The sequence below is a fragment of the Amborella trichopoda genome, chromosome 10, assembly GCF_054954075.1.
Source record: "Amborella trichopoda isolate Santa Cruz 75 chromosome 10, AtrichopodaSantaCruz75HAP2 v2.0, whole genome shotgun sequence".
NCBI classification, from domain to species: domain Eukaryota; kingdom Viridiplantae; phylum Streptophyta; class Magnoliopsida; order Amborellales; family Amborellaceae; genus Amborella; species Amborella trichopoda.
In genome coordinates, this window is record NC_142345.1 from 38,319,524 (window position 1) to 38,463,702 (window position 144,179).

The 144,179-nt window shown below is 34.7% G+C and overlaps 4 protein-coding genes, 1 long non-coding RNA gene, 1 other non-coding gene and 3 pseudogenes across 14 annotated transcripts; 4 read left to right on the top strand and 5 right to left on the bottom strand.

The window, feature by feature from the left end:
* The first annotated feature begins 16,455 nt into the window (after positions 1 to 16,455).
* TPS9 (trehalose-phosphatase/synthase 9) lies at positions 16,456 to 23,804 on the top strand. 3 transcript variants are annotated; one of them, XM_011624995.3, is made up of 5 exons: positions 16,456 to 17,045; positions 19,414 to 19,588; positions 19,766 to 21,740; positions 22,497 to 22,770; positions 22,963 to 23,804. In XM_011624995.3, the coding sequence occupies exons 3-5, from the start codon at positions 19,771 to 19,773 to the stop codon at positions 23,281 to 23,283; spliced, it is 2,565 nt and encodes an 854-aa protein (XP_011623297.2). In that variant the 5' UTR covers positions 16,456 to 17,045; positions 19,414 to 19,588; positions 19,766 to 19,770; the 3' UTR covers positions 23,284 to 23,804. The 3 variants fall into 3 exon arrangements, with proteins under 3 accessions (XP_011623297.2, XP_088706096.1, XP_088706094.1); XM_088849970.1 differs by lacking the exon at positions 16,456 to 17,045 and adding an exon at positions 18,197 to 18,638; XM_088849968.1 differs by lacking the exon at positions 16,456 to 17,045 and adding an exon at positions 18,604 to 18,985.
* A 7,599-nt stretch (positions 23,805 to 31,403) lies between these two features.
* Positions 31,404 to 33,668, top strand: LOC110007234 (uncharacterized). Its single transcript, XR_002280908.2, has 2 exons — positions 31,404 to 31,821; positions 33,504 to 33,668. It is a non-coding gene; the product is annotated as an uncharacterized LOC110007234 (long non-coding RNA).
* A 35,476-nt stretch (positions 33,669 to 69,144) lies between these two features.
* On the top strand, positions 69,145 to 75,986 carry LOC18434110 (uncharacterized; annotated as a pseudogene). Its single transcript, XR_016042997.1, has 4 exons — positions 69,145 to 69,892; positions 70,567 to 70,647; positions 74,768 to 74,907; positions 75,689 to 75,986. The product of XR_016042997.1 is annotated as an uncharacterized LOC18434110 (transcript).
* A 9,901-nt stretch (positions 75,987 to 85,887) lies between these two features.
* On the top strand, positions 85,888 to 92,796 carry LOC18434109 (DNA/RNA-binding protein Kin17, conserved region). 4 transcript variants are annotated; one of them, XM_088849973.1, is made up of 3 exons: positions 86,266 to 86,800; positions 89,693 to 90,200; positions 91,462 to 92,796. In XM_088849973.1, the coding sequence occupies exon 3, from the start codon at positions 91,498 to 91,500 to the stop codon at positions 92,662 to 92,664; it is 1,167 nt and encodes a 388-aa protein (XP_088706099.1). In that variant the 5' UTR covers positions 86,266 to 86,800; positions 89,693 to 90,200; positions 91,462 to 91,497; the 3' UTR covers positions 92,665 to 92,796. The 4 variants fall into 4 exon arrangements, with proteins under 4 accessions (XP_006844247.2, XP_088706099.1, XP_020522746.2 ...); XM_020667087.2 differs by having other exon boundaries at positions 86,316 to 86,800; positions 89,690 to 90,200; XM_088849972.1 differs by lacking the exon at positions 86,266 to 86,800 and adding an exon at positions 89,397 to 89,588 and having other exon boundaries at positions 89,690 to 90,200.
* An 8,845-nt stretch (positions 92,797 to 101,641) lies between these two features.
* On the bottom strand, positions 101,642 to 115,035 carry LOC105420642 (spermidine synthase-like; annotated as a pseudogene). Its single transcript, XR_016043450.1, has 9 exons — positions 114,891 to 115,035; positions 106,414 to 106,490; positions 106,171 to 106,289; positions 105,792 to 105,991; positions 105,274 to 105,369; positions 105,020 to 105,179; positions 104,741 to 104,873; positions 104,545 to 104,597; positions 101,642 to 102,111 (listed from the first exon to the last, which is right to left on the bottom strand). The product of XR_016043450.1 is annotated as a spermidine synthase-like (transcript).
* A 5,056-nt stretch (positions 115,036 to 120,091) lies between these two features.
* Positions 120,092 to 136,388, bottom strand: LOC18434107 (uncharacterized). Of its 2 annotated transcripts, none has more exons than XM_088849974.1 (6): positions 136,265 to 136,388; positions 126,286 to 126,394; positions 126,124 to 126,183; positions 125,342 to 125,394; positions 125,079 to 125,126; positions 120,092 to 120,847 (listed from the first exon to the last, which is right to left on the bottom strand). In XM_088849974.1, exons 2-6 carry the CDS (start codon positions 126,351 to 126,353, stop codon positions 120,618 to 120,620), a joined length of 459 nt encoding a protein of 152 aa, XP_088706100.1. In that variant the 5' UTR covers positions 126,354 to 126,394; positions 136,265 to 136,388; the 3' UTR covers positions 120,092 to 120,617. The 2 variants fall into 2 exon arrangements, with proteins under 2 accessions (XP_088706100.1, XP_088706101.1); XM_088849975.1 differs by lacking the exon at positions 120,092 to 120,847 and adding an exon at positions 122,366 to 122,572.
* LOC148780213 (small nucleolar RNA Z102/R77) lies at positions 133,599 to 133,684 on the bottom strand. Its single transcript, XR_016043493.1, has one exon. It is a non-coding gene; the product is annotated as a small nucleolar RNA Z102/R77 (small nucleolar RNA).
* LOC148780214 (KIN17-like protein pseudogene) lies at positions 134,343 to 135,464 on the bottom strand (annotated as a pseudogene).
* A 1,803-nt stretch (positions 136,389 to 138,191) lies between the features above and the next one.
* On the bottom strand, positions 138,192 to 140,463 carry LOC18434106 (spermidine synthase). Its single transcript, XM_006844181.3, has 8 exons — positions 140,324 to 140,463; positions 140,107 to 140,229; positions 139,825 to 139,929; positions 139,649 to 139,721; positions 139,139 to 139,210; positions 138,843 to 139,038; positions 138,572 to 138,704; positions 138,192 to 138,431 (listed from the first exon to the last, which is right to left on the bottom strand). The coding sequence occupies exons 1-8, from the start codon at positions 140,333 to 140,335 to the stop codon at positions 138,354 to 138,356; spliced, it is 792 nt and encodes a 263-aa protein (XP_006844244.3). The 5' UTR covers positions 140,336 to 140,463; the 3' UTR covers positions 138,192 to 138,353.
* Positions 140,464 to 144,179: the final 3,716 nt, after the last annotated feature.

Consider the following 144,179-nt stretch of genomic DNA (forward strand, 5'->3'; position numbering starts at 1 on the left):
CCACTTCTAAAAACATTTAGGGGCTGTTTGGATACCTAGAATTATATTGTCTGTGAAATATATTACTGACGTAATACATGACCTGTAAATAGATTATTGCTGTTTGGGTAGTATTTAGATGCAACCGGAGAAATACATTGTTATTGTTTAGCTATGTCTCGAAGAAATATAAAAAATACATTACTAACAGTTAACCAGCAAGTGCCTATAAACTATCATTTCTTTCTCTAAAGTATAAAATTTATACACCTTAGAACATTGAATGTTAATGGTTGTGTTGGTTATGCCCGACGGTCCTTAATCCAAGGATGAATGAGCCACATGAGTTCCCCCTCGCTGTGAACCATCCATTTAATGGGCAAATATTAGGGGTTTTAGGAGATCATAAGTGATTTTTATTTTTTTTTCGTTTTTTTTTTGGAAGATTAACTATTTAAATTTTAATTATATATTTTCATTTAATTCAAAATATCATCAACAAACACATGACCGTGATGTTGAATAGCTAACAAATGGTAAATTGTCAACTTGCTGGAAATTTAGGTGTATTTTGATAAATTCCCCCTTTTGTATAAGGGTGCGATTTGTATAGAGCTAGGCACTAAACAATCAATTAGAGCCTACCTTCTAATAGTGTCGAAAAATGTGGTTACAATAGTGGAAATCTTTATGATAGCCCTAAAATGTATTTTTATCTTTATTTATAAAGTTTAAAGCTTCAAAACTAGTGTGGATCGATAGATATATGAAAACTTGAAAATTGATGGTCAAAAAATGAGTTACAAAATACATTATTTTCAAGACTTGAAATTTATTTATTTTCTCATGTCCATGCATCTTGATGTCGAGGTGATAAATTTGAGGATATTTGGGTATCAAAACAACCTCTTCTCGTGAAATTTTTGAGGTAGGCTCTAATTTGATTGTTTAGCTCTATATAAACTTTTCCCCTTTTATAATCTACCATCCACTCTCACTTGTCCAATCAATCCCCATTATTTTCATTAAGATTAGACATGATCAGCTTCTCAGATCCGTTAGTTTTGACTAGTTGGACCACTAAACAAAGTTGTACAATTTTTTATAATAAATTGAGCAATTTACATGCGGACCTTAAAATTTTTTCTAAAATACTCAATGCTCCATTTATGTGCAGAAATTATAAAGAAGATTGGTCAACCCACTTTTTTTAATTTTTTTTCAAAATTACCCCTTGGTTTAAGAATGGAATCCTCGATCCGAATATATATATATATATATATATATATATAAAGCTCATGTCAGCCCATGCGCTGATGGAACAGCGTAAGCCGAACGGCCCAGATTGAATCTGAATCAATCTAATGATCACAATTGTATTTCATAATTGAATATTTTCTAAAATTCCTAATCACTTGAAATTTGGAGAGTCTATTCTTAAAAAATAGTGAAACCTAATAAAAATATCAAATAAATAATTTGTATAAAATAAATTAATCAAAATACCCCTAAAAATTTCGGGGGCATTTTGGTATATTTATTTTATGTCAATTATTTTAAAAATATTTTTTATTAGGTGCTCCTTAATGAGAAGAGTTGATACTCAAATTTCATGTTATTTGGATTTTTATAAAAATATATTAAAATTATATTATCAAAATACAATCCTAACCATTAGATCGGCCCAGATTCAATATGAGTCGTTGGGCTTATACTATTCCATCAGCTAGTGGGTTGACCATAGCATCTTCCTCTATATATATATATATATATATATATATATATATATATATAGGGTGCGGTTTTTATAGAGCCTACCTTCAAATAGTGTCGAGAAATGCAGTTTCAATATGTGATAGCATTAAAATACATTTTCATCTTTATTTATAAGGTTTAAGCTTCAAAAATAGTGTTGATCGACATATCTATGAAAATCTTGAAAATCTTGAAAATTGACAGTCCAAAAATGTATTACAAAATACACTATTTCCCAACATGAAATCCATTTTTTTCTCATGCCCATACATCTTGATGTCGAGATGATCAATTTGAGGATATTTGGGCATCAAAACAATATCTTCTAGTGAAAGTTTTGATGTAAGCTCAAATTTGATTGTTTAGAGTCTTAGCTCTATATAAACTTATATATATATATATATATATATATATATATATATATATATATATATATATATATATATATATATATATATATATATATGAAAAGTCTTCTCAACGCCTATAGGCAAAAATGAACAGTGATTTCCCCTACCCTCATCACCATCTAAAGTTCATCGTACGGTCATGATTGTTCGGTAGTTTTTCATTTTTCATTTTTTTTCTAAAATTGGAATGCCCCAAAATTTGGAACGTGCGTACATCTTAGTGAGGAGCACATAATAAAAATATATAAAAAAATATTTCACGAAAATAAGTTGACCAAAATACCTCTGAAATGTTTTGGGGGTGTTTTGGTCAATTTATTTCATATAAAATATTTTTTTGATATTTTTCGTAGATTCACCTATTTTTTATGAACAGATGTTCCAAATTTTAGGTAATTAAAATTTGTAAAAAAAATAAAAATAAAACACTACCAGACAATCGTGACCATGTGATGAACTTTGGATGATGATGAGGGTAATCACTATTTATTTTCTCCTATAGGCGTTTTGGAGTATCTTATATATATATATATATATATATATATATGAAAAATATCTCAATACTTCCTATTTTTAAGTTTCATTTTACAATAGTTCCAAGGTTTTAAAGGATATCTTGAGGCATAAAATTTGAAGATTTTATTTCTTCTACCCCTTGAGCTAATTTAAGCTTGTTTTTTTAGGCTAAACAAATCTTAAAAGACATGCTTTTTCTAAATATCATCCTCTAAATTTCTAGAGAGAGATAAAAGCTTCATAGAGGTGAGAGGACATCACGAGGATAAAGAGAGCGAGAGACGCAGGAAGAGAGAGAAAGAGATAAATTTGGGGTATATAAGTGAAGAGAGAGAAATGATTAGGTTTAGAAAAAGCATGTCTTTCTCACCATTGTTTAGGTTAAAAAATAAGTTCAAAGTTGCCAAGGGGTTAAAAGATATCTTTTGAAACCTGGGATTTATCATAAAATGAAACCTAAAAATGGGGAATAAGGATATATTTTCTCATATATATATATATATATATATATATATATATATATATATATATGGCAGTGATTTCATGCAACGGTTGTATCATAGTATAATGCAACCACACTTTTAAAAAACTATGTGTATGGTATTTGTATGACCCAAATTTTGCACACACACTCTCTTCATCTCAATAATCAATTCCTTAAAACAAAAAAGTTTAATTTGAACCCTAGATATGGTCAAAATGAGTTCCCTCCAACAATGCATCTAGACTATTTATTTAGTGAATTTTAAGAACTTAGCCTCTACGAACTCAAAATCATTTTTTAATTTTTTAACATTGCTCATCTAATGATAATAAAGCCATCTAAAATAATTGAAAAAGAAAAAGTTTTTCTAAGAACTAAATCTAAGCATCTTATCAAAACGGACGGCCTATATTAATTAGGCTAAAAAAATACTTTTCAGGTTGCATTTTCAATTTTTTCTTTTTTTGTGATTGTTCATTAGAATGAAAAGAGTGCATAATTTAAAATATGGATCAAACAAATGGCCATAACATGGTTTTTGAAGACTGTTGCATTATATTACTATACAACTGTTGCATGAAATCACTACCTATATATACATAATTTTTTCATTAGTAGGGCAATGCTCCAAGCTTTAGGGCTAAAAAAAAAAAAAAAACAAACAGGTTGACCGACCTTTACAATTTCCACTTATAAATGAAGCATTTTGCATTTTAGGAAAAAATTTAGGGTCCGTATGTAAATCACTCTAATAAAGTTTCATATTTTGAAAATATTTTTCCTATTTCTTCTTTACTTTCTTAAAATTCGGTCCAACCAATTCGATAGATGAACAAACGGATCTTGACAAGATTAGATTCAAAACCGGTTTGACAGTCGGTCTGGTTGTGGCAACATTGGTCCTACACTGAATTATTTTGGTGGCAAATTCAAAAGGAATTAATAGTAACTCAAAAAGGTGAGGAGCTGTATGGACGTGCTACATTTTACATATGGATGGGGTCCACTCTAACGTTCATCTTGAAGATAGAGTTTGGATCCAAACTTTTAGGGATCCATGATTTAGAGTTTTAGACAATGGTGATTATGAATATAAAAAGAATAAGAATTTAAAAGTAGTCCTTTTTGAATTTTGTTACACCTTTAATTTTTGAATTTGAAAGGCTCTTGTTTACTCACTTCCAACTTCAAGATCAACATTCGGTTCCTTGCAGCCCTAGAGCTCTATGGTTTTCTAAATGCCATCCCACAACTCAATGGTTCTCATGATTGGACCTCCACAATAGTTTTCCTACTTCCTTTATTCTTTAGCACCGTGGTATTTACATGGCATCTTTTTGCCTTTTTTGTAGAAATAATATTTCTCTAGCATATTTTTGCCCTTTTGTAGAAACATTGATGATAGCCTGTCATCTGTTGTTTTTAATGTGATTTCTCCCAAGGTGTATGGAGGTCGGTCATATGGCAGCAGGGTATACATTTTAACCCTGGTCTTTCTATTCACCTAATATTTTTTCTATACAAATATAGTATAAAATATTTTTTTGATTATTTAAAAAGTATTTAAATATACAACCTGCCAAATCCAAATAGCTAGGATAAGACACTGATAATGATGATTCAGATGTACAACCTTTCAAATATGAAAATGCTTACTAGGATTCTACACATGAAAATTGTTTGGTATGTCCATGCCCGCATCTGTTACCATGTAGGCTTGGACATCTACACCGTACACCAAAACCGGGTCCCGTAAATAATAGTCTTCCAAAGAAAAAGTAAAATCAACCGTTCAAATATTTTCTCTAAAAACATATCATTTCTAGTTTTTAAAATTTATTTATTTTTACAAATTATCATGTCAGAGAGAAAAGAAATTGAGAGAAAAACAAAAGAAAGAGAGATACACCTTAATATCCCCATTATTAAGAGATTAATCCTCACCATTGATGAGGAAGATTAGGTAATACTTTGGTAAGAGGATAGGGAACAGGTAGCTCATACTTGTGTTAGGTTAGGTCTTCTGTGGAGTCTTGTTAGATAAAGGCAAGGAAAGCTCCTCGTGTTTATCCTCATGGAAACCTCCTCTGACTTTCTTTAGCCCATAAAATAGAATTAGGGTTTTCCATGAGGGAGAATATTAGTTGGAAACAAGATAGAGGTGGGAATGGGTTTTGGAAGTTGATAAAAGTCAAAGCCGCCATGCAACCAAATATCTGGATCTTTTTGTGACTTTATTCCCTCTAAGATTCGGATTAACTATCATATAGATTATCAGGCTTCAATGGGGCCAACTCAACCAATAAGCTAACACGACTCTCTCTGTCTGCAATAATGGGGCCAAACCTAATTTTTCTCTCTCTTTGATCCAAAACTAGCACGAGTTTCTCTCTCCTCTCTCTCTCTACCAAGCTTACCTTCTCTTCTTCTCATCCAAGCTCATACGTCTCTCTCTCTAACATAAGCTATGCTTATCAGGGAATATTGTTCCATCTGTCAGGGGATGCATTTCTACATTTACGTCTCCTCATGTATAAGGCATTTATTTTAAAAATGGATGCAAATGAGTGGTCCATCTAAACACAGTTGAAAGTTTTTTTTTTTTTTTGAACGACGATTTCAGTGTAATCGAATCCTCAACTCAGGAGGATAGAATACAATTGAAATTAATAGTCCAAATATTTTTTCATAAAATTATTATTTTTAATTTTAAAAATTTATTTATTTTTTCCTTTTCACGATTCCCATGTTAGAGATTATATGTTCTTAAAATTTGGGTCTAAATAGGGGGAGTCATTTCTAGATGGGCTCATAGACGTTGATTATAGTTATATTTCTAGAAGCATGTTTGATATCATGTTGGTTTGAGAAATGGTGCAAACATGAGATCTCCTTTTTCCCGGCGTTCTTTTCTTTTCTTTTCTTTTTAATTTACTTTCTCCCTTAATTCTCAAAGTTGGCGTAAAAATTCAAAAATTTGTGTGTGGGTCAATTAAAAAATAAATATAGAAACAAGAGGAAATATAGGGATTTCACACTTGGTCCATGCGCGTGCGCGTTCACAATTTTGACCTCCCTATAAATTAAAGTTTTAAAACGCCAACGTTCAAAACTACTTTCCAATGGACGGATAAGATTTTAAATGTAGGAGACTCAATAAATAGTATTAAATTTCCTCCCATAGCGTGAATAATTCCTTAGAGCATCCAAGAATTCCCTCATTTCTTTATGTTAAATAAAGTGGAGGGATGTTACATGTCGTTTCTATGGCCTCCTTTTTCTCTCTTCACATAGTCCAAAGTCTAAATTACCATGCTCATAAATAAGGGAAAAATTATATAAGGTGTGAAGGTTATGTCATTGAAAAAAGGTGCACCGTTCAAATCCTCTAGAAGAGAAGGATTCTAGGTTGGTCAATAAAAATTCTTAACATTTGTCAAAAAAGAAGAGAATGTTTTTAGGTTGGAAACCCTCTAATCAATCATCGCTATCTCAAGATGTATGATTTATAATATATAAAAAAAAGGGATTTTGAGATCCGAAAATAAAGTTTCATGTAACAAGTTATCCGGACCATCTATTTTTAAAGTTTTCAAGTGTGTATAGATAATGTTTGGTTTGTACCTTTTTGAAATTTTAAATTTTAACCCTATAAAGTTTTTAACCAGTGTTAGAAAAGCTGGCCCGTTAATCGGAACCGCTAGGGTTCCAAGTCCGGTTAGAGCCGGTTTTGAGTGTATAGTATTGTCACGCCCAAAAATTTACAATACTAATATTCCTGAGATGTGACAATCAAAACATATATACATCTCTTGATAGGACACATTTACCGTGCCAAATTCTTACAAAGCAACAAAAGAAAGTTTAAGTACAACTACAAATCTTTTAGAGTTGATCCTGACGAGCACTCAAAATGAAACCGCAATTATCCTGAAAAAAATGTTTACCATAATTTGATGAGTTTGGCTACTCAGTAAGTGATCATCATAATCCTAAAAATAATCTTGGTTGAAAGATATCACTATTTTCAAAAAAGAGATCTATTAACAGGAACGCATCAACAGTTTCATTTTCAAAAATGCAGAATTAAGTATATTCGAATAATTGAAATGCGTATAACATTTTAACGGCAGTGCATAATTCAAAAGATTTCACAAAATACCCTACTAGCGTCCTAAGTAGGTCACCTATATACCCCATCAGCGTCTTGATGGGCTCACTTAATCCCTATCGGCGTCTCAGATAGGTCCACTTAATCCCTGCAGGTTCACTTATACCTCACCAGCGTACCGGATGAGTCCACTTAATCCCTACCGACGTACCGGATAGGTCCACTTATGCCTCACCGGCGAACCGGATGAGTCCGCTTGCATACTTAAAGTATTTCTAAATCTCTTTAAACATTCGAAAACAGCAATTTCATGTACTCAGCATATCACTGAAATGATTAATATGAATTTCACTGAAACCATTAATAGCAGTCACTTTCAATAACAACTAAAAAATAACCAGTGAAATATTTTGGGCTCAAATTTAGGAAGTTAGCAATTCGTAAAGACATTTTAGCATAATTTCCAATCTAATATGTATAGAAAAACTCTTATAGAAATTCAAGAATATGGAATTATGATGTCAATTTGCAAATAAACATTTCACAAACAATGCTATAATCAAATGCAAAAATATCAGTTTTCAAATAATAAGGCAATCATTTGCACATGAATTTTACAATGTCTAAATATTCAAAAACAGTAGAAAGAAATCTCATTATTTTACTAAAAGCAGAAATATCACATTTATTTCTAATAATTTTACAGTATCTAAAATTCTCTAACAATGACAAGAAAATAATTTATTTCTAAGAATTTACAGCATTTAAAATTTCTAACATAGATAAAATATCACACTTTTATTAAAAGATTATTTTTCAAGATAATGAAGTCGCTTGCGCATAAAATTCATGATAATAAGTAGAAATAACTATTTCAGTTTATTTTTAAAAAGAACGGATTATTTTTCAAGATAATGAAGTCACTTACCTAAAACATTTGAGAAGAAGCTTCCAATAAAAATTCGGCAAGAGAGATGAGCTCACTGCATTTCAACTAGAGAGAGAAAGCTCTTAAAAATTTTCTAGGGTGGGAGTCCTCACCTCTCCTATTTAAATTGTTAAGATACCTTATTATATTATTTTATTGAGTTACACCTCATACATGAGGTATAACAATTATATTTACGCATGAAACGTTTAAAGCCCACGTCCACTAAAGGACGTCGTAATGAAAGGAAAAAGTTAACAAAGTGGTGATGGTCCCTAAGGACCATAATACTTATATGGACCATCACACTATAAAGATTTATTTATTTATTTATATTTATTTTATATATATATATATATATATATATTTATTTTATTTTTTGAAAGTTTAGGATTGTTACAAGTATCCTAGGATACACCTCCTAACATGATCGGCCCAAAACGGCCGGTTAGGGGTCGAACAAGCCGTGTTTTTGTCTAACCGGCCAGTGATATATCAGGTATTATTTACAAATAACAGTTATGTGACTATAACATGCGTTATTTTGAAATAGTGGCCGTTATATGTAGCATGCACCTGTTTTTTTTTGTATAGTACCTAATTTTATTTGTTTTCTTGTCATTTTTTAGCCTTTTTCATGCATTATTGATGTGAATCATTATCTAATATCTACAAGGAATTTGGATTGAAACATTGAAAAAGAAAGAGTTTTTTTATATTGAAATGGTAGATTTTCATGGGTTTTGAAAATTTCCGCCATTCTTTCAATAATCTATTCAATACCAAATGGTTCTTGATGAAATTTGGGGCGTTTGATAGATAATCGAAGCATTTACTAGATCTGTATTTCAATTTGTTCAAACAACAAAAGATTGTGGGTTCATTGTGGCCCGAAATACTGTTGCTCACAAAAAATTCATAGATCTGAAATTTCTGTCATTTTTCAATTAAATAAAAAATACTGAATATTTTTTGAAAGATGATCGAAGCCTTTACAATGCATGTGTTTTGATTTGTTCGATTATCCGAACATTGAGGATCGTTTGTTGCTCGATTTTAGGGGATTTTGAGAAATCGGTTTTTCTAAAAAAATTATTTTGCGTAATAAAATTATATTTTTTGATGAATATGGGAAATGGTTTTCTATTTTGCTCAATAAAATTATTTATTGATAAAAATATATATTTTGATTAATATGACAACAAATTTGATTCTTTTTTTTTTAATGTTATATTTTTTTAACAAAAATAAACTAAGTGCATGATAATGCCACTCTATCTTTTGCTTGATTTTTTTAGTTATGTTTTTTAAAGTGCATGATATAGTTATATTTGTAATAATAGAAATGGGATATTTTTGTTTTTTTTTAAGTGCATGAAATTTTTTTTGTTGCACTACACCATTGTCTTGTATGTGCTTGGTTCTTCTCAAATTTTTTACTTAAGATAAATGTAGGTAATAAGATAATATACACTAAATATATGTTTTTCTTTTATTTTATTTTATTTTTTTTGGATTTTTGACCTATTTTTCAAAAATAATTCTATTGGACGGGTTAATCCGGTTCCGGTTCTAACCGCACCTGGCCTCATGTCCGGTTAACTGTTTCGGTTCGATTTTGCGAGCAGTGTTTCTAACTCTGAAACTACATGGTAGATAAAAATTAGGGGTGGGTCTTACTTCTACAATATAATGATGGTGCCTTAGGGGAAAGGTTTCTATATTTCCCTTACTGCATAGAAGATATATGCTTTCTCCATCCAGCCGTCAATTTTAGATCAAGTGACCACTGACCGTTTGATCTAGATCCAACGATTCAGAATATTTTATTTTTAGTTTTTTCTACAAATTAGATGAATATGAAATTTGTATGTGTCATCATTTTAATAGGGTGCACCTAAAAAATATTAAAAATAAATTTTTGATAAAAAATAATGATTAAAATATCCTTTGAAACTTTCAAGTATATTTTGGTCATTTTATTTTATTGAGAATATTTTTTTACGTGTGCGTCATGAATGGATGCCCAAAATTTGATGTCAAAATAATTTTTAAAAATATAAAAATAAAATAATGTAGAATCCATTCGAGATTGGATAAAGAAAAACATATAAATTTTATGCAGTAGGGAATCATAGAAAGCGTGTCCCCTAACATAAAGCTTATGATAACGATGAAGAAACATGGATGGATTTTAGGGCGGGGATGTGCCTATTCAAATGTACTCCTTTATCCTTTTGGCTAGCGTGTAACGTGGTTACTAACTCTCTCTCTTAGTCTTTGAACTTGTTGCAAAAAGGAAAATATTTGGTGATCCATGAAAGAGAACATCCTTCTCATTATTTAATTAAAAAAAAACTCATTTTTCAATGGCACAATTTTTATATAATTGTTACCAAATCGGCTACCCAGAATATGCCTTTTGGATAAGTCATCATCCACATAAATGCCCAAAAACCGACACAAAAATTGTAAAAATAATTATTTTAACAAAAAGAGTAAAGTGTAGAGAGAGAAAATAAAGCCGTGCGTGGTAGATACGTTTGGAACATTCCATGTTAGGATTTTTAGGGTTTTTGAGGTGTGGCCCCCACTAACCTTTCTCTCTCTCCCCCTCTCTCTCTCCCCTCTTCGCTTCCGTTGTGGATAAAGACGAGGCCGACGAGCCGCGCGCACAAGATAAAGTGGGCCCTACTCTATTAATTTTATATTAAAAAACGCAATAAACATAGGAAATATTAATTACTGAAAATCGTCACCAAACCGTCAAAGAAAACCAAAATCCAAAAATTAAGGGAACAAAGTTTATAAAAGGGCGAAGCTCTAGACAAATAATTTACGCGCACCTCAATATCCTCAATTTGATTATCAAGATGTATGGATATGAAAAAAAATAGTTTTTAAATTTTAAAAATAGTGTATTTTATAATACATTTTTGGACCATTAATTTTGAAGTATTTATAGATCTGATCCATCTACATTGCTTTTAAAAATTTAAATTTTATAATTAAAAATCAAAATAAAATTTCAAGACATTACAAAGATTCTAAGTATTGAAATAACATCTTTCAATGCTATTTGAAAGTGAGCGTTACTTTGATTGTTTAGAACCTCGGCCCCGTACACCATACCGAAACTAAATTGTCTATATCCACCGTGTAAAGGGTCGGGAAATCAAAAGTACGTGTGGAATTAAGATATATATTTTTTTGAAAATATAAGTTTTCATATATTAAAAAAATTTAAAGATAATTCCTCACGCTTTGGGAGTTTGAAATTGTCAATGAAAGGAGTGAATACGTCTCGCTGCCACGAAGGGGGTCCACGTCATAATCCACGTCATCAATTCCCATATAAGCTTACATCTAAAGATGAAGCAGATAAATTTCGGTGATGCCCCCATCAAAGACCGGAGTTGCCCCTCGAGCTTTGACCCAGAAAATTAGGTTACAAGGGCATCAGTAGTCATTTAGGCAACCGAGCAGCGTACTGTGTGGGGCGCGCAAGATGACGTGGCAGACAAGTGGGCCGGTCCTGAGGGGTTAGGGGAGAAGGGACACGTGGGTGGTCGCTCTTTACGATGGGTCTCAGTCGGATAACGACACGTGTCACAAAGCGATGGAAATTATGCCACGTGGCGTGATCGATGTGGGGCTTTGAATCGGTGGAAAAGAGATGCGTATCACTGTCGTGCGGATAACGAAAACAATATCGAAGTTCGAGAAAATGACCCCAAAAAGCTCTGGAAAATAGCAACAAGAAAATATGTTGCCCCTCTCAATCTTTCAAATATCGAACTAGTCCTAGATCACATCGACAATTTTGCTACTTTCCCAAATTATTGTAAGGAAATTTAACGAAAACACACCTAATTTTTTAATAGTATAACCGGTTATTCTTTTTCGATTATTCCCACCCTACTTTTTGATATTTTTAAAAGAGGAAAGTTTAAATAGAGCCGATGCTCTAAAAAATCAAATTAGGACTTACCTCAAAAATTTTACTAGAAGATGTTGTTTTGATATCCAAATATCTTCAAATTAATCATCTCGCATCAATATGCATGGACATGAGAAAAAAATGGATGTCAAGTTTTGAAAAAAGTGTATTTTGTAACGCATTTTCGGACTGTCAATTTTCAAGATTTTTAAGTTTTTATAGATATGTTAATCTACAATATTTTTGAAGCTTTAAACTTTCTTTATAAATAAAGATGAAAATATATTTTAAGGCTGTAATAAAGATTTCTATTGAAACCCCATGTCTCGATACTATGGGAGGGTAGGTTCTAATTTGATTGTTGAGAGCCTTGGCTCTATGCAAACCGCATCCTTTTTAAAATGTAGAATTGTATAATTGTATTCAATAAAATTTGGACATTTGTATATTCTTGTTTTTTTAGCTTTTTATTTTATTTTATTTTTTATTACGCGGTTTGTATAGAGCCGAGGCTCTAAACAATCAAATTAGAGCCCACCTTCAAATAGTATCGAGAAATATGGTTTCAATACTAGAGATTTTTGTAATAGCCTTGAAATATATCTTCATCTTTAATTATTAAATTTGAAGATTAAAAAACAGTGTGGATCGAGCATATATATGAAAACTTGAAAATCTTTAAAAATGACAATAAAAAAATACGTTACAATATTTACTATTTCCAAAACTTGAAATCTATTTTTTTTTTCTCATGTCCTTCCATCTTGATGTTGAGATGATCAATTTGATGATATTTGGGCATCAAACCTGTTCTAATGAAATGTTTGAGATAGGCTCTAATTTGATTGTTTAGAGCCTAAGCTCTATATAAACTTTTCTCTTTTTTTTAATAAGATTATTTTTTGTCATTATGAGTGATTTGACATATCTACAAGGGTATGTGACATCACCCACTAAAAATTAAATCGCACTAGTGTGCTTCATGTGGATGATGTTATACCATAATATCACACCTATGACCTATTTTAATGACCAAAAATACCATTACAAAAAAATACTGCACATATAACATATGGGTGCGGTTTGTATAGAGCCTAGGCTCTAAATAATTAATTCGAGCCTACTTTCAAATAGTTTCGACAAATGTGGTTTCAATACTAAAAATTATTATGATAGCCTATTTTCATTTTTATTTATAAAGTTTAAAGCCTAAAAAATAGGATAGATCGATAGATCTATGAAAACTTGAAAATTCACGGTCCAAAAATGCATTACAAAATGAAATCCATTTTTTTTTCATGTACATGCATCTTGATGTTGAGATGATTAATTTGAAGGTATTTGGGCATCAAAAGAACATCTTCTAGTGAAAATTTTGAGGTAGGCTCTAATTTTATAGTTTAGCGCCTTGGCTCTATATAAACTATTCCTATAAAATCAAGGTGCGGTTTGTATAGAGCCGATGCTCAAAACAATCAAATTAAAGTCCACCCTCAAATAGTGTTAAGAAATGTGGTTTCAAGACTCAAATTTTTTGTGACACCTTAAAATATATTTTCATCTTTAGTTATAAAATTTAAAGTTTCAAAAATAGTGTAGATCGAGCGTATCTATAAAACTTGAAAATTGATGGCCAAAAAATGTGTTACAAGATGTACTATATCCAAACTTGAAATTCATTTCTTTTCTCATGTCCATGCATCTTGATGTCGAGATGATCAATTTGAGGATATTTGGGCATAAAAAAGAAACCTCTTCTAGTGAAATTTTTGAGGTAGGCTCTAATTTGATTGTTTAGAGCCTCGACTCTATATAAACTTTTTCCATAAAATAAGGTATTTAATACCCAAAATTTATTAAATACAATTATAAAATGTTTTATAACATGAGCACCCTAACATAATACTTTTAAAATTAATCATAAGATTTGAAATACTTGATGGGATATGTACATTGTGATAAACTTCCCTTCATTATTAGTTATTGCATATTTTTATTTTGGGTGTGGTTTGCATAAGGTTGTAACCCTAAGCAAATCCACTTAAAAGGCACCTCTAAAGTTTATCATAAATGTAATTTTGATATATAATTCTTAGGATGACTTGAGAATCTATTTTCGATCTCTAATTATAAAATTTTAAATTTTAGAAATGGTTCAAATCAAATAGATATATAAACGCATATAAATCTTGAAAAGTAACAATTCAAATAATGTGTAGCAAGGTATACTATTTCACGGACTCGAAATTCTTTTTTCTTTTCATATTCAGATGAGGTTTTTCAACATCTAAATAATTTTTTATGATAGATTTTTGAGGTGCGTTTTTAATTCTATATTTTAATTGCAACCTGATATAAATTTTTTTCTTTTATTTTTTTTGTTCAAAATTACAAATCTTCGATCGGAGGCATGGGTTACGTTTAAAAAAGTAAATCTGCACCTGACGTCGTAATCCTTTTAGGAGAGGGTGTTTTGAGTGGTTGAGGGCATTTTAGTCCTCTCCGGCCAAATAGAACTAGGAGCACGTGAAAAAATAGAATTAAGGTAAAAAGTGAATATGAAAAAATAGAATAATATAAGGAGGATAATAAAGTAATTTAAGATGATGGGGGCATGCCAGCTTGGTCATGCTCAAAGCCGCGGTTAAAAGGTTGTCCCCAGCTGTCAATACCGTCCTCATTTCTCCGCGTATTTTCCGTTCATTCAAAATTCCGTTTTTCGCCAAAATATCCTCAGCTCTTGTCATCTTTTCTGAAGTGCCCTTCATTCAACTTTTCCTATTATGACGAAAATGCCCTCCCTGGACCGTTAAAAGCATGATGAGGACTGAAGTGGCAATAATGGCTTTTAAAGTTCCAACGGTGATTTTATCACGATTACGAGTAAATTTAAGAGGGATTGCATACAAGGAGTCCATTTATCTTTTATAGAAAGTCATCACAATTTTTTATAATCATTTGATGGGAAATTTTATAGAGTTTATGATGGCTTTAAATCAATTTTATTTGTCATCTTTACATCAAGATGCATGGGCTTGAGAAAAAAATGGACTTCAAGTTTTGAAAATAGTGTACTGTAGTGTATTTTTGAATTGTCAATTTTTAAGTTATTTAAGGTTTTATGGAAATGTTCGATCTATACTATTTTCGAAGCTTTAAAGGTGATTCTATTCTAAAGCTTGTAAAAAATTTCTAATATTAAAACCACATTTCTCGATACCATTTGAAAGTGAGGCTCTAATTTGATTGTTTAAAGCCTCGGCTCTATACAAACCACACCTTGTCATCATCATTAGAGTTTTTTTTTCAACTATTTGAAGTCGGTTTTACGGATTGTAGTCTCGCATTCTCCTCTGTCGCCATTCAGTGAGGAGCTTGGAGATTGATCGATGACATAAAATTCTAAGGATCTATCTTCTCTATTTAATCATGAACATGTAAAAACAAGTTTTAAAATTTAAATTCAAAAAATGGTTTATATAGTACTTCTAGCCCTCGTTTCAATTCGTCATTGATAAATAGATGCCCATTAATTTTTAGTTCCAAATTCATAAAATTTGTGGTAGAAATGAATTTTCAAAATATATTTCGAGTTTTAAATCAGGCGAAAACTAAGGCAAGCACTCTTCCTTCTTAAAAATTAATAAATCTATAGGACTATGCGCGGGCTAATGTATACTCTTTTAAAATATATTCTAGTGGAAATTGCAAGATTTATGACGCGGTAATTTCACAAAAAAAAAAAAAAATACTTGTTATAAATGAGGAATTAACTCCTAAATTTTCCAGCAGAGCGAAGGGATAAAAAGAAAAGCAAAAACCACGAAGGACAGGTACGATATATGACCGACGTAAACTACCGCCCGGATTTCCCTAACTGACGTGGCATTTCAATCCAACACCGTCAATCCCACCGACCGACACGTCCCACGCGTACTTTCTCGTTGCACAAGGAGCGTCCGATGTGGAACCCGACATTCGCGTCCAGAAAATCTCAACCGTCGTATTCTCGAAGCCCAAAAGAATAGGGCAACAAGAAAATAAGGATACGGATCGAGGGCAATTTCGTCATTACTCGATGTGGAGTCCCGGTCTCTTGGCTATTGGGGATATGGTGGGCAATTTCGGGGAGAAGTTGGGGGCAGTTAGGTAATTACTCCACGTGAGCAACAGGTGAGTGAACTCTTATCTAACCATAGTTTAATGGTTTTTTCCAACCCACGGTTAGTTGAAACAAGGGGTTAAACTTTTTCTTCCATTTCTTTATATTTATATTTATATTTATATTTTTAAGTTAAAAACACGAAGTCTGAAACCAAGTCTCTCTCTCTTGGTGTAGGTACGCTGCCAAAACCTCATCCTTTTTCATTCTCTCTCTCTGAAATCTCTCTTCAAGCTTTCTCTCTCTACCTGTCAAAGCCTCATCCTATCTCCCCTCTCTCTCTCTCTCAATATCTCATTGGACTCGCAACTCTCTCTCTAGACTCTGTATACCTGCCAAAACCTCATCCTTTTCGTTCTCTCTCTAGACTCTCTCTAATTCGCCGAAACCACCTCTTTTCCGAGCTCTTTCTCTCTCTAGATTCTCTAAGCTCCCGCTTTCTCTCTCTACTTTTTGCTGGAGGATTTAATTCTGTGTAAATCTTATAACTTCTTCTGCAGGCAACGGATTTGGCTTCTTTCGACGCCTTTTCCCCCGCCTTTAAATCTCCCCTTTAAGAAGCGCTCCTCACTCCTTCTAAAACGAACGCGTCGGCTCGGAGCATCGAAATCTGGTTCTCCGATCAAGTATACGGGAAATCAGGTCGATTTCTGGCTGGAATTCACTTTTTCCGGCGAGTTTTTCAGACCTTTGCTAGGTCGAAAGGAGCTCAGATCTTTGGATGATCACGCGTTTATTCTTTGTTGTTAGTTTGTCACAGGTTTGATATCTATGATCCCTTTGAGTTAGCTGCTTATTCTCTCTTTTTATTGCTGGATCGCGTCTGCTGTGTTTTCTGTCATGATTTCAAATGAACGATTCAAACTCTCTTCTCTCTCTCTAAATGTTTTCTTCTTTATTTCTATCTAAGATACCATCAATTTCTCTCTCATATATCATTCTCTCTTGATGCATCTTCATAAGGGAAAATCTGATATATTTATCTTCCTTTTTACTTCTTTCGCTCTCTGCTTCTCTCTCTCATGTAAAAACCTATTCTATAAAACCTATTAATTTCTCTCTCTGAATTATGTAGACATGGGGAGATGACTTGTGTATTCCTGTCCGCTTCTTGATTTCTTGAAAAAAACGCATGAAGAAGGAAAAAGATAGAAATTGATCTATTTCCATGTTTTTACAGAGAGAGAACTAGAATAGCAATATCCTCTCTGTAGTTAGAGAGAGGGTGAGAATTTGGCACAAAGAGAAAAAGATAAGCTTCATAAAAAAAGGGTTTTTTTTTTTTTCGCATGCTATTTTTAGAAGCGGATTTTTGTTTATGACCGACTCTTCACATTCTTGCCGAGGCAAATGCGCTTCGACATATCTGGACCCTCCGTTGGAGGGATGCAATAGATCTCCACCGTCTGCTTTGACGCCTACAGTTTGGCACGAGTCGTGCTCGTGATTTGTCGCGTGTCAGGGACGACACTTATTGTCCCACGAGCCATGCCGCCTGCGTGCTTCCTCCTTTTTGTACTCCTGTTTAGGTTTTCCATAGGAGTATAATGCCATCATATTATGATCCATATGAGCATTTAAGAATAATAGTCATCGGTGACTCTACTGTCCAATCAATTCACGGACGGTGATGGAGGGAGAATGGACCCACAAGGCCGAGGAATGACCTCCCAATGTGCGGGTCCCACTATATTTTAGAAGGGGACAGCTAATTATCAGCTTGCATTTTTCTATGGTCATATGGATTATATAGCATACTCCATAATTCTAATGAAAATTTCAATTTTAGATGCGTTTTTTTGTGAAGATTTGCTGATGGGTAGTTCTGTAGACCGTAGGCGTATGAAAGTGCTCTTTGTGCGCATGTTCGTTTCTGGACGATAGTACTTCGGAGAAAGCACATTCTACAAAGGGGCAAAATATCCTATTTCTCTGGTGTTTGTTTATGTTTGGCGTGTGTGGTTCACGTGAAATGCGTTTGTTTGTTGGGTTGAGAGAGAGAGAGAGCATAGGTGGGTTTTTGTTTAGGTTTGATGGAGAGAGCGTAGGTGGGGGTTTTGTGGTGATTTGATGATGAGCAGTTGTAAAGGCTTCTAAAAAATGTCCTGTGGTATATTCGTTTCTAGATGATGATAGTTTGGGGAAAATACAATATACAAAGGGGGAAAAATATCTCATTGCTCTGGTGTTTATTGGTGTTTGGATGTGTGGTGTATGGTCATGTACTTGTTTGTGTGTGGAGAGAGAGAAAGGAATCGAGTATTATACTTGAACTCGTGTTACCCTTATTTAGACGAGTATGCGAATCTTGGCCTACTGGCGATTTTTCTTGAAATAACCGATAGAGAGCACGGTATTACAAAAATATCGCAATTATTTATTGTCCCTATCTCCTTCTAATTTGGGTTGCGATTGATCCTTATCTTGAATAACAGTAGCTTAATGTCTTAATCCACTGAATATTCCCACTATATTTGGCCACAATCAGCCAAAATTGGCCGAAGCCTTGACACGTACCTAATTTGAGCTCGGAAAATATTATCTCTTGTCATGACGAAATCTTTTTTGATTTCTTATCTATATTTGTTGGTCAATGGCCCCTTACTGTGTTATACTTGAATTTGGATTGAATGGTTCTCTGTTTATTTTTCCTCAACCTAGCCAGTTAGGAAGACGGCCAGTTTGTATTTTGGAGTAATGGTGAGAAAACCGGATAGCCAAAATTCGGATTTCTGAAAAGAAAAATAGTCCCCCCAATTTTGCAACCAATTTTTTCTGCACTGTCTTTATTTATATTTGTACGATACTTTTCATCTGACTTCTCTCTGCATAGACTCCATTATTATATATTGACTGATGCATGAGGGTCAATAATATTCATATTCTGAGTGTTTTGCACGATCGGAGGTGCTCCAATTATTGTGGGTGGCTATGCATATCCATTTATCCACATCAAAACCCTTTCCAACCGAGAATATTCCATCGATATTTTTATCGATAGATTGCCAAACAGTAGTATTTATTTCCTTGTCTTTTTTTATCAGATCCTTTTGTTTAGATGGTAGATGTGTATGCCTTGTCTTGTTCTATGAACAATTGGATCTAATGGGCCAGTTGGTTGCTTGCAGATCTGACACGTGTCTGTCTGGGGGTCTTGATTCCCTTGAACGTTGGTAGTATCACGGGGAAACCTGCTTATGTTTATCTTTATTGGAATACAAAGTCTACAAAGGTTGTGGGTTTTCTAGCATTTTGCTTCACAATATCTAATAGTTGAGGTGGTGGTTGATAAATGATATCCAGGTAGTTCTTTCTCATATCCTCTCTCTCTCTCTCTCTCTCAATTTAGTTTATCTTCTATCAAACGGGTTGAAAAAATATGTTATCTTTTTCTTTGTTATTGTTTTGTGATTTCATCTTTCACGAGAGACAAAAAGAAGATATCTTGTAATATTGTGTTTCTGTTTGTGCTCTGTGAAGGCATCATGGTGTCAAAATCCTGTACAAATCTGTTGGGTTTGGCCTCTGGCGAGCTGATGGACTTCCCACAAGCTTTAAGGCGACTTCCTAGAGTTGTTACTTCACCAGGGATCATCTCAGATTTTGATGATGGATTGAATGCAAATTTAGGCAAAAGTCAAGAAAGGATCATAATAGTAGCAAATCAGCTACCTCTTCGCGCTCAAAAGGGTGTTCTAGATGGTAAATGGCACTTTAGTTGGGATGAAGATTCTCCTCTGCCCCAACTAAAAGATGGGTTCTCTTCTGGTACTGATTGTCTCTTTGTTGGTTGTCTCAAAGCTGAGATAGACTCGAGCGAGCAAGAAGCCATTGCCCAGAGGCTTTTGGAAGAGTTCAAATGCGTGCCCACTTTCCTTCCTAATGAACTTCAAGTCAAATTTTACCATGGATTTTGTAAGCAGCATCTATGGCCACTGTTCCATTACATGCTGCCTTTATGTCCTGATCATGGGGATAAGTTTGACCGGTCTCTATGGCAAGCGTATGTCTCTGCAAATAAGTTATTTGCTGACAAAGTCATGGAAGTAATCAACCCAGATGATGACTACGTATGGGTCCATGACTATCATCTTATGGTCCTTCCTACATTCTTGAGGAAGCGGTTTAACCGGATTAAGCTCGGGTTCTTTCTCCATAGCCCCTTCCCATCTTCTGAGATTTACAGGACTTTACCTGTGCGCGATGAGATCTTGAAGGCCTTGCTCAATTCAGATTTGATTGGTTTTCACACCTTTGATTATGCTCGACACTTCCTTTCTTGTTGTAGTAGGATGTTGGGTTTGGATTATGAATCCAAGAGGGGTTACATTGGTCTAGAGTATTATGGCCGCACAGTGAGTATAAAGATTCTTCCTGTTGGTGTACATATGGGACAGCTTGAGTCAGTGTTGAATAAAGCTGAAACTTCAGCAAAGGTAAGAGAGCTTGAAGAACAGTTTATGGGGAAAACTTTGGTTGTTGGGGTTGATGATATGGACATATTTAAGGGTATAAGTCTGAAGTTGTTGGCGATGGAGGAGCTTTTGAAGCAACATCCCAAACTGCAAGGCAAAGTTGTCCTAGTTCAGATTGCCAACCCTGCCAGAAGTAGTGGGAAAGATGTACAAGAAGCCAAGAGAGAGACTCATTCAACTGCTAAAAGGATTAATGAGATGTATGGGTATCCTGGTTATGACCCAATTGTTTTAATTGATCGACCTGTGCCCCTGTATGAGAAACTTGCCTATTATGTCATGGCTGAGTGTTGTGTGGTGAATGCTGTGAGAGATGGGATGAACTTGGTTTCGTATAAATATATTGTTTGCAGGCAAGGAACTCTAAAGGCTGATGAAGCAATGGGTATCAGTTCAACTATCCCTAGAAAGAGCATGCTTGTCGTTTCTGAATTTGTCGGTTGTTCCCCTTCTCTAAGTGGGGCAATCAGGGTTAACCCTTGGAACATTGATGCAGTGTCAGAGGCCATAAATTCTGCCATTACTATGCCTGATTCAGAAAAACAACTACGCCATGAGAAGCATTATCGGTATGTCAGCTCTCATGATGTGGGTTATTGGGCAAGAAGCTTCAAGTCTGACTTGGAGAGAGCTTGTAAAGATCACTACTCTAGAAGGTGTTGGGGAATTGGATTTGGGTTAGGTTTCAGGGTTGTTGCTCTTGATCCAAATTTCAGGAAATTGTCCATAGAGCATGTCGCTTCTGTGTACAAAAGAACAAAGAGAAGGGCAATATTTTTGGATTATGATGGAACCATGATGCCTCAGACATCGATATGCAAGAATCCCAGTAACGAGGTCATTTCTGTTCTGAATAGCCTGTGCAGTGATCCTAAGAACACTGTGTTCATTGTCAGTGGAAGGGGAAGGAGTTCTTTAAGCGAGTGGTTTTCTCCTTGTCAGAAGTTGGGAATTGCAGCAGAGCATGGGTACTTCACAAGGTAAATTGTAAATTTTATGATCTTTCTTTATTTCCTTCTAATATTAATTTCACATTCGCACATGAAAGAGCAAGAACAGGATTACAGTGGTGGAATGTTAATACAATTTGTAATATAATAGAATAATGGCGGGAGAAACTTGTCACAAAAAATGGAAAAACAGAGAAGTATCAGATAATTAAAAAATATATCATTATGAATCATTTCTATAGAGATGAAATAATTCATCATTTTTATGAGACTTTAAAAAATGACTGAATCAAATTTTACTTTCAACGTAATCCTGGCAGTTTGGTTGGTTCAGAAGATGGGGTGGATATGAGTTCTATTAGCATCGAATCTCGATCTCATATCATGAGAAGAATGAGTTGTGTTAAGTTTTTGAAAACTAAATTAAAAAGATAGGGGAGATATGAGTTCTATTAGCATCAAATTTCAATGTTGGATCATGAGAAAAATGAGCTGTTCTAAGTTTTTGAAGACTAAAATGTTCAATCTGTAAACAAGCAACCTGTATAAAGAAGCATCCTGTAATCTTGTAAAGTGCATCCAATGTATAATTAGTGACATTTTTTATGAAAGCAAGAACTTAAAATCTCAAGCTAAGACATTTATGGATGAAATTACTAGAATCTGGCAAGTATCATATTGAAGAGGTACTAAACCAGAAAGCTTATAACATGAAACTGGTACAACTTGTAACTGATGATTGGTTAGTATTTATTTGTGATCTAAGGAGCTGCCCTTTTGATGTAGATGGAGTGGAGACTCTGAGTGGAAATCATGCTTGTTAGCTGCAGATTTCGATTGGAAAAGTATAGCTGAACCTGTTATGAGATTATATACCGAGACAACTGATGGATCTTCGATGGAAATAAAGGAAAGTGCATTGGTCTGGCATCATCAAGATGCTGACCCAGATTTTGGTTCTTGTCAAGCAAAGGAGCTTTTGGACCACCTAGAGAATGTACTAGCCAATGAACCAGTAGTCGTTAAAAGGGGCCAGCATATTGTGGAAGTTAAGCCGCAGGTAAATTTCTTGTTCTTATTCTTCCTCTCTCTCTCTCTCTCTCTCTCTCTCCTGTCTTTCTTTCTGTGTGCATGGTGTGTGTGGAAGTTAAGCCACAGTACTGAATCTCTTTGCACCTTTGATAACCTCTTTCTCTTACTTGCGTATATGATGATCCGGCCCCCTTGTGATCCTCATGATCATGTCTTGCAGGGTGTAAGTAAGGGTTTGGTTGCAGAAAACCTTCTCTCAGCAATGGTGGATGGTGGGAAGCCACCTGATTTTGTGATGTGCATCGGTGATGATAGGTCTGATGAGGACATGTTTGAGAGCATATCAACTGCTATATCTCGTCTATCAATGCCAGGACAAACAGAGGTTTATGCGTGTACAGTTGAGCAAAAACCAAGCAAGGCTAAGTATTATCTCGATGACACTGTCGAGGTCATAAAGTTGCTTCAAGGTCTTGCTGCTGCCTCAGATCAGCATCCAAGGCCTGCTCATATTCAAGTGTCCTTCGAAAGCTGTGCTTGAAGTGGATGAATCATATTGGGGAGCTTGAGAATGCTAAAAACCAGGTTTTGTGGCTAATGGCTTAAGTTGGAGAATTATGGGATGCATTTATTGATCTAATTGAATATTCTCAAGACAATTTTGTTGGGTATAAGGTGATGACCTTTATCTGTTAGTGGAAGAGGAAGTGGATAATCGCGGGGGTTTGGCATGGTGCACCTAGCTTTTGCTGAGCTTTCTTTGATGTGGTGGCTGAACTCTTGCCAATTCCAAATAGTGAAGCAATTTTGCTGAGTCTTTTGTTTCTGGGATCATGTCTTGAGGGTTGGTGATAGTGAAGTCATGTGATGATAGCAAGGGCCGCCGCATTTGGCGCTCATTACCATGTGAATTTTGCTTTTATAGAAGCCCGATCACAATAGTAAAAAATGAAATGGTATAATGACCTCTCACATGTATGTATTCACACTGTTCTTACCAATTTATTTTTTTTGATACATTGAATCAAATGGAATAATATTTACAGGTTGTTCCAAGTTAAAGGTTTCCTTCTGTATGCTATTCTCGTAAAGTACTGCACTGTATATCAGTGAGAAATGAGTGTCCTTTCCATTTCTGAACCTCTCTTTTAAAGGTTTCCTTTTGTATGCTATTTTATATGTTGCTCGTAAAGTAGTGCACTATATATCAGTGAGAAATGAGTGTCCTTTCTTTAAAAGAGAAACTTGGTTTATATTATGGGTGCGGTTTGCATAGAGCTGACGCTCTAAAGCGTACCTTCAAATAGTGTCTAGAAATGCGGTTGCAATACTAGAAATCTTGCGGTTGCAATACTAGAAATCTTGTGATAGCCTTAAAATATATTTTATTTTTAACTATAAAATTTAAAGCGTCAAAAATAGTGTACAAGCATAGATATATGAGAACACGAAAATCTTTAAAATTGATGGTCCAAAAATGGGTTATAAATGAACTATCTTTAAAACTTGAAATTCATTTTTTTCTTCTCATGTTCATGAATATTTATGTCAAGATGATCAATTTGAGAATATTTAAGCATTAAAAAAACCTCTTGTGCTAACTCTAATTTGATTGTTTAGAGCTTCGGTTCTATATAAACTCTTTCCTTAGGTTAATGGTGTAAAACAATCCAATTAAAGTACCTTCAAATTTTATCATAGTATATAATTTTGAACCTTCAAATTTGATCATAACATATAATTTTGGTGTAAAATATTCTTAGGATTATCTTATAATCTATTTTCATATCTAATTATAAAATTTTAAACTCCAAAGATAGTTAAATTTAAGTAAATCTATAAGCGTATGAAAATCTTGAAAATGGACGGTCTAGATAATGTGTTGTAAGATGCACTATTTATGAGACTCAAAATCTTTTTTTTTCATAATCATACATCTCAATGTCGAGATGATCAATGAGAGGGTTTTTCAACATTAAAACAACCTTTGCTAATGGATTTTCGAGATGCATATGTAGTTTTACATTTTAAGGTTGTAACTTTATATAAACTTTTTTCACACACACACACACACACACACACATATATATATATATATATATATATATATATATATATATATATATATATATATATATATATATATATATATATATATATATATATATATATATATATATATATATATATATATATATATATATATATATAGAAAGGCTGAGGTTAGCCCACTAGCTCCCAGCTACATAAGAGTCTAGATTGATCTGACAGTTACAACTTTGATTTGACAATCAAAACTTCATTTCGTATTTGAATTTTTTTATTTTTAATTTTTTTATTTTTTATTTAGAAATACAAATCACATGAAATTTTAGGAATCCATTCTTTTCATCAAGGTGCACCTAATAACAATATTTTAAAAAATAATTAGTAAAAAATAAAGTGATCAAAATATCTTTGAAAAGTTTTGGGAGTATTATGGTCAATTTATTTTTATTTTGATATTTTTATTAGATTCTCTTATTTTTAAAGAATACACGTTCAAAATTTCATGTGATCTGGATGTGTAAAAAAAAACTAAAATTCAAATACAAAATGAGGTCGTGACCATCAGATCGGCCCAGATTCAATTTGGATCGTTGAGCTCATATGTAGCTGTATGCTAGTGGGTACCTTAGTCTTTCCTATATATATATATATATATATATATATATATATATATATATATATATATATATATCCTATGAGACCCTTCCACACTCATGTGTGTAGGACCCCAAAGGATCACCATTAAATTTGGCACATATATTTAGAAAAGTTATTACAAGGTGCTAAATTTAATGGTGATCTTTTGGGTTCTACACATATGGATGTGGGAGGGTCTCACAAGGTCATTTCCCTATATATATATATATATATATATATATATATATATATATATATATATATATATATATATATATATATATATATATATATATATATATATATATATATATATATATATATATATATATATATATATATATATATATATATATATATATATATATATAGAGAAAATATCTTGTCAGCTCATGGGTTGATAGTTGTAGTGGCAGCCAATGGTCCAGATTGAATCTGGACCGATTTGACGGTCACGACAATATTTCGTGTTTGGATTTTCATTTTTTTTTCTACAAATCCAAATCACTTTACATTTAGAGCGTCCATTTTTCAAAAATAGAAGAATCTAATAAAAATATAAAAAATAATAATTCGAAAAATATAAATTGACCAAAATACCATTGAAACATTACGGGGGTTTTGGCCAATTTATATTTTACGAATTTCTTTTTTCTTTTTTCTTTTTTTTATTAGGTGTGCCTTGATGAGAAGAATGAACGCCTAAAATTTCAAGTGATTTGGATTTGTAGAAAAAACATGAAAAATTCAAATACGAAATGAGATCATAATCGTTAGATTAGCCCAAATTGAATCTGGGCTATTGACTGACACTGTAACAACCAACCCGTGGGCAGATAGAATCCACTCCCATATATTATAGGTCAACCGTATACTTCTTTGTGCCTTTCTTTGGGGCACGAGAGCCATGATATGGAATGGATGCTCCAGAATAATGTCTAGATGATATGCACTCCCTACGCACACCCTACAAAAATCTAATACTGATATTGAATGGCGAGTTTCCTCTCAAGCAGGGCTTTATCTTTTTTTCAGAAAAACCAGTGTTTCAAAAATCGTCGATCCGATCCGAAATTGGGCGATCCAGATCGGGTATCGGTGATAACCGATCCAAATGCATTATCGGTAAAACCGGGCGGTTCCTAACTTTTTCATTTTTCAATCCGGATTTCTTTTTATGCACCCACCCTAGGTTTTTTAAAATGTGACATTTTTATGCCAATTGGCACTCCACCTTTCTACCCCTACGTGAATTGCCAAATTTTTATGCCAACTGGCACTCCACCTTTCTCCCCCCACGTGAATTGCCAAATTTTTATGCCAACTGGCACTCCACCTTACGTGGCCTTACTCTCCCCACGACCTTAATCGCCCCACGTGAATGCCAAATGTGATTGCTGTCCCACGCGAATGCCAAATGTCACGTGATTGCTGTCCCACGTGAATGCCAAATGTCACGTGACTCACATGAATGCCAAATGTCACGTGATTGCTGTCCCACATGCCAAATGTCACCAAATGTCACGTGATTGCTGTCCCACGTGAATGCCAAATGTCACATGATTGTTGTCCCACGTGAATGGCAAATGTCACGCGATTGTTGTCCCACGTGAATGGCAAATGTCAATCGCCACGTGAATGGCAAATGTCACGTGATTGTTGTCCCACGTGAATGGCAAATGTCACGCGATTGCCAGCTTAAAAAGTCTTAGCATGCAATACGTTGTCAAGGCAACATTCAACCCAACCACATCGTTGGGTTTTTTTATAGTATACAGTCTTCTCACATCGCTTCGATGTGGGATATATCTGTGAGTTGAAAAAACGCTGGCAAATATTATTGGCTTGGGATAAATTGCAGTGAGATGGTGTACGCACGACGGTGTACGCCCATCATGAATAAGAAAGTTTTATGTCCGATTGTGGCAATGAAATTTGAAGATAAAAAAAGAAAAAAATTATTAAAAATAATAATTAGGTGCCCATCACCCCTATCTTTCACCAAAAAAAATTTAAATTTACTTACCAAAAAAACATAAAAACTCTATTAAGCTTTTATATCATGGTATTATTTCATTATATGAGTAATAATTAATTAATTAGTTAATTAGGATTAAAAAATTATTACTAGCTCATAGGATGAAAAAAATAAAAAGTAATACAACAAGCAAAAAAAATGTAGTACAACATCCTCTTCTTTTGTTAAAAAAAAAAAAAAAGATAATCAACAAGTATCATATTTTTGTTGTAAAAAAAAAAAAAAAGATAACACAATAAGTATTTCTTGTCAAAAAAATAAAAAGGTATTTTTTAATACAACCTAGGAATAAATGGTCTAATTATATTTTTTATTTTTATAACATGCTGGTCTTTAACATAAATTTAGTAATATTAATTTAAAGATAGGATTCATACAATGAGGCCATTTGAAATCTCTCTCTGTCTACTAACAATCTCTTCCACTAATTTATTCTAGAAACCTAAAAAATTAGAGAAAATTGGTAGGCATTCTAATAATTTCTACATTGATAACCAAATATTTTATTTTATTTATTAATTTTTGTATTATAAATCATGTAGTGTACTATTTTTCTTATAGTTATCAATAATATATTTTAAATTAGATGATATTATAAAATATTTTGGATTTGTTATTATTTATATAATAAAATAAAATATTGTTGGTATATAATATTTTAGTTAGTTAGGTTGTAATAATTTGGGTTTTTTTAGCAGATTAGGGTTTTCCGCCTATTCAAGATTTTAGTGGCCAATTTTTCATCGATTTAGTCAACTCTTTATTGTAGTCCATATATGATTATATATTTAATCCATGATAATTCTATGATTTATTTTGTGTGATGTAAATTTAATTGTCAACATAAGTTCATACATGGAAAGAACATCTCAATATTCATAATTTGATGAAAACAATGAAAGTTAATAATGTAGTACCCTCATTTCTTATTGGATTCCTAAAAAACAACATTTATAATGAATTTTAATAATTTTTTTGGATTTTTTTGAAGCTTTAATCCGACCGATTTAACCGATTCCCAATCCGGATGACCGATTCGCCGATCTGGATCGGTTTTTGAGGTGCCCGATCAGGGTTGCCGATCCATTATTTAAACCATTGAGAAAAACGTTATCAGAAGTTTTAGGAGGTCGCTTATATCTAATGGTACTAAGACTGAAGATTGTTCTTGTTTTGTCTCTCTTTCTCAAGGAGATATTTGTTTTTTTTGTGTGGGTTGTTTCATTCACCTCTGAGTGCCGGCCACCTAATTTTTCTGCAGTTGATAGCAGTAACAAGTACCTTTTATACTTGATATGCAAGTGATGTTTAAAAGGAAATGAGGCAAGAAAATCGAAAACACTTCAGATAATTACTCTGAAATTTTAATTGATATTCCTCTTTCAAGGGTTTGTATATGTATGGAAATATTTGTTTCCAGTTGTCGATGTGAGTGCATGGTTTTCTGGTCAATAACTATACAAAAGGAGCTGCCATGTGCAAAAGAATGTGAATGTTCTATGGCGTTTCCGTCCTCTCTTTTAAGCACTTCTTACCCTTGCATTGGCAAATGAAGATTCTCATTGCTTGGCATTAATCTCATGAAATCTTTCTGTTCTTAGAACCTTTATGATATTCTTTGCCAGTCAATATTGAATTTTCATTTTAGTTGTTGATGGCTACTGCTAGTAAACTCATTTCCTTTCTTCTATGAAATGATTCTGAATTTCAATGTTTAATAAAACATGGGTTCATGGGCATGTACTTCATACTCATTCATCATATTTCAAAGCCATGGGGAAAGAATGCGCAAATATATCGATTCACATGTTTTCATGATATCCTACTATTGATTGAGAGAAGTAGACTATTTTTACAGAAAAATATACAAAGCGGCTATTTACTTGTTGTACAAAAAGGTCATAATCATTCTTGCCCCTCTCAAGTAACTTGTGCTTTACAAATGAAAATATAATATCCGGTTGTTCGTCTTCTGTCACTGGCGTATTTAGTCAGAATAAAATCTTGCAGTATCAAATGTCTTTTGGATTGAGCATAATATCAAATTGATAATATCCTTAAAATACTTTAGTATTTTGTATTGGCTCCAGATGAGGCATTTGAATTTCCTGCATATGCCTGCTCAAAGGTAAACATGTTATGTTTTTGCACCTGTGATTAAAGAATCGATTACAAATTTCCCATTTGGAAAGTCTGTCCTAAGGTAGCCTTTGGTGTGAGGTTTTGCTTCATAAGGAAAATCCCTTGCTTGTCAGAGATTAAAGTTCCATGTTTTCCACCTCTATTTGCAATGCTTCTTGATGGAATATGCACTAAAATCCTGTTTATGAATCCTTTCCTTTTTGATGCTTCATATTTTAAATTTGCTTTTATGAAAGAATAGCTCGAGGCATTAGCTAAACTTGAGGTCCCTTATGGATAACACAAGTCCTATGGATGCGTTCATCTTTAGTATGAATGGACGTGAATCGAACAAACTCTCATGGGACGACCAATGTGAGAAACCCTATGAACTTGACGCCGCCTGACGATTGTTGGGGATGTACACCTCTTTTTTTTATAGGAATAGTATAAAGAAACCATTTTTTTTTTGTACAAAGAGATCACAATCACTCTTATCCGTCAAATTTAATTTAAATCTGATGGTTATATAAACCGTCGAATTTTAAATCTGATGGTTATAAAAGTGTCATTGTGTAGACCCAAAGTTCAAAAAATAAATAAAAATGTTGAGGGATTTTTTTGTTAGAACATGTCCTAAAATATATCAAAGAAATATTGTGAGCATTCTCTGTTGATGGATTTCTTTAACTCGTACTCCACATATCTCATTATAAAGGATCAAAATTTTGATATACTCACATTGATATAGGATGAATCTGAGATGATTGTTGTGTCTCTGGATTCTCATCACTCATTTATATCCTAGTTATATGATATTTTTTTATAAATTGTTTGAAGTTTATTGCAAAATCTAGTGACAGACAGGTTATCTTGTCTCACTGGTCATTTGTTTCATTTCCTCTTACATAGTACTCCCAAGAGATCAATTCATAATAAATAAGGGTTTCAATTGCATTTAAGAGATTGGTTCATGAAAATTATTGGACAACTTTAGCTCGTTTTTTTAAAATGAAATCATCGTCATCATCAGAACTTTCTTCTAACTATTTGTGGTTAACGTAGATTACAAATTTTTTCAACTATTTATGATCGGCTAATAACGTAAAAGAAGTAGATCAGAGAGTAATGAACATTATTTGTAATGAAGTAATGAACATTGTTATTAGCTCCACAAAGTACCAGTGAAGAATCCGTAAAAGTGGAACTTTATTGTTAGGATGGGCATTTTCTTTAGATATATGAAAACTTTGTCAATACCAAAGATGTTAATAACTTTTATTAATTGAACAACTACATAAAAGAAATTACATCAAAAGAAATAAAAAGAAAAGAGAGTAGAGAACCATCCTTTCCAAGTGAATCCGCCAAAGTGTTCGCCTCCTTATAGATATGATTAAAAGAGACTGTCAATGGATCCACCAAATCTAAGATCTACAACCACAAAGATCTCAATTCCTAAGGTACTCATTGATCCTTATTGCACTACTTAATCGCATTCAACGAATCTCTTTCAATAACACAACTGTGACGACCTTAAATTTTTTGAAGTTGAAAAATATAATCAATAATGTTGATAAAAATAAATACAAAATAAATAAATAAAATAAAATAAAATTCACTGTGTCAAAATGCATCATGGGTCCATTAATTTACTCATCCTTTCGTTTAGGTTAGGAATGTTAGATTTTCGACAGGTAATTTCACTTTGGTTGTCTTGTGAACCATTTCTATTGTAGACCACTTTTATAATATGGCCCAAGAGGACCACTCGTTCTTCTTTTTGACGTTGCCCTGTACGCTAACCGTTTTGTTTTGCCATCTTAATTCACGTGTCATGGACACAGGGTATTTAGTAGCCCTCACTACCCTCCCTCCCATTTTAACCCTCTCCAGCTCTCTCTTAAATTAACAAATTCACAGCTCAAGAAGAGGAATGGCTACAGCAGTTGCTGGTTTCTCCTTGAATAAACAAATCCCCCATCAACGCATTATAGAAGAGGCAACAGATTTCGCAAACAAATCGCCACCTCACTGCAAACTTCACGAACAGATAATGTGTGCAGGTGAGACATGGAGATAAAGTTCATCAGAAGGCAGCCACTTTCGCTCTCTAGGAATCAAGATGAAACAGCTCCACGAGCAGACAAGCCCGAACCGCAGGAGAGATGAGGAAGGAATTCGCAACCCCACTCTCTTTAACACCATTAACAACCAACGAAACTCTCTCTCTAGGTATGTCCTTGATGATTTTATACAAGGCACGTTCACGGACACAAATTGCACTCTGTACTCTCCACCCACTCTCTGCAATTTCTCTCTCTTCTGACAACCCAATGAATTCACACTTAGTAGTGTGCTGAGCTCAATCTTTATCTCTCTTAGATGCTCCAACTATCCACCACCTTTAGACTTACTCTGCTCTCTTCCAAGCCTGCACCAATCTCAAGCTGCCACTCTTTGGCACCGCTCACCACAAAAGATGACTACTTCTCTCTCTAAACGACCTTATCGTCTCCAATCACCCCATCAATCTGCATGCGCGTTGTGGCCTTTTAAGCACCGCGCAGCAAATGTTCGACACAATGCCTAAAAGAAACATAGTCTCTTGAATCTCTCTAATCTCAGGCTTCGACCGCGTATATATGCATCACGATAGGTGGATGATCATCCCATGGGCATATCAGCATCATGAAAGTAGGGGACCTCATTGTCTTAAAAATAATCTTTTTAGTAAAATTGTGATATTTTATCTATTGTTAGGAATTTTAAATACTGTACATTATTAGAAATAAATTTATTTTTCCTGTCTATTGTTGACAATTTTAGATACGGTAAATTATTAGACATAAACGTGATATTTTCGCCTTTAGTAAAATATTGAAATTTCTTTCTACTATTTTGAATATTTAAACATTGTAAAATTCATATGCAAATGACTTCTTCATTATTTAAAAAGCTGATATTTCTGCACTTGATTGTAGTATTGCCTAAGAAATGATTATTTGTGAATTGGCAATTCCATAAATTGTGATAATCCATATTTAATTTTGGATTCTCATAAAAGTTTTTCTATAGATAATAGATTGTTTATCATGTTACATTTCAAGATTGTCCTTCAGAACTGCTACCTTTCAGAAATTATTGCCAAAATGTTTGACTGGTTACTTACAGATATTTCAATGAAAGTGATTGTTTAAATTGCCGAAAGTGAATTCATGTTAATGATTTCAATGATGCTTTGCATATATAATGTTGCTGTTTTCTGATGTTAAAAGAGTTTTAGAGATAATTTGAGTATAAGTGGACTCATTCGGTACGCCGATGAGGTATGATCGGACGTACAGGGATTATTAGGACCTATCCGGTTATGCCGGTATAGACTATTTGGACTCATTCGGGATGTCGATGAGATATGATCGGACCTGCAGGGATTGTTAGGACCTATCCGATTATGCCGGTAGGGACTATTTGGACTCATCTGGGACGCCTGTGAGGTATGATCGGACCTGCATGGATTGTTAGGACCTATCAGGTTACGCCGACAGGGATTATTTGGACTCATCCGGTAAACCGCTTAGGATTGTTTGGATCTGCAGAGATTGTTTGGACCCATCCAGGATGCTGGTGGGTTATATAGGTGACCTATTTGGGACGCCTATGGGGGATTTTGTGATATCATTTGAGTTATGCATTTCTATTAAAATGTTTACATGCATTTCAATTATTTGGATTATGTTTAATTGTGCATTTCTGAAAGTGATATTGTTCTCCATAAATGCTTTTGCTCGCAATGTTTTTAATAGACCTCAATTTTGAAAGTATTTATATCTTCCAACCATGATTATTTTTGAAGACCATGATGATCACTTACTGAGTAGCCAAACTCATCAAACTATAGTAAATATTTTTTTCAGGGTAATTGCAGTCTCATAGTTCGAATGCAGCAGGACCGTCTTTGAAGAATTTATAGGCATGATTGTACTGCCCCTTGTAACTTATGATCAAATGCACCATTGTAATTTTTGTTCTATCAAGAGATGTATATATCTAGTCCTTTATGATAATAATTGTTATGAGTAGACTTTGCACAAATTAAAAGAAATGGAAAAATCTGTTTTAGTGCGAATTTAATAGTATAAATTTTAAATTTGTTTTATATGTAGATAATATAAGAATAGTCTGTTGTACATTGGGAATGTTAGAAAACTTGGGGTGTGACAACAATAGTCTCCAATATGTTTGCTCACCAAAACCTTCAATCCTTACAGCAAAGCCATTATCTCCGCATAGTTAACAGTTGCAATGCCTATGGGTTTTGCAAAGGTAAAGATAATATGACCGTACCAATTTTGCTAACCCACACCAATCTCAACCATGCCTAGATTGCCCAGAGAACTACCATCGAAATTCAGTTTGAGTACACCTTGACAAGGTGCAACACAACTGCTTTTCGACCTCGTTCTTGTCACGACCCGCCCCTGACCACCGTACCTTACGCGATGATAGGAGACTGAGCGTGGGTTCGTGATCCAATGTAACGTTTGTCACTCAGAAAGGGGTGGACTCAACGCTTTTATTTTCGATAATCGAGCAAACCATGGAAAAGAACTAAACAATAACTCAATTAGTAGATGAACATAGAAATCCCATACACCAAAATTTCATTATATAAATTTCTTTCAAGATATTACATTTAGTTTGGGGCATCAAGGCCCAATGTTACACATATCAACAAAGAACAAAAACCCGGGGCCAAACAGCCCAGACACAAACAAGGTCTAAGCATCTTCTTTGAGAAATCTAGCTTCGACTTCCTGTCTCAAAACACGATCTCCAAGCCTTGAACCTGTTGCTATTAATCTACAAGGAAAGGAGGAATAATGGAGTGAGCTATACAGCCCAGTAAGTGGGTTTAGTGTGTGCATCTATAGTAATTCTATCCTGGTGCGATAACAGTTCAACCCATCAATATAAAGTTATGGTTTAGCATATACGAATATCAGGACAAGACAGCGAGTATGAACATTACATTCAAACGACAATTATCATTAAATTAGTGTGATCATAAGCATTCAATCAGTGAAATCATTAGTCATTCAATCAGTGCAATCCTAAACATTCCTTATTCAGAAGTTCAATTATTACCCACTCACTCCATAAATCACCTACTCCTGCAGTGGAGGCCCTATTCATCAGGCCAAGTCAATCCCATTACTTGGACCCTCTACTATCTCCCAGAAGCGAAGGCAATGACAAGTGAGTGAATCTACTTCGTAATACCCTCAACACACACACACGGTCCCCATCACGCATTGGGGGGTTCGATAGGCCCTTACCTTGCAAGACATAAATCATTTCATTTCATTTCATGAATCTAAGGTGCGGCCCTCTATCATCTCTCTTAACCCGTCCCTATCATTATGCAGGTTGGTGGATATGCCGGCATCACTTTCCTTACAACCGATGAGTGTCCAATCGCGTAGTAGGCTATATATAACAGTATCCACTATCGGTGAGTGTCCCACCGCATAGTGGCCAATATTAATATAAACATTGGTCATTCATCACAATATCGTAATAGTATCCACTACCGGTGAGTGTCACACCGCGTAGTGGTCAATATCAATATAAACAGTGGTCATTCATCACAATATCGTAACAATATCCGCTACCGGTGAGTGTCCCACCGCGTAGTGGTCAATATCAATATAAACAGTGGCCATTCATCACAATATTGTAATAATATCTACTACCTGTGAGTGTCCCATCACGTAGTGGTTAATATGAATATAAACAGAAGTCATTCATCACAATATCGTAACAGTATCCACTACAGGTGAGTGTCCCACCACGTAGTGGTCAATATCAATATAAACAGTGGCCATTCATCACAATATCGTAACAATATCCACTACCAGTGAGTGTCCAACTGCGTAGTAGTCAATATCAATATAAACAGTGGCCATTCATCATGTTCGAGCATTCAATTCATTCACATCAATCAATGTGTCATACAGATGAATCATATTTCACGATAACGTCATAGCGTTTAACAAAAGATATTTATTTCATAAGCTTTCATAGGGCATTTACACACAAGTCTACTCAGTAGCAGTTGATATTCATTTTGAATTCATTTCATCACTATCGTGCTCGTGGCCTCTTTTTATCATAAAGTGCAGTCATATGACATCATTCACATATCGTTATGGCATTCGTATGAAATTTATCATGTGGCATTCACATTTGTCACATATCAAGATAACTCAGTGTCGCATGGATATAAAATTTGATGCAGTGACATGTAACGGTGACACGCCCCTCTTTGCGAGGGTGTAGCTTGCGATCTAGGGGGAGTTTCAAAATGCCTCAAACATGAAACTTTGAGCTAATACATAGACCTTTACAAAGACCGTGGTTTGAAAGGATTTGGATGCCATTTGGTGGGTCAATAGCTCAGTACAAGGTGAGCATTGGTTGCTGGAAATCTTCCTTGCAATAGTGTGCAGTGACATATTCGTGCATTTCGAAGCATAATTCAAAATCCGTGGGGAAATCCAAAAACCGCAAAACGTGCAACTTTGAGTATTCATAGACCTTTCCAAAGGTGGTAATTTGAAGGTTTTTGGACACCGTTTGTTGGGTCCAAAACACGGCCCAAAGAGTGCCACCTTTGCTGGAATTAGCAGCGACTGTGAGTAGTATCATGTCTCAATATCTTAGGCCATATCCTTTAATCCATGCACAATTTTATCATGACATAAAAATTAAACTTGAAGTAGACATACATGTATTTCATTTGAGACCAATTTGGTCCCATTTGGACACCATTTGGCCATCGAACAATTTGATGAAAAAACAGTCACAGTTCTGGAAATTCTTATTCTCAAGTTAACATGTTTTTAAAGAACACTTAATATTTCATGGCCAAGGTACACTTTGGGCGTGGAACCTTGTTGATGTTAACAAGTCTCACAATGAGCAATTTAATGAATCTCCATGAATAACAAGATCATATATGTGGTTAGAACAGTCATGACATTTAGAAGCACAAATATGAAATTTCAACCTCATGTCAACCCATTCATACTTCACATTTTTCATTCTATCATCTTACCTATTTTAAACATTTGATCCTTACAAATAACATGGATGCATAGAAGCTAAACTCGTTGACCTTGACTCCTACGGTATCTTAAATCCCTGCTCACGGGCTTTCCTTAGCTCCACAAGTGGACTGTCTTTAAGGGGCTACAATGAGCTTCAAGAGAGGGAAAAAGATTGAGAAATGGGAGAGACGGTGCTGCCCAAAGGAGGAAAAGGCTTAAAAAGGAGAGGGTGGTTGGAAAGCACTGTGGCTGACGCAGTCATACGCGGCGCCGACATGCACAAAGCGGCGTCGACACGTGCGACGACGTACGTTTGACCAAGACGCTCTCGGTGCTGCTCTTTCTTGCTCTCATTTTGCAGATGGCGTTGGGTCACAGCCGGCACCAAGACTTGAGTTCACAGGCGTCGATGGATCTCTTTACACAGCTGGCGCTGCCTCTTCTTTTACACAGCCGGTGCAGCGTCTCTCTTACACAGTCGGTGCTGCATCTCCCTTACACAGTCGGCGCCGTGTTTCCCTTACACAGTCGGCGCTGCGTTTTCCTGACACAACCGGGGCCGTGTTTTCCTTACACAGTCGGTGCTGCGTTTTCCTTACACAGTTGGCACTGTGTTTTCTTTACACAGCCAGCACTGGGCTTTCACACGCGCACGACGATGCTCCAAATGGCGCTAGGTCTCCATTTCACTCTCCATCGGCGTGTGTGTCACTAGACTGGGAGAAAATTTAGGCCCTTATAACATCCCCCCCTTAAAAAAGGATTTTGTCCTCAAAATTATATTAACAAAAAAGGTGGGGTTATTTCTCCCTAATCTCATCCTCCCGTTCCCATATCGATTCTTCCCTTAAATGATATTGCCACTGTACCTGGACCAGAGGAATTTCTTTATTGTGTAACACTTTTATTCTCCTGTCTAATATCCCAATTGGTTGTTCAACATAAGTCAAATCTTTCCGAAGCGAAATTGGTTTGTACTCCACGACATGGGATGGGTCAAGTTAATATGTCCTCAATAGTGATATATGGAAGACATTGTAGACGCTGGCCAGTTCAGGTGGCAGAGCAGGTCGGTATGCCATGCTTCCAATTCTTTCTAGAACTTCAAAAGATCAAATGAATCGTAGGCTCAATTTCCCCTTTTTACCAAATCTCATAACACCCTTGGTTGGGGATAGCTTCAGGAAGACCCGAACCCCCACTCCAAACTCGAGGTCTCTTCGGCAATTATCGACGTAACTCTTTTACTAACTTTGGGCTGTCTTGAGCCGCTCTCTGATTAAGGCAATCTTCTCAAAAGTCATCTAAACTATTTCGAGCTATAATAATCTTCTTTTGCCCACCTCATCCCAGCAGATGGGCGACCTATGTTTTCTTCCATACAAGGCTTCATAAGGTGCCATCTGAATACTGGCTTGGAAACTATTGTTGTTAGCAAATTCTATCAAAGGTAGATGGTCTTCCTAGCTTCCCTTAAATTCAATGATACGTACCCTTAACATGTCCTCCAAGGTCTGAATGGTTCTTTCTATTGTCCATCTGTTTGGGGGTGAAAGGCAGTGCTAAAAGTATGTCTGGTACTCAAAGCTGATTGCAGACTTGCCGAAAATCTAGAGGTGAATCTGGTATCCCTGTCTGACACAATGTTGATTGGCCCCACGTGTAATCTCACAATTTCTATGATGTACAATTGGGCCAACTTATCTAGAGTATGGGTTGTGCGAACCGGTAAGAAATGAGCAGCTTTGGTTAGGCGGTCCACTACGACCCAGATATTATCATGCCCTGTACTTGATTTAGGTAATCAAAAAACAAAGTCCATTGTGATGTGCTCCCATTTTCACTCTGGTATAGGCAAGCGCAGTAGTCCAGCAGGTTTTTGATGTTCTGCTTCACCTGCTGGCATGTCAAACACTTAGCAACAAACTGTACTATAACTCGCTTCATGTTGTTCCACCAGAAAGTCTTTTTCAAATCTTGGTACATCTTTGTACTCCCTGGGTATACTGTGTAGCGGGAGTGGTGTGCTTCCTCTAAGACAACCCTTTTTATATCCTCGTCATTAGGAACACACACTCGGTCCTTAAACCTTAACAAGTCATCACTTCTTATAGAGAAATCTTTGTTTCCGCCCATTTTCAGTTCTTCAGGGGATCTCCTTTTTGGGCCTTTCGGATTCGTTGAAGGAGTTGGGGTTCCATCCTTAGACACGACAACATTCATTGCCTCTCACTACGGGGCTGAGATGGGTGCCACTCTACTACATCCTCTAATAGTTTCATTTCTCGAACCATCAAATGTGCCACCGAGATCACCGCTTTTCGACTTAAGGCGTCGGCTACAACATTAGTCTTGCCTAGTTGGTAATCAATTGTACAGTCGTAATCATTCAATAAGTCAGTCAATCTTCTTTGCCTCATATTCAACTCTTTATGGGAAAATAGGTACTTGAGGCTCTTGTGGTCCGTGAACACCTTAAACTGGGTCTTATGGAGGTAGTGCCTCATTTTAACGTGAACACTACTGCCGTGAGCTCTACTGCCGTGAGCTCCAAGTCATGAGTTGGATAGTTCTGCTCATGCGGTTTTAGTTATCTGGAGGCATAAACAATGACTTTACCTCTCTGCATGAGTACACATCCAAGCCCTTTATGGGATGCATCGGTGTAAACCACAAAGCGCATATAGTACCCTGTCAATTCTAGAAAGTTACGAACCTTGGTCACATTTGTTGGCCTTTCCCACTTAAGTACGGCTTCAATTTTAGAGGGTTCGACCGTGATTCTATCCTTAGAAGTAATGTGCCCAAGGAAGGCCACATTGGGGAGCCAAAACTCGCTCTTGCTCAACTTAGCATACAATCTTTCTGACTTCAAAGTTTGCAAGACAATTCTTAGATGTTGTTCATGCAATTCCCGACTCTTAGAATATACCAAGATATCATCGATAAAAACCACTACAAAGTCATCTAGGAAGGGTCTAAACACCCTATTCATCAAATCCATGAACACAGCGGGAGCATTGGTGAGCCCAAACTGGCATCACAAGAAACTCATAGTGACCATATCGAGTTCTGAAAGCGGTCTATGGGATGTCTCCCTCCTTAACCCGCAATTGATGATAACCTGATCGGAGGCCAATCTTCGAAAACACTTGGGCCTCTTGGAGTTGGTTAAAGAGGTCGTCAATCCTTGGTAGAGGGTACTTATTTTTCACCGTCACTTGGTTCAACTGCTTATAGTTAATACATAGTCTCAAGGACCCATCTTTTTTCTTCACAAATAGGATCTCAGGGTGACACACTAGGTCGGATGAATACCTTATCCAATAATTCCTGCAACTGCTCTTTTAACTCTTTCAATTCCCGCTGGAGCCATTCTATATGGGACTTTGGAGATGGGAGCAGTGCCAGGTACTACTTCTATCTCAAATTCGATTTCTCTTTCTGGAGGTAGGGATGACAATTCCTCTGGAAACACCTCCGGGTATTCTTTTATTACAGATATCCCTTCCAACTGGGTCTGAACACCATGCTTCTCTACCACATAAGCGAGGTACCCTTCACACTTTGTAGCCAGGAGGGGAGAGGCCCGGAGGGCAGAGATGAGGTGAAGGGGGGAATTGTCCCTAATGCCCCTGAAATGTATTTCTGCTCAGTCGGGACATTTAAATGTTACTGTCTTTTTATGGCAGTTGACGGTGGCATGGTGCGTAAACAACCAATCCATGCCTAGTATCACATCAAAGTCTTGAATATCTAGGTGGATTAGATCCATAGGTAGGTCGCACCCAACAATCATAAGCTTACACTGCCTATATAGTCTATCAGTTTCTATAGAGCCTCCCACAGGCGTGCATACTACTAAAGTATAGTTGAGACTTGCAGGTGCAACATTCATGTAACGGGCAAAATGGGGTGCAACAAATGAGTGAGAGGATCCAAGGTCAATTAACACTTTAGTATTAATATCACAAATTGAGAGCATACCTTTGATCATCGAGGTGGATGCCTTGACCTCTGGTTCAGTGAGTGCGAACACTCGTCCTTGAGTCTTTGGGCGATCCTCGACCTTCATGATAGGGCAGTCCCTCGCCCAATGGCCAAGCTTGCCGCATTTCAAACATACATTCTTCTTCAGGTAGCATTCTGCGGCAGTATGATTGCTTCTCCCACAGTAAGTACAAATCGGGCGTCGGTCAGTGCCCGTATTGCCTGGAAGACTCTTCGAGATCCTCAAGTTAGGTGGGCATGGCTTCCCTCAGGCGTTTCTCCCCGAAAACTACCGGGGTTTCTTCCCAAACTTTCCCGACGACACTTCTTTCATTTTTCATTCCTTCCTTAACCTGCGATCCTCACAGTTGTTTCCATCTGCATGGCATGGTCTACGATCGGGGCGTACGACTTTATATTGACCGACATCACTCTACTCCTAATATCTGGTCGCAAGCCCCTTACAAATTTAGCCACCTTTCGCGCCTCGATATTTATGATGTGGGGTGCATACTTAGAGAGCTCTACAAAACGGGCGGCGTATTGTTCAACAGTCATACTCCCTTGCTGGAGTTCAATAAATTCTACTTCCTTTTTTTTGCTTGACTGAGTCCGGGAAGTACTTTTCGTCATACGCTGTCAAGAAGTTTTCCCAGGTGACCCAGTCCCTGTCTCCCTCTAGGTCTGCTTCATCGAGTCCCACCAGTACTCTGCTTCCCCTTCTAGCATAAAGGCCCATAGCCTGACTTTCTGCTCATCCGAGCAGTGTAACACCTAAAAAATATTCTCTATTTGTTTCTTCCACCTCTCAACCTTCTCCACTCCTCTATGCTCCAAAACGGTTGGGGGTACCATTCTCTTAAACCTCTCCATGAGGCTACTATCATTTTGCTGTGGTGTAGGGGTGGACTGGGTTGGCATCGATTCCTTCATCATTTAGGTCAGAGTCCTATAAAACTCGCCAAGTACTTCAATATTTTTATTATTGGAACTCGCGTTGTGGGTACAAGAACACACAGTCACTTGTCTACCCCAAAACTAATATAAGGACTCTCCTAAACTCCCTAGGCCAAGAATCATATTCTGGCTGCTCCGATACCATATCTGTCATGACCCCGCTCCCGACCACCATACCTTATGCGGCGACGGGCGACCGAGCACGGGTCCAATGTAACGTTTGTCACTCAGGAAGAAGTGGACTCAACACCTTTATTTTCAGTACTCGAGCAAACCATGGAAAGAACTAAAACGATAACTCAACTAGCATATGAACATAGAAAATCCCATACATCAAAATTTCATTATATAAATTTTTTTCAAAATATTGCATTCAATTCGGGGCATCAAGGCCCAATGTTACACATATCAACAAAGAACAAAAACCCAGGGCCAAACAGCCTAGACACAAACAAGATCTAAGCAACTTCTTTGAGAAATCTAGCTTCGACTTCCCACCGCAAAATACGATCTCCAAGCCCTGAACCTGTCGCTATCAATCTACAAGGAGAGGAGGAATAATTGAGTGAGCTATACAACCCAGTAAGTGGGTTTAGTGTGTGCATCTATAGTAATTCTATCCATGTGCGGGAACAGTTCAACCCATCAATATAAAGTCATGGTTTAGCATATATGAATATCAGATCATGACAACGAGTATAAACATTACATTCAAACGACAGTTATCATTAAATCAGTGTGATCATAAGCATTCAGTTAGTGAAATAATTAGTCATTCAATTAGTGCAATCTTAAACATTCATTATTCAAAAGTTCAATTATTACCCACTCACTCCCTAAATCACCTACTCCCGTAGTAGAGGCCCTATTCATTGGGCTAAGCCAATCCCATTGCGTAGAGCCTCTACTATCTTCCTGGAGGGAGGGCAATAACAAGTAGATGAATCCACTTCGTAATACCCTCAACACACGCACACAATCCCCAGCGCGCATTGGGGGGTTTGATAGGCTATTACCTTGCAAGACATAAATCATTTAATTTCATGAATCTAGCGTGCGACCCTCTATCATCTCCCTGAACACGTTCCTATCATTATGCAAGTTAGGGGATATGTCGGCAACATTTTCCTTACTATCGATGAGTGTCCCATCGCGTAGCAGGCAATATATAACAGTATCCACTATCGGTGAGTGTCCCAAAACGTAGTAGCCAATATCAATATAAGCAATGGCCATTCATCACAATATCGTAATAGTATCCACTACCGGTGAGTGTCCCACCGTGTAGTAGTCAATATCAATATTAACAGTGGCCATTCATCATGTTTGAGCATTCAATTCATTCACATCAGTCAATGTGTCATACAGATGAATCAAATTTCACCATAACATCATAGCATTTAGCAAAAGATATTTATTTCATAAGCTTTCATAGGGCATTTACACACAAGTCTTCTGAGTAGCATTTGACATTCATTTTGAATTCATTTCATCACTATCGTGCTCGTGGCCTCTTTTTATCATAAAGTGCAGTCATATGACATCATTCACATATCTTTATGGCATTCGTATGAAATTTATCATGTGGCATTCACATTTGTTACATATTAGTGCGCAGTGATATATTCGTGCATTTCGGAGCATAATTCAAAATCCGTGGGGAATTCCAAAAATGTCAAAAATTACAGACCTTTTCAAAGGTAGTAATTTGAAGGTTTTTGGACACCATTTGCTGGGTCCAAAACACGGCCCAAAGAGGGACACAACTGCTGGAATTAGCAGCGACTGTGAGCAATGTCATGTCTTGACATCTTAGGCCATATCCTTTAATCCATGCACAATTTTATCATGACATGAAATGGGACCGATTTGATCCCATTTGGACGCCATTTGGCCATTGAACAATTTGATGCAAAAACAGTCGCAGTTCTGGAAATTCTTATTCTCAAGTTAACATGTTTTTAAAGAACACTTAGTATTTCATGGCCATGGTAGACTTTGGGCGTGGAACCTTGTTCATGTTAACAAGTATCACAGTGAGAAATTTAATGAGTCTCCATGAATAACAAGATCATATATGTGGTTAGAACAGTCATGACACTTAGAAACACAAATATGAAATTTCAACCTCATGTTAACCCATTCATACTTCACATTTTTCATTCTATCATCTTACCCATTTTCAACATTTATCCTTACAAATACCATGGATGCATAGAAGCTAAACCCCCTTACATTGACTCCCACGGTATCTCAAATCCCCACTCACAGCCTTCACGGGCTTTCCTTGGCTCCTCTAGTGGACTGTCTTCAAGGGGCAGCAGTGAGCTTCAAGAGAGGGAAAAAGATTGAGAAATGGGAGAGACGGTGCTGCCCAAAGGAGGAAAAAGGTTTTAAAAGGAGAGGGCGGTTGGAAAGCACTGTGGCTAACGCAGTCATACGGAGCGGCACTGACCTGTGCAACAACCGTATGTTTGACCAAGATGCTTTTGGTGCTGCTCTTTCTTGCTCTCATTTCATAGATGGCGTTGGGTCACAGCCGAGACCAGGACTTGGGTTCACAGACGGTGATGGGCCTCTTTACATAGCGGGCACTGCCTCTTCTCTTACACCGCCAGCGCTGCGTCTCTCTTACACAGTCGGTGCTGCGTCTCCCTTACACAGTCGGCGCTGCGTCTCCCTTACACAGCCGACGCTGCGTTTTCCTTACTCAGCCAGCGCTGTGTTTCCCTTATACAGTCGGTGCTGTGTTTTCTTTACATAGCCGGTGTTGCGTTTTCCTTATACTGTCGGCACTGGGCTTTCACACACGCACGACGATGCTCCAAACGGCGCTAGGTCTCCGTCTCACTCTCCATTGTCGTGCGCGTCACTGGACTGGGAGAAAATTGTGGCCCTTACAGCTCTGACAACCCCCAAGTAGAAAAGATTGTGCATATAATCATGACATTTGGCTGAGCAATACCCCATCATTTTTTTGTGGCTGCCAGCCAACATCAAACAGGTTGTTTTATTTTGGTGATAAATCTATCAAATGTTAAACACTCTCTTTCAAAGATTCTTCTATTCCTCTCCTTCCAAAGTTCCCAAAGCACCACACCTCTAACATCTTCCAAACTACACTGCCCGTCAAAGGTAGATTTGGAAATTCTATCTAAGACACAATATCCAAGACCGAGAAAGTTAGTGGCACACTAACTCCCAACAACCCAAATAACCTATGCCAAATCTTGGTAGTGAATGGGCAATGGATAAATAGATGTGAAGGTGATTCCGCATCTGCCTTACACATCAAACAAATATTTGAAAAAATCTTGCCGCTTTTAATCAAATTGTCTATCGTGAATTTTTTCATGGGCAACCAACCAAATAAAGGCTTGTACATTATGAGGAATATGCCACTTCCAAATTTTCTTGATCTGCGGTACCGACCATCTCTAGCTATCATGAAATAATAACTTATAACAAGACTTAACCGTAAAGGTACCATCACTTTCAATCTCCTAAAAAATCTCATCCATAGCAGTAGATGATATATAAACTTTATATAACGTTTCCACTAACTCACACCACTGAGCTAGAAAGGACTCATCTACTCTTCTATAAGGAAATGTGACATTCCAAGAGACCTGATTACCTCTTACATCTACAACATCAGCCACCTTCGCATTCGACTGAGTCACTTTGTCAATGATCTCCTAGAATACTAGCTTCAAAGGATAGTCCCATGTCCATTTATGGTGCCAAAAGGAAGTGTGCTCACATCACCCACATTCCATTTGAAATAACTTGAAATCATCGGTTTACAATTATAAATAGATCTCCACATAACTGTAGCATTACCCCCTCTGCTTTTCCCAATCCATACTCCCTGTCTATCTATTCCATACTTGTTAGATAGTACTTGATATCACAACTCGTCCTTAAGATGAAAACTCCGCCACCATTTGCACATGAGTGCTTGGTTTATCAGCTTAACTTTCCTAATACCCAAACCTCCCTTATTCTTCGGAGTGCAAACTCTATCCCATCTCAATAAATGATACTTTCTTTCCTCCCCAAAAGAACCCCACAGAAAATCCATCATCATTCTTTGAATCTTTTTTACTATTGAAGCTGGCATATGAGAGATCAACATCTGATAGATAGGTAAATTTGTCAAATACGATCTTAGCCAAGTAACCCTTCCACCTATGGACAAGTATTTATACTTCCACAAGTCCAACTTAGTTTGAATTCTTTTCAAAAATTTGTCCTAGATAGCTATTGATAATCTAGTATCAGAAATAGGTAATCCCAAATAAATAATAGGAAAAGTACCAACTTTACACCTCATCGAATCTGCCAAATTCTCCATTACAGACTAAGCATAGTTAATACCAATTAAAGAGATCTTACAAAATTTGATTTTTGAACCGAAAGCCACCTCACAATAATCCAAGAACCTAATAATGTTCTTAACTTGTACAATGTCTGCCTCACAAAAGATGAATGTATCATCTGCATATTGCAAATGTAATACAGAAGGACCTTGGCTGGCAATTTTAAACTCAGCTTCTTATAATTGCAAAAAATTGACGTTCCCCTCCCTGTCCCATACCACACATGATTACGAGATGTGGTCTTGATAAGTTTCCGAAATTTTTTGAGTAAGATGATAAGTTTCCATATTATTGGGTATCAATAGTGGCAATCGCCAAATTTGAAAATAATCTCTATCTTTTCTCCTACCCTCAATTTTGGCAAATCATTATATTGTTTTAGTTCCACACAATCGTTTATATCTTGCCAACCTTATTTCTAAGCTCACAAAAGATCAAAGTTTGGATAAATGATGGATATCTATAGTTGATAAATGTCAATTTGATAGATATATTTTTCTCTCTTTCAAAGGATAATGTATAAGTCCGCTAAAAGATCTCTGTCTATCTCTCTTTTCCCCCAATAATTTATGTGTTCTCTCTCTAATGGGTTATTTGTTTTCTCTCTCTCTCTCTCGCAATCGCTTATTTGTTCGTAGTGTTCATTTGATTTTAATATTTTCCATTGTTCATGTTTCATTACATGTTCCTTTATTTGATTTTCAGGCTGCAGTATTCTCATATGATATTTAAGAATAGGAATGGATATGTCTCATCTCCTTCTTGGTTTTGTCTAATTATCCCTGTAGGACTTTCTCATATGTGCAACCATCACCTCGACTTATTATTCACATGCTCATGCACATTTTTAACTCTAAGGTGCTAGATAGAGCTAACAATACCCATTAATATTTATATATGCCTAAAAATTAGGAAAAAATATCAAGGTTGATAGCATTTAGATATGAAATCAATGATAAAGCGTACAAAATATTTAATTATTATAAAATTAATTATTAAAAACAATGTACTTAATAAAAATTAATCAAATTGTAATTAAAAAATTAAAACAAACATTTAAAATATAAAGATTTTAAAAAAATATATTGAAAAAAGACTAACTAATTTATTTAATGAATTAAAAAGTACAAATAATATTAAAGGTAATAAAAATATGAGGATTGGATAAAAAAATTTTAAAGCATAAGAAATCGTTAAAAATGGTATTTAAAAAGCACAAAGAAATCTTGAAAACTAATTCACAAAAAAAAAAAAACAAACCTAAGATAGTTTAATCTCAATGTTAGATTGTTTCCATCTATATCTTGAGCCAAGTACATCTCTTTTCCTCTCCTATTTTTATGGCTTCAAAAGCAGCCCTATTGTATACCTAAAACATGTTTTTTAGAGATTTATATTAGGTTACATAATCCAAAACCTACATAAAACCTAACTATTGGGAGATAGAATTACGAAATAGAGTTGAACTTGGGGAAGAAGATTACGTACTATAAATGAGGGACCCTACTTTGTTTTGGTTATCTGGATTTCTCTAAAGGTTTAAAAGCATGCATCTCTTCAAGCCAATGTCTCTACTTTTCTATCTTTAGATTATTTTCTCTCAAATATAAAGAAATACATTTTTTTCTTGTGTTTCTTTATTTTATTTTTTTCACACAACTTCATACAAGCCATGTATCTTGATGAAGTCTATGGTCTATAAACATGATTAAGGGCCTACATAGATTGTTTAGTTTCATTTTTCGTATATGTTGTTCACAATTGCTTAACACTAACACTTTTGTATGGTTTGTGCCTTGACAATTAGATTTCATAATTTTTTTAAATATTTATTACTGGTTTATGCATAACATATTAATGACACGTACAATGCATGTGAATGGTACTCGTAATATTTAAATTATATATATATATAATGGCAATATCAATTAATTTTATTGATGGTGTGCTGAAACAACATGGGATTACAAAGTGGGAATTAAGGTGTCAGAAATGTTCAAAGAGGGTAAAGAAATGTCAAGTTTAGTTAGGCAATCAGCTGCTTCATTAGCCTCACGATAGACATGAAAAAAAGAGACGAGAAGCCACAGAGTTGAGCAAAGATTGAATACTTTCAATCCAAAGACATGAAATGACACGGGAATGCTTTGCTCCTGCATGCCCCATTTGATGACATTTAGTGAGTCACTTTCAATTAAAACTGGACTGGAAATACATTTGCTGACAATAACTTCTAGCCCTTATAAAAGTGAAGAAATTTCTGCCTGGTTAGCTGTGTTATTGCCACAGGGTCTTGCATAAGAAAAGATTACCGTCCCTTCATGATCTCTAAGGAAACCACCAACTCCAGCCATACCCAGATTTCCAATGGCGCTACTATCGACGTAGAGTTTCAAAGAGCCCGTAGGAGGAGGCTTCCAAACAGAGTGGGGACGATAGTTAGGAGTGAACAAGAAGACTAAATTCTGAAGATTAACAAAGATATCAACCTGAGTAACTCCATGTCCATCAAGGGTGGATGAGTACCAACCCAAAGAGTATGTAAGATACGATATTTGATACTATCAATATTAAGAGAAGCCCTATCAAAAGTTCATCTGTTTCGCTCCAACCAAGTCTGCTAAAGGATTGCACTTCAATAAATTTTCCAAATCAGAGCTCCTTTAGAAGGTAGGCTCGTTGGATTGAGATGGTGAATGATGTCAATTAAATTTGCTAGAAGCATAATGAACAGACCCAAAGACAATGCAAAAATAGGTGGTTACTAGATTCTTAATCATTTTTGCACATAAGATAGATATTTGGTAAGATCTTGCCCCTTAAACGAAGATTGTCAACCGTAAGGTATTTATCTTGCAAGGCTACCCAAAGAAAAGCGTGAATTTTTGACGGAATAGGCCACTTCCAAACAGAGGCAAGTGCATTGTTAGACCATCTCACCCGGTCCTCAAAAATTAGTCTATAGGCAGACTTTACTGAAAAAAGACCATCTTTTTCAATTTTCTGAATTATCTCATCTGAACCTGCAATAGAGAAATAGACATCTTGAAGTAGCTTGAGTAAATTCTACAATTGTAAAATAACAGTCTGGTAATCTATTGTAATTGCAGCCAATTTTCCAAACAATGCCCGATGAAGAATAAGAGTAAAGGTCAGAAACTTTAGCTGCTAGAAGTGATACTAGGGCTATCCCCAAGCCACTTATTGGACCAGAAAAAAAAAATCATCCCCATTTCCAGCCAGCCAACGAACATTGCTAGCAACCACTTTCCTATTGCTAAAATTACATTTCCAAATCTGCAAAGAAAATTTACCACCCCTTCCTTTTTTGATGAGATGAGAAATTTGGTCCAACCCCATATTTTGCTGCCAAAACTTCCTTCCAAAGCTGATTTGGTCCCTAAATAGTTATGCACCACCATTTAGAAAGGAGAGCCCAATTCATCAATTTCAGTTTTTTGATACCCAGCCTTCCCATATTAGTAGGTGTGTAAAACTTATCCCAACTAACCAAGTGGAATTTCCTATGATTCTCATCAACAAACCCCCAAATAAAGTTGCGCATGTATCTCTCAATAATTTTCATCACATGGCTAGGCTTCTGTGGAATGGACATCATGCAAATAGGAAAGTTAGCAAAAGTAGATTTGACCAAAGTTATTCTGTCTCCCAAAGACAGAGTCTTTGTCTTCAACAAATCAAGCTTAACTTGATATCTGTGAATTCGGGGGTCCCAAACGGCTCTAGTGAGATTCGAATCTGAAATGGAAATCCCCAAATACTTCAGAGGAAAATTATCAATTTTACTATCAAGGATAAGAGCAAGAGAATCCAAGAGATCTCGACAGCAAGAGACACCAACCAACGAAGTTTTATGAAAATTAACCTTCAAACCAACGGCAAGCTGGCAACAAAAAAGGAAAGTGCTAAGCTTTTATATTTGTTTCGGGTTTGCATCACAGAAATTGAAAGTATTATTAGCATATAGTAGTTGTGAAATAACATGACCATTCTCTGACAATTGGAATCTCGTTACACAACCTTTTCTTTCAATATTTTTAAACATCATACTAAATTCCTCAGCAACCAAGGTAAAAAAAAAAAAGAGATAGGGAATCCCCCTGCCGATACCCCAAGAGGCTTTGAAAACCCTTTCGGGCTTCCATTGATAAGGATAGAAAAGTGAGTTGAGGAGAGACAACCCAAAATCGAAGAAATCCATTTAGCTCCAAAACCCATACATCTCATTATTTCTTGTAACACCTGCCATTCAACTCTATCAAAGGCTTTCTCCATATCTAGTTTGATCGCTACCCCAACTTTCCTTTAAAGTGTTCTGGAATGGATGCATTCTTGTGCAATGAGAATGGTATCTGAGATCATTCTATCACAAATGAACACAAAGTGTTCCCTAACAACAACAATTGGAAGAACAACTTTTAGACGTTCAGCAAGTATTTGGCAATAATTTTGTAAAGGCTTGATAAAAGGCTAATGGGAATCTCCAATGTCGGCAATGATATATTTTTTAGGAATCAAGGAAATATAAGTTGAGTTGATGCTTTTAAGCATATGTCCGTTGGCCAAAAATTCCTTAACAAGAAGCATGAGATCAGTTTTAAACAAGTACCAAAATTTCTGAAAAAAAAAAAAAGGGGCGAGCCATCTGGTCCAACGGCTTTGTCTCTAGGGAGAGCAAAGACCGCCTTCTTAACTTTTCTTTAGTTGCCTCCTTTTCAAGTTCCTCGACCAGAAAAGGGGGTAAGGTTTTAAATGGAACACCCTCCATTGACACCTCAAACTGATGCTCACTAGAAAAGGCCTTCAAACAAAAGTGTTGAATAATTGCATTGTCCTTACCAATATAATCTCCTTCCGATACACCTGGTGTATTCAATGTTGTAATATCATTATGCCTCCTGCGAGCATTAGCAATTACATGAAAAAAATTTGTATCCTTATCACCTTCTTTAAGCCATTTAACACGAGACCTTTGTCTCCAATAAATTTATTCTAATATGAGGTAATCATGCAATTTATTGAGAAAATTTTTTTTGTTAATAACAGTGTCTTCCGACAAATCATGATTTTCTTGAATGGAACTCTCAAGCATTTCTAGGTCCATAATGGTCGTTTCTATCTTGCCTTTGAGATGATACCTAGTTTCTTTTTTCCGAGCTATGATTTTATGCTTGAGATTAATCGACTTTTTGTGAAACTGGTATCCAAAACTACCAAGAACATGTGAAACTGGTATCCAAAACTACCAAGAACATGACAGGTACCCCATGTTTGTTTGATAATGTCAACGATTTCACGCTCTTCCAGCCAACCAATATCAAAACGAAAGGGTCTAGGATCAAGAATCACATCGCAAGCATATAGGCAGATGATCAGATGAAAGCTTGGTTAAGGCATTAACTTTGACAAACAGGAAGGCCTTCTCCCAAACTTCAAAAACTAAAAATCGATCCAATTTAGAGAGGTTGAGATGGCTAGTACTATTATTGGACCATGTAAAATGAGCCCCCGATACAAGAAGATCATTCATTACCCATAATGAAATCATTACATAGATGCATTTGTGAGTTCATACGGACAGCAGAAGAGATTTCATCTGGATGACAAATCAAATTAAAGTTCCCACCTTCACAGACAGGAAGCCGAGTAGAAACAATTATATTCATAACATCATCCAAAAAAGCACCCTTTGATGCAGCAATATTCGGCCCATAAACATTTATGAGCACCCAACGAAAGTCCCAGATTGGGCGTTAAAAAATGATAGCAATAAATCTATTAGATTTTAAAACTTGGCAACATAGAAGTGCCATTAGGTCCCAAAGAACCCATAAACCATCAGAATTCCCCATATCATCAATACCGCGTTCTGCAATGCGCCAAAACTGGAGCTCTAGTGGTTTCTCTAAGAACCAACAAATGTAGTGTTGATAATGGAGAAATGGGCCGGGTTGAGCCCATTGCTCAATCGAAGTTATGCAAACTTGGAACCCAACTTACCTCACCCTAACATTTTATAAACAGTAAAAAGGAAAGAAAGAGTTTGTTAAATCCTTTTCTTTCTAAAGTATAAGTTAAATCTTTTTCTTCCCAAGAGTTCCTGTATACAAACCACATCTTACTATATATTTACTATGCTCCAGTTGCAGCATGACTTGCTTATTCAGTCCAAAGAAGTACTTTAAAAAAAGAGAAATAGGGGTGGCAACAAGTCAAGTCAGGTTTGGGTCTGGGTCTGGCCAAAAAAAAGAAATTATGGGACCCAGACTCGGACCTGAACGGACCCAACCCAAAAATCATATATTTAAATATTATGCTAGAGTTTTGGGGCGTGTCCAAGCAGGTATGGTTGGGTCCGGGTCCAGGTCCAGTTGGGTCCGTTCAAGATCGGGTCTAGGTCCCATAATTTCTTTTTTCAGGCCGGACCCAGACCCAGACCCAACCTGACATGTTGCCACCCCTATTTTTCCTTTTTTTTAAGTACTTCCTTAGACTAAATAAGCAAGTCATGCTGCAACTAGAGCATAGTAAATATATAATAAGATGTGGCTTGTATACCGAAACACTTGGGAATAAAAGGATTAAACTTATACTTCAAAAAGAAAAGGATTTAACAAACTCTTTCTTCCCCTTTTTATTATTTGTCAAATGTTAAGGTGAGGTAAGTTGAGTTCTAAATTTGCGTACCTTTGATTGAGCAATGGGCTCAACCCCATCCATTTTGCCATTATCAACACTACATTTGCTGGTTTTAGAGAAACCACTAGAGTTCCAGTTTTGGTGCATTGCGGAACGCGCACCTGTTACTGTGTGTGCTCTACAATCTGTACAGTCTATAAAAATGTACAGTGCAGCTTGCCAGTTTGTGTCCGAGCTTCGAGAGACGGGCTACAGGTGACTCGAAGCCTCAGTTCTCCTCTTATTCTACCCAATGTCTCCCATCTCCTCTAATCTGCGTGATTTGTTCGCTAAGCATTTTTTAGCGTTTTTTCCCTTCTTATTATGTTTTTCATCTAAAGCTTTATTCAGCATCTTGTTGTGCTCTTCTGCTGTCTCTCACCCATTCTTTTTCTGCTTTTTTTCTTTTTTTTTTTCTTTTTCTCTTCTTTTCATTCTTTCTCCTTCTTGTTCCTTTTATTGTTTTCTTTTCTTTCTTTTTTTTCTTGTACTTTTTATCTATTCTCAATGAAAAGCTTGTTAACATTTTTTTTTTATAAAAAAAAAACGACACGCCTTGTCACCATGTTATCGTTTCCATCCCACTGACACTACCCCACTAACATAGTCAAAAAACCTAACTTCTAAATTATTCGAAAAAAATGTGTAGGGGCATCTCTTTCCCATTAAATTACCCCCAAAAAAAAAAAAAAACCAGGGCAGCGAAATATCAAACCAAGCAATAGAAAATCCATCCTCTCGATAAGGTGGTTCACAAGACACAAGGCAAGGCCGCTTTTAACGCCTCATTTGCTTAAAAAACAAACGATATTCTTCCTAAAATCAGAAATGGAAACTGAACGAATGACGTTCCAATAACTTTGATAAGCCTTTCACCGATAGTTTGTTCAACAGTTGGTTTAAGCCAAAACCAAAAAACCTTCTCTTAGAGTAAAAAAAAGACATAAACCCTCAACAATCAATAATGAAGACCCTGGTTCAGCAGTAGCCTCTTTGATGCCAAGTTTAATTTTGCAAAGGGATGAAGATGAAGGTACCCAATTGATTGTATTTTTAGATCATTTCCACCCTTTTCACCTTCACTCAGTATTTGCTTATGGATACGGTTTCTATGAGTCCATGTAGAAATGAGTGACCTATTAAAAATTTATTTTTGAGATGGATTTTTGGATCTAATTTATAAGGACATGTAATCTCTAACATGGAGATCATGAATATGAAAAAATAAATAAATTTTGAAAAATTTAAAATAATAATTCTATTATTAAGAAAATATTTGGACCGTTAACGTCAATTGTTTTAAGATGGACCACCTATTTGCATCCATCTTTAAGATGGATGCTTTATACTATACCTTACGGACTGCAAATGTAGAAATGCGGTTCCCGCTTAAACAATTTTCCTTTGCTTATACACCACAAAGTTCCAAATTTATTAGTGTACATTACTAGTAGTGTTCATTAATTTGGTTGGCTGCCAAACCGGGCAAGAATATCAGCTCTCTCATGTGCCCATTGATTGGACCTAGACTCTGTGATGGTGGATTCTCATGAAACTCCATCACCAGAGTGTTATTCCCTAGGAAAATGATAGGTTTCATCCCATCATCCCCTCAATCCATGATATCAAGTGGAGAAGATATTTGTAAAGAGAATAAAGTTGGAGGTAGTCCACAGAGTGGTTTGTTGAGTTCAATTTAAAAGGTGTTAGATTCAATCTTCAACATGTATATTGTTATTTCATAGAGTTTTTCAATGATTTCAATTCTTTCGATTCTATATTCATTTGAACACACACTCAATTTTTAAAAAATATATATATTTTATGTTTATTGTGTTAAACTTTGTTGGGGGCTTCTGTTCTATGGCATGTTAGCGACGATTTAAAACATTTATTCGATGATTACTCTCTGATCTCTTTATATTATGATTTCTCATGTGAAGTTTTTATTTTTTTGAACATAAAATTTATTTGAATAAAAATTTTCAGATTTTTTGTGTCTATTTCTCTTTGCATTTCTAAAAGAATATATGATTTGGTTTAATTTAGAGAAATTTAATGCTAAATAGATAAGTTATTTGACGACCAATAGCAAGTTATTTGACGACCAATAGCTAATGGTTAGGCTAGGGTGCTCACACTATGGAGTAATTTATCATTGTACTCAACAAAATTTGAACACTTTAATACCTTTATTTTATATATGAAATATTTTTTCATAAAGGTATTTTTTGTCATCAGAAAAGGTGTGGCGTCATTCACATAGAGTGTCATATCGCCCATATGGAACATTAAATGCTACTAATGTTTGTCAAATCTGATGTCAAACATTATATGAATAACGTTACATCCTTCATAATGATTAAAAATACATTTATTAAAAAAATGCTACATGTACAAAACAAGAGGAGTGTGAGCATCCAAATATAAACCATAGCTAAATAATCATTTCTTAATCAATTTTTGAATTTTTTTGAGAAATATGCATTTTTTTTTTTTAAAGAAATATTACAAAAAAATTTATCAATTTCTAACCCAATCAATTCACGCGATTGTGAGCAACGATAGTTGGGGCGACGGTGACCGCGTTTGGCAATAGAATGTAAGTTTGAAGTAATGCACTTGTATTGCTGCCATTTTTTATCCTATGGATGTTCTAGTTGTTATTTACCACTATTTTTCACAGTGAAATAATTTTATGACATCAGCAAGAAATATCTTTTAATATTTATATCTTTTTGCTAATTTCATCAAATATATAACATATTCATCAATTTTTCACAAGGGAAAATTTTCCAGGCCCACTTATATGGAGAACTTAAGGGCTTCGGTTATAGAGAGAAACAACCAATGATTTTTTTTTTTTTTTCAAAAAGCTATTCAGTATTTAGAACACCAGATAGCAAACAACTCAATCGGTTCTAGAGAGAAACAACCAATGCTTTTTTTTTTTTTTCAAAAAGCTATTCAGTATTTAGAGCACCAGACAGCAAACAACTCAAAGTCATGTCTCTGTCTGGTATTTGAAATACTGGACAAGTCTTTTACTTTTAATCATTTTTTTTTAAAAAAAAACTCTTTTACTTTTAAAATTAACCTTTTTTTGGTTTGGTTTTTGAATTGCCGGATTGAAGGACAACTTTAGAAAAAAAAACACAGTGGTGTTCATAATTTCGAACAAATGACTACCCATTTCATAATGGAAAACATTTATATAAGGTTGCAATATTAAAATGTAGAACTATAGATGTATGTCAAAAATCCATTAGAAAAGGTTGTTTTAATGTTGAAAAACCTCTAATTGATCATCTTGACATAGATATGTATGAATATATATAATAAAAAAAAAAATTAATTGAGTTCGAGAAATATTGCATCTTGCACTACATTATGTAGACCATCCATTTTCAAGATTTTCATATATTAATAGATGTACTTGATTTTAACCATTTTTTCAGTTTAAAATTTTATAATTAGATTTTGAGATAATCCTAAGAATTTTTTCAACAAAATGACATGTTATGATAAATTTTGGAGGTGCACCTTAATCGGATGGTTTAAGGTTGCAACTTTATAGAAACCCCTTTGGAAATTGACGTAAAAAATGTCGGTACTTAATTAGAGAAGAGAAAAAATCTTTATTTGGTATAAGTAGCATTTTTTTATGTTAGTTTGCATATAAAAAAGGACCCAGCTTCTCTGTGGCCTAGCCCTCATATATAGAAATACATCTCAATAAATTCATTTTTGAGATGGATTTTAAGACTAGTTTTTAAAGACATAATCTTTAACATGTAGATCACGAATATGGAAAAATAAATAAATTTTAAAAATAAAATATATTAATTATAATAAGTAAACATTGGACCATTAATTTCCATTGTTTTTAGATGGAACACCTACTTACACTTTCTTTTTATCCTCGTATGTAAAAATGTGGTCCAGCCAATGGTTTAAAAAAGGGATCGGTGACTCGGATCGGGCTTCCAAAAAACCAATCCAGATCTGCAAATCGGCGATCCGGATCGGGAATCGGGTGAATCGGTCAGAATAAAGCTTAAAAAAAATCTGAAAAAATTATTAAAATTCATTATAAATATTGTTTTTTAGGAATTCAATAAGAAATGAGGGTACTCCATTAAGAATTTTCATGTTTTTGAATGAATATGCGAATATTGATATGTTCTTTTCCTGCATGAACCGCCATTCAGCATTTAATTTACATCACACAAAAGAATAAACATATAATTATCATGGAATAAGTATATCAACATACATGGACTACAATAAAGCATAAAATTAGTAACATATGATCTAAAAATAAAATGATAGACAACGTTATTGTTCTTCTTGGTCACGCTGGTGCCATTGATTGAATTCGTTTAACAATTCATTGATTCGATCTAAAAACGAATCATCAATATTAGCAGGCGTCTGACTATTCCCAAATCCCTGAGTGTTAATGTTTTGTTGTGTTCCCAATCTAAAATCCCCGAAGATTGTCCATCCTTCATGCTTACCTGCACTGTCGTGCTCATCCCTGCACTGTTACTGTTGGGACTCGATATGTGAATAATATGGCTGGGATAGGATGGCCTCAGAATCATCATCTCTCTCATTTTCTTTTTGAATAATATGGATTAAAAAAAAAAAAAACAAATTTTCAAAAAAATCGATCATGGATAAAAAAAAAAAATCACAAATTTTCAAAAAATTCTATCATGGATTACAAAAAAAAATTCGATCATGAATTAAAAAAAAAAAATCACAAATTTTCAAAAAATTCTATCATGGATTACAAAAAAAAATTCGATCATGGATTAAAAAAAAAAAATCACAAAATTTTCAAAAAATTCAATCATGGATTACAAAAAATTCGATCATGGATTACATACAATTCGATCATGGATTACAAAAAAAAACAAACAAAAAAAAACAAACAAAAAAAAAACAAAAAATTCAATCGTGGATTACAAAAAAAGAAAAAAACAATTCAATCATGGATTACAAAAAATTCAATCATGGATTACAAAAAACTCTATCATGGGTTACAAAAAAAGCAAAAAACAAAAAATTCGATCATGGATTACAAAAAAAAAAACAAACATTTCGATCATGGATTACAAAAAAAAAACAAACATTTCGATCATGTATTACAAAACATTCGATCATGGATTACAAAAAATTCTATCATGGGTTACAAAAAATATTCGATCATGGATTATAAGAAAAAAAAACAAACATTTCGATCATGGATTACAAAAAATTCGATCATGGATTACAAAAAATTCTATCATGGGTTACAAAAAAAAAAAAAAACAAAAAATTCGATCATGGATTACAAAAAAAAAAAAACAATTATATCATGGATTACCAAAAAAAAAAAATAATTCGATCATGGATTACAAAAAAATCGATCAAGTATTACAAAAAAATCTATCATGGATTACAAAAAAAAAAAGAAAAAAAAGAAAAAAAAAAAATTCCCTATGGGACTCGCCGATTCCGTACAGTGAATCGGCGAGTCCCTATACAGAATCGTCCGGTTCTCTCTAGAATCAGACGATTCCTGTTTTTTTCGCCGATTCGATCTGTTCATGACGATTCCCGAGTCGAACCTCAGCCTTTTTTTAAACACGGGGTCCAGCCATAAAACAATTTTCCTATAAAAAATTCAGATAAAAAAAAAGGGTGGGACAGATGGGGCAGTAAAATGACATCCCTCACCGTTAGTACCTCGTAACCCTAAATCCAAGGGTCCAAAATGAGGCCCCCCGTTTTCTCTTTAAGAACCAACGGCTGATCCGCTTCCGCCACTACTTCTGTCGTCTATTTACTTCCACTCTATTGCAGACTCCATTTTCTCTCTCTGCTGCGTTTTTTGTTTTTTCATCTCTACCCCAAATGTAATCTCTTTGTTTCTAATTTCTTGAGATCAGATCCCTTCTCTCTCATAAGACCTCCCATATCATCTCTCTCCTTTGAGTCTCTGGTCCTCCTCTCTCTCTCTCTCTTTTCATTCACATTTCATCTCTCTCCTGTCCATCTTCCAGTCTGCTATGGGCAAATTTGGGGATATCGTCCATAATTCTTGACGAAAGATCTTATCTTCTGGTTTGGTCTTGTAAAAAAAGTATTCAACGATGCAGTCTCCATGTCGGAATCAAGAAACCGATCAGCCGAACACCTCTGCCACCCCTTCCCTGGCCCGAAAGGTTTCGGCCATGAGGAGGGTGGTGGACCTCAGGATGCAGGAGGGGAGCAAGGTAGATGATCACGCCCTAATTTTCAAGGTCCTGATAAGCGAAGTCGAGAGCGCCAACCTGCATTTGGATGATACATTCCAAGTCGCCGCCTTCATCAACACTCTTCCGCAGTCATGGGAAACGTTCATCTCTTCCCTCGCCGTTGCCTGGGAACGGGATCCCACCCGTCCCACTCTGGAGGGGCTGCTTGCGCAATTGAAGGCCGAGGAGGCGAGGAGAGCAGCTCGGGACTCCAGGATGCGAAACATTGGGACCCTCCGGAGGCTCTTCGACCTTAAGATGCAGGAGGGGACCAAGGTAGACGATCATGCCCGATCTTTCAAGTTTCTGATCCAGGAACTCGAGACTGGAGGCCTGCATTTCGACGATACCTTCTATACCTACTGCTTCATCAACATGCTTCCGCATTCATGGGACGCATTCATCTCGTCCCTCATGCTTCACTGGGAATTTGCTCCCCCCGCTTGCACTTTCGAGGGGCTGCTCACTAACTTGAAGGCCGAGGAGGAGAGCAGAGCGGCCCGCGACTCGAATTGACCCAACGAGTCGGATTGCATGGTAAACTCGAAACCTAAAAATGCTATTATATTTAAAAATGCTAAGGGAAAAGAGAAGGGAACAAGGACAAGCTAAGATGGAAACCACGTAGCTCGAGGGTTAATGTGTTCAGTAATTATGCTTGTATTTTTTTTTGGCCTGCAATAGACTCGGGAGAACGAGTCGGGGCCCGAGTCACATGGGCTCACGTTTTAGTCTCTCCACAAAATAGGGCTGATACCCATTATCCTTTTTAGTCTCTCCACAAAATAGGGCTGATACCCATTATCCTTTTTCTCTCGCAAAGGATATAGGGGCAAGAAAATCAAATGTATCTTGACACTGAGTACATTAAAATGATAGAAATAAATTACACAGCAGAAGATTTCCCAGAGTAAAATCTATTACAGGCAGCTGCCAAATGATAATCTAACTACGGAATTGTGAAATCAGTAGCGGATAATCTAACGACCTATTGCGGTTAATGGATAATTCAACTACGGGATAGTGAAATCTCATTATTTTTTATTGTGAAATCGCCTTTAATTTAATGGATAATCTAAGGGATTGTGAAATCCCATTACGTAATCTAATTACGCATAGTGAAATTGAAATCCCATTACGTGGGATTATAAAATCGCCTTTAATTTAACTGATAATCTAACTACGGGATCGTGAAATCCCATTATTAGGTAATCTAATTATGGATAGTGAAATTCCATTATTATAAGTATTTGTACGTCCTCTATACATCCATTTCTATATCCCTCCATCTTCTTAAACTCCCCATCTCTCTATCTTCCTAAACTCCACTTATTTGTACCCATTTCTATTTTCCTCTATCCCTAATTTAGTTTATAGCTCTAATCTGAAACTAAAGTTTTTTTCCACTTGTTTGTATCTATTTCTACATCCTTTATTCTCAATTGGCCATTTCTACATCCTTAATCCCCAATTTGGTTGTAGCTCTATTCTCAATTGGGCCATTTCAAAGTTTTTCTATTCCTCTATTCTCATTTTGGGTTATAGCTCTCATTTGAAAAAAAAAAAAAAAGGATTTTTTTGATAAATTATATTTTATAATGATTTTTTGATAAATCATATTTGATAAATTATAATGATAAAATCTTTTGGAAAAAAAAAAAAAAGTATTTTTTTTGGGATTATGGTTTAGATCAAGATAAAGATAAATTATATTTTATTTAAATTATAATAATTACTCTTTTAAAAAAACATTTTTTAGGATTAGGGTTTAGATACAGATAAAAAAATGATAAATTGCTTACAATATCTCAATCTAATGTTTAAAATACTTTACCATTTCACAATAATTTTTTTTAAATTACATCACCATTTACTATTTAAACTACAAATTAACTATATTTAAAGGTTGTGACTAAAATAGTTAAATTCAATGTTTATGACCAATATTAATTCACACTATCAAATTTTAGGACATTTGGCTTCAAAACAACCTTATGAGGTGAGCTCTAATTTGATTTTTTAGAGCGTTGGCTCTATATAAACTTTTTCCATACATTAGGGGCATGTTTGAATGTACGGACCAATTCACTATTTCAATAAAGTAAATCATAATGGAAAAAGTTTATATAAGGTTGCTTAAAATGTAAAATTACATATGTACCCCAAAAATACATCGGAAAATGTTGTTTTAATATTGAAAAAACTTGTAGTTGATCATCTCGACATCGAGATGTATGAATATGAAAGAAAAAAAAAATTTTGAGTCCTAAAACTAGTACATCTTGCAATACATTATCCAGACTCTCAATTTTCAAGATTTTCATATGTTCATAAACCTGCTTGATTTTAACCATTTTTGGAGTTTAAAATGTTATAATTAGATATGAAAATAGATTTTGAGATAATCTTAAGGATTTTTTCACGAAAATTACATGTTATGATAAAATTTGGAGGTGCACCTTAATTGGATTGTTTAAGGTTGCAACCTTATAAAAACCACACCCAATCTTAATATCCCATTATTTGTATGCGGTTATGTTCATCGGAAAGGTATTTGTGAGATAAACTTTAGGAGGTTTTACATTTAAATTTATCCTTTTGAAAAACTATTTTAATTTTATTTAAAGTAATTTTATTTACAGCTAGAGATAGCTAAACATAGCTAGAATTCATTAGAAAATTAAATATTTAAATAATATTATGCATATCAATATATGTGACCAAACAACTAATAAAATAACTTTAGAGTATGTTAATTCTCATAAAAGATCATAGTAGGTTCGACACAATGAAGTCTTGAATATTCAAGATTATGGATATATGAATAAATGTATTACTGGCTTTTGATATATTTTGGTTAAACTGTTTTCTGAGATATATATTTTTTGTATGGTTTGATTGCCTCCTATATTTCATAGTTTTTTCAAGTGCCTATATTTCACAAATTTCACAAGGGAAGTTCATAAAAACAATGCTAAATGCAGTTCTAGGGAGAGAGATGCTGAAAAGGAGAAGGAAAAGCATCCTATCCACATGGAAGGGGTGTACAAGCACGTTTCTAATGATTGAGATTTCACTAGGGCACATCTGATGGCTAAAATTTAATATCATATTTTTTTATTGTTTATTTAAGTGAGATATTTATCTGAATTTTTGGATTTAGGTTTATTTTTAATAATTAAAATTTTTTAAATAGAAAATAATCAAAACACCCCTAAATTTAGTTTAATCAATATTTTTTTATTCAAAATTATTCAATTCTACATATAAAGTGAAGCTTGAGCTGAAATTTTAGATTAATACTATTTTAAAATAAAGTTAAAATAAAAAATAAAGTACATTTTTGTCCCTTAAGTGAGTCTGTTTCAATCTGAACCATTAACACCTTTTGAGCCTCCACAGATGAGATGCCATGCGAACCCAAAGAATAATACAGCATAGAGAGATTACAGATGGAGAGAGAAACTTTAGAGGGAGAAACTATAGAGAGAGAAACTTTAGAGAGATTTTTGTCCGTTGATGGCTCTTCTTCTCAACATTATGGCTCTCTTCTCCATTGCATAACCCCTATTTTTTTTCTCTCTCTTACTCTATTTCCTTTTCCCTACTTTCTCGTAAACTTTTAAAATCTCTACTTTCTCGTAGACCTCTGTTTTAGAGATCCACTATTCTCTCTCTAACGTCTCTCTTAGCTCTCTGTTACGTCTCTCTCTTTGATAAACCATCCATCAAATCTTTCCATCTGCTCTCCTATGTTTTCTCTCTCTTTACTCATCTCTCTTTACTCATGAAAGACCCAAGCCTCTGTTTTCTGGCACCCACCATCCAAACTCTGTTGCACCACTTCTGTTCGAGCGAGGGTGAAGCAAAAGCAAATGAACCATAGAAGAATTGAATCCCGTAAAATGCAAGTCTCACTTAAAATTTGTGGAATTTAGATGATTTACAATTATCTAGATTTCAATAAGCATTGGTTTGGTTTCTTGAACAAAACACCTCACAAGTTGTTTAATATTTTTTAAGATCAAAGATTATCATAAATTCTACATTATACCATGATATTGCAGGGTCTTAATATATTCAGAAAATCAAAAATTCATATAGGTAAACTAAAAATTCTAGCCACTTCTCCATCCATGCGGTTCACCCTCTACTCACTGCATAGTGCATACGAACACATACAAAACATCATGCGAGTACTTCATGGGGAGCTTTAGATTAATATTCCCCAATTATTTGAAATTACGCATTATATAGTATTATCTAAACCGTCATTTTTAAAATATTTTCATATGTTTATAGATCTGTTTGATATGGACCAGTTTTGAAGTTTTAAATTTTGTAATTAGAGATGAAAATACATGTTTAGGTCATCCAAAGAATTTTTGACACCAAAATTACATCTTTATACTAAGTTTGGATGGGATGAGGACAATAAGAAAAACAAAAAAGAAAACAACTAATAACCATACACAAAGTAAACAAATCGAAAAGAAATAGCACAAAAAGAACACCAAGATTTGTGCGTCATCAGCAAACGTGATTGTGTCGACAAGCAAAGAAGATCAATAGTTCTACTATCAAAACAACTTGCCTCAGAGAAATCTCATAATCACTTGAGGAAAAGTACATATAGACCTTATATACCCTAGCTCATATCCATAAGGGTAAATCACCCTATAAGAAGAAATTTTTTTTTTTGAATCGGGTGCTCTTGCTCCAAAATCCTGCATACGGTTTCTGTGAGGAGCTCAGGCGAACATAGAATATCAATGGAAATAGGACAGGGTGTACGTAGAATAACTGTCAATTTACACCGTAGGATTTGAAAATACAAAATGTTCAAGTCTATTTTTAAGTTGATTATTATAAGTGATGTATAAGATCAACTAACGATTTGTCCATATCAAGACTAGAAATAAGATTCATGAGCTTATAAACCAAAATCACATGATTAAGACTGCCCTATTTGTTGTATTTGTGACCATAAACCACGACAGATGAACCTCTAGATTGAATAACATTATAACAATATCTACCTTAGACATCATGAGTGATGTTGGAAATTTGTGGAAGCATTTGATATAGTAATTTGATCGGAAGGGGTGAAAAGGAAAAAGCAGTCTTTATTCAAGAATATTTCACTATTTCATTCAAAATAAAAAATAACATGGATAAAATAAAATAATGTGGATTGATGTCATATTACCATTTAACAAGTGATTCAGGGCAAGAGGCAGCCGACAAAGTAAAAAGAGAAAATTTATCTATAGAGAAAACAGGCAAAGTATGCTAAAGAAATTCTTTGTAAAATGAAAAGGCTCTTTATTCTCTTACTATGATGACCCACATAATTCCATATATATATATATATATATATATATATATATATATTATTTTTTTTTTTTATTTATTTATTTATTTATTTATTTTTTTCAATTCTTTTTCTTTTCTTCACGGCCTAAATCACTTTCAAGTAGTCATTTTACAATAAATAACTTCAAATAAAATAAAATAAAAGAATAAATAAGATTTGAAGAACTTGAAGCCATTCAGAACATTACTTTTTATTAATAAAGAAAAGGACATGTCACCATCTTCAGATGACGTGGGATCTAATGACCAACCTTCAATCTCAATCGAAAAAACAAGTTTAGAACAAGCCACACCAATGAAACATGAACCCTTTTGATAAAAAACTCATAAGCTAGGTGAACCCTTTTGATAACCTAGTTGAGGGATTGCTTCTCTTTCTATCATACCCTAAAGACTTAACACCAAAGTATGATGAAAGATGAGAGAAAAGACCATGAGAGCAATAGAAATTGTAGAGAGTGGGGAGTGCCCCTTGGGCTTTCTTGAAGGATAGAGAGAGTTTCCAAGATGAGAGAGAGAGACTTCCAAGAGTGGGGCTTGCCCCTTAGTTTTTTTGAGGGAGAGAGAAAGTTTCCAAGATGAGAGAGAGTCTTCCTAGAGTAGGGCATGCCACCTAGTTGGATGAGCGAGAGGGAAAGGGAGAGAGAGATGGAAAGTTTAAGGTGTAGAGATTTGGATAGGGTATTCCTATTTTTATAGTGCTGCAATAGATTTAGGGTTTTTTAATATTTTCCATGGTTTGTCTCTTCATTTGAGATTGAATATACATCATTGATTTTGGGTGACTTGTGATGTGAGAGATATGAGCCGTCAATTCCATAGATTGGTCATCAATATTATTTGAAATGTGCGAGAACTATTATTCTTTCACTTCTTAAACTATTTTCCCATCAATTAATTCAAATAAAAAATTAATATATGATAACATCATCATTTCTTATTTTATGCTCAAGCGTTATCAAACATGTTAAAATTTGATTCAAAATTATCACAAGGCTCAAGCTTTTCTAGAACACAAGTTTCTTGTCTTTGAAGGCAAGAGCTTGTGCTCTTTCAAAATAGAAAGCCACCTAGGCGGTGCGTGCCACTCTTTGTGGCACATAATGGGCTCCACCTAATTTGTCATGGTAGGCCTATAAGTCCTATTGGGCCTCCGATGCAATATTTAAAATAATATTATTTTTAGAAATTCATAAAATCATATTTGCATATTTAAATCAATATAAAATCAATATCTATGTTTTTATACATCTAAATTTGATAAATAAAATATCTAAAGATTTAAAAAAATTCAAATAACAATTATAAAAATCATATATTATTAAAATAAATAAAATTAAATACTTTGATGGGTTCATATGGTCTAGGAATAAATGTGCAGTGGGGCACTTCGCCTTCAATTATAGATCACGTACCACACATGCTTTTTCAAACTGACCCAACATTGCCCATGACCCACAATCTATGCAGGAGATCATTAGTGGGTCACTAAAGTCTAGCCAATAGGCAATGCGTCGTAGTCCCAGTCTATGGATTTTAGGTTCTCCCCTAGAGACGAACCAAAGTCACCCATATCTTGATGCAATCCATTGCTCGATAGTGTATAAGGGTTATCTCTCGCACATGCATACGTTTCACTACGAAAAGGTGATTCGTTTTCTCGAAAACGACTATCAATGTGCATGTCGTGTGATTGTATGTGGATGAGACTTTGGCTCCGTTTCTAAAAGCCTCCATCATACACAAAAGGTCACACAGTCCATCAGTTCACTCATCCAAGCATAGTTCGATCTCATCAAATGATGACCATCATAACCTTCATCGGTTTAGTTTTCTATGCCCAGGTAATATGGGTTTTTCTCAACTAGACTGGCAGTTCGGTTTCAACAAATATAATTTGCTTAGTATAGTCCACATGGGACCCTACTCCTACTAAGTTCATGTTCCACTATATACATTCATGTACAATCACTCATAAAGCCTTTTAATGGCCATACTCACGTAGCATAAGTCATGCGATTGAGCCCCATGAAGCAATTTGAAATTCCGGTCCAATTAGTAGTGGAACCAAATTTGACTTAACTAGATCTCGTACGTGTTTGGTAGTTGGTTTTTTCATCTTTAGTTTTTATTGCAAATGCCTATATATGGTGCTTCAATAGGACCAAATTGTGCATGTCGTCTCACAACAAAAAACCTAGTCAGGTGGTTCATTTGGCGTATGACTATCTTTTTTTCTTCTTTTTTACAATTGTTAACAACTTTATTAATGAAAGATAATTACAATAGATGAATTACATCATCATAAACCAAAAGAGATGGCAAGGATACACCCACTGTCACAAAGGAATCAGCTAGAGAATTTGCCTTCCTATACGCATGATGGAATGAAATACTAAAAGAGAATTTGGCTTCCTATACGCATGATGGAATGAAAGAGTCCGTGACTCAGCCATATCAAGAACTTGTAACCAAACTGATTTTAGTTCCTAAAGCACTCTCTGCTCCCTGCACAATTTAATCACCTTCCACCGAGCAAAAGACCCCGAAATTTTTGCTTATAAAGAGCTTTAAACTATGGAAAAGAGCTAAAAATTCAACATGATTAGCATTAGCAATGCCAATGGGGCCAGCATCAGCCATATTTCAATATCTAACAACTCCCCCAATACCTACTTCGTCGAGTTACCAAGTGAGCTCCCGTCAAAATTGAGTTTAAAACAACCCTACATCGGAGGTATCAATCTACCTTTATGTTGACATTTAGCAATATCTAGACGAAACAAATTTGGAAGGTTAAGCATGACATCCTTGCTCAGTGACTGCCAACCAACTCCAAAGGGAATGATTGGTGTTATTAAGAACTTTGTCAAAAGATAAAATATCTTTATTAAAAGTTCTTCTATTTTATTCCTTCCAAACTTCTCACAAAATCAGCCCTCTCCCTATGTTCCAAATCACATTACCAACCTTTGGTAAGTTGGGAAAGGCCATTTGAATCACAACACCCAATACACCTTGAGGCAGAATCACCCTTAACCCCTAATTGCATAAAGAACCAGTTCCAAATCTTTGAGGCATAAGAACAATACAAAAATAAGTGTACCCCTGATTCACCATCATCCTTACATATAAGACATATGTTTGGAAGTATTTTATCCCTCTTAATGAAATTATTATTAGTATATTATCTTGCATTGCTAACCGTATGAAAACTTGTACTTGTGAGGTATGGGCCATTTTCAGATTTATACAATTTGTGGCAATGACCATCGCAAAAAGAGGAGTCTATAAACCGATTTCATAGAGAACTGCGCCATCACCTTCAGCATCCCATACAATCTCAGCTACCCAATGGTTTAAAAAACGGATCGGTGACCCGGATCGGGCTTCCAAAAAACCGATCCGGATCGGTGAATCGGCGATCCGGATCGAGAATCGGGTGAATCGGTCATAATAAAGCTTAAAAAAAATCCGAAAAAATTATTAAAATTCATTATAAATATTGTTTTTTAGGAATTCAATAAAACAAGAGGGTACTCTATTAAGAATTTTCATGTTTTTGAATGAATATGCGAATATTGATATGTTCTTTCCCTACATGAACCGCCATTCAGCATTTAATTTACAGCATTTCGTGCTCATCCTTACACTGTTGCTGTTGGGACTCGATATGTGAATAATATGGCTGGGATAGGGTGGCCTCAGAATCATCATCTCTCTCATTTTCTCTTTGAATAATATGGATTAACAAAAAAAAATAACAAATTTTCAAAAAAATCGATCATGGATTAAAAAAAAATCACAAATTTTCAAAAAATTCTATCATGGATTACAAAAAAAAATTCGATCATGGATTAAAAAAAAAAAAATCACAAATTTGCTAAAAATTCTATCATGGATTACAAAAAAAAAATTGATCATGGATTAAAAAAAAAAAATCACAAATTTTCAAAAAATTCAATCATGGATTACAAAAAATTCGATCATGGATTACATAAAATTCGATCATGGATTACATAAAATTCGATCATGGATTACAAAAAAAAACAAACAAAAAAAAACAAAAAATTCAATCGTGGATTACAAAAAAAGAAAAAAACAGTTCGATCATGGATTACAAAAAATTCAATCATGGATTACAAAAAACTCTATCATGGGTTACAAAAAAAGCAAAAAACAAAAAATTCAATCATGGATTACAAAAAAAAAAACAAACATTTCGATCATGGATTACAAAAAAAAAACAAACATTTCGATCATGTATTACAAAACATTCGATCATGGATTACAAAAAATTCTATCATGGGTTACAAAAACAAAAAAAAAAAACAAAAAAATCGATCATGGATTACAAGAAAAGAAAACAAACATTTCGATCATGGATTACAAAAAATTCTATTATGGGTTACAAAAAAACAAAAAATTCGATCATGGATTACAAAAAAACAAAAACAATTCGATCATGGATTACAAAAAATCGATCAAGTATTACAAAAAAATCTATCATGGATTACAAAAAAATACAAAAAAAAAAAAAAAAAAAAAAAAAAAAAATTCCATACAGGACTCGCCGATTCACTGTTCGGACTCGCCGATTCCGTACAGTGAATCGGCGAGTCACTGTACATAATCGTCCGGTTCTCTCTAGAACCGGACGATTTTCGATTTTTTAGCCGATACGATCCACTTTTGTGATTTCCGAGTCGAACCGGGCGAGTCCGGTTCGACTCGGCGTTTTTTAAAACACTGCAGCTACCATATTTGGCTGGCTGTATACCGTATTCAACTCCTCCAATAAAGAAGTAAATTGAGAATACAGACCATCATCTAATCTGTCATATGAAAAATTTGAATTCCTTACGATTTGATTTCTTAAAAATTCATAAACATCACCCACCTTCTCATATGGTTGAGCCACCTTATCAAATAATTTTAGAACCCGAGCCATTTGTGATGCGAAAAAATACCGGATTGCCTATCCCCACACCGACGTGAGTTACATTGCTATTTTCTGGAAGGCAAAGAACTTTCGACGCCCAATAAATTTCGGAATAAGAAGAGAAGGCGTTTTTTCACACGATCATACAATTAAATTGGAGTAAGAAGAGGGGTGCTTTTTTGTAAATGCATTTCGCCCTCCGTTAGAGAGAGAGAGAGAGAGAGGCTGAGCAATTTGAGCTGAAGCATGCCAGGGCCTGGGCCTCATCTGATATACACTCTTGGGACCGGTTCAGCTCTTATGTCTCTCTCTAATGGAAGGTTGACTCCGCACCATTGCGTGGTTTATGCTACCAATGCTTTTCTTGGGCCTGATCTTGGCTCCTTCTCTGAGTGGCTCACTTCAACACTGGGAATTGGAGAGAGCTTGGGCTCTTCTATGATGGGTTTCATCCACCACCCACTGTATTATATCCTAATTTTAGGTTTTCCCCTCTCTCTCTTCTACGCTTGGCTCTCCAGAGTTGCTGCTCAATCAAATTTCCTGGAGACTTTTTCTGGGGTGAGTAAATGATTCCAGCTTTTCTTTTGCTTAATTGGAAGGGAAAACTCCATTTTGTTTTGGTGTAATTCTTGCTGTTTCTTCTCAATTATAGTTTGAGCGTCAAAATTACGGAGAACTTTGAGTTGGATTAGGTTTTAAATGTCAAAGTTCAGAAAAAAAAAGAAAAATATTTTGTTTCAATTTCCTAGTATCATTTGAGAGTTAAATATCTACTGAAGCTTGAAGTGGTTGCCTTTGGATTTTTTTTTCTTTTGTTTTATTTTTTTTCCCTCTTGGGTTCTGTGATCACTTTCTTTTCTTTTTTTTGCTGTCTTTTCCTCATTCGTATGTAACTCTATTTTCTTCTTTTCCCCTGTACAAAGAGATTCTCCTCATTTGTATGTAACTCTATTTTCTTCTTTTCCCCTGTACAAAGAGACTGAAACCCAATGTTACCTTTTCCCATGATATTCTTCAGCATTTCGTCTCAATCATAATTTGAATTTTGAAAGTTGAAATATGCAAGCAATTCGAGTTGCATTTGTCTCAGATGTCATTTGAGATTATAATTAGAATTATGAAACATGAAGCGATTTGCGCTTTTCTCCCCTTATCTTAATCATGGTTCTAGTTCTTTATGTGATTTCCTAAAACGTTTTTGATGTCTAACTCTTTCCGGTATACAATTGCAGGTGGCTCTTAGCAGAAGGCAATGCATTTTGTTGATTTCTGCGGGTTCATTGTCACACTTCTTCTTGGACCATTTGTTTGAGGTAAGCATGATGCATTCTGGTTGGTTGGATGAGGATGGTGATCGATTATCGATTATGTACAATTGAAGATTATGGAATCCTTCAATTTGAGGTTTTTTTTTTTTTTAATTAATTATGTAATATTTTCTGTGTCAGGATGGGGATACTTAGTTTTTTTTTGTAAATATTTTATCATTTATAATTCATTTGGCTCCTTGGTATCAACTGCCATCTTATGCATTTGATTGGAAAGGTTGTCTTTGGAATTTTGATGTCAATGGCCTATGTGTGGACAATTAGAGCTTTGAATAATTAGTGACTTCGACCTGTGAAGATGGCCCAAACATGGATATGTTTGAAGGCAAGTATGAAGCAATCACAACCTAGTGATTTGGTTCCCATTTAAACTCTTCCTATGCCCTAAGTCCAAATATCTACAAGAGAAAGATACCCTTCTGTACACACTTATACACATAGCATAGCTCATATAGGGCCTATAAACTCTTTCTAATGGTCCTTAAGAAAGTGACAGCATTCTTCAAGCTTATCTGATTTCAAGGCTTTTGCTTTTTTTTACTGATATTGCTATTATGACAAGGCAAGTTGATCTTTGCTATCATATTAACAGTCTCCTCTTAATTATAGCTAAATGTTACCTGATAAGTATGCCTAGGCTGTGCATTTCTTGCCTTCCTTCACTCTAACACACTTCAGTAGTTCTTTACTAATAGTTGAAAGGACTGCAGTTTAAATCTAGTTTGTGTCCATGTCAATCCTTGTTTTGCTCCTTGTTATATCAGCAGTCTTTTTGTCTATGGCAGGATGGCAAGACAAAAAAACTTCTAAAAGGCAAAAGTGACAATAGTAAGAAGCAAAAACTTTTTTATTTATTGAAGAACTCGACTTTAATAAAGTGGAATTAACAAATGAGCTAGATGATTTATGTCAAAGTGCTTCATTTACGAAGTTAATTAAGTATACATTAATTAGGGAATACAAGGTGATTTCTCACATATGGTGTCTATGATTTTTAGATTAACAACCTTGAGGATAATATCCATCCGGAGTTTCTCCATGCAGCAAATTACACAATTAACTAGTCTGGGGGGCTATTTATTTCTATTCGATGAGGCTACAAGATATTATAATTGCATGTGCATTTCTCAATGCACAATTTATAAGCTTTGGTTTCCTTATGTAAGTCTATAGTAAGAGATTTATTCTCAATGACAGCCATAGGAAATATACTTGTGTTTCCAGTGATGAAAATTCAAATTGGCTTTTGTGCAATGGACAATGGGGACATATTTTACATGGACACTTCCAAGCATGTTTAGTTTCTGTGTATGGCCCTCTTTCGATATATACAATTCTTAGACAAGGGATGCATGGCGATGCCATTATGCTTATTCTGCCATGATTCGGAAGATGGCCCCTAGAGCATAACACTGTGGTTCGAAAAAGTGTGAACCATTAGAAAAAGATGGTAAAGAAAATTAATAGGCTTAGTATATATATATATATATATATATATATATGTATATGTGAGTGAGTGCGTGTGTCATGAAACGCATGAAATCCAAAGTAAGTGCAAAAGAAGGTTCTATAACATGACCATGCAAAATTGAGGATGTAATTGGTACAAAATTGAGGACGAAATTGTACTGCCATTTTTAATTATATGTAGTCTAGTTTGAATCTGAAATCTGGGAGAAAATATTGCATAAATATTCATATCCAACTTAAATATCCTTATTACAGGTGCAACATTCTTTCTTTTTTATAATAGTGAGAAGTTATTGAATTTATCTACATATATCAACTAGAAATATGAAATGTCCTAATATCCTCATTTTCTTGTTTTGAAGAACTTGTATCTGTCCGTCCTGCACAAGTATTCTTGGCTTAGTCCATGCTACTTGCACATTGACTCGAATGTCAGTATCTAAAAATGTCAATGTTTCTAGTATTTCGGCCTAAAAGTCGATACCGCTAGGCAAGATTGCTTGACTTTGAACATTGCCATGAGCCTTTTTCCTTGTTTTTATGTACCCAATGTCCTCAAACGTCATGGTAACACTGAGGTCTGAGATTCAAATCTCTCTTATGTAAATCAAGCAGACTTACCAGAACAGAAAAATACAGATTATTGATTCATTGTACAATGAGAAGCAAGAAAATATTGAAAATCATGTTACTAATCCTTTCTTTCTACCCTGACTTTGTATCTTGATTTCCATATCATACTGAATATCCATCTGTGTTCATATGTGCTTGTTTGGTCAGGAGTCCTTGCAAAGGACGTAGGACTTGCTCATCCATTTAAGTGGTTGGTGTTTGTCACTCCTCTACAAGTATATATATTTGTTATGGCTAACAGAGAATGCTATATACATCGAATTGTATGCATGAGAGTACAGACAAACGTTAGTTGTTACCCCAGAAAATACATGGCTAGAAAGGAGAGGAAAAGAATAGGGATTGAGAATCTTCAAAGATGGTACGTTCTGTAATCTCTTTGGCTCCCGCCCATTGTAGCCAAGAAAAACTTGAACTTCCATGGGAGTCCACATGAAAGTCTGGGCGTACCCATGATAGGGGCTTGTTTCTCAAGAGAATTAGGAACCCATTTTGTTACCGTATTCTAGTTTGGCAGGTATGCCTGCGATGCTATTGAAGCAAAAGCTATAGTGCTATTAACAAGAATCTAGATATTTTATTCAAGCTGTTGATGGAGGGGAACTCTTGTCGCAGGATCCAATGGGCTATTCATGCAGGAATTTGCTCGTGTGATTTAGACAACATTTTTGCATATTTTTTAGATATATGCTGCAAAGCCATTGTGACTTTCAGGTTGTCCTGGAGAGACCAACAATTTGCAGATTTCCAGGCTAGAGAAAGGTTCTTTTGAACCTCAATTGCTATCAATTAAACCTAGAACACCCCACTTATCTCCACCCTTTCTTGTATGAAATTCTTCTTTTTGTACTTCTATATCTATATGTTTTTCTATAACTTTTCATACTTGTTCATATGAAACACAGATGACAATAAAAAAATAAAAATATGATGGAACTCTTTTATGGCTCCAGAATATGTAGTGAATCAGCCCCACCATTCTCAAGCCAACCTATCAGCCTCATCATTGGCCTCTAGATAAATATCACAGAATGTGCTCCCAACGATCTTCTATGAATATTTTGTGGAATCTCATTGTTCAGTTATTATTATTATTATTTAATTTTCATTCAGTTGTACAAAGAAGCCATTAGATATTATTACCTATAATGAAATCATAACGGCAAGAGAAATGTGCAAACGGTTCTTAGGATATTTGCAGCTCGTGTGGAATCATTTCACAAACAAAATGCTTGCGTGCATGTATGTACCTACGGAGAGAGAGAGTCATAAGCATGACCAGGAAAGTTGTGAGTGTGAAAACAGAATGCATGTGGTTTTTTGTTTCTCTATGTCATTTGGAATTTGTTATGAAAAACTTCAGGCTTAAGGAACGAAAATCATATTTTTCCAGTCCCTCCCCAATTACTGACCCCCAAAAAGGAAAAGGAAAAGAAAAAGAAACAAATGAAATCATAGTTGTCTCCCATCAAAAGTAAAGCAAAAAGAAATATAGGAAGTTGGAAAGAGAGTATACAATAGGGCCATTTACCTGGGGGTGTACCATTGACAGAGCTCAAAAGTCCTAAAAAGAAGTTTTTCTAAACTTTGTAGCACACTCCCATCCACTTGGTTTCACATCCCATAGCTATTGTGACCTTGTACTGAAGGTAAAAGTTATTATAAAATAATCTCAATTGATAACTTTGGTTGTAGTTGTCTTATTCTTGAGTACCATGTTGCTGAGCATCCCACTAGTGAGAGTCCATGAGTGGGCTTATTTACTAAACACAAGTCTTTTTATGGGTGGCCATTTAGAATTTTAAGCAGTTGTATGGATTGAATAGTATCTTATTGCTTGTCATTCGTAGCAGGCTACATCTAATCCATTCCTTAGGCAATAAGCTTGTTTGTCTTGCCAGAGCATCGCTATGAAGTCCTCCTGCATTCTGTATCCTACTGCTGATTTTATAATTCTCTGTTCAAGTTCTTAATTTAAAAGTTCATTATGTTATTTGGACAGGAAAATGGTCATTCTGAGATATATACCTGGATATTGAGCACAGGTTGGTGGAAAGGCCGAGCTCCTGTCAATCCCGATGCCGTTATTGTGGTTGGGTTTTTATGTACTTGCTTGTTAGGGGCCTTCATATACATTCACAGGTGATGTATTGTGTAGATCTCAAATCTCTCTCCCTCCCTCCCTCTCTCTCTCTCCCTCCCCCCCTCCCTCTCTCTCTCTGTCTCGTGCTTTGTTTGGTGATTGTCAAATCATCACACCTATGTTTTCCTCAAAAGATTAAGGATATTATGGTAAGAAGAAAAGGGACTTTCTTGAGGAGCAAGAAAAAAACCTCGGGATCTGTATAGAAGTGGTACATAATACTCACCTCTTTTTAGTCACCCCTTTGGCATCATGGGAATGCATCTCCAAGAAGGAGATGAGTCTCCAAGAGAGAGACCTCCTAGAGATAGGTGGTATTCCCATCACTTTCTATTTCTAGAGAGACTCTCTCAGTTGCTCTCAAGGTTATCTTTCCAATACCAATGTAGAGAAAGATAGGTTGATCTATGGTGTTAATTGGTCGGTCGAGTGTGTACAGATGGGATGATCGGTGAAGTCTTTTAGCGACATTTTGAGAGAGGTATTTCTTTTGTAACTTAAAACTGTAATCTTTATTGGGATAATGGATTTCTACTTAACAAGGCTGATCTTTTTGTTATTATGGTGTGCTTTTAGTTTTACTTTATTTCTTCCTCTGAATTTGTGTTTGTATTCACCTATTTCGTATTTAACCGATTATATACATGATCTAGGGTGGGATCCTTTGTTGGGATTCCTTGTTTCCCAAGGACAACCCCCTCCATTTTCTCTCTATCACCATAATCATGGTATCCATCGCGCGAAAACGTCGTTCATTTTGCGGTCTTGTTTTTACTGCAGAGTGAAGCCTGGGAAATCTGTTATATCAGGAGGAAGTCAATCAATAAAACTTATTGCGGCGATAATATTTTTTTACTGCTTGTGGTGTGTCAGCCAAATTTATTTGAGAGACCCTCCTCAGCCGCAGTTGGAGAAGAGGCAGATCTAGGAGTTTTGGTTTTTCTCACGCTTTATTTCTTTCTACCCCATGGCTTGTGCATCACCTCGATGAACCAAAAAGAAACAACAGAACAGCTACAACTCTGACTCTTGTACCATTGAGATTAGTTAGTCAAAGATGAGATTTTTTTTCTTCTTACTGTCTGGCAATAGGAAAAGTTTGAAGCATCATTGGTCCATGTTTGTCCACTTTTGTGGACGGAAAGAATTTCTTTCTATTAGAAGTTGGAAGCATATTCAGTCCATGTTTGTCGACTTTCGCTGAGAGAGAGCGAGTTTCTCTCCTAAATGAGAAAAACAGAGAAAGGGGGGAGAAATGTTCTCTCTGTGGTTTCTGGATGCCCTAAGATTGCAGTGTATCACGAGTATCACGCATTTGAGAAGCCATTGAGATTAGTTAGTCAAAGATGAGATTTTTGTTCTTCTTACTGTCTGGCAATATGAAAAGTTTGAAGCATCATCAGTCCATGTTTTTCCACTTTTGTGGACGGAGGGAGAGAATTTCTATGAGAAGTTGGAAGCATATTCAGTCCATGTTTGTCGACTTTCGTTGAGAGATAGAGAGAGTTTCTCTCCTAAATGAGAAAAACAGAGAAAGGGGGGAGAAATGTTCTATATCTGGTTTCTAGATGCTCTAAGATTGCAGTGTATCATGAGTATCAGGCATTTGGGAAGGCATCGCCAAATATGAAATGCAAGTAGGCAGACTTTGTCCTCACAGTTTGTGTTTGTGAATGCTCGAGAAAGAGGTTTCCGCATTTTTTCGCTGGGTTTGTAAAAAAAGGAAAAAGTTCATACAAGGGTGCAACTTTATATTATAGAAGTGATATTGTCATCATTATCATTAGAGCAATTTCGCAATTATTTGCATTTTATAGAAGAAAGATGCATTGCAAAATTGTTTAGAAGAGTATTTTTTGGAAATGCCTTTCAATTCATCATAGTGCCCTTGAAATGTATAGATATAAAGGGAAAAAAAAACTCAGTACTAAAGAAGAATGCATTTGTAGGATCGTCTTTATTATTATTATTATTATTTTATTTTTATTTAATTTCAAGTATTTATAGATCTGTTCAATTTGTATCATTTTTAAAATTTTAAATTTCACAGTTAGAATCGAACATAAATTTTTAAGTCAGTCAGTCATAAGATTTCCTGACACCAAAACTACATCTTCATGAAACTTAGAGGTGCGGCTTATATACTATAAGGTGGGCACGTTATCAAACCGTACCTTTGTAAAATGTCTCTTTTGAGGTAGTTCAACATTAACTGTGGTGGGGAATATAACGCCAAGCATTGTGATGGGTATTCCTTTCTCTCCCCGAACCCAGGCTAGTCCTTTCTCTCTCTAGACCCCGAGCCAACCTGTTTCCCTCTCTAAACCCCATCCAATTGCCTCCATTTTCTGTTTAAACCCAAACTCATATGTGTTCTCTCTTTAACCTATCAGCACTACCTATATTTGCATTTGAATGGGATGTGGATGCTCTCTTGAAGAGATGTGGTAATGGGCAGAATGGCGTGGTCGCTCGGCTTTAACTAGGGCTTGCCCCAACAGGGCTGGGCAACCACGCCCTGAGAGCAGAACCACCAGGTAGGGCTGGCTTGATTTGGCCCAGCCGGATCCCTTTTTTTTTGTTTTCTTTCTTTTATTTGTTTTTTAGTTGCACTTGGCCCTACTTGGCCCAACCTAGATAGGGCCAAGGGTGGGCCTAGGCTTGGGATAGAGCATCTTTGGCCAGGTCTAGGCCTTAATGGCTAGGCCTGGCCTGGCCTGTGCCAACCCTACTCGAGAATAGTGGGATAAAATGGGGCAAAAGAAGAAGGAAAAAGTTTATGTAAGGATGTTACCTTATAATGTAGAACTACGGATGCTTCTCAAAAATCTATTGAAAAAGGTAGTTTTAATGTTGAAAAACCCTTTGATTGATCATCTCGACATCGAGATGTATGACTATGAAAAATAAAAAGATTTAAAGTCTAAAAAATAGTGTATTTTACAACATATTATCTATATCGTCCATTTTCAAGATTTTCATATGTTTATAGATCTTTGTGATTTTAACCATTTTTTAAATTTAAATTTTTATAATTAGATATAAAAATAGATTTTGAGATAATCCTAAGAACATTTTACATCAAAATTATATACCACGATAAAATTTGAAGGTGCACCTTACCTCTACACCTACGGATGCATCCATATGCAAACTGCACCCAAAGAAGAAATACTCAAGAATCAACGCCGAAGAATCAATGCATGATGAAGACAACAAATGCAAAACGAGAATAAATGTACAAGTATTAATACACAAGGAAACTCCATGCACTCAAATAAATAGTAAACCCACAATGTTTTTTTCAAAAAAGTACTCGTCCCCATTTCAAAATGAATTTTAGAGACCACTTCTGGCAAATTTATTTTCATCCCAAATCAAAACACAAGAATAAATGGATGTTTACTAGTTCTGGGACTTAGAAAACTTAGCGAAAGTTCAAATCCATACAAAATGCTTAATTTGTTGCACTTAAATGGAATGTAAAAGTGCCCAATCAAATAAAAAAGCATTGCTTATTTATTTTCAAGGAAAAAAGAATTCCTAGTAAGGTTTTAAAATCCGACATCCTGAATTACTGATCCAAATCAATTTTAGTAAGTGGGTAAATCGGGTTACCCCCAGGTCTGCCTGGTACAATTATCCTATTAATTTTTTTTTATCCTTTTAAAACTATCCAACTGGTCTAGATTTCCAATCAATCACTACAGTGAATAGGGGATTCAAAATCCGATTCCGAGTTTTTAAGACATTGCTTATCACTTTGAGAGCAACATTTTAGGTAGGGATGAGGTTAATGTTTTTGGTTCAAAGTCACATTCATTTAAGAAAATGAGTCACCAAAACAATTATAGACCTCATCGGCAGTTAATGACAAGTAATTTTTTAACTTGAGAGTTCAAAATACCATCAGTCACTTAATATGGCACACCATTTTGCACTTAATTTGCAGTTTGGATCGTTTTGCGATGTTAGGCACTGTGGCATTTTGCACTTTTCGTATTGGTTCTGACCATTTTGCACTGGGCGCAGTAATTCTCAGTCCAAAATATATTTTGCTTGTTCTCAAATTGAAGAAGCATTCCATAACGCTTGTTCTCAAATTGAAGAAGCATTCCATAACTACCACAAGAAGTGAGGAAAAACAAAGTGGAGTCCTTATTCTAGGGTTCACGGTGAAGGCATTTTTTAGCAAATCATCATATTCATCTGAACTTTATCCCAACTATTTGGGTTCGGCTACACGAATCATGTTTTATCATTCTACGTTCATGACAATAGTTTACAAAGTTTTACGCTGGCTTCTTTACTTAACACGACCCTCCTCCTTCACCCTAGCTTGAGAATGATACGACCGGTTTGCACCGGCCAAGGCTGAGTTACGTAAACTTTTTAGCAAATATATGCATACATTATTTTTGTCATTCGAAAAGGAACAATGTATCTAGTTTGTGACTGCAACTGAAAAGGGATAAACCAGCATTCTTCAGCTCCTCCGATTTTTATTTCAAGTTAAGGGGGGTAGGCTTAGAGCACTTGACCCATAACAAAGAATGCCTCTCTCAACTCTCCCAGCTCCACAATCTAGTTGGTATGCTCAATTTTAGTGGTGAATGCCTCTTTGCAACAGTTGGCAAGCCGGACGCTACTGAATGAATCTGTAAGGTAAACAAGAAACTTAGCCGGACGCTACTGAATGAATCTGTAAGGTAAACAAGAAACTGAGATAAGTGTAGTGTGTGTGAGAGAGACATAGAGAGTTCTTTTTCTTCATGAAACCAACTCTGGATAGTAAGCACCTATGACATTAAGCAATATAATCCTGACTACACCACTCTTTTATCCTCCTCTACAATTGCGTCTGAATTTTAAAAACAAGTTTTCCATTTCTCTTCATAACTTTTATTGCAACTCTTCTACATGTTAAGAATTCATAATGTAAGAAGAAAGAGCACCAAGATCTGACTTGGCTTGATTTTTCCTTTGGCTTGCTGCTTCGGTCGCCTGGGATGGCAGATTGCCCACCTTAGAAGGAGCATGGTGGGTCTATGGGACATTTCCAGCCTCACAGACCACCCATAATTCTTGGTGAAGGTTTTTTATCATGGCATTTTTTGCATGTTTCTTCCTGTAACTACCTCATAACGGCTCTGAGTTGCACCACCTGATCTTCACGGAGCTCTGGAACTTGATTCACCGTCATGGGTACATGACTAGAGGCCGCTCTTAGTTCACTTATTCACATGGTTTGGTGGTTGCTTGACCATCGGGAGGCAAAAGGCTCAAAGGGACCTCCAAGCTAACATCATGAAAGGCAGAGGCTTCACTGGGCCACGAATGTTCGGTGGCTTAGATCGCCTGCCGTCCATAGTTGAGTTGGTGTTTGAAAATTTAAGTCAGCTACTTGCATCATGATATCATCAAAGACCGGAGCACTCTTCTGGATCTGCTTCTTTTTTTATTTGGGAGTGGGAGTGGGACTGAATTTCCTTGTTCTCAAAGGAGAACGTGAAGCTTTCGAAGCAGGGAGACGTTATATAATCAGCGTTGATGGAGAATGTGGAGCCTTTGAAGCATAGAGAAGTCCTATACTCGATCTCACAAGTGGTGTGGAGCTAGGTTCTTCCTGGCTCGGCTTTTCTATCATTTTCCTTAGATGAGAGTATAGAAATCCAAGCCGAGTAGGAAGTTTGTGGACCTCCTTTTTAGGATTGGATTTACCCCCAACTAGTGCTTTGTCCTTTTGGTCTACTGGCTTTAAGATGCCTCTGTTGATTTCTCTAACCTGCCATAAAAAGGTCCCTTTGTTGATTTCTCTAACCCGCACCATATGGCAAGTCACTCCTGGTTCACTTCTTCATGGCGCTTGCTTTGAGTTGGGCCCTCTGCTTTTCGGCCACCATGTCCCATAAGCGAGATCGCTCGTGGCTTCCCTTCCTGATTTGGATATTTTTTAAAGAATTTTTTTTGAGGGTTTATCTCAGGAAACAGTATGCTTTGAAATGTAAGTAGGGATCATTTGATACGTTTAATAATATTTTAAAGGGTTTCGTACCCTTCAATGATATTCTCCCTTAAAAAAAATAACAAGGGAAACAAATAGGGTCATGCACAATTTCATGGGAATCAGCAACGAAGCCCAAAATACAAGATTATTTATTAAATGAATTATAGAAGTAGTATAATCAATAAATTGTTAAACTTTGAATTTAATTAATTATTTGTTTTTATAGTAACACCTTACAAATAAAAATATTAATAGTCAAATTTATGAATTGTAATAAGTTTTTGGTTAACAGTATAATGAATTAAAAATTAAATTTCACAAACTTCATTATTGAGTTTTTAAAAGAATTGGGCATTTCTACTCTTCATCATCATCATCATCATCATCGTAGCTTTTTTCTTGCTATTTAAGGTCTGTTACACGAATCCTAAACCGTCATTCTACTCTTTTAAGGGTCATACCCTCAGGAGGTCATAAGTCCCCATATATTTTCTCACTGCATCCAATAATATCTTTTTGGACATACCCCTTGTTCTTTTTGAACATTTTACTTGAACCAACTAGCACTTCCTAACAGGTGCTATATTGGGTCTATGTTGCACATGTCCAACCCACTTAAATCTACTTACTCACATTTTATCGGCTAGATGTAAGTTCTTCTAAATGTATTCATTTAGAATTCTATCATTTTTTGTCTTGTCTTATCTTCATCTCGACTACACTCATCTTATATATATATGTTGTTTCTTAACCACCAAACATTCTACCATATAATGCAACATTGGTCTCACAGTTATCCTCTAAAACTTCTCCTTTAGTTTCATTAGAATGTAATGATCACATAAAACATCAGTTGTATATCTCTACATCACCCACCCAGTTCTAATTTTATGGGCGACATCTTCCTTAATCTCTCCACTTTTCTGGAGTATCAGCCCAAGATATCGAAAGTGCACTCTTCTTGGTATTTCTTGGCTATCAATCTTAACTACTTCTTTGTCTCTACACCTCTAAACTTGCATTGCACATACTCTGTCTTAGTAGAACTAATTTTTGAACTTTTAAATTCTAGAGCATCCCTCCACAGTTATAACTTTGTGTTGACGCCACTTCGAGTCTCATCAATCAAAACTATGCTGTCTGTGAACAACATACACCACAATACCTCATCTTGTAGGTGTCAAGTTAAGTCATCCACAACAAAGATAAAGGGGCATGGGCACAATGCTAACCCCTGATGTGGACCAGTTGTCACTGAAGAGTCACTCATCTCTTCACTAATAGTTTGTATACTAGTTAGCGCTCCCTTGTGTATATCTCTCATCAAGTCCTAAAGTATTTGGAGATTTTTTTCTTTTCCAACACCCACTAAAATAAATATCGAGGTATTTTATCATAAGTTTTTTCTACATCAATAAAGACCATATACAGATCTTTTCCCTTCGCCCTAAATTTCTGAATCAATTTTTTAAGAAGGAAAATAACATCAATTATTTACCTCCATGACATAAAACCAAATTAGATACTTATTTTATGACTTAGTCGTTGCTCAATCATTTTTTCCCATAACTTCATAGGATAGCTCTTAAGTTTGATCAATTGATAGTTCGAATAATTCTATATGTTTCATTTATCTTGTAAATAAGTACAACAATATTTTTCCTCCATTTACCTCTCATTTTCTTTGTTCTTAACATCTTGTTGAACACCTTAGTCAGCCAATCATGCCGATCTCTCCCATGCACTTCCAAACCTCTATTGAGATACCAATTGGTCATAAGTCCTTCCTATCTTCATCATCTTCAAAGTTTCTTTCACTTTCAACATCCTGATCCTATGAATGTATATATGACTTCCGCTCTCGCTTATGCCAACGGTTCTTTCTAATGTTGTGTTCCCCATTGTTATTGTTATTTCATAATTTTTGAAAATAAACTATGTGCCTTTCATCAACCTATTCATCCTTCACCAAGGCCCTTTATCATTACTTTTAAAGCATTTAATATGGTCAAGATCCCTATACTCTCTCTCTTTCTCTCTCTCTCTCTCTCTCACTCACTCAAGTTTGTTAATTTAAAGATATCTTTTTAATCTTTTCTCATTCCTAGTTTACTATATAGGTTATTATATGCCTTAAGTTTAACCTTACTATTTGTTTAGCATGTTTCTTAGCATTTTTATATTTTTCTAAATTTTAATTATTTATATTACATCGCCTAGTTTTATAACATGATTATTTGTTATTAGGCATTTTGAATCTCATCACATCACCACCAAGTTTCATTATTGGGATTTTTGTTCCCTCTAGTCTCATTTCTACATAGCATTAACCTCAAATTCGAAGTTCTATTTTTTTTCTTTAACTAATTTATCCCTAGATGTCTATTTTTATTATTTTAAATTAATATAAAAATAATTTTTCATATGTTGATAAAATGATAATGATCACCTGAAAAATATCCTTTCCTGGGAAATATTTTACAGTTAAGTTAGCTAAAAAATAATCCGCAAGGAACCACACTTAGTTTTCTGAATGTTATTCTTCACTGGCTCAAAAGAATAAAACAAAAAGGTTGATTCCTTGTTCAAACATTTAGAAACCTGATAATTTCTAGATAGATTTCTTCAACTTTTATCCTGCAAGTCACCTCCAGCACACAACTATAAGAGAAAAAAACATATTCCCACAATATTGCTATTGGGAGTGAGGGGTTTCTCTATGTTATAATTTAATTTGGAATAACCAATAACATATTCTCTACCAAGACTACCCCAGTTTTTTTGTGATCAAAGTGCCCTTATTTACATGGTTCTCTCTTAGCCAAGTAACAAAGCCACACCCAACAAAATTCAAAAGCTCTAGATACACGGGTGAGAGAGAGAGAGCTATGGTGCACTAGTCTCTCTTTTTCACTACCCTTCGTTCCCTCTCGCACAACAGATTCAAAGGTGCCTTGGACCACAATGGTGCATCCTAGCCTTACAAGGGAGACTCATCACAAAAGCCAGTCCATTGTACACTTCAAAATGTAGCTCTTGCACAAAAGCTAGGATCCATTGCATTTCATAATCAATTAGAGTAAAAAATATTGTCAAATTTCCCAGTTCAATAAATTTATACTAAAAAATCCTTTTTAGTTCTAAACAATTATTTACAAGTAGAAAAAAAAGCCATTTTTTTTATTTTGATATCTATGTACATTTATAAAACTATGAAGACCGGCTGTACTTTCATAAGACGAATTGTTGGGTAGTCATGAAACAATATATTAATAGGATGGGTGTAGCTGAGACGATGATATTGAGATAGATGAGTTGTACGACAAGAAAATATAGAATTCGAAATAAATATATATAAGAGACCTGAGGGTACCTCTAATAGACTATAAGATGAACAAAAATAGATTTAGATGGGTCGAACATGTACAGAGTAGGCTTATTATAGCACCTATTAAGAGACGCGATTTGATTAAGGTTAAAGGCTCTAAAAGAGTAAAGGTAAATCCCAAAAAGATATAGATAGAAGTAGTAAGAAGAGACATGATGATGACTGTTGATCTGATTGAGGATATAACCCTTGATAGGATAAAATGGCATAACAAAATTTGTATAGCCAACCTCAAATAATTGGGGTAAGGTAATGATATGATGATATATGTACATAAAACCTTAATAAGGTGAGGGCGCGTGTTGCACACATGCCACTGATAAAAGTAAAATAGAAAAATTTAAAACTTAAGTGTGAAGGCCTTATAAAAGAGAAACAGAGAAAGAGTTTTATATACTTTTATTTGATTCTCTCTCGACTCTCAAACGGCTAAGCATGCAATGGGATTTTGGTGAGATTCCAACCATTAGGTAAGTTTTTTTAATATGTTTTAATGTTTAGTATTATATTTTAAAAATTTCAATCATCATCGTCAGAGCTTTTTTGCTAACTAATTGGGGTTGGCTACACGAATCCTGATCTCTCATTTTACTTTATTAAGTGTCATATTCTTAGTGAGGCTATAAGCCTCCACATCTTTTCTCACTACTTCCAACTATATCTTTTTCGGCTTACGCTTTGCTCTTTTTTATCCTTCTACCTGAAATTAAAAAAAAATAATCAAAAATTAAAATTATGTGTTTGCTACGTTGGCGTTTAGGAAATTGGGGTTTTATAGTTGTGGATTGGATTTTTTTTATTATTGGTTGCACTTTTATGTTATTTTGTAGGACTTTCACAATTTGCAAAAGCCTCTCAAAAAATTATTTGTACAAGGGCTTTTATGATATTTGTAAAAAACTTGTAAAAGTCCTTAATAGGCGAATCTGAAAAACCAAACTGAAAGAAATTTATTTGGTGCAAATTTTTGTTGTATTTTAAGTTTGCAATGTATAAAATACATTTTAAAAATAACAAAAATATGCTTAGGACATTTTTTTGTTTTTTGTTTTGTTATTTTTGTCACAATTTCCTTATGGAAAATGCAAAAAAGAAAAATAGAGAATACAACAAAGAGAAAAAGGAAAAATAGAAATAGAAAATAAAAATAGTGAATTTTTTTTGTTTTTTTAATTCTTTATTTTTCTATTTTTTTCTCCTCTTTTTTTTTTTTTTTTTTTTCATAATTTCCCCATTTTATTTGATTTCTTAAACCGGTCCGACTAGTATACCGGTCTTGTTCAACTAATCCAATTGGATTGGTACCTGATTCGGTCACCAATGCGATCCTGACAAAATTGCTTTTTTCATATTCATGATCTTCATGTTAAAGATTATATATTCTTTAAAATTTTGAATCAAATTATATTTAAAATATATATTTATTGCCGAGCCCATATTTCTACAATGTGTGGGTTGGCTACATAGAAACCGTGTCCCTTATCGTATACTGTTTTTTTTAAGGGAAAAGTTTATATAGAGCTAAGGCTCTAAACAATCTAAGGGAAAAGTTTATATAGAGTTGAGACTCTAAACAATCAAATTAGAGCCCACCTTAAAAATTTCAATAGAAAAGGTTGTTTCGATGCCGAATATTCTCAAATTGATCATCTCAACATCAAGATGCATGGATATGAGAAAAAAATGGATTTTAAGTTTTAGAAGTAGTGTATTTTGTAATGTGTTTTTGGATGATTAATTTTCAAGTTTTTTAAGTTTTCATAGATATGTCCATCTATACTATTTTTGAAACGACTATTACAAAGATTTCCAATATTGAAACCACATTTTTCGGTACTATTTGAAGGTAGGTTCTAATTTGAGTGGTTAAAGCTTAGGCACCATACAAACGGCATCTTTTTTTAATAACACAATCAAGAAAAATCCTGTAATATATATATTAATAACAAACTCAAAATTTCCATATCGTACATGTTGAATGAAATAAGTCTTTAGAGGTTCTATTAAATAGTAACGTTGTCGCCTTAGTATAAAGGGTATATTATTGGGCTCTTCGTAATTCTGCAACACAAGCTTCTCGTAAGATGATGGAATGGAAACCTCACAATAAAAACTAAGGCGATAACGTTAGAACTTTATCTTCTGTGTTTATCTTCTCGTTCCTGGAAGTTAGAACTCTATCTTCTGTGTTTGATAAAAAAAGGATAAGGTAATAACGAACTTACCTATCATGTTCCCACCTTTGTTTTGTATGTAAAAAAATTTCCGATCAAGAGGTCGGAACTTGAAAAGGGAAGTTTATATCAAAACTTCCCCCCGATAAAATTGTGCCCTAGGGTTTACATAGCCGCTCAGCCACCCCTCACTTCGCAATTAGCCGCTCAGCAAAACAGCAGCTCCACTGCAAAAGTTTTCTCTCGCTCTTTCTTCCCAGTAAAGTAAGCGTCTCGCCCAGTACTATTTGCGGCCTTGCAACCTCAACAAGTACCTCCAATCAGTGAGTTCTGTGTTGATTTTGCATTTTTTCCTTCTTTTTTCTTGCTAATTTCGGATTTCTCTGTTAACAACATTGTTCTCAGGTTTTATTTGGAGGAAACCCTAGAAAAGCATTTCTAGGGTTAAATCTACTTATTTTTGTATAATTTCCTATGTTGAATGTTGTATTAAATTGGTTTAATGGTTTCCATGTTGTAAATTGAGTTCTAAAGCAATGCAAAAGCTTTATTTCGTGATTTTTCTATGTTGTAAATCTAAATTCAGGGTTAACTGATTGTTTTGAGTGCTTGACATCAAGTTCCCTGACAATCTATCCGTATTAGAGTGCTTGTTGGTTGTGTGCATGATAAGATATTAGAGAGCTTGTTGGTTGTCTGCATGATAAGAATATGGATGCACAATCATTTGATAGTTTGGGTTCTTGTTGGAATCAGTATACTTCGTTCCAGACTGCTGTAATTTTGATTAGCTTGATTCACTGTGAGATCGCTACGTTAGCATCACCCTAGTTCATGCAACCTTAAAATTTGTTATATTGTTTTTATTATGGAAACAATACCATAAAAATTTGAAAAAATTGAATTAAAGCTCCAAGAATTCTCAACCCTCAAACTCAATTTTGGACAAATGCAAAAGATTTATATCTTTTGGAGCTCCAAATCGAATATTATTTCGAGAAGCCACTCCAAACATAGTTCATTTGAAAAAGAGGATTAGAAAAAAAAAAAAAAACGACTTACTTGGTTCAGATTTTCAGATTAGCTTGGGTAATCCGTCAAAAAAGTAGTTTTGATTAGCTTGGATAATTTTCCTGTATCTCTCTCCTCTACCTCTTCTTCAGCTTGTTTAGTTCAAATCTCCACAAAAAACCATACTCTCTTCTCCTAAACTCATTCTCCAATTCAACTGCAGATTGTTTTGGTAATGGGGTAAGGCTGGATCTTTACTCTTCACCAATCTGGACCCTTTATGGACTTTGAACACCACCACTCCGACCGTTCGCTCCCAACCTATTTGACTATGAGACCACCATTCCCAACTTCTTCGAGTTCTGTGATACCAAGCATAGGGACTATTGTCCATGCCATGACACCGAGAGAGAGAAGAAATTTGACACCCATATGCTATTTTTCAGAGACTATTCGCATCAAATGAGTATTATTGGTTTTAGTTTTGTAGGATTTCTATCAAGAAACTTTAGTTTCTAGGAATGGTCGTAGTCATATTTGGAAATTGGAAGGTGGTTTCGGGTTCATAATGAATGAGGAGTTAGTTTCAGTGCTCTTATTGAACACTGATTTCCGAAGTGATCAACTTTACTTTCATGGATAATTAAAATGTTGTTTGTCATTTTTTCTGTATTTCTGTTTAACTAATCCATGTCACATTGTTATTTGAGAAATTGCTCAGATGTCGTTTGGATGACAATTCAATTTATCCATTAACCTTTTCAATGCCCTTTAGAAAATTATTGCTGAGTTATTGAAAAGGTTTTCTTTATTATGCTGCAAATTTTGGCAATACTCTATCATGAATATTAGCATCCTATCTATTATTTACTGTAAGGATCTTCGGCTGTATTTGGTTTGAAAGAAACAATAAGATTGGCTGCAATGATTTAGTCATTAAGGGGAAGGTGAAGTTATCAGGTGAGATGTTTTCATGCAACATGTGGGTGTAGAGAGAGAGAGAGAGAGCATTAGCTGGGGATGAACTTGATGACAATATTCTGATTATGACATTTCATATGGGATGGCTTATAATGGAAGACATTGCTTTAACCGCAGATGAGACCTTGGGTCTCTTCTTATATGAGATATCTATTTCTATGCTCTCAGTCTATTCATTGCCCATTTACCTCCTTACTGATTGTGTATACCTGCCATATTCTATGCACCTTTTGCTTGGGTTTTTATGAATGTGAATTTGAATTATAGATAACTTGAACTTAGAGAAACCTATGCTTGAAGAATAGGCCCTTACTAATTAACTTGCTTTCTTTTATAGGATTAGATTAGATTTCTGTTATTATGCTCTCTTTTGTTATGCTTTATTTATGGTTTAATAGTACAGGGTGGTTATGTTTCTAGTTGAGTATGTACATTTCCAACATTGTCTTTTTTTTGCATCCTTGGGAACCTTTTGTGTGCTAAATGCTAAACAGTTCAGCATGTTGGATTGTGGTTAATCCATTCTTATTCTGATCTTTTATGTTGAATTCTATGATGGTTTTACTTTGTACAGTTTTGGCATATTCAATGCATTGAGTTTCCTTAAGCTCTATATGACAATTTTTTGGGTTGTTTCTCGATATAGATCTGCATTCTCGTTATTGTAGAACTTGGTTATTGAATTGTGAGCTTCCAATGATTACTAAAATTCATTGTGGTACTTTGTTCTAGCTTTCTCTGCATTTTCTTTATTTATGTTTAAGCTATAATGCCTTGTACTTTTTATTATTTATTTATGCTTAATATTTAGTGCCATCTAGTTTAAAGAAATCAACCTAACGAGGCTTTATTATAACTGTTAAAGATTACGATAACAATATGAGCCAATGGAACCCTGTAGACCCAAGAACTTCTTTAACTTCCTAGGAGGTTATCAAACACTGAAACCATAAACTTCTTTAACTTCCCAGGAGGTTATCAAACACATATTCCAGGAACTTCTTACAATAACTTATATCTTCCCAGCAAGGAGGAACTTCCAATTTACAGTTCATGAACTTGCTTCCAGTTATCAAACAGGCCCATAGAGAACGGAAATAGCCGTGACTGATTTTCTCGGTGTGTATTTTTTATAATGGGAAAATTACAAGAAACTCCCAAGATGAACATGCTATGCAACTTACTCAACTTAGCCATTTCTCTCACTTTTGTTCCCACAGTAGAGCTCCGGCATGACAGTAGGGCTCCAGTACTGTGTAAAGTGCAGTTCGGCAATTGCAAATGGCGGTCCAGCAGTTGCAAAGGGCGGCCCGATAGTAGATGTTATTGGATTACAAGACTCCGACACTATGTAAAGGGCGGTCCGACAGTAATCAGTTTCAGTCCGATAGTTGTCTTAGAGCGGTCCGGCATTGTGCGCTCGGGCAATGTGATGGTGCGCTTCTACGAGGTCCAAAAGTCAACGTCAAATCTGGTCAAAGTGATTTTTATGTACGGAAAAGGCATTTCTGTCTAAAAAAATAAACTTTTTCCCCTGGGGGTATTTCCACAAAAAGTTTGTTGTGGGGAAAAAGTGAGAGAGAAATTAAGTTCGGGGTAAGTTGCATAGAAGGTGTCGTCTTGGGGGTTTTTTGTAATTTTTGCTTTTATAATCTTTCTGCAAATTGAAGCCCCTCGTTCAGGATCACCATCGAGGAAACCCTAGAAAGATCATCGTCTCTTAACAAACAGGTCAGTTGTCCAAACCAATCTCTTTACCTTCTTCCATGGCCATATCATACCTGTTTCAATGTCTCTTTCTCCTTGTAGTTTTCTCGTTGCCCGGTTAATTAGGCTTTTGACTCCCTCTTGGTGTTAATTGTGTTTTGTCTTTCTATATTGGTTTATCAATGGAAGATGAACAATTCTTTAGGGGTTTGTCTAGGCTTCATTTAAAGTTTTCTAGGGTCGTTATTTGGGGTTTTGATTTGTGATTGCATTTTTATGGGTTATGAACATTAATAAGAGTTATCGGAAGGATTTTATAATGTGAATGTGTGATTCTTGTATGGTTTGTTGGTTTATTGAGATTAATTTTGGGAGGGCGTGGTTTACATTGAATTGTATCCAGTTTTGTTGGCGTTAGGTGCTATTTGCATAAATATTTTTCCATGACGTTATTTTACCAATGTGAAGGGAAGTTAGTTGATTGGGTGATGGCAATATTTACTCGAAATTTGGAAAATTTCAATGATGCAGAGAGCAGTAATGTGAATATTTTCAAGATAATTACCACTTTAAACTGAATATAAAGATACACTGCAGCCATCGTTGTAGCTGTTTAGTTTCTGTTTAAATTCATTGTGAATTTAGGTTATCGATGAGTAATTGATAGCTTTCCGTGTGACTTGCTTACAATTCAGCTGCGCCATATGTTCCTCATTAGATTAGACACCCATGAAGTTGAGATCCATCTGAAACAAAAAATGGTGGGATATGTTGATGTGATTAAGTTCTAATGGAAGCTATTGGCAACACTATTTACTTATAAAACATGTTTAAAAGATTGTAGAATTCACTATGTATATGATGACTATTTATTAAAATGGATTTGAGTTCAATTTTGTGTGCCTGTGTGTGTGCGAGAGAGAAAGAGAGATATATATATATATATAGAGAGAGAGAGAGAAGCATTTATAAAAATCACAATTAGTATAAAAAAGTGCAAAAATAGAACAAAATGCAATTAGTATCAAAATATCGAAATTAGTATCACGAAATTAGTATCAAAAATCACTTTCTCCATCCATTCTTCACTAAAAATCACAAATGCATATTTGATTGATCCATTTTAGATACTATACCACTGTCTCATCGACTATCATTAGAATACCTTGGGAGCTAATGTAAAGTATTGTATCAAAGTATTGGGTTGTCCATTTCCCCTTGTTTATAGTAGTTGTTTTTTTTTTCATTCTTGAAACCCTCCTTTATATGTGTTTCTGAATTTCAGGTGTCTTTGGTGTCGTGACCACAGCTATAGTCTCTAATGGGTAAAAATGACTTCCTCACTCCTAAGGCCATTGCCAACAGGATCAAAGCCAAAGGCCTCCAAAAGCTTCGCTGGTATTGCCAGATGTGTCAGAAGCAATGTAGAGATGAAAATGGCTTCAAGTGCCATTGCATGAGCGAGAGTCACCAACGCCAAATGCAGGTCTTTGGCCAGAACCCAAATCGAATTGTCGATGGGTATTCAGAGGAGTTTGAGAGAGCGTTCATGGAGCATATGCGTCGCTCCCACCGTTTTAGCAGAGTTGCTGCAACCGTGGTGTACAATGAGTACATAGCAGATCGACACCATATTCACATGAATTCAACACAGTGGGCAACTCTAACTGACTTTGTCAAATACCTTGGAAGAACTGGTCAATGTAAGGTTGAAGAGACCCCAAAGGGCTGGTTCATGACCTATATTGATAGAGACTCGGAGACATTGTTCAAGGAGAGGCTCAAAAACAAGAGGCTTAGATCTGATGCAGCAGAGGAAGAGAAGCAAGAGAGAGAAATTATGAAGCAGATTGAAAGGGCTGAGCAGTTCATTCCTAAATCCCAAGAACCGAATGAAACTCTAAAATTGCAAAGAGAGGAGAAGCCATCTGGTGATGGAAAGGTGGCATTTTCTCTTGGGAGTGGCGGGAATGGGGAGAGCTCCAAGCCAAACAATGTTTTGGGACCATTGTCTGAAGAGGATGTACCAGAGAAAAAATCTACTAAAAATAGACCTGAACCATCAAAAGGATCTGTTCTTGCTGATTTGATGAAAGAGCAAGAGAAAGCTAAGGAGAAATTGAACAGGAAAGATTACTGGCTATGTGAAGGAATTATTGTGAAGGTTATGAGCAAAGCTTTGGCTGAGAAGGGGTATTATAAACAGAAGGGGGTTGTTATAAAGGTTGTGGACAAATATGTTGGTGAAATCAAGATGCTTGATAGTGGCCATGTTCTTAGAGTGGACCAAGAGGAGTTAGAGACTGTGATACCCCAAATTGGGGGTCTTGTAAGGATTGTTAATGGAGCTTATCGCGGCTCAAATGCTCGTTTGGTTTCAATAGACAAAGAGAATTACTGTGCAAAGGTGCAGATTGAGAAGGGTATTTATGAGGGAAGGGTTTTACGAGCAGTTGCTTATGAGGACTTTTGCAAAGTAATGCAATGAACTTGTCAATACATTTCGTTGTGGGTTTTTTTCTTTTCTTTTTTTCTTGGCCGAAAAGCCAACTTTCTTTTTCTTTGAAATGAAATGTTCTAAAGTTTATTTGAAATGAAAATCCTGATGTGCATTTTCTTATTGAAGTTTTTTCTGCATATTTTATTTGATAGGAATGATGTGGAGAATGTGATTCTTTGTACCTATATTCATGTTGCTGTTCTTAAATTTCAAGATTTGAGTTGTTTTTGGGATTTATTTTCACGAGGTTTATGTGTTCAATATGCAAAGGGAAGGCCTTATTTGAAGACCTGAAAAATGTTCTTGGCTTAGTTTGAAATGGAAATGCCATTTGATTAGATACTTGAGATTCAATAGATTAATGATAAAGTTCAAGAACATGTAATGCTAGGGAAGATTTCTGAAAATACATATGAAAATCAGTGCAATCGCGTAGATCTGATGCCTAAGATTCAAAGAGAATGCTGGAAAATTGGAAGAAAGAATGTTGAGAAAACATTGTAAAATTTATATGAAAATAAGTAGTCCATGGTGCAAATTGAAGGGTACACACTGAAAACTTGGGAAGTTATTTTCATCGAAAATGAGTAGGGCAGTGACTGGATAGATCTGCTGTTTGTCTCCTATGACCAACTTATTGTAGATGATTCATGTATTAACCTTATAAGCAGGCAATAAAACAGTACAATTCTCGGTCAATTCTCCAATATAGTGCTTCTATAAGACAGGTGAAAGGTACCAATGAATATGTATTTGTCACTTTTGAACTTTCTTGTTAACTGAAATACCAGAGTGATGTAACATTATACTTATGTGATGTTCTGTAGCTATATAGGTCTCATTCTCACCACACTAAATCACCATAATCCGCTGCTACATTGTATAATGTGTATTTTTCCTGTATAAAATCTGGACTTACCTCGACAGATCAGATGACATTTGATGACTTGCAATTGTGATTCTTTTCGTGAGACCTACTTTTTGTTGTCCATGGACATGTTTTACAAGATTTTATTTTGTTGGTTTATGGCATTGTAATCCCTGAACTCCTAGTGCCTAATATTCTCACTGATTATATAATTAAGGGGTTCCGATGATATCCACCCACATTCCAAGGCGCATGTACTGGGTTTCAAACTATCGTGATCCTTTCCAATGGTTTCTCTTTACCTTATTTTGTCATTAACAATTACTTAGTTCTAAAACGTTTGAAATTGCCTATCTTGTAAGTCGTAACAATTGCAAAAGGGATGACATACAAAATATTAAGATAGGCATGCATCTGAGATCTATTGGATTTAGACTTGCTCTTTAGTCTAATGGTACGGTGTCTATTATATTGCATTCTTTCAAGGGGGGATGTGCCCATAAACTCATAAATATGAGGTGTAAGCTACTGTCCTCTGCCAAACGCTGGCCTTTTTGTGGGACTGCAGAAAGGTGATGTGATATCATGACGAAGAAAGAATAGGCCCCTCGTCCATAAGAGAGAAAGGGGGTAACTTTTACCTATTATTTGCATCTTTTTACTTTATTGGAACTCAAAAAAAAAAAGATCATCATCCAATTAGCATCATCATTATTTGAGTCTTATCCCAACTATTTGGGGTCGACTAATTCATATAGAGATGGGGCAAAAGTTTGGTTGCCAACCTAACACAACCCTACTTTCTCATCCGAGGACTGGCCATGACAAAGGCTATCTGACCCACATATCATCATCATCATCATCATCATCATCATAGCTTTTTTTCAATTAATTGTGGTCGGCTACACTAATCCTAGTCCGCCATTCTGCTCTATTAAATACGTAACCTCAATAAAGTCATAAGTCCCTATATATTTTCGTACTACTTTCAATCACGTCTTTTTGGGTCTACTACTTGCTCTCTTTAGTCCTTCCACTTGAACTAACTTGCACCTTCTAAGAGGTGATATACTTGGTTAGCGCCACATATGGCTAGCCAACCTAAGTATACTCTCTCTCGTCTTATTGCCTATTGGTGCCACACCCAAATTCTCCAAAATGAATTCATTTCTAATTCTAGTCATTGTCTTGCCACTCATCCATCTCAACATCCTCATCTCCGATACACTCATCTATGGGTATTTTGTTTTTTGTCTGCCCAACATTCTATAGAGCAATGCCGGTCTCACAACTGTCCAATAAAACTTGCTCTTCAGCTTCATTGGTATGTGGCGATAACATAAAATTCCAGTTGCACATTTCCCTTTTACTCACCCAACTGTAATTTTGTGTGCAACATCTTCCTCAATCTCTCTATTCTTCTGAATTATCAACCCAAGATATCAAAAGTAGTCTTTTTTTTTAAGATACTGAAAGCATGAGTCATATACCTCTCTCTATCTTTTTCCTTTTACCAAAATATCACATGAGATGTAATTTGGATTGGTCATCTTTATTGAAGTATATAGAAGACCTTTCTAGAGGGAAATCTATTTCTGCATCCTTAGGTATTATAGTACGACAACTTCTGCTCTAGATTGCTATTTATCACTTTTGCAGCTTTAGTCCTAAACAGTTTCGAAATATTGAGATGCTTTGGCTTGTGGCATAGGCAACTGTAGTAGCCTTCTAATCCTCGGAAAGTTGAACAATTTACTACAAATTTAGTTTGCCCATATGTGTCAGCTGTGGTTTTATATATACGTTACCTTCTATCCCTACATCATATGCTTCTTTAAATCGTATGGTTACTTTTTAGAACAGTTCGAACTTCTTTATCCTAGCTTGTAATGGCAAACCTAGTACATCTTGTAATTAAATGATCTAAGTAATTATTTGATTAGAAGTTTAGATCAATGTGTGCATAAATATCTATCTGAGTAAGGAGTTTCTGTGCAAAGATGAGCTATATGGTTTATGTATATGTCACGAGTGATGGACTACCCCCCATTGGAAAGGATGTCACTATAAAACAGCTACAAACTAGCCATAAGAGGACTGTAGTGGTAAGGACAGAGGTGGGGGTGCAATTTGGTAATCCTTGGGATGAAGATGATCGAGTGACATACACAGCATAAAGGGTGCATCATTCTTGTATGAGTTCACAATGAATGTAAATACTAGCAAAGCTGAAATAAATTATCTGACAATGGCGGTCATTGATATTCACCGGATATGGTGTTTAGCATATTATTACCAAAATCACAAAGGTAATACACTGCAGAATGGAGTGCATTGAGCATTATAGGATGGAGGATTGCAAATATGTAGATGGATATTAAATTTTGAAGGGTGTACATTCCATACCATATAAAATCCAAAAGCACTTCTACTTGAAGGAAACTTCTAAATTCAATTTACAAAAATGTCATCAAAATTGACATATATTTCTCTCTATAACCGTGTTTATCATCGAAGTAAGCTTCTCTTGAAAGTTGAGTTCATTATTTGAGGCACTATGTTTGTGGCAGTTTTTATTTTTCTGCTCTGGTGGCTGTTTCAAAATCAGACCAAGCATTGGCTTTTCCAAGACTCTGTAGGGGAATACCTTGTGCATGTCCCAATAAATATGCCATGTCAAGAGCCTGCTTGGCTTAGGGCATAGGGTTCAACTTCGATGATTCAGTTTTTTTGGTTTTAATTAATTGTGCAGTGAAGTTGTTATTTAGCCTTGAGGTTCTTTTGCATTACAGAGTTTATGGTGAGTGAATTGTTATTACTTGCTTTTGTAAAAGATATACAACCATCCCAAACGAATCAAATAAAAACCCAAGTTTTTGTGCCTCTTAGAGTGATTATTGAATCTACTTGATATAGGACAATCATTTCCCAAACAGCTCGATGGTTGTCTTCAAGGTGTCTCTCCCTATGGGAACTATGGGGAGGTCATAAGATTTTGAAATTTTTGACACAAATATTTAAGAAGTTCATCCATAATGGATTCCTTCTATTTGTAAATGACACCGTTGTTCATTCTAATCCATTATGGCCTAGCTGTTGTTAGAGTAAGGTGTGCAAAAAATTTGTCAAGTCCACTAATGGGCCGATCAAGTCTGTCAATTGTTTCTCTAACTCTGCATTGAAGAGAATTGTTGAGATTATTTGAATCACCTAATCTGTAATAGCAGTAAATACTTCATTTGGTTATCCTATTTTTGCTTTCCAAGACTCCCATATTATAGAAAAAGGGCTGGGGTCGTGGTTGTAGCATCCCCACAAACCTTCAAAATGTAACTCCCCAAAAAATCATGAATGGGTATTCTCTAACTCCCCAATCTATTGGAAAAAACGATTAGGGCCTGTCTTCCCCACTAAATTACCACAAAAAACTCCCTAATCTATTGAAAAAACGGGTTGAGGCATGTCTTCTCCAACTAAATTACCCCAAAAAAAAAAAACTCCCATATTGTTACTATAAATGGGTATTCCTTGTTTATAATGGTTTGCAAGCTGCTGGAATTAGTGATAAGATGAACCTTTTTGTTTTGTGAAAGTGGAACCACATATTTATGCTACCTTTCTAAAATCTGTCGGGTGTATATACTGCTCTCTCTCTCTCTTCTCACTCTCTCGCTCGCTTTGGAATTTTGCCTGCTAGCCGGGAAAAAGACTTTATGTAGTTTTGGAACTGGTAAAAAATAGAAGGACCATTTATAAAAGGAAAATTGTTTCATGCGGGATGGACCGCACTTCTTCAATATGTGGTCCAGATGGACGCAAATTGGTGGTCCATCTGAAAACAAATGTAACTAACGGTCTAAATGTTTTTTTAATATAACTATTATTTTTAGTTTTTTTTAAAAAAAAACTCAAATTCACGATCTCCACGTTAAAGATTATATATTCTCTAAAAATTAAGTCAAATTATATTTTTAAAAAATATGTTTATTGCCAAACCTGCATTTCTACAATATGTTGGTTGGCTGCGTAGAAACCATGTCCTTCATTAAGAAAAATGTGAGGTTTGCATAATGTGTTAACCTTATACCTTTGAAGTAAGTGCACATCCAAAATATGCCGAAAATACAGTTTTGGTGCTGCAAGGCCAACATAAAAATCTATTGTTTCCCCCAATTATGAAATTTAAAGTTCTAAAAATAGTGATGATCAAGCCGATCTATAAACCCTTGAAAATCTTGAAAATGGATGGTCTAGATAATGTGTTAGAAGGTGAATTTTTTTTAGGACTAGAAATCCCATTTTTTTCATGTTTATGAAGCTCAAGGTCGAGATGACCGATTTGAGGGCTTTGCATCATAAGAACAACCTTCTCTAGTGGGGCTTTTAGGTGCACCTTACTTGTACATTATAAGACACCTTTTATAAATTATTCTTTATTTAAAGGAAAAAGTGTGTATAAGGATGCAACCTTAATATGTAGAACTACGGTTGCACCTCAAAAATCCATCGGAAAAAGTAGTTTAATGTTGAAAATTTGATTGATCATCTCGACATCGAGATGTGTGACCATGAAAAATAAAAAGATTTTAAGTCTCATAAATAGTACATTTTACAACATATTATCTATACCGTCCATTTTCAAGATTTTCATATGTTTATAGATCTACTAGATTTTAACCATTTTTTAATTTAAAATTTTATAATTAGATATAAAAATAGATTTTGAGATAATGCTAAGAATATTTTACATCAAAATTATATACCATGGTAAAATTGGAAGGTGCACCTTACCTCTACAGCTACGGATGCATCCGTATGCCAATTGCAATCTTATTTAAACTTAAAGCAAAAAAATATGCCTAAAATGTTACATAATAAATCTTTCATTTATGTTTTGATAAATATTCCAAAATTAAAATAAGATATCAAGTCACCTCCACTCATCCTTACACTACTAATATCAATAGAGGAGTCTATCGCCACAATGTTAAGGATTGACATATTTTGATCAAAGAAAAGTACCATTTATTTTTAGTATAACGATGTCACAATCACTTTTATTAGTCAGATTTTAAATATGGAGTCTATGAATGTGTTATTGACTAGATTCAAAGTTAAAAAAAAAATTTCTCAAACATCATGATATACTCCAAACTATCCAATTTTGCATCTAATGGCTAGAGGTAATTGTGACCTCCTTGTAACAATGGTTAGTGGTCTCATAGTATGCGACCTCTTTAATTAATCATGATTAATTTTAGCCTTTTGGCTTTTCTAACATTTAAAATCTAAAAATACCCTGAAAAAAAAATTTAATCAACCATTTCCCATGTTTTGATCTCTGCAAATTTTTACCTCAGCTAATGACTTGATGCCAAAGTACCATCTTTTTTTTTGTTTTCCTACTTCAGGGAATATGTATGTGCGAAGTCATTTCCAGAAAAGAGGGGGTAAATCTCAAAGTTTTCATAGCCCACTTAGGCTTTCAGGTCGAAAACATTTATATGGCGCTCCAACATTATATATTAAAGTAAGGTGCACCTCAAAAATCATGCAAAAGAGAGTGTTCTATCATTTGGAGTACACTCTAATTGATCATCTCAGATCTCAAAATATATGGATATAAGGAAAAAAAAAATTTTAAATCCAAAAAATAGTGCATCTTGTAACAAGTAATCTAGACCACCTATTTTCAAGATTTTCAAATATTTATTGATCTGTTAGATTTGTACGATTTTTTAAATTTTAAATTTTTACAACTAAAGATGAAAATAGATTTCCAAACCATCATAAGATTTTCAACCCCGGAACAACATCTCGAAGCAAATTTTAGAGGTGCACCTTACTCCTAGCAACCTTACACAAACCTCACCCACATATAAATTCATCATACCTCGTGTTTAATAGCCAAAAAAACCATTTGTCCACTCCCAATAATTAAGATTGAATTCAAGCTCAGATTAACTGCAAATTGTAGAAAGTTCCCCCAAATTCTTCTAAAAGCCTTTCACATCTATAATTTTGTTGGTCTCTTTCAAGCATGTTCATGTCAAAACTGCACCATAAATGTAGTTTATGGTGTCCAACATAAAGACCATACAAAGCACACAAATGAGGCAGAAAATCACACCCACATAACTTTATATTATATTTATTAAAATATAATATACAATCTAATATCTGATCGGTCGGGGTGGCTACACATCAAAGCACTCGCGACTATGGCAGAGGTTGCTCGTTGCTAGAGTGCTTTTGGGAATATGATAGTTATATATATATAATAAATATATATCATATATAAATATTTAATGTATAATAAAATATAATCCAATATAATATAATATAACATAATATAAATATATATTATATACTGTACATTATGTATAATATTATATTATCCTGATATTATATATTGTGTTATATTATATTATGTTATATTATATAGGGAAAAGTTTATATAGAGCCGATGCTCTAAACAATCAAATTAGAGCTTACCTCAAAAATTCACTAAAAAAGGTTGTTATGATGCTCAAATATCCTTAAATTGATCATCTCGACATCAAGATGCATGGACATGAGAAAAAAATGGATTTCAAGTTTTGGAAATAGTGTGTTTTGTAATGCATATTTGGACCGTCAATTTTCAAGATTTTCAAGTGTTCATAGATCTGTTGATCTGCACTATTTTTTAAGCTTTAAACTTTATAAATAAGGTAAAAATATATTTTAAGTATATCACAAAGATTTCCAGTATTGAAACCACATTTTTCGATACTATTTGAAGGTAGGCTCTAATTTGATTGTTTAGAGCCTAAGCTCTATACAAACCGCACCTTATTATATATTGTATTATATTAAATTATACTAGTATATATTATCTAATGTTATATAAAATAGTATAATATAAAATAATATATTATTCATATGAAATTTTATTTATATATTATATATTAAATATTATTTAAATATTATTGAATTTTTATTTAAATATTATTGAAATATTTAAAAATAGTGAATAGTGATCACCGGGAGCAATACTCTGACAAAAACATCCGAAGACTTTGGGTTCCTAGGGCCCCTCAAGAACTTAAACTTTCCCATTTTAAAAGAGAAAGGGAACGTTATGGTAACCTTTAGGTTACTTTTATTGTAGCGGTTCTCACACAACCAAACGTAGAACTGCTACGGTACTAAGAACATTATCTTTCTGAACCCAAACAGTCCTCCAAACAAACGCACGGTTAGGATAATTTTCAGTTTTTTCTATATGGATTGCTTTATGTAGATGGGGAGAGAGTTTATGTAGATGTGGGGCCAAAGATTCAGGCTTTTGTGTGGTTAGTTGGATTAAGAAGGCTCCTCAACATTGATGCTCACAGGTGCAGACTGGTTTTCCTGGATATTTGTTAGCTACACAAATGATATGTAAACACAACCGACCACCTATTTTTGTGATGTAATTTCATGATGAGCCTCTGGAATTACATCATGAGCCTCTGGGTAAGTTGCACTCCATGGGTGACACCACATAATCTTCAAGCTTATTACAGTAGTGGGTTAATCTTCCCATGCATGATTTGGGAAGATCTCCATGGACCTTTTTCGTCGTGGGGCAGGTGTGGAAGGAAACAAATAGAACATTTCGAGGTTTCTCAGTGAACCTTGTGATGGGTTTTGGCCACTATTGCTGATTAAGCCTCGGTCTTTCTTAGGGGATCTCTAGGGACAACGTAGTTTCTAACCCTTATGGGGTGGCTCGATTAAGGCCGAAAAGGAAGTACAAGACAAATCCATGCCAACCACCACTTCTTGGGGCCTCCAAACACATCTGTGATGGCAGTTCAATCCTGGGAGAGCTGGAGCAGAGTGGATCCTTAAGGACCATCATCCTCTTGACCTACATTGGCCCTCGTCAGATGTGCACAGTGAATGATGCCAAGGCCATATTTACTATTGCAGGATGATCAAAAGACATGAATGCTACATGGGTTTAAACTTTGACTTTAACCGGTTGCAGTAGCATATTTGTGCCTTACATGTGTATCTTTATGAATCAATACAATTAAAGACATGTATGTAAACCAAAACCAAAACAAACAAAGACCAATTCATCAAAAAATTGATTGTGTTACATGAAGTTTTGAATATAGAGCATAAACAAAATTTAATTGAGAAGAAGGAAAGAAATATTAAGAGCAAAATAATATGCTAAAAAATAACTTGAACAAATTGAATAGCTGGCGTAATTGTTTCTTCTGAAACTTAATTCCTGCTGAACTTCTTGGAGTTGAATTTTACCATAATTGAATGCTTGATCCTTTCCTATGATTAACTGTTTCAAAGAATCAAATCATCATCTTTCTTGGCCAAAGTCTGCTGCAGGTATTTGAGATTGTGTACTCTGGGCCAACACAATCTCGGCGTTGTTGTCTTCTCACGGCCAACCATGCACATTCCCCTTCAAACTCAAAACGAACTGCTCGTAGTGAGAGCATGTATATTCATACTTGGGCAATAATGAGTGGATTTTTCAGTTTGGCATGTCCATAGATGGAGAACAGGGCTTACTGGCAATGAAAGTTACATGAGGGAAATATAGAAGAATGAAAAGGGCATTTTTGTATTGACAAAGCAAAGTGTCACAACCTTATATTCATAATTCAGATATTCCCTTTGAGACTTGAAACATCTCAAGATATGATTGAATCTCAGAAATCTTAGAGATAGGATGGGACTTACAAAAAATAGGGGACACTAAAATTTTGATAATCTCAATTCTCAACAACCACATTCATGTTCCTAGATGAGTGACATTCACCATTGCAAGTGAGCTTTTAGATCTTGGACAGAATGGCCAGAAAGAAATGAACATCATGAGGCCAGCTGCTAACTATCGATTTGAACTTAGGCTCTCAACTCTAATTGGTATGTAATGTATAAAAATGTTGCAGCTTTTCTGTTAATGGTAATAAGAGTCTTTGAACAAACTGGTTATAGATTATTAACATTCTTTTCTGTTTTCAATGGATTGGTAAAGCCATTTCACTCATAATGAGGAATTGGAGAACATTTATGTCATGAAACGTAGTCATGACTTATGACCCATCTAATAGAAAAGAAGACTCCAAAGAGATACTGATGTGTTAATTGCAAATGGGAAATTTCCCAAAATGTAACTATTTAACATTTTTCCTACTTCTTTTGATTTAATTTCATAAAAAGGACTTCAGACCGATCAGTCTCTGCAACTCAAAAATCTGTGTGGTCCCTTCATGTAGTCTTAATCCATTGTTTATGCAGCTTTTGCATGAGTTGGAATACGTGTATATTGACAAGTTCCTTACTGAAAATTACACAAATTTCTTTTGTATCATGTTGCCACTTGAAATGATAAAACTGTTTTCCTACAATTTGATGATTCATATGTCAATCCTTGTGAACGCGGTGTTTACCAACTATAATATGATCCATTAATTTTTTAAGAAAAGCATGTATCCACCGAAAGTGATCCAGTGATGCCCAAGTACTGAACCGGAAAAACAGTAACCTTTTTGGGGGGGCATCATTTTAAAATCTCGGGGATTGAAGTATCTCTAATTTCAGGACACTAGCATCTATATCAAAAAGTTTATTTCACATTGAGTTTCTTTTGGACATCTTCATGAAATCACCTTGCATTCTACATGCTACTAGTGATTTTATGATTTGATGTTAAACGATGGTTTTAATTTAAACTGTATATTTTCCTAGATATTGAGAACATATTGATGGAAGGGCAAATCTCCATTGAATCCTAATGTTGTTCTCATGGTTGCATTGTTCGCAAAACCGAACCGAAATGGTTAACCGAACATGCGGCCGGAAGCGGTTTCACCGGCCTAACCAGTAAACCGGCCGATTCAACCGTTCTCACTAGGCAAGTCCCAAGTGGTCAAAAAATTGTTAAAAAAAAAAAAAAGATACAAAATAAAATCTACTAAAATATGAAAAGTATATAAGAATGATTAAAACAAGACGCATTCAAATGAAGTTAAAAATTAATAAAAATTTTGGACTTTGAATAATCAATTTGTACCTAGGGGTATTTCTAAAAAAATTTGAAAAATATGGGAAAATATAAAAGTGAGTATTAATGACCAAAACAATTTTTAATCTTTAACATAGTGCAAAGAATATTAAAAATTGTATTACAAACCAAATTCCTTATTTTTAGGATTTTATATAAATATTTTTGAAATTATTATTTTTTTAAATACCGACCTATGACCAAAACCGCCCGAAACTGGAACCGGCCCGTGGCCAGTCCCGATCTAACCGGGCATTACCGGTTAGATCACCCGGTTTTTCCAACATGGCATGGTTAGTGTTCGCTGGATGGGGGTTTTGTTTACATAACAGGTGATGTACAGATGTTAATAACACACTCTCCCTCTGATTGAGAGAGAGAGAGAGGATTTCTTTCTTTTTCTTTAGGGTTCAGAAAAATTTTCAATCCCTCAATAAGAGAGAGACAGAAACAAAAAGGATGGACCATTGCCCTCCTGACTCTTAGGGGCTGTAAAAGCCAATGTTGGCAGTTTGTCATTGTAGGCAGGCCTTGATCCTCGCAGTTGTTGTCACCATTATTGTTGTTATTGATGTTGTTGTTATTATTTCATTTGTATGTGTGTGTGTCCATGTGTGCGGGTGTGTGTTTTTGTTTTTTTTTTCTTAGGGGGGGGGGGGGGGGGGGGGTCGTCGAGAGCGAGAAATAGAGAGATCATAGTTTCTTTCTTAAGAGATAGAAGCATTGAACAGCCATCACAAGAAAAGTGAACAAAAACAAAGCAGAAACATTATTTCAGACCGACAAAGGCACTTATTAGCAAAAATTAATTATTCATTATTATTCCAAATGGAACAACTTATTCAAGTATTCTAAAAATGTAAAGACCAGCTTTCCTCAGCTACTACTAGTCCCAAACGCAAGGCTGATTAATAGTTTAGTTGTTGTTGCTAACCTCAGTTTTGGTGGTGATTACCCTTTTTGCGAAAGATGGCAAGCAAAATGCAGCTGAATGAATATGTAAGGTATAAAACATGGTTAGATAAGTTCAAGATAGAGAAAAATGAATTATTTTTCCTTAAGCCAGCTCTACATAACTGTTTGAAACAATTGGATAACTCGTTAAGTTATATGCCAGCAAAGTACCTTACCTTTGAGTTTTAACATTTCAAGGGGTGTTTTGTAACACTCTCCGCTCCATCATTGGCATCAATGGGATTCACCGGATTCTTGAAATCAACTGACGGGCCCTTAGTTGAGCATAGCATGAAACCAATCACCCCACTATGGAAATCATAAGATGAAACGCTTAGCGTGCTCTGCTCTTACGTATACATCTATATATATAGAGAGAGAGAGAGAGAGAGAGAGAGAGTGCACCGAAAACCTGGATTAATTGGACTAACTATTGGAACATCTAAAAAACCTACCTTGGGTAAGTGGGTACAGAAGTCCATATGTAGCTTCAATAATATGCATATGCAGCCGCCTTAGGCTTTCAGCCTGGGTGCAACCACTCCACCAGGCTGAAGGGAAGGGCTTTGGCAACCGACTTGAAAAATGGCTTCTCAAAAAGCATTTGGATTGGGCCTGTTTAAAATGTAGAAAATGCAACGAGAATCCCAAAAAGGCCAGAGTAATGGGTAGAAAAAAATATGACGGATGGTTTAGGAGAGAACTGTACCAATAGGATCAGAAGAATCCACGATAATCGCATCAGTTCCTGGAGGAACAGTTTTGAGAAAGGAAATTCTTGCAGAGGAGACACACCCATAAGAACCTTAAATGAACCATGAGGTAAAATTAGATTTATTTAGTGCACTAGTGATGAACTCTGTTTGTGTGTGTGCACGCATGTTAACTTGCATATGCGAGTACTTTATTTTTCTTTTGAAGACTACTTGTTTCATGGGTGCACTTGTCCTTTATCCTCCTCCATACTTAGCAGCACATTGTTGAAAAGATGTTCTATATATCTCTTCATTATCATCAATGCCAATGTTATACTACTTAGAATTTGGGTCATATAAGAGTGAAGAGTACATAGACTGCATTTGGCATATACAGATAAGAAAATGTTGGTAATCTAACATAAGGAAAAGATGGAACAAAACAATTATATTATTTCCTTCAAAAATTAACAAAAATCATTTTAGAAAGAATAATATTTTTCTGCATTTTGTTTAAAAGATTGAATATTACCATCACCAAAATGGAGGGTAACACGAGGATCCTCATAGCCTACAGCCATAAACCTTTTCTTTCCGAAAAATGATGAAGAAAGCATGATGAGTTGGGTCACTAGTCTTACATCAACAACCATGGCATCGATTTCACAGATGTCAACCTGAGCGAGACACTTGTCGAAAAACCCCACCATCACCTCCCCCAATGGCCAACACCTGAATGGAGAAACCCATTCAACATGGCTTAAGAAAACAGCAAGGAGATTGAAAAATTCATTAAAAAATTGATAGGAAATTTATAAGGATGCTTCATAAATTTTAGTAGTTCTGCTGAAGAAGATTGCTAACAGTTCACATGTATAAGAAACTAGCATTGCAACACAGAAAGAAATTACCTTCTTTGGGTTGGGGATTGAACAGAGTGGGAGGTGAGGGATCATTTCTTGGTATGCACATTCATCCCTTTCAGTAAATTGAATCACCCCAACACAAGAACCTTGCCATATGTAGACGACTGAAAGAAATAGGAAGCATAAATAATTTTTATTGTCAATGAAATGAAAAAATCATTCGTCAATCAAAAGTGAGATCAAAACAAAGATAGCTACACTATGAATTATCATTGAACCATCACATACCTGGAAGACCATGACATCTTGGTAAAGGGACATACCCTGAAATAAGATTTGCTCTACCTTCAAAGAGTGTGCCTCTCCTACAAATAACAAAATCAAGTATTACAGCCCAGTTTTCCAACTGTAGACAACCTAATTCCCTTAAATGAATATTAAAAAGGTAAGCACTATTTTTTTTATTCTACTAACCTCAACAACTACTACTCATTAGAAGAGATGTAGGGGAACAACTTTTCAAGAAACATGCAAAACATACAAATTTTATAGCCCATAAATTGATAAAATTGTACATGACTAGGGATGAAAATAATCTATTTTTGAAACATAAAAACTATATGATCCCAACTTAGATAGACAGGAACAAAAACAAGAAAACCTCAATTACTACATAACACATCCATGTGCTGTTAGGAATGAACTCGTTGCATAGGTGGTCAGGGTAGTGGATGCCACACCATGAAGTCTTGAGCTCCATTCCTACCAAGGGTAGGGGACCCCTTCCCATCTGGTCACCCCCAAAAAAAAAAAAAGAGCCCTGCATTGTTTACCATGGTGAAGGGAAACAAATAAAAACCATTGTGAATAATACAATATTTACAAATTATGGACCTCAAAAGCGAAATACACTGAAAGAAAAAATAGACCCATACAACTTATATCTAAATCAGTAAATTCAGGAAAACCTCAAACCAACCCAAACATGAATTCCCCCCACATTCATAAAAACCCCAAACCACATGAAAAGACAACCTTGACAATTTCTTAGAAACAGAAAAGACATGATTGAAGTTAAAAATAGACCGAACTTCATGCAATCCATAATTACATAATTACATAATTGCATAATAGAAATAGGAACATCAAAGAAAACAATTACATTGCAACTCAATTACAGTTTCTGAAATTGCAAAACGATATCTAGAAAACTAGACTACCACCATAAAAGAAAATGTATTTGTTAAAAGAACTAGTAAGGAGTAAAGAAAAATACATTAGAACAATTTAAAAAGTACCAATTTTGAAACAAAAAAATACAGACACGCATATGGTTTGAACCCCGATAAAGACAACTGAAAAAGGTCAAATTACAAAAGATTAACAAAAAGAAGAAACAAAAAGAAAGCCCCATCAATCAAAACCCAAAATATCAAGACAACAGGAAATGAAACACGCAAGGGCTAAAACACCAAGTTTTGCACAGAAAGAGCACAACCCAACACAGTGAAAAACAATTTTTAATTAGTAACAAAGACTGTTTCTAAACAAAATAGCACAATTGAAGGTATCAAAAAATAATTGAAGTTAGCAACAACAACTGTTACTTAACAAAATAGCAGAACCCAACATATTTAGTAACAAGTTATATTTCTAAACAAAAGAGCACTACCCAACTTACTCGAAAAAATAGTTCAACTTAGATTTTATAGAGAGAGAGAGATGTACAGAAGAACTAACTAGGCCACATGGAGTTGATTTCATAGAACCATCCTAGAATGATTGAAGAGACAAATTGAGAAGTAGTTTTATTTCCATCAGTTTCCACTTCCTTGAACCAAGAAGAAGAATGGCTTCCATTCTTCTCACTAGAAACAACCACCTTCTCTTTCGCCATCTTTTTCTTGACAATTTATCTCTAAACCTCAATCAAAAGATGGATCAATGGACTCTTTCGGTCTAAAACTGAGAAAAACACGCAAAACTCAATTTCAACTTTATGGATAGGCTTAGGGGTCAGCCACTACAGTTTATAGGCAAATCTATGTCTATTTATGGGATATGTTCCTATTTTTATCTCCTCTCCCTCTCTTTCAAAGAAGAGAGAAAAAGATACCCTCAAGTCAAATGGCCAATCTAATGTGGACAGTTAACAATAACTACCCCTAATTATTTACCCAAAAAATAAATTGGGCCTTACTATATATATATATATATATATATATATATATATATATATATATATATATATATATAATGGTACTCTTAAAATGATTGAAAGACCCTAACTTATGTTGAAATGTCATAGGGAACCTATAGGAGATTGCTCTTTGCTCCCATATTTTTGGGGGAAAATTCTAGCCTTATTTTAACAAGATTGACAATATTTTGACTGCAAAACATGAGCTTAAATATTAAAACCCATAAGATATCTTATTATATGTTCATATGAATCATAATTTATTTTTAAATAAGTACTATTTTGAGCAAACTCAAAATTTCGAAACACACATTACCATATATAAACACATGATTATATCTACTAGCGAATTGCACATGCTCTGCACGTGATTTGCAAACGCGTTAAGGATAAAATAGGCATAATTTCATATAGATATGTTATATTATACAAGATAGAGGGTGCGTAATATACAACAGTAAGAGGAAGTAGAATATTTTACATTGCATTGGTCAAGATAAGAAGGTGAGAGAGGTGGGTACTAATAACGATAAAGATATGTATAGAATGGATGAGCTACAGATGGTGAAGAAGATTGGTATCCATGTGACGAATTGTGTTTCAGAATTGTCTTTTTCTGTGTTGAGCAGTATTGATGATCTAGTTTTGTTGTATATATAAAAATAAAAATGTATTAGTAATTTGGAGGAGTTGATGAAAGTAATTGACTATGGTTATAGTATTGATCAATGATATGACAAATCATTGAATACATTTTTTGATAATTTAAAAGTCGCATTGTCTATTGAATCCAATGGTTGTGTGTTACCATTATTGCATATGTGACAAAACTCATATTAGGCTAAATCATAACTACAATGTCAAGAAATGTGGGCCTAAGCAAATCACATCTTGTTACAGATATTTATCCGGAGTACGTCACATAGCATGGATTATAAACATTGAATTGATGGCAATAAATGAATAATAGCGATAGGACAAATCATTGTGTACATTTTTTTGATAATCACAATTTTTCAAATGAGAGGGTTGTGAAATCAGTGTATATAGAACTCAATTAGAAAGTCCCATTGTCTATTGAATCAAATGTTTGTGTGGGTTTCTAGCTCATTATACATGTGTTTGGTTGGCATCGCAGTGTTAACAGTGTTGCATATGTGACAAGGCTCATGTTCATCATGGAGCAAATATGCATTAACCTATATCATAACTATAGTGTCAAGAAATGTGGGCTTAAGCAAATGACATTCAACATAGAGCAAATTTGCATTAACCAATATCATAACTACAGTGTCAAGAAATGTGCGCTTAAGCAAATGACAATTTGTTATAGATATTCATTCAAAGCTATACATGCAAAAGGTACATATAAAGTTGATCATATTACTGTTTGGGTAATTCATGAGAGAGAAAGTATGTATAATTGCAAATAGGTAGGGATTCTAAATTTGTATGACTATTTGTAAGATTATGAAATGAAGAATGATCGACAAATAGAGAGGAAAGGTAAGTATTCAAATTAGATGGATGATTTCTATGTAAACATAATAAAATACATCACATAGCATGGATTATAAACATTGAGTTGATGGCGATAAATGGATAATAACAATAAGAAAAATCATTGCATATATTTTTTATAATCACAATTAAATCATTAAGATGTGATGGAGATACAAAAACATATTAATGAGGGAGGATTATATGTAAGCATAATTAGGTAGGGGAGAGAGAGAGAGAGTACAATTCGACAGTTCATGAAAATTATGAAAAAACTCTCTCCTCTCTCTCTATCTCTCTCTATATATATATGTGTCTGTGTGTCTGTATCTGTGTATGTGTTTGTGTGTGTGTGTCTGTGTGTATGTGTGTCTGTGTGTGTATGTGTGTGTCTGTGTATGTCTGTGTCTGTGTGTGTGGTACCTTCTATGAAGAATCTTAATCTACCTATCTTTATAATGTTACCTGACTCTAATTAGGTAGACAGTCTTAATTGCACATTCAAAACCTATATATAGAGTTAGTCATAATATTGTTTAGGTAATGCGTGAGAGAGAGAGAGTGCATAATTCCAAAACATAGGTAGGCTTCCCAAATTTGTAGACAAAATAGTGAGCATAGCTAGACTGTATTTGGGTGTGGTTTACAAAAGGTTGCAAGCTTAAACAATCAAATAAAGGTCATCCTCAAATTTTCACATACGATGTAATTCTGGCATAACAAATCATAGGATGTCTTGATATATGTTTGTCATGGTGATGTGTTGTGTTTCCAGCTTAACTTGTGTGAAGAGTCTAGATGTCAACGCTAAGTGACTCTAAAGATACCTAGTGAAAAGCGATAGTGAAAAGCGATAGTGAAAATAAGAAATATTTTTGTGTTGCATATAGACTTGACACGAAATTTATTTGACAATGAGAAAGTAGATTAGGTGCAATTTAGAACAACCATCAACAAAGATCAACCAAAGTTACATAAACGAAAGATTTGATTAGATATATGAATCAGTGGTTTAAACAACGGATCGATGCCCCGGATCGGGCACCCCAAAAACCCATCCGGATTGGTGAATCGGCGTTTTGGATCGGGAATCAGCCAAATCGGTCAGATTCATCCTCAAAAAAAATTCAAAAAAATTATTAAAAATCATTATAAATGTTGTTTTTTAGGAATCCAATAAGAAATTAGGGTACTACATTAATAACTTTTATTTTTTTGCATCAATATACGAATATTGAGATGTTCCTTCCTTGTATGAAGATTCTCATCAAACATTTATTAAAACCTAACTAAATACAATATCATACATTGAAATTAGAATTATTGGTTTGAATTTTATTATTTTATCATCGTTTTACTATACAAGTAAGAATAAATTTGAAATTTGTCTTATGATATCATCTAATATAAAAATCTAATTTACAACTATAACAAAAAATAATACATTGCATAATTTATAATGTAAATAAATTAATAAAGAAAATATAAGATTTGATTATCATTGTAATTAATATAATTATTAATTATAATATTATAATAAACGTGATTCAAAAAACAAGGGTATGACCTTCACAAATAAATAAATCTAATATATAATAATTAGTTTTGATAGAAATATAGAATTTAGTAATATAAATTTGCAATCATATTTTAATAAAATTAAGAAAATAAATAAAAAATTTCTTATTGGCAATGTGGGATAATTGATAAAGAAACTTGAACTAAATGCTAAAGTGGTATGAGCTAGTGTTATTCTTCTCTCTTAAAATATCCCATAAACTAGTTTTTTTGTTTTAATGTTCAATAAACCAGTATTAGTATTATTTTTTGCTTTTTTAATATCCTATGAGCTAGTACTATTTTTTTTAATCCTAATTAGCTAACAGCCTGTTAGAATTAGTCTTTCTTTTCTTTTTTGGATAAGTAAATTTAAATTTTTTTGGGGAAGGATAGGGTGGTGGGCCCTATCAACCAATTATCATTTTTAATAATTTTCCTCCTTTTTTTTTCGTTATAATTTAATGCCACCATTGGGCATACACCCCTCTTATTCATAACACACCCATCCCCACCTAATAGTACACCTAATAGTATTAGTTTATTAGGTATGAAGTTTATTCAATGAGAAAGTTTATGAGAGAATTGTCCCTCATCGAAGAGATGTGGGAGGAAAAAGTCGTATAAAAGAAATCCAACTAATGCGATATTGTGACGATTGTTGGGGTGCCGGGCCACATATGAATGCTAGTTGTGCACACTAGCATTAGCAGTACAGGGGTTGACTCACAAGCCAGGTAGGCATGGATTTTTTAATAGATGATGACATCGGCAAGTGACTCACGGGACTCATGATGTCATCAGGGCTATTCTAGCTAGAGAATCATCTGAATCTCGTTTCTTTCTCAATCCGGGACGGGCTGGGCGATACCCGATCCGAATCGCCTAATTTCGGATCGGGTCGCAGATTTTTAAAGCACTGCATCAAAGTATCAAACTTTTATTAATTTGCTTTACTCATCCAAAATTATCACAACCTAACTAACTATAATATTACATACATATATTAAAATTGTTGGTTTACGTTTTATAACTTTTTACTATACAAATAATAACAAATCTAAAATATCTTATATTATCATCTAAGTTAAAAAATCTTATTGACAACTATAAGAAAAAATTAAAAAAACTAAGTACTTAGAAATTCAAAATCATTTTTCTTTATTTTTTCCTTTTATAAATATTGATAGATTGTAAAGTAGAACACAATAGTTTAGTTCCTTTTTTATTGTTCGAAAAGAAAATATTTTAGATCCAAAAGTACTCCATAAGTAAGCTTTTTCACCTAAGGGATTAAATGTACATTGTGATCCTGCAGAACCATGGTACATACACCCTTTGTTATGTCCCTATGACCCTACCACTTGTGTCATGCCATCCTTGAGTTATGCGTTTTAATATGTTAGTATGTTAGTGCTCCCATTTAAAGAAGCAAAACAATCCCACATCGAAGATTTAGGACTTCAACAAGTAAATATAAAAGCCATCGATACATCATTGGGAGTACATGCAGGAGGTGAGCGGTCGTGCGCTTTTAAATTGCATAGTACCTGGGGGGTGGGTGAGTCGTTGTTTTTACTAAGGATACATCATTGGGAGTACGTGCAGGAGGTGGGGGGTCGTTCGCTTTTAAATTGCACGGTAGCTGGTGGGGTGGGTGAGCCATTGTTTTTACTAAAACAATTTGAAAATTGCCTAACTGACGGTGGGTGGGTGAGCCACTGTTATTATTAAACAAATCTAAAAATTCACGTGGCAATATAATCGTTTCATGATGTCATAATCGGTGATGCGTCCGATCTGTGACGTCATCAAACGATCTTGTGACATCATCAAGCAAGAAAAACGGTCAAATCCCATTTTATGGCTAGATCCGGATCGGGTAACCGCTTTTTAAAACATTGATATAAATAATTTGTCTAAAAGACTATCACTTTAGATATTTAATTCGTACATGTAGGCATTTTTTAAATCTTAGAAATATAGAACAAACAAGGTTTAATTTCACAAAATCTCAAATAAAAAAGATAAGTCATAGCGCAGCTTGCATACGCTAGGTAAATAACTTTTATTGGTTTTTCCATATATCTGAGGTCACATAATGCATAAAGCATTTACAAAATTCTAATGGGTGCCGAGAAATATGTAGATTGATGGGTGAATTGCTTTTAAAAATCCTAAGAAGATCAGAGAGAGTGACAGAAAGGGGGAAGGAAAGTTGGACAGAAAAAAATTTTATAAGAAATAAAATTAGTAGTAAGACACAAAAACAGGAAGTTGATACGCACACGCAAATTCCATAGAAGTTTGTATATACAAATAGTACTATAGTTAAAGATGAGCATCACAAAGATTAGTAATGGAATGAAAGTGATGCAACTGTGTGAAAGTGGATAACGTGTATGCATGTGTTGTGAGCATGATGTACACACAAATATATATATATATATATATATATATATATATATATATATATAGAGAGAGAGAGAGAGAGAGAGAGATTTGTGAACTCACATATTGTTAACTGATAATACTTTTTCCATTAGTTTCACCTTCAATCTTCAGTAGCTGAAACACAATTATGAAAACATCAACGTTCAAATCAATTTGGTGTGAGAAAAGTTGTAGATCAAATTCGACTCATTAAGAAAAAAAATTCTAATTTTTTGTTCATAAATAGTTGTTTTTCATCTTGTTTCTTTAAAAGATAAGTGCATATTGTCTAAAATAGTAAGATTCATCAAATAAAAGTAATCATGAAATAAAACAATGACTACAATAGTTGTTTACCTAGTTGTTGTGATTATGGTTCTTGTTCCACGGGCGTGGAGGGAAGAGCATGGTGAACATAAGCTTGTTAAGTACTACACACAATTACCTCCAAAAAAGCATATCCACAGATGCCCAAAATGTCTTTGTTGATAGCAAAAGAGATATTATCCAAAATGTAAAATATATACATAGATTAACATGGAAGATAGTGTTTTACGCGCAACTCGTATTTCCTTGGTTCAAACTCGATTTAGAGCCATCTTCTTGTTGTACAGTTTGGTTGATTGCCTGAAGTCCATTACATTCAGAAAGCAATCGAATGACCAATCTATCAGGTTCAAACTTCCTTGAGTTGTTGGGGGCAGAGAGTTTGATGATGCAATGTATGTTTAGGTCTTTGAATTTTGCTAGGGAAGTTGAAGTACCCTCTTTTTCTTTTCCCTGTTGATGGAAAATACTTGTGGTCAAATAAATATCAATAAACAGCAAAGTTGAAGTGGAACAATGAACATACCTTCATTTCAATGTTACAAATTTCATCAGCAATAACTCATATCAATTGCTCCACTTGTCTATTGAATATTGTTACCCTTATAAATGAATTTTGTTGGTCTTGAATGGTGAGTTACACAATAAACCTAGATATAAATGTAATATATGTAGTGAATAATGGTGAGTGGAATTACTTTATTTTTATTTTATTTTTATGTGTGGACAAACTAACTTTCGTAGTTACCTTTTGCTTGGGCTTTCATTGAAGAGTTGGCAGGAAGAGCACCGAAATCACGTTGTTGTGGAATAGGAGCAGCTTTTGAGCATCTTCTGCAACCTTCATATATTGAGTTGCTCGGTTCTTCTTTTGCAACTATTCTTCCATCCATCCACGTCGACAAATCTAAGTCCTCTCTTCTGAATACAACGATATAGAAGAAATAATGTTTTCTTAGTAAGACTAGTTAAAAGATGAAAAGATTAGCTCATGAGAAAATAGATTGTGTACCTATCTCAAATCGTCTATTGTAATTTGTTGGATTGCTTTGAAAGACGACTACTCAGCTTCTTGCATACTCGAGCATAGCTTGCGATTGTACAAATTCACTATTGAATGAACATATTAGATGAGAAAATTGAGGGTGAAATTCTTTAATGTAAGACATATGATGAATAAGATATTGAGCATACCATGAAGCGAATGACTGGAAATTTGGATCAAGGGATTATGAAATGATCTTTGTTATTGTGGTTGACTTTGCTTGGATAGCGACCATAAAAGATTGAGATGGTTATGTACTATTATAAATTATATTAATTGAAGAGTTTAATATTTTAAGTTTACCTTTATAGTACTCTTGGATTTTCATGTATGCGAATATGACTGGCATTCTAATCAAGCTTGATTCCACTCTTGCGTTTGCCAAATTGGCCCATAAGCTAACCTGTAATGTGTCTTCTCTGTTGACAAAATAGTAAATTTATTTATAGTAATAAAATAATTTTTGCAGCATGAAGGAATGACAAAGTATAGCATAGTATGAAAACATGAGTTATCATACTTGTAATTCATGATATGAACATTTCTTAATGACACTAAAGTATTGTCATTTCTTTGCACTATCACACATTCTCTGATATTCATGATGATGCCAAGGATGTCTGCAATCATGAAATAAATAAAAATGAACATATATGAAGCATGTAAATGAGGAATGTTATTATGTGATATAAAAATATTTACCAAGAGTAGTAGTGACTCTTCGATATTGAGAACGTGAATTGAAGTCCTTGAACTGGTACTTCTTTTCAAGAGGGAAGTCTTCTTGATTTTCTTGTGGAGTTAAAGTTGTATCAGAATATATAATTAGATCTAGAGGATTGTCAATTAGAATGTACTGTTGAGGAGTACGATTGATTCTTGGGTTGTGAATTGGTATAAGTTTCCCTCCTTTAGGTTTGATTTGAATAAGTCAACATCTCTATGAAAAATGGTTCCAATGATATCAACACCCTATAAAATTAAATTAATTATAGGATGAAAAATATAAGTTACTTACTAAAAAAAATTGTGAAGTGTAGGTGAAATCTATTTACCACATTGTCTATAAATATAATCTTTAGGAGATGATGCTCATTTGCTTCCCCATATTTGCGTTCAGAGCAGATATGAAACAGCCTAGCACATATTGAAACACCTCTCTTGCCTTCTTCTAAGCTTGCAAATGTAATGATTAGTTCCTAAGGATGGTAATATAGATTAGATATGGTTATTTGTGTTCATGATAAGTAGTGAATATATTGTAGTTAATCAGAAATGTTGGAAGTCATCTTAGTTGGTCATTTCTGGCTGCAATCGATGTTGTTATTTCCTGAAAAATGAAGAAATTTATTTTGGAGAATATTAGGAAATAGTAGTGTACTGAAAAGCAGTATGTGAATTTATTTTGCACCAAATGTGATAATAAACATTGTCAATGAAAACAAATTTTTAAGTTGTTAGATCTTCTATGGTTTTAGATAAAGAAAATGTGAAGTTTAAGTTGCTAGATCTTCTATAGTTTTAGAAAAAGAAAAGGTGAAGATGTTTTACATGCTCGTTTGCACTTGATGACGATGTTGCCATTTTCGGTGACAAAAAAAAAAAAGGATATATTTAGTAAGTGAAACATTAGTATTAAATGTTAATAAATAAGTAAAGATTATGTTGACTATGTACATAGAAGACAAATATCAATAGTGAATGAAAAAAATTACATTGTTATGAAAATATTTATGTGTAGACAATGGTTTTTGTGTAATAACCCTTGATATGTTGAATATTTTTTCTTTTTGTAAGTATTTTTAGTGTTCTTCATAGATGTTCCTCTAGATAGTGCTACAGAAAGTTGTCCATGACTAAAAACATTATCTGATAGATAGATTCCCACGTTTTGTATTGTCTGTCCTTGTGATTTGTTGATAGTCATTGCAAATACGAAACGAACTGGAAATTGTTTTCTTTTAAAGTTTATTAGTAAAGTTATATCTTCATAAGGTTGTAGTTAATTTTTTGGAATAAATACTATGTTTCCAGCATGGCTTCATGTAAGTATTTTAACTTCTGCAAGGTTTCTTGAAATGATTTGCAGATAAGTTTTGTACCGTTACATATTCCTTGTTTTGGATTCAAGTTTCATAGCAGGACTATTGGTACACCTTTTTCTAATTGTAGTATATGTGGTGGCAACCCACTTGGTTTTAGATTGTTGATGTATTCTTTTGAGAATAAGTTGTATTTGTCATCTATAGCAGAGTCAAAATTATAATAGACTTGTTCTTCTCTGGGAAAATTTGATATAACAATATCATTTACTTCGTCAACAGTATCATCTCTTGTGGCTAATAAGCAAGTATCCATAACAGCTGTAAAATCTCTAAAAATTTCTCTTGTGAAATTCTAAATTTCATTTTTTTCATCCATCACATTGAATGCTATATCATTTGGGAATCTAACAAATTATTTATCATATGTTTTTTCAACTCCATCTCCAATACAAATTAAATATGTGGCAAACTCAAGATCATGAAGTGCTCTCATATTTTTTTGTAGTTTCAAAGTTGTAATCGTTGGCCATAAAATGGATTTCGCCAAACATGAATTGACTATTTATGTTCAAGTTCCTCTTGGAATAACTGGTAGTATTTGTCTAAAGTCTCCTAGTATAACAATTTTGCCTCCAAATAGATAATTGTTTGACGTGATATCTTATAGTGATCGATCTAGTTATTCAGAGGCATATTTTGACATCATTGAGGCTTCATCCATTATAATTATAATTGATTCTCTAATGAGTATTGCAGTTTCACTTTATTTTGAGATACTACAAATTGAGTTGTTTTTAGGATTTAGAGGTATTTTAAATCTTATCTGAGTTGTAGTACCTCCAGGAAGGTTAATCGCTGCTATTCTTGATGATGCAATAGCTAAAGCAATGTGTCATTTTTTACGGAGAGATACCAATATGGCACAATATAAGAATGTTTTTCCTGTTCTTCCAAGTCCATCAATAAAGAAATATTTTTTGACTCGTGTTTTATTCCATGTTCGATAGTATTATAAGCTAATTGTTGTTCTTCATTTAAGTGAAGATATAACTTTTCATCTTGTTCTTATACTGGAATTGATTCTTGTTCTTCTACTAAATTTTCATTGAGTCGATTCAAGGGACTACAATAATTATGTCAGGGAGATCAAAATCAGCTAAACATTTCCTAGAGTATGCCATTAGTCTATTCCTTTCATGAACTAAGTATACTAAGATGTGATCATCTTTGAATTTCTTGATTTCAAATCTTGTCATTGCGTTGTAAGCAAAATCCCATAATTCTTTGGTATTATTTAGTTCACAATGTAATAATATAATTACTATTAGTCGGTGTAAACCATATGACATTTCATAATTGATACATTATTTGAAACATTCAAAGAGATCGTTATTACCCTCAAGTAATTGTCTTTTTTCAGCGCTTTCTTTGAAGGTTAAACATATAATTGTCAATTATTAGTAAGTCTTTGTAAGAGGTAGGTCCTTTTACATGGTTAGAGGAAATCGTAAATAATATTGTTTGTCATCTGTAGTATTCTATAATAATCCTGAAATTTCAAAAATAAAAAAAATAAAAAAAAAAATAAGAAGAAGAAAATAAACTTTTAATACATGATGATTCGTTTGAACATGATGGTCCTTAGGGACCATCGCTACTTTTAAAAGCTTTTGGTTTAAAAGCTTTGTTGCTTCCTTGCTCTTGCCACGTCCACTAAGGCGTTTAAAGCGTAAGTTAACGTTCACACCTGTAACGTAATAAAAAAATAAAATAATATATTAGTAGAATTTAAATTTGGAGAGGTGAAGACTCCTACCCTAGAAAACTTCTGAGATTTTTCTCTCTCTAGTCGAAACACAGTGAACTCCTCTCTCTAACCGAATTTTTATCGGAAGCTCCCTTTCAAATATTTTGTATAAGTGACATCATCTTCTTGAAAAATAGTCTGTTTTTAATAAATAGTGATATTTCCGTCCAGGATCTTTATTTTATAAGTTTTGTGTGTAAGTGACTTCATTATCTTGAAAAATAATCCGTTCTTTTTAAAAATGAAATGAAATAATTACTTCTGCTTATTATCATGAATTTTAGGCGCGATAAATTTTATGCTCAAGTGACCTCATTATTTTGAAAAATAATCTTTTTAATAAAATTATAATATTAGAAATTTTAAATGCTTTAAATTCTTAGAAATAAATTTATTTATTTATTTTTCTTGTCTATTGTTAGAAAATTTTAGAAATAAATGTGATATTTCTGCTTTTAATAAAATTGTGAGATTTCTTTCTACTGCTTTTGAATATTTAGACATTGTAAAATTCAGGTACAAATGACTGCCTTATTATCTGAAAACTGATATTTTTGCATTTGATTATAGCATTGTCTGTGAAATGTTTATTTGCAAGTTGACATCCCATAGATTGTGATAATTCCGTATTCTTGAATTTCTATAGGAATTTTTCTATGCATATTAGATTAGCAATTATGCTAAAATGTCTTTACGAACTGCTACCTTTCTAAATTTGAGCCCAAAATATTTGATCGGTTATTTTTGAAATGTTATTGAAAGTGACTGTTATTAATGGTTTCAATGAAATTCATATTAATGATTTCAGTGATATGCTGAGTACATGATATTGCTTCTTTCAAATGTTTAAAGAGATTTAGAAATAATTTAAGTATGCAAGTGGACTCATCCGGTTCGTCGGTGAGGTATAAGTGGACCCATCCGGGACGTCGGTAGGGATTAAGTGGACTCATTCGGTACGCCGATGAGGTATAAGTGGACCTGCAGGGATTAAGTGGACCTATCTGGGACGCCGATAGGGGTTAAGTGGACCCATCAAGACGCTGATGAGGTATATAGGTGACCTATTTGAGACGCCAGTAGGGTAATTTTGTGGAATCTTTTGAATTATGCACTGCCGTTAAATTGTTATATGCATTTCAATCATTTGGATTGTGTTTAATTGTGCATCTGAAAGTGAAATTGTTATCTATAAATGCTTGTGTTCGCATTGTTTTTTTTTATTGACCTCCATTTTGAAAGTTTGTTTATATCTTTCATCAATGATTATTTTTAGGATTATGATGATCACTTACTGAGTAGCCAAACTCATCACACTATGGTAAACATTTTTCAGGATAACTACGGTTTTATTTTGAGTGGTCGCCAGGATCAACTCTAGAAGATTTTGTAGTTGTGCCTAAACTTTCTTTTGTTACCTTGTGAGAATTTGCTACTGTATATTTGTCCTATCAAGAGATGTATATATGTATTGACTGTCACATCTCAGGAATATTAGTATTGTAAATTCTTGGAGTGTGACAATTATGGTATCAGAGCAAAATATCCCCATCTTTTTCAGTAATCAGGTACACAAATTTAGAGGACTAAATTTCTTTTAAGGGGGGAAGAATGTAATAATCCTGAAATTTCAAAAAAAAAAAAAAAAAAAAGAAGAAATGAAACTTTTAATACATAATGATTCGTTTGAACATGATGGTCCTTAGGGACCATTGCTACTTTTAAAAGCTTTTGGTTTAAAAGCTTTATTGCTTCCTTGCTCTTGCCACGTCCACTAAGGCGTTTAAAGCGTAAGTTAACGCTCACACCTGTAACGTAATAAAAGAATAAAATAATATGTTAGTAGAATTTAAATTCGGAGAGGTGAGGACTCCTAACTTAGAAAACTTCTGAGATTTTTCTCTCTCTGGTCGAAACACAGTGAACTCCTCTCTCTAGCCGAATTTTTATCGGAAGCTCCCTCTCAAATATTTTGTGTAAGTGACATCATCTTTCTGAAAAATAGTCTGTTTTTAATAAATAGTGATATTTCCGTCCAGGATCTTTATTTTATAAGTTTTGTGTGTAAGTGACTTCATTATCTTGAAAAATAATTCGTTCTTTTTAAAAATGAAATGAAATAATTACTTCTGCTTATTATCATGAATTTTAGGCACGATAAATTTTATGCGCAAGTGACCTCATTATTTTGAAAAATAATCTTTTTAATAAAATTATAATAGTAGAAATTTTAAATATTGTAAATTCTTAGAAATAAATTTATTTATTTATTTTTCTTGTCTATTGTTAGAAAATTTTAGAAATAAAATTATTAGAAGTAAATGTGATATTTCTGCTTTTAATAAAATTGTGAGATTTCTTTCTACTGCTTTTGAATATTTAGACATTGTAAAATTCATGTGCAAATGACTGCCTTATTATTTGAAAACTGATATTTTTGTATTTGATTATAGCATTGTCTGTGAAATGTTTATTTGCAAATTGATATCCCATAGATTGTGATAATTTCGTATTCTTGAATTTCTATAGGAATTTTTCTATGCAAATTAGATTGGCAATTATGCTAAAATGTCTTTACGAACTGCTACCTTTCTAAATTTGAGCCCAAAATATTTGATTGGTTATTTTTGAAATGTTATTGAAAGTGACTGTTATTAATGGTTTCAATGAAATTCATATTAATGATTTCAGTGATATGTTGAGCACATGATATTGCTGCTTTCAAATGTTTAAAGAGATTTAGAAATAATTTAAGTATGCAAGTGGACTCATCCGATTCGCCGGTGAGGTATAAGTGGACCTATCCGTGACGTTGGTAGGGATTAAGTGGACTCATCCGGTACGCCAGTGAGGTATAAGTGGACCTGCAGGGATTAAATGGACCTATCTGGGACGCCGATAGGGATTAAGTGGACCCATCAGGATGCTGATGGGGTATATAGGTGACCTATTTGGGACGCTAATAGAGTAATTTTGTGGAATCTTTTGAATTATGCACTGCCGTTAAAATGTTATATGCATTTCAATCATTTGGATTGTGTTTAATTGTGCATTTCTGAAAGTGAAATTGTTATCTATAAATGCTTGTGTTCGCATTGTTTTTTTTATTGACCTCCATTTTGAAAGTTTGTTTATATCTTTCATCGATGATTATTTTTAAGATTATGATGATCACTTACTGAGTAGCCAAACTCATCAAACTATGGTAAACATTTTTCAGGATAACTACGGTTTCATTTTGAGTGGTCGTCAGGATCAACTCTGGAAGATTTTGTAATTGTGCCTAAACTTTCTTTTGTTACCTTGTAAGAATTCGCTACTGTATATTTGTCCTATCAAGATGTATATATGTATTGACTGTCACATCTCAGAAATATTAGCATCGTAAATTCTTTGGGTGTGACATATTCGCCATATAAATTCTTCCAATAACATTTTTGTTTATCTTTTCGACCATGTTCTAGTGTTTTTCATTCCATGTATGAGTTTCTGGGAAGTTCTGATACGTTGTTTGATCATCCACATGCATGCGTCTGCATTTGACAAATACATTTCAATTAAGTAAAGCAACATCAACAAATATAGTTCTAAGAAAAAAATACGTGTTGTATTCAAGTTATAAAATACATGTTGGCTTCAAAGAACATTATTAGTTTCATTTTGTATATGTTTGGATCTGCTAGTATATTATACAGACTTCGATCTTTATTGAAATGTATCGATTGTTCATTTGGCAGATGTAATGGAAGGTGGTAAACTGAAGGTATCATATAATTTAGGTCAAATCCAAATATTCTCCATGCTGCCTCTGGTGGTGATACCCACCGTGCATCACGAAATTCTTTTATCTCATCAATGATTGTAATTTCATTTTCAAGAGTTATGGCAATTTGGAATTTATCATGTCTTTTATATATATATATATATATATATTTAACAACTTTGATGGTGGAACATACTTCTATATTAATACGACAACTATGTTTCAATAGAAGATTAGGATTGTAAGGAACTACACATTTATTATCAACTGTCTCATCACCAAGTAGAAAAGGGGTACAATGTTTTGACCTTTTATAAATTGGAAAGTTTCCATACGACAATGTTGTAATTTCTGAATAACTTCTTGGATAGTGAATTAGTAGCATAAATAAATTTTTAGAAAAATTTTTAAAATTAGTAACATATGCGTATGTGGCGAATTCAATGACATAAACATAGGAAATTATTGCGCCGAAAAAAATTTTCTTTTAATATACTTTTTTGAGGTCTTGAAATTTTTCTCTAAATACTCTTGTGCTTAAGCCGGGTTGATTAAATGTTGGATTATTGTTATTTAGTAGCTGTTTTATTTCTCGCCATTGAGGGTTACATGTCATTGTCATATATAAATCTGGTTTTCCGAATTTTTTATGATAGTCATGGCATCTTGGTTCTTGATTGCAGGTCTCTCGGTCCTCCAATAAAGATAATGGTAAAATAATTCTTCCGCCAAGGTTACATGCTCGAATTCACCGTGTAGTACAGCGTCAAGCAATCCTTTATACATCTCTACTCTAAGTTTATCTTGGTTGTTCGCTAAATATCTCAATCTTCCTCTTTCAATTTTCATGTACACATTGACTATATATTGTTGGAACAACCTTCTTGCATGTATTAGCAAGCTTCTTTCCTGGAGTTGAATTTGTAACTTGTAACAGTAATATTCTCTGCATGAGACATATTGATTTTTCTCAAATTCATCACTTCGTGTCTTCAATATATTATTCTGTCATCCATATTCTAAGGGAATAGTAAGGGATATTGTATTGGATCATAACATCCGTAATAATCAGGTATTGTTTCTAAGTTGTTTGATTGTGATTGGATTGACACAGTTTGTACTCCAAGTTCTTCATCTTCATTTTCAATAATCCAAATTGTTGCCACTTGTGATGCGATAGGTTTGTTGTATACTCGTTGATTTAGGTTATTATTTTGTTGCAAAACTATCTCATATTCTTTTAAGTTTTTTACTTCAATAAGACTTCTCAACATTTTCACAAAAGAATTGTATATTCTTAATGTGGTTTGTATGTACTCAACTACCATTGGATCTAAATTACTTGTTTGGTGTAATTTGTTGCTTGTCTCATCTTCTGTATCATAACAATATAATTGTAGAAATCTTGGTTTATCAGTTTCTTGGATCAATTATGGAGCATAGTGGTACATCTAATCTCTTATCTTAAGTATGTAAACTCCTTTTCTTTGATAATGATTTTCCATTGTTTCAGGCACTGAGTATAGTGAACTTAAATGCTAAATTATATCCTTAAGTATTTCTTTGGAATATTTTTCAAAGATCAACCTCTCCTATAAATAATTCTCATATTTATAAAGGCGCTCTGTGTATGATAATAGAACATGTCCCTTGCAACAACAGAAGTCGGGTGGCTCATATTGTAGGCACATTGCGTGATTGTGTGAGCAAGTTGAAAGCATTTCTAAGTAGTTTTCCTTAATTTCGATATCTAAATTAAAATTTTGGTTGGGAATTAATGGATTGTCTTGTGTAGTATGTTCATTATTTTGTTTGTTGAGTGTTCTAGTTATGGCACTCATTCGTGCTTCATAACGATCTTCCCTAGATCGCTTACATGTTTGTGTTCGTTGTTGCTTCGCAATAGGTGGCATTACTATGCCTTGAAAGAAAAAAGATACTAATTAGTAAAAAATTATTGGAGAAGAATGTAGGTAGCATTGTAATAGCTGATGTGAGAGAATAAAGAAATGATTACAATGATGATGGACATTGTAGTGAAGATATCTATCTATAACTATTTTACAGTTTGTATATAATATTTCTACAATGTAGCATTATGATGTAATTCTTGGTATAATACAAAAATTGTCCAAAAATGAATCAACTTTATTGTCTTCTAACAAAATGAAATATAAGAATCAACTTACATATTAAACATTCTATTTCTAAGATGTGAGCAAAATAAGAATGTATCATAAAAAAAGATAATATATTTGAATAAAGATGCCTCGTACCTCTTCTTGAAATATATCTCTCGAAGTTGTTGATATTGGAAGATGCTCCTATAAGCAAATCAAAGGTTAAAAAAAAAAGAGTACAAAATGTTCTAGTAACCATACCTAGAATATAAAAATTATAATGATGAAGACGAATGAATGAAAATATAGAGGTATAATTGCTTTAAAATTCGTGTAACGTATTTTCTTAGATTGGAGCTTATAACCAAAATCTTGTAAGCACAAAAAGAATTGACGAATCCAATAAATATTGTTTGTACCTTTGCTTACAAATCTCTTAAACTTTCCAAGTTGTTGACAATCTAAGATGTTGCTGCAAATAAATAAATGTTAGTACTGCTAATAAATAATTGTTAACACAATGAAGAGTAAAGTCCATCAGTTGGTTTGAGAGGTTCCTTTGTTGAAGCAACTACATTTACCATCCATATGTTTCCTTACACAGATATCTAATAATGAACACAATCCACTCATAGTCAGAAAGAAATTTGAGGAAAATTAACAGTAAACAAGAACAATGTTATTATACACATAAGTAGTAAAGATTACATTCAAGTAGTACCTCAATAAACTTTCTAATGAATAGCTAGTACGAGATAGAGGGGACTGACATAATAATCCATTTCAACTAAAAACTAAGGAGAAGTTCAAATGACATATCAAAAGTGTTATACTAGTTATTTCTTTTTGGATCAAGAGCTAATTTGTTTTCATTTTTGAATAGCATATTTCTTATAACACCGTTGAGACTGACTCAAAAAAGCGACCTCCATATTCCAAATAAAATTCATAAACAAATAGCTAATGTCGTTATGTCAACAATGTAAATTCCACTATAACCTTTGAATATACTTTAAGAGTTTCCAAATAAAATCTTGATTAGAAGCTTTATAAAGAATAATTTCATAGGACAACTTAATCCTAAAGGAAAAACCTATTTAAAAGTATTAATTTAAAATTTAAATGTAATTTGTGTAGAAAAATTTCTTTTGCTCTATCTAAACAATTATATAAATAGTGATATAAAATAAATAAACATTACCTGCTATTCGATGAGTTGGTGTTTTTGATGTCAACTTTGTTTACTTGTAATAAGATTTCCCTACAAAGATGATGGCAATATCATACTTCAGAATATGAAGTTCTACTGATATATGAAATAACTAAAGGCTTACTTTCATTCGAAATCTAAAGAGCAACTAACCTGAGTTGGCAGGAATTTAGTTCATTTGGACCAAAAAAGACAATTTGCCTGATCTTTGGCTTTACCATTCTGATTTTCCGAATTTTTCCTTTCCTTTCAAGTAGTAGCTCTACAGCAATGCATATGGAAAAACCTAAGTTATACATTGTTTTGATCCAAACATCCTACCAACATCTAGTGTGTAGTATCTAACAGTAAAACATTTACTTCATATGGATCAAAAAAAGCAGTTTACCTCCGCTTTGCCTTTACCTTCTTGATTTTCTGAAGTTTGTACTTGGTCAGTATGTTCTGTGTCTATATCTTTCTTCTCCTTTGAATAATAGCTCAAGAAAATTTTATATAAAAATTTTTAAGATCTAATGTAGTTGTGAGCTAGACATCCTATCAATATGTAGCGTGTAGTATCTAAGAATCTTTAAAATACATTGTGATCGAATCTAATTGCCCAAGATATTAATCTTGAAAGATAATAGAAGACTTTTCTCATAAAATTCCGATTGGGAACTATTAAATCATTACATGGCATACCTATTTTCAAACATATTGAAGCAATTTCCTTATAAAAATTATTATTGTGAATTACACTCAAATTTCTAATAATTTGTTTAATATATTTCTAGAGATATTGAAATGAGGACTCTAGTTTTATACTCAAATATAATTTTGAATAGACCATAACAAAAATCATTTCTTGTTGCAAGATTCTATTTTTCCAAGAAAAAGTTCAGAAAAAGTTCATACACAAAAAAGAAGGGGCAACTTACCTGGAGTCTCAAAATTTTAGTTCTTATAATCCTCAATGGAAAGGCTGAAAAGCAACATTCAAACTCAAAGAACCTAATTTCTTGTAGGTTAGCTCTCTAAAAACCTAATTTTGTGTAGGTTGGAAGGAAGGAACTCATAGAATTCCTAACTGCTAACACAAAATGAAACCCAAATTTTACTGAAAATAAAAATTTATTGTAGAACCTGGTTTTGCAAACTATAATTATGCATTAAACTTTAAGTTTGAAAGAAATTTTGATTTCATTTTAAAAAATCTCTCTACAAAGGCTTAGTTTATAATAACAAAGGTAAAAGAGGATGAGCAACATACCTTACGCTTCTTATGAGTTGATTTGCAGCAAAGGGGTGGAGGAAAGAATCACTGTTGGGGCTGAGAAGAGAGAGTCGTTGGTGGATAGCAGAGAGAGTCTGTGGTGGGGCTGAGGAGAGAGAGTCGACGATGAGTAGTAGAGAGAGTTCCTAGTGGGAAGGGGAGAGAGAGTCGCTGGCGTCCGGAAAGCGGATTTCTGGTGGGAAGGGGAGAGAGAGAGTCACTGATGGAGGGAGAGAGTCAGTGGTGGTTTAGTTTTGTGCTTTATATGCACAATCCAAACCTAGTTTACTTCTATCTTTTTGCCCATCCGAAGCAAGCTCCGAACCTGAGATGAATTACTTGATTGCCAGGTGGTAACGAACCTCCTCACGTTTTATACATAGAAGATTTCTTAGTTCTCCGTGCCAAAATTAATTTTTGGGACATTCGATAGTAAAAAAGCCACGTAAAAAGCGACATGCAGTATCGAGCTCATTCATGAAATATGCTGCTTTTTGTGTGGCTAGCTCATTTTTGGGATAAAAGCTAATTTTGAACCCAATGTGATGCTCTAATAGCAAAAGTCCATATGAAAAGAATAAAATCATCAAAATTTTGTGACAAATGCAATAGTTAGAGAAAAATCAATATAGAGCTTTTGGCATATACATTCAAAATACATACATATATAAGTACACATGCATATATACATATGAAGTATAATAGGATTGAACAAGCCTTAAGAGGAAAGGAAAAGGATGTTTGATCGAAGTAGAACCCCATCAAAGAAGCATGTATAGACATGATCATTGGTGGTCCTAATCACCAAAGGCATATGCCATAAGCATTTAAGCAATATGGAGTATCAAATACTTATTAAACACTGAATTCTTCATATGCACAAGGAGCTTATGCATATGTCCAAGTAATTCGTTTTAACATGTTATATGATCATAAACTCAAATTTAAAAGCATATTCCTATCTTTCTTCTTCTTTATCTGCATATAATCATAATTTTGGCTATATAAATAAGTAGTATCATATCATCATCATCATCAGAACCTTTTCCCAACTATTTGGGGTCAGCTACATGAATCCTGGTCCACCATTCGACGCTATCAAGATCCTCAGTGAGTTCATAAGTCCCTGAATCTTTTCTCACTACTTTTAACCTTGTCCTTTTGAGCCTACCATTGTCATTTTTTAACATTTCACTTGAACTAACCTGCACCTCCTAATAGCTATGGTATCGGGTCTACGCTGCACATGGCTAGCCTACCTAAGTCTACTTTCTCTCATCTTATCACCTATCAGAGTCACACCTAAGTTCTCCCAAATATACTCATTTCAAATTCTATCCCTTCTTGTCGTGTCACTCATCCATCTCAACATCCTCATCGCATCTACACTTATCTTATAAGTATACTGTTTCTTAACCGGCCAACATTCTGCCCCTGAAAGCAAAAGCTTGTCTTACAATTGTCCTATAGAACTTGCCCTTCAACTTCATTGGTATGCCTCGATCATATATAACTCTGGTTACATATTTCCACTTCGCCCACGCAGCTCTAATTCTACGTGTGACATCTTCCTCAATCTCTTCATTTTTTTTTTGTATTATCGACTAAGATATCGAAAGTACGCTTTTTTTGGTATTCCATGGCTATTAATTTTAACTATTTCCTTATCTCTACTCCTATTATTATGAAACTTGTATTCCATATACTCTGTCTTAAAAGTCATTGGCTAGAGCATCCTTCCAAAGTTCTAATTGTGAGTTGATGCCGCTTTAGGTATCATCAATCAAAACCATGTCATCCGCAAGCAATATACACCACAATATCTCATCTTGTAGGCGCAGCTCGTTCATATCTAAGACAAAGAGGTATGGGCTCAATGCTAACCTTTGATGTAAACCTATTGTCACTGAAAGCTCACTCGTCTATCCATTAGTTATTCGTACACTAGTTTGTGCTCCCTCATACATATCTCTCACCACGTCAATGTAGTATCTAGAGACTCATTTCTTTTCTAACACCCCCCAAATTAAATCTCGAGGTACTCTATCATAGGTTTCTCTAGATCAACAAAGACTATGTGGGGGTCTTTTCTCTTTGCCCTAAACTTCTTAATCAATTGCCTAAGTAGTAAAATAGCTTCAATTATTGACTTCCCTGGCATAAAACCAAATTGATTTTGTCATACACTTATTTCATGCCTTAGTATAACACCCCTTTCTACAAATAATAATTTCCAGTTGGTTGCACTGTGTCTCTACACATGTCAGTTTGTTATTCTATAAAGCTCTTTATCCATTTCGAAAATTACATTTTTAGTAGGAAGGATGCATGTTTCATGATGACATGAGATTTTACTATAGTGCTCATTGTCAAATGTTTCATAAATAATATATAATCTAGTTTGGGTTATAGTGGAATGTGTTTGTGTTGAAAGGGATACTATCCAATGACAATATCTCTTGAAAGCAGAGTTGGATAAACAATTAACAGATCCCATCAGCCCACTAATAGACTCGACAAACTTTTTGGACACCATTCACTAACAACGGCCATGCCATCATGGATTAGAATGAAGAATGATGTCATTTGCAAATAGATGGAATCCCTATTGTAAAATGCTTATGGCACTTTTAATGGACTTCTTAAATATATTCTGCATCAAAATTTCCAAAATCTTATGGCCTTCCCATTAGATCCTACAGGAAGAGAGTCCATGAAGACTTCCTAAAAAGATAAAGAGAACCATCGAGCAGATTGAAGGAGAAATGATTGTCTAACAACAAAGAGATTCAATAATCACTTTAAACATCTGTCAAAATGACCACATTTTTGTAGATTAAATTTAAAAATTCCCTTGGATAATATTCGCAACATGTAGAGGTGTTTCATATGTATGGCATGTACATCCTTCACGTTCAATACCCATATCTGGTGAATATCGATGACCACCACTGTCAGCAAGAATGGGACATTTGTTTTCAGCAATCCTAATCCTAACATTCCTCACATTCATCATGAGTTCAGACAAGCTTGACACACCCATTCATGCTCTGTATGTCACTCAATCATACCAAATTGGCCCCCCCCACCGCCTTTTCTGATAACAACAATCCACTTTGGCTCGTGGTTCAAATGAGGTCCTCTGCATCTACCACAGCATTCCTCTTATAAAACAAATCTGTCAAGTGTCAAAGATTAAATGCTTTATAAGGTGCTCATCTGGGATATACCTTGTTTCAATTATTAAACAAACCTACATCTAATAGAACTACCTCAGTTTCAACTTGGGTTGCTAAGAATGTGATATGCATCTCAAGAAGCATATCAGATTCCATAGTTCAAAGTCATCAATCCGGGGCTTATCGCAGGACAGTTTCAAAAGACCAAGATTTTGGTTAACTCCATTTTAAATTGTGGTAATGATAATAACCTCTTTACAGTCAAACGAGGAAAATTCCTTGCCAACCAAAGCCTTTTAAACCAGTCATCACCATCTAGAATAATTGATTAAATAACATTTAAAACAAAATTAATCCTCATGAATGCTGTACACAGCAGTCATTGGTTGATCGTTTCCAAAGAAAATTCTTTCATAAATTTAAATCAATAAAAGTCTTTTATAAATTTAAATCGATGGCATATCATACGGAAAATTTTGATAATGTCTCACATGAAAAACAAAGTCAAAATCTCTGAACAGCATATTAATTATTGGCTAACAAACTTCACTAGTTTCTTGCCCTCTATTGGAAAATAACCTTGGAAGCATATTCTCAGCGAGAAGCACCAAAATAACACAAACAACCTCGCGATGTTCCACAAAACATTCAAAGGCATGTGCATCTGTACTAAGTACATTGTGCAAATATGAAATGGAAAAAAGAAAAAATCACCTCATCTTCCAGAGAACACCAGCCATCTCCTCTCTTCTACTTTGCTCTTTTGTGGGGAGCCAAACATTTCTCGAGGCAACTTTCAAAGCACCCTTGGCCTTCCCAACTTTAAGAAGCTCAGTTATCCTCTTATCATAGGATGAGAAGCCAACAACTTCCCAAATAAAGTTCCTCACAAACTGTTTTCTCTTGCTGGTTTTTTGTGTTATCATGAACCAATGCAAAATAACAATATCAATACAACCAGGCTTTTTCAGGACGAAAATCATCTTAGATGTTTTCTTCAGACATAGGACATCCTGGATTTTTTATTTTATTTTTTCGAATATAACTCTATTAAGCTAAAAGTAACTACAAAGGGAGAATTAGAAGGGGGACTGTTCCGGCTACCCACAGATGGGTATGCTATAAAAAATGCACAGGTAGGTCAAAAAATGCTTTACATAGCTGATTTGAAACCATAAAAGAGATCAAAGCCATGCTGAGATAGGGAGACCAAGCAAAAACAGTTCCCTAGGAGTTAATTAGATTGGCTTGAGCCTGAGGCCCATGATCGAATTTTCAGAGACTGACCCCAAGCGAGATCGAATTGTCAGAGACCTTCCCCAAGGGCTGAAGCTTCTGCAACAACGGAATCTGAGAGGCCTAATAGGGATGGAAAAAGAGCATATAATATTGCTATCATGGTCGCCAAACAAGACGCCAATGCCTAAATGGCCATGGTTTCCGAGAGAACACATGTCGAAGTTTAATTTAATTTGGCCCTTCAAGTGGTCTCCAGATGGAGGAGCGAGGAAGCCTTTGGGGTCTGGAAGGGAGAATGGCGGCCCAACCGTGGAGAAAATCAGAGTGAGACAGGTTTTTGAAGTGCTTGTGGTGGGTAGCCCAGAAAATGACTAAGGCTTTAATCTTTTGTACTTGGACTTCCATGGATGATTTGGGGGATAAGGTTTTGGGGGGCCATTCTTGCCCCCAGAAACAATTTAGTGAACTTTAGAGTGAGAAACAACTAGAAAAAAAAACTAGATTTGACGATTTTTTGAGAGATTGAAATTTTTTTCGAAATCCTAGAATGATCACAGTATTAAAGGATATTCATCCCCAATCTTTTTGAGACTTATAGGGATTGTAAAAGAGAAGATTTGGGATCCCAAACATTTGGGTTTGGCCTGAAATTGTGTCCAATATTTTCATTTACAGTCTAAAGTTGTAAATGTTTAGGTTTGATCTATGCTTCTGGCTTCTGGCATCTTAACAATATCTATTTAATATACAAAACTTACTTATTAAATAATAAAACAGAATTCTATATACAATAAAATGGGGAGGGTTGTGGGGGATCCAAATTTTTGAAAAAAAAAAAAAAAAAACACCGGCCGCCTTTTGGTCTGGGCGGCTGCCTTAGCGCCTAGGCAGCCAAGCCCCCCCACCGCGTAGGCGGCCACCTCCGACTCATTGAACATTGCATAGAGCTTATATGGCACAGTGACTATTAAACACTTTGCTAAAAGGAGCAGCAAAGGGGCAACGACTAAGAGAAAAACCAGCAGCCAGCAGCCAAAAATGTGGAGTAGAGAAAGAGCCAGGATGAAGATGGGTTGAAAGATAATTGTAGAGTGAGGTAGGGGTCGGGAAACTAAAGAGTAATGTTGAAATGGAGAGAATTTGGACTGCAGACTGGGTGGAATAATGTTGGGTGTGGAGTTCCAAGGTAAATGAAAGATGAAGATGACAGAGACAGGAAAGGATCAAGTTCATGAAGATAGTTTGAAACCTCATACATGCACCTTGGAATGTGTGTGCATATCATCAGAACCCCACAATGATGTAATCAGTGATAAATTGATAATATTAGGCACTACATCACATTAAATCAACAAAAAGAAAATCATTGAAACAAATGTCCATGTACAACACAAAATAGGTGCCACCAAAAGCATCACAACTGATAATCATCAAATTATCATCTGGTCTTTTGTGGTAAGTCCAGATTTAATACAGCTAAAATAGACATTGTACAAAGTAGCAGTGAAGTACTGATAATTTAGTGCGCCAAAAGCGAAATGTATATAGCCACAGAATTCCATGAAAGTGTGATGCTACACTACTCTGCTATTTAAGTTAACAAGGAAGTTAAAAAATAACCACTATATATTCATTGGTACCAATCACTGAGAATTGTACTATTATATTGCCTGCTCATATGGTTAATACATGAATAACTCAATCATTTGAAATAAGTTCTCTTAAAAAACTCACATCATTTTACATAAAAAAAGGTTCTTTTATTTTATCTTTCATATTTGAACAGTGGGAGAGAATGGTCAGATAGAGCTAGTATGGCATATGACATCATTCTGGCAATCAAACCAATAGAGAAACAATCATAATCATCTTCCCATTCTCTTAATTTCTTAAATAAGTTTATCCTAGTCAAACTGTAAAAATAAGTTTATCCCAGTCAAACTGTTACTATATATATAAATATATATAGTAACAGTTGCTGATAATTATGGAGCAGTAAGAAATAAATTACAAATGTATAAAAACACTCCAGCAAGATGCCACACAATATTTAAACACTCCTTTAGGCATAATACACTGTCCTTCAGTTTATTTTGTTGTTAACAGAATAATGACCATTTAGGCGCAGCAACCCTGTAAAGTGCTAGCATTCCATATTCTTAAACATTATCATTAATCTATTGATTCTTAAGCATCAAATCAATTCGCATTTCCATTTCAAATTAAGCAAATAACATTTTTCAGTCTTCAAAAGCTCCTGTCTTCTGCGTATTGAACACTTGAACCTCATGAAAATAAATTCCAGAAACAACTCAAATCTTGAAATTTAAGAACAGCAGGATGCATAAAAGTATAAAGAATCAGATCAAATAAAAAATGTAGAAGAAACTTGAATAAGCAGATGCACATCAGGATTTTCATTTCAGATAAACTGTAAAACATTTCCTTCCAAAGAAAAAGAAAGTAGGCTTCTCCACCAAAAAAATTAAAAAGGAAAAGCCCCGACAACCAAACACATCATGAGGATCTCAACCAGTTCATAACATTATTTTGCATATGTCCTCATAACCAACTGTTGGTAAAAACCTTCCATCAAACACACCCTTTTCAATTTGCACCTTTGCACAGTATTTCTCTATATCTATAAACAATAAACGAGCATTTGATCCACAATAAGCTCCATTGACAATCCTAACAAGGCCCCCAACGTGGGGTATCATGGTCTCTAACTCTTGTTGGTCCACTCTAAGAACATGGCCTCCATCAAGCATCTTGATTTCACCAACATATTTGTCCACAACCTTGATAACAACCCCCTTCTGCTTATAATAACCCCTTTCAGCCAAAGCTTTGCTCATAACCTTCACAATAATTCCTTCATATAGCCAATGATCTTTTTTGTTTATTTTCTCCTCAGCAAGTGCAGTTCTTTTTTATGGTTTGCCCGCATTTCTGATTGACTTTTTATCTGGCTCATCTTCATCGAAGAATGGTCCCAAAACTTGATTTTGCTTCAACTTAGAGCTCTCTCCATTTTCGCCACCCCCAAAACAGAATGTAACCTTTAATGGATTCTCCTCTCTCTGCAATTTTAGGGTTTCATTAGATTCTTGTGGTTCAGGAATCAACTGCTAGCCCTTTCAATCTGCTTCATAATTTCTCTCTCTTGCTTCTCTTCCTCTGCTGCATCAGATTTAAGCCTCTTGTTTTTATGCCTCTCCTTGTCGCTATCAATATAGGTCATGAACCAACCCTTTGGGGTCTCTTCAACCTTACATTTACCAGTTCTTCCAAGGTATTTGACGAACTAAGTTAGGGTTGCCCATTGTGTAGAATTCATATGAACATGATGTTGATTTGATATGTACTCGTTGTAAATGACAGTGGCAGCCACTCTACTAAATCAAAATGAATGGCGCATATGCTCCATAAAAGAATTTTCAAACTCCTCTGAATAGCCCATCAATGACTCTATTTGAGTTCTGCCTGAATACCAGCATCTGGCGCCGGTGACTCTCACTCGTGCAATGGCACTTAAAGCCATTTTCATCTCTGCACTGTTTCCTACACATCTGGCAGTACCATCTAAGTTTCTGGAGACCTTTAGCTTTTATCCTGTTGGCTATGGCGTTCGGAGTGAGGAATTCGTTCTTTTCCATTAGATACAAACCAAGGTGTTTGTACCTTTGGTCAAGAAACAAAAGACACCAGAATTTTAGAAACCCAAATAGACAAGTATGAGCCAAAGAAAACTAGAAACCAGTGGAAATGGAAATGGAGAGCCGAATTGCTCAAAACAACATTCAAGCATTGAAGCACTGTTGTCAGGATCAGACCAGTGGCCGAACTGCTAATGATAAGGCCACCGTTCGGATAGATTTATATGAAATATGCATTGAAATCAGCCCCACAATACATAGCCAAGGGAACGCTAATAGGTACTTATATTCAAAACAAAACAACTATTGAATATGTAATACAAGTACATGAAATGCACACCAGATATTCAACTAACATCAATTTTCAATCTCTGAAATCATAACCAAAACCACCACACACAAAAAAAAAATATGGGTTCTCTCAAACATTCAACAATCATCAAATGCAGGCTCCAAAATCATAACCAAACCACCCAGTAAACATCAAATTCAATCTCCCAAATCATAACCCGAACCCCCTTAAACACTTGAAAAATTGGGTTCCATCAACATTCCATCTCCCAAATCATGACCAAGTTCACCCAAACAAAAGTAAAAAACTGGGGTCCCTCAAACATTTAATAAACATCAAATTCAAGCTCCCATAGCATAAATAAACCACCCAATAAGCATCAAATTCAATTTCCAAAAACATGACTAAAACACCCAATAAGCATAAAAATCAAGCTCCCAAATCATAACCAAAATCACCCGATAAGCATTAAATTGAATTTTTAAGAATGGGAAGAGAAAGAAAGTACCGAAGATTAGGACTTCGCAGAAACGGTTGAGCGTGAGAGAGCTCTGCGATCAGGCTTCAAGTTGCTGAGAGATAGAGAGTTCCAGAAGGTGATGAGCGAGCATGGATTCTCCCGTGTTTCTTTTTTGTTTCGGCGGAACTCAAATTTGTTTTAATAACCGCCAAAACAACGACTTACCCAATTATAATAACCGCATGACTACATATGCGATCCAAGAAGTGTAAAGCATCCATCTTATAAATGTTAAAAATAATGGAAATTAACGGTCCAAAACTTTTTTACTCCAAAAGTATAAAGCATTTTCTTTTATTATTTATAGTTTTTATAATTTTTTTATTTTTTCATATTCATGATCTCCATATTTCAATATTATATCTCCTTAAAAATTAAGTCTCAAAATCCATCTCAAAAATAGATTTATTAATAGAACCACATTTAACTTACCCTTAAGGAATGGGGTTAAGTTGAGGTGCTAGCATCAGTTGAGACTCGGCTACCAGTTTAGGTTTCCATTACCACTTACTCATTCAAAAACTGCTAATTATTTCTAAAGATAGATAGGGGCATGTATTCCCCACTGATCTACACAAAAAAAATAACCACGAGATAGACTTGCCCCAATCAAATTAGCAAAATGATATACATAACACCCTACTAATGATTCTTTCTTTTTAAAGGAAAATGGTTATCAAAATAAGTAAACCCTCACCTCACAACTCATCAAAAATTGCAATTCAAGTGTTGAAAAAGTTTTAAATTGATCATCTAAGCTTGAACATTATGGTTTTGCAAAAAAACTAAGATTTCAAATTCTAAAATTAGGGATTGCAACAAATTATCTAGACCATCCATTTTGCTCTAAAAATAAGTGTTTACAAATCTGCATGATCTATACCATTTTTTATGTTTCAAATTTTATTGTGCGTTTCATAAATTAATTTTAGGGTCATCATGAAGATTTTCGATGCTGAAAGTACTTTCCAAATAAGGATTTGAGGTGAGACTTTATTTTGTTTCAAGCCCTTTTTAAAATATTCCCCTATTTATAAGGTACTTGCCCTACCATCTCTATAGTTTGGTCCCCTTTTTATTTTTATGACACGTCTCCACCCATACTTAATAATGTAGTATTTCAGCTACAAAGCAAATTTTCGAAGGAAAATGACTGGGCTCTAGTGGTAGCATCCCAACACCCAATTACCACATCGGGATATCCATTCCTACTACTAACACCCCCTATTAACACCTTCAAAATGTAACTCTCTAATCTATTGAGAAAAATGGATAGGGCCTATCTTCCCCATAGAATAACCCAAAACAAAAGCCAATTTTCAAAAAGAGGGGGGGAGTGGAGAGAGAGAGAGAGACCACTTTTTCTTTCTTAAAAGATAGAAGCATTCCATAGCCACCAAAAGAAAAATGAACAAAAACAAAGTAGAGACATTATTTCATAAGGACAAAGATGCAGTTTGTCACTATAGAAACAAAGTAGAGACATTATTTCATAACGACAAAGATGCAGTTTGTCACTATAGGTGGGCATTGCTCCTTGTTCTTGTTGTTGTTATTGTTATTTCTCTTGTGTGTGTATCCCTCTATGCGGGTGTGTGTTGGGAAGAAGAAGGGAGGGGGGGCGGAGGGGAGGGGGGGGTGTGATCGAAGCATTCCACAGCCACCACAAGAAAAATGAACAAAAACAAAGTAGAGATTTCATAACGACAAAGACGTGGCTTGTCACTGTAGGTAACCTTGGTCCTTGCAGTTGTTGTTATTGTTATTTCTCTTGTGTGTCTCCCTGAGTACGGTTGTGTATTAGGAAGAAGAGGGGGGGGGGGGAGAGAGACCACTTTTTCTTTCTTAAAAGAAAGAAGCATTCCACGGCCACCACAAGAAAAATTAACAAAAACAAAATCGAGACATTATTTCATAACGACAAAGAAATTTATTAGCAAAAAATAATTATTCATAATTATTCCAAACGGAACATCTTATTCAAGTATGCTAAAAATGTAAAGACCAACTTTCCTCAACTACTACCAGTCAGTGGATCAAAAAGACTGCCTTGTTTGGTACCTCCCAATTTCACAGTTTAGTTGTTGTTAATCTCAGTTTTGGTGGTGATTACCCTTTTTGCAAAAGATGGCAAGCAAAATGCAGCTGAATGAATCTGTTAGGTAAAAAAACAAGGTGAGATAAGTACAAGATAGAGAAAGAGAGACCAATTCTTTTTCTTTAAACCATATCTATAAAATCTGTTTTGAAACAATTCGATAACTCGTTAAGTTATTTGCCACCAAATTACCTCACCTCTGAGTTGTAAAATTTTAAGGGGTGTTTTGCAACACTGTTAGCTCCATCAATGGCTTCAATACGATTCACCGGACACTTGAAATCAACTGCCGGGCCCTCGGTTGAGCAGAGCATGAAACCAATTACCCCACTATGGTAATCACAGGATAGAAATGCTTAGAGAGCTCTTATGTGTACATATATACATCTAGAGAGAAAAAGAAAGAGAGAACCTACCAAAAAACCTGGATTCATTGGACTGACTATTGGAAAATCTGAAATAATCTACCTTTGGTAAGTGGGTACAGAAGTCCATGCATAGTTTACAGAGCCTTTGAATACTTGACGGCATACAGTAACAGTATCTTCAATAATCTGCGCATGCAGCCATATGCTTTCAGCCTGCGTGCAAACCACTCCACCAGGCCGAAGGGCTTTGGCAACTAACTCGTAAAATGGCTTATCAAAAAGCTCTTGGGTTGGTACTGTTCAAAATGTACAAAATGCAATGAGAATCCAAAAAAAACCTGGAGTGATGGGTAGGGAAAAAAAAAATATGATGGATGGTTAAGGAGAGAACTGTACCAATAGGATCACAAGAATCCACGATAATCACATCATAAGTTCCTGGAGGAACAGATTTGAGAAAGGCAGTCCCTGTACAGAAGACACCCATAAAAACCTTAAATGAATGAGGTGAAATTAGGTTTATTTAGTGCACTAGTCATGTACTACCACTACTACTCTCTCTCTGTGCTCGTGCACGCACACGCACATGCACACACGCGCATGTGAACTTGTGTATGCGATTACTTTATTTCCTTTTATCCTCCTCTACACTTGCAGCAGAATGTTGACAACAATGTTTTATATATCTCCTCATTATCATCACTGCCATCTTTTTACTACTTAGAATTTGGGTCATATGAGAGTGAAGAGTACCTAGAATTCATTTGGTACGCAATAACAAAAGGCAGGTGACCAACATAAGGAAAAGATGGAACAATACCAATTATTGCTTCCTTGAAAATTAACAAAAATTGTGTCAAAAAGAAAAATATTTTTCTGAGTTTTGTTAAAAAGATTGAATATTACCATCACCAACGTGAAGTGTAATACGAGGATCCTCATAGCCTACAGCTATATCAGGGAAAAATTGCTTGTAAACCTGGATAAATACAAAGTGTCAGATCCCTCCTATAGAAGGAGAAGAACCTCCCCCCCAATAAGTAATAGGAAGAAAACATGACAAGTTGGGTCACCAGTCTTACATCGACAACCATGGTGTCGATTTCACAAATGTCAATCTGCTCTACAGAAGCATGGCGAGACAGTTCTCGAAGAATCCCACCATCACCTCCCCCAGTGACCAACACCTGAATAGAGAGACCCATTCAACATGGCTTAAGAAAACAGCAAGAAGAGGACTGGAAAATTCATCAAAAAGTTGACAGGAAATTTATAAGGATGCTTCATAAACTCCAGTAGTTCTGTCGAAGAAGACTGAACCGTTCAGATGTAAGAAAATAGCATTGCAATAGAGAAAAAAATACCTTCTTTGGTTTGGGGATTGAACACAGAGGCAGGTGAGTGATCATTTCTTGGTATGCACATTCATCCCTTTCAGTAAGTTGAAGCAACCCATCCAACACAAAAGCCTTGCCATATGTAGATGACTGAAAGAAACAAATAGTAAATGAAATGAAAAAATCATTCATCAATTGGAACAAAGATAGCTCCACTATGAATTAACATTGAAGTATCACATACCTGGAATACCATGATATCTTGGTAAAGGGACTTGCCCTGAAATAAGATTTTCTCTACCTTCAAATAGTGTGCCTCTCCTACAAATGATATAATCAGCTACTGCAGTCTAGTTCCAAGTATAGACATCCTCTTAGATGAATATTAAAAAGGTAGGCAGTATTTTGTTTCTTCTCTTAAGCTCAACAACAATTATTTATGGGCAAAGAATAATAATGCAGGGGAATAGCTTTTCAAGAAATATGTACCAATTTAAAGGCCTATAAATTGATAAAGGTGTACATGACTAGGGGTGAAAAATCTATTTTTGAAAAAGAAAAATTATGTGTAACATAAACAAGCACAAAAGTGAGAAAACCTCAATTACTACATAACACAAGCTATGTGTTTTAGCTATGTGTTTTAGGAATGCACTAAAGGGATATATGGTCAAGTGATGGGTGTCACACCATAACATCTTGATTACTCTACCACGGGTAAGAGACCTTCCTTGCTAATCTACCCAAGAAAAAAAGCGATGCATTGTTTGCCATGAAGGGAAACAAATAAAAACAGCTTTGAATAATAGAACCTTTGCAAGTTATGGCCCTCAAAAGGGAAATGCAACATCAATGAAAGAAAACCGAGACCCATACAACTTATATCTAGATCAGTAAATTCAAGAAAATCTTAAACCAACCCAAACATGAATCATCCCCCATAAAAACCCCAAATCACATGAAAAGATAACCTTGACATTTTCTTAAAACGAGAAAATACATAAATTTCTTAGTTTATTTAAAACATTGGAAAATGACTTTCTCTTAATTTATAAATCCAAATGATAAAATTAAAATATCAGAAGATTCACAAAAAATTCACATAAGCATTCCAAAAAATCATATAAAATAAAATTAATTAATTTTGATGGGAAATGGATCCGTCTAGGTCTAAAAATTTATCAATATACTGGAGCACTCCACCTTCAACTGCTGACCACAATCCACTTAGTTATTTTAAACTAACCCCACAGTTCCCATGACCCACAGTCCATTGCAAGGGCCAAACCAAAGTCAGCCAATCGGCTAGGGGATGCAATTTCAGTATGTGAATTTCAGGTTCTCTCTCCTAAAGACAAAACCATGGTCCCCCAGACCATGATGCAATCACGACTCACTAGTGCATAAGGGTAATCTATTGCAGATGTACACGCTTCACGCCCCTCAATGGTGGATTACTATCTCAATGAAGCTATCTATATACATATCGTGTGATGATACAACGATGAGGTTTTAACCATGCATTCATCACACACAAGGGTCACACAGTCCCTCGGCTCTCATCCAGGCATACTCGACATCTTCTTGGTTTCATCTCTATGCCCAGGTACCTTGGGTTTTTTCAACTCAGCTAGCCTAGCACGTCGAGCCTAGTTCGAGTATCGACAAATAGCAATTGCCTAGTATGGTCTACAAGAGGACCACACTCCCATTGAGTTTATGTTTCACTATATAAAATACTTATACAAGCTCTCATAAAGCCTCTAAAGGCCACATAAACCCATCAACTCGGACTGGTCGAGTAACTTGGCTTTGGGAGAGTTTGGTGGCACATCATATTTTGTAGCTTTATATTTGACAAAACACAATTTTTATTTTTGGATTTTTAAGATTTTGAATAAGGAGGCAGCTGGCTTTCCATAATTTTTTAAGTACTTATTTTCTTGATATGTAATTTTATGTGTATGTTTGACTATCAAACCGTATTTCAAATTTTTTATGGAATTGGTACTTTTTATTGTTTGGTCGTCAGAAATTGAATTGTTATGAAACCGAATTTACATCGGGCATTTCATTTATCTGTCGAGCAATGGCCAAGTTACCAAGTATGAGTACCCAACAACCATGGTTATCCAATAAATTTAGAAATTGGTTTGTAATAGCTATTTTAGTAAAAGGGATTATATATAATGAGATCATTTACCTTTTACACAAGGTGGTCACAATTCCTTACAACCACTTGATGTGAAATTTGCTAGCTTCGATGTGTCATAAAGTTTGAAAAAATTTCTTTTGAAATTTGAGCTTGGTCAATGGAATAATTGCAGCCACCCAATTTCACATCCAATGGATAAGATTAATGTGACCACCCTATATCAAAGGTAAATGGTCTCATTCTATACTTTTCCTTTTAGCAAACACTTCATGATCATATATTCAAAAATTTCTAGTAAAGTTCTCATAAAATTTTGAACCATGAGAAAGCCTTCCTACAATGCGTTACTCTCCCCATAAGGAACTATGTGATTCTTGTTGGGTGAAGCTAAATCCCCATCCTAATAACCCCAACATCAATTTTCTCAAAAATTTCCTAATTTGCAAGAGCTCTAGCTCCATCTCCCCGAATCTCTTAATCTGGTTCAAACCCATTTCTCTTTAGCCCTTTAATGGCTTCCAAATACTGTAATCCCACAAATTTAATGTCCTATGAGCCCCTCACATAAATAAGTCCATTAAAATCAATGTGAGTTGATAATGGATGGTGAACCATTTTGTGAATCTCTGATGGAACAACATTAGTGTGAGAATTTAGGAGCATAAAGGACCGATGGATTGAGCTAGAGAGAGAATGTAAGTTAGAGAGAGAAAGAAGGAGAGTAATTGGGATTTGGGTGTACTATGTCTATCTGAAAATATTGTTGAAGCCTAGAGATAATGGTAGCTACTTCTTCTTCATGATGATGATGTAATGAGGAAGATGACTAGAGAGAAAAAGTGGGGAGTGTAAGAAGAAGCCATGGGCTCTCTAAAAAAGTGGGGAGTGTAAGAAGAAGCCATGGGCTCTCTCAACTAGGGAGGTTTACTAAGACACATCTGAGAGTGGGTGAATGAAGAAATGTTAAGGGGGTACCAAGGATACATGGAAACTAAAAGGGAAGGATAGGAGAGAGAAAGAGATAGGAGGGGAGGAGGTTGGATGCTAAAGAGAAATAGGGGAGGGAAAAAACTATATCCATCAAATATTTTAACAGTAGAAATAGAATGCCCCATCACAGGTCTTTAGTAGTTGAATCTTTGGGGGATTGAAATATGAGGCAATTTTTGGAATTTGAAGATATTTGATTTGACCCTTTCAAGCAAGGTACACAAAATTCTCTAATTAGAATTATATTAGATCTCATACTATTTTAAGATATCAAGATATTAGAGTGCCATCAAACGTACCCTTAATTATAATAATACTTCAAATATTAATTAGATATGTTAAATTACCTTTTCGGTGGGTATTTACACGTACTGTTGGACCCTATCAGGGTTCAAATCCCCCCTTTATATATACTTTTTTTCACAACATTCAAAAACATCCTTTTTGTTTGAAGTTTTTTAAAAAATAACCCTCAATAGAATGGAGCTCAAAATTTCTTGTAGAGAGGCCGATACCAATTTTTTGCTAGATGATAAATCGTGGCGATCATGTTATATATATCAGGCTTTTATTGTCATTTTTTTTTCTTTTTTTTTTAAAAAAAAGTAAGTTACTCGGACTCGCCCGAATATATCGCCTCGGCCAGGGCCCGAGTACTTTGACCGAGTCGATTTTCTGATGAATAACCCTCAATAGAATGGAGCTCAAAATTTCTTGTAGAGAGGCCAGGGAACAATAAACGCGATACCAATATGTTGCTAGACTATGTATATCAGACTGTTATTGTCATTTTTTTTTCTTTTTCTTTTAAAAAAAGTGAGTTACTCGGACTTGCCCAAATATATCGTCTCGGCCAGGGACCGAGTACTTTGACCGAGTCGATTTTCTGATCAATGAGGAAAAGCAAATAAAACAATGATATTGCAACTCAATTATAGTTTGAAACCACACAATA

Coding starts and splice junctions, on each gene's coding strand:
- TPS9 (XM_011624995.3), top strand. CDS start 19,771: ATGGTGTCAAAATCCTGTACAAATCTGTTGGGTTTGGCCTCTGGCGAG. Junction 21,741..22,496: donor GAGCATGGGTACTTCACAAG/GTAAATTGTAAA, acceptor CTTTTGATGTAG/ATGGAGTGGAGACTCTGAGT. Junction 22,771..22,962: donor TTGTGGAAGTTAAGCCGCAG/GTAAATTTCTTG, acceptor CATGTCTTGCAG/GGTGTAAGTAAGGGTTTGGT.
- LOC18434109 (XM_006844184.4), top strand. CDS start 91,498: ATGGGTAAAAATGACTTCCTCACTCCTAAGGCCATTGCCAACAGGATC.
- LOC18434107 (XM_088849974.1), bottom strand. CDS start 126,353: ATGGTAAAGCCAAAGATCAGGCAAATTGTCTTTTTTGGTCCAAATGAA. Junction 125,395..126,123: donor ACCAACTCATCGAATAGCAG/GTAATGTTTATT, acceptor ATTTATTTGCAG/CAACATCTTAGATTGTCAAC. Junction 120,848..125,078: donor GAGATATATTTCAAGAAGAG/GTACGAGGCATC, acceptor ATTACGTTACAG/GTGTGAGCGTTAACTTACGC.
- LOC18434106 (XM_006844181.3), bottom strand. Junction 139,722..139,824: donor TCGACACCATGGTTGTCGAT/GTAAGACTGGTG, acceptor GTATTTATCCAG/GTTTACAAGCAATTTTTCCC. Junction 138,432..138,571: donor TAAAATTTTACAACTCAGAG/GTGAGGTAATTT, acceptor TTTACCTAACAG/ATTCATTCAGCTGCATTTTG.